General features: G+C 41.1%; 1 protein-coding gene across 2 annotated transcripts; it reads right to left on the reverse strand.

Annotated features, from left to right (window-relative positions):
- Positions 1–1997: 1997 nt before the first annotated feature.
- On the reverse strand, positions 1998–67215 carry UXS1 (UDP-glucuronate decarboxylase 1). 2 transcript variants are annotated; one of them, XM_064143635.1, is made up of 15 exons: positions 66957–67215; positions 54458–54485; positions 51863–51911; positions 50334–50377; positions 45565–45625; positions 42018–42198; positions 29092–29196; positions 27708–27767; positions 25387–25508; positions 14785–14904; positions 11954–11997; positions 10457–10517; positions 8969–9026; positions 4917–5020; positions 1998–2859 (listed from the first exon to the last, which is right to left on the reverse strand). In XM_064143635.1, the coding sequence occupies exons 1-15, from the start codon at positions 67051–67053 to the stop codon at positions 2728–2730; spliced, it is 1266 nt and encodes a 421-aa protein (XP_063999705.1). In that variant the 5' UTR covers positions 67054–67215; the 3' UTR covers positions 1998–2727. The 2 variants fall into 2 exon arrangements, with proteins under 2 accessions (XP_063999705.1, XP_063999706.1); XM_064143636.1 differs by lacking the exon at positions 66957–67215 and adding an exon at positions 66383–66425.
- Between the last annotated feature and the right edge of the window lie 76964 nt (positions 67216–144179).

The following is a 144179-nucleotide window of genomic DNA, read 5'->3' on the forward strand; positions in this document are numbered from 1 at the left end:
CTCCCTTCATCAAGTGGCTCTTTTGGAGAGGCAGCAGCTGTTTCTCACCCGTGGTTCCCTGAAAACTTGATTCTTGAACACTCTGGATTCACACCTTTTGAATCAGGTAGAAGGCCTTCAACACAAAGGGCAACAGCTGTCTCAGCTGCTGTTTCTGGAAGGCACTACTTAGAATATGGGAACTGAACTAGGAACCTCTGAAGCAAAGACCAGAAACAGTACACAGCAAGTAGCCATTCAGTACAGTCTGTCTCTCCAGCCCAGTGTGAAGCATGCTGCATGCTCACAGGTAGGTTGTACTGGCACCAGCCATTTGCCCTCTCTCCAATTTTCTCCTTCTATGAAGAAGGTCAGGCTGTGAAGTAACCTAAAGTGCTTTGTAATTCGTATCTGTAGTATCCAAGCATTCAGACTTCCTTAGGGATGTTTTTTTTTCTTTTGGAAAATGCACATTTTGTGCTAGTCTTCAGAAGCAGGTTTGTTCCAGTACAGTTTACATATTTTGCACTGTAGTCACTGGATTAAATCAAAACCAGCTCTGGAAGTAACAGCTGGCACCCACAGCTCCTATCTATCCTCTAAATGCTGGATGACGGTTGCACCCTTGTGCATTTCTCCACAGATGCTTTGGCTTCCAATGGCACAATCTGTAGGAGGAGTAAAATATAAGGAGAAAGAGCACCTTCCTCTAAATCTAGAGCTTGGTGTTAAAACCACCGTGCTGGGAGATGATTAACAGTTCTCACCACAGAACTACTAAAATAGTGAGCACTACTTTCACACACATCCAGCTGTGGGTTCAAGTACAGAGAGAGTCTGTGCTTTGTGAGTGTTATCAGTAATGACAGGTCACAGGCACATTTAGAGTACTGCACACCATGGTGGCACTTCTTAGGCAATTTAGTATGGAATAAACGCCCTAGGAGTACCTGGCAAAAGGCTTCAAACAAAAAGACCTCAAGCTGCTTTGCTATGAAAGGATGGAGGCAATGTATTATGCCTGAATTCTGCATCTGAGTCCAGACAGAAAAATGTTCTCTGGCTCTCCATTTTACTTGCATGGCAGACTTCTGCTGGAAGAAAACTTGTGTATGTGAGCAGGGAAGAAACAATTTTGTCTTAAAAGGATCACTGAAGACCTGTTCCAGGCAGAGCACACAAATGAACACAGCAGCCCCACCATTGCTGGACTCCTGGGGAACTCTACCAGACTGTAAGAGACTCCCAAGCCTTGAAAGCAACATGAGGTTCTGCCAAATAGCATGCCTGGACAAGGTGGCCTACATACTACGTCTCTCAGAGTCTTCTCCTCATCTGGGTATCAAGTCATTGCTACAGGTAACTCCCACTTCGATCTTCTCTCTGAAGATACTCAAAAGCTAATGAAACACCAAAGTTTAACGAGATAAAGTCAATTTGCATTGCTTGATGAGATTTAAGATTTTCAATTTTGTGCGGCACTAAGGAAAAGTAAGTGTTAAAAACTGTCAATCTCCCTTTCTGGGTGTCTAATCTTAAGTATTAAAAATAAAGGGGAACTACTGAAAATAATAGGAAGTGGATTGTTATGTTCATTTGGAGTAGTTGTTTGTTGGTTTGGTTTTTGCATTTGTTTAGGCTTTTTTTTTTTACATGACAGGCATTGTTATCAAAGCTGAGAGTAGTTACTGGCAATTCAATAACTGCTTGAAACAGAAACATTTCTTCCACTGGGGGGGCTGAAGCCAAGCTCTACAATTTGAGGAGAGTATCTTGTACTCCAGCATCAACTGCATCAACCACCTCAACTGCAATAAATCACGATGGTTTTATCCAGTCTATTTCAACAGACATTCTGCAGCCTGTAATATATCTCTTCAGAGACAAGCAGTTAAAGACCAACATTATTAACTCTGAGCCAATTATTTACAGACTATTACTTTCTAATTAATATACCATAAATGCACAGATGTCTAAAACCAGAGAAATGCCCACAGTAAAACCCTGAAACTAGTAAGTAGAAGTTTCAGTATTTTATTAAAATAGTATATTCAACCACTGTAACCAATAATACATTAACTTTATTCCCAGAGTACGCACAACACAGTAGTGATTCAAAATATCCTCATCCATGGTAATCAATGAAAATATCTCAAATTCAAGTGTACAACTAAAACTAAACCTTTGAAAAAATCTCTCCTTTAAAGAATACATAAAGCTCTCATACAGAATTATTTTAAACTCTATACTTAGATGTCAGTGTCTCCCACCTGACAATACCGCTAGCTTTTTTTCTTATGCATAGTAGAACATACCATATTTTATAGTACCCATTTTATAAATAAATTGGCATTTTCCACCCCATTTGTGTTTATCTTCAGCTTCACAAAGAAACCAGTAAATAAAACTGTCAAGGACAGTCACAACAAAATGATCTCACAGCAAGATATAAAACTTGAAGATACTAAAAGATGCTTCTACACTATTTTACATAAAAAGACAGATTTAAAAAGTGCAAGGCAAGATTTGCAGGGGAAAGGGAATATTTGTTTGTTAATTTTAGGCACATCCACTTCTTTAAAGCAAGCTTCAGAATGAAATTCCAGTTTGTTCTTCATGATACCTGTTTTGAAGTCTCTCCTCCCCTCCCTCAAAAAAAAACAAACAACAAAACATGAAAAAACAAGAAGAAAAAAAATTACATCCGTCAAATGTCAAGCAGGGAATTTCCTGTCCAACTGCTGGTCTTCAGTTATGTCTTGTTCTTCCTTTTTTCATCCTTGCAGGTTTTGGTTTGGGAATATACTGATTGTTTGCCTGATACTCAAGTTCTTTACGGAAGTAATGAATTGCTTTATTCAAACCTTCTTCCAGTGGGACCTGTTCCCAAAAGCAAGGAGAGAATCATATCACTCTAAGTACACAACAGTTATCTTTTTCAATACAGCTATCAAATGACTGTTAGGAAGCTTCACTCTTAGCCAACAGAAGTATTAACAGCACCACGTACTGGATACATCTCTGCACTGCTAGTACATGTTAGCTTTCAAACACAACACACATCTTTTTCTGGTGTAGCCAGTCAAAAACACAACAAATTTAAATCTCATCAGATGGTTATGATCGGTCTGTCCAGTGTCAAAACAGAATTACATAACTCTATTTTTAATTCAAAATACATTGGAAGAGATAAGCACACAGCAACCTAAGCCCCTTCTGTTTTTAATGATTAAAGATCCTCTTTTGCAGAATCTCACAGATTGGTATGTGTCACAGAAAGGTATAAAGATGGTGGAGTTTTCTTTTTAATTTGCTTCTCTAGAGCTCCGCTGATATACAGAAGAAGGGATACGAATTATCATCCAGCATCTTCAGCTGGTATTTTTAAATCCTATACAAATAATTGTTAATTCCTCATATTCTATGCCTGTATTTAAACACTACAATTTGTAGAACAAACAACAGAAATATGACCTGTTCTTCCCAGAAGCTGATACCACTATTGAGACAAGAGGATAAAATAGCAACACAAAACCTACTCACCATGTACCAATACATACTGTGCTGTACTTTGGAGTGAGTTTTGGTACTGACTGTGCTGAACACAGAAGTTTAGAAGTATAAAAGGTAACTGTTTTAAACCTTTTGCGATTTTAACACTTGCCATAGTGCCTGTGCCATCAGGCACAGTCTATTAATATCTGGGGCCTCTGTGAGTCCTCTCAGAAAGATCTGGAGCTTCCTTTTTCTATTAATAGGCTCATATGCTTCCTGGAAAGATATTTGTCTGCACATCTAAAAAGGTCTGCAAACCACTGTGCTAGCTGGAATGCAGAGCTGGCCGAAGTCACACTCTCCTCAGGATTAAGTAGACCTTACCTCCCTGAATCAAGCAGCTCTTACCAGCTATGCCTGGTAAGACTTTCAGTCGACTTCACCAAGAAAGCTGAGAAAGCAGAAAACAGCAAGCATGGGCATTCTGCATTTTCTGTGTGTTGGCTGTGCAGAACAACCACAGTCCTCACATTGCCTCAGACGGCTGATAACTAAGCTTTAGAGGTGGACAGACATTACTCTGGGTTTGTGGGTACCGAGATGTTAGACTAACCCTGAGCACACTTCAAAGCTTATCAACACACTGAACAAGCCCCGGAGCATGCATAGAAAACACCTCTATGCACAATAATCACAGACCATAATAAGGGCTATTCTGGTTTACTTCAGTTTACTGAAGTAAAAAAACAAAACAAAACAATCCCAAAAGCCCAAAAAACAACATTTAAAAAAATCAAAATCTGTCATCTCTCCCTCTGGCTAGCTTCTGCTTCACCTGAGTTTAATGTACTTCCCTTTAAAGAAACTCTAAAACCTGGAGTGTTTTTCTAGTGCTCATATTGCATGCTGTTAATCCAAACAACCTTTTTGGTTACAATGATGTTACAGATCATCATAAAAAATAGACTTACTCCAAATTTTTTCTAAAAATATCTTAATAAAAGCAATTTTTTTTCTTTCGTAACGTCTGTTACCAGAGTAAAGCAGGAAAAAGGACTGCAGCAACACTCATAATCACCCATAACTATGGGCTATGTGTTTTGAAGGATTCATTGGTCTTACAGAAAGTTAAAAAAGATCAGAATATGCACGTGAAAGAAGTTAAAACGTAGTGGGTTTTGTCTGTCTGGTTGTTTTTTTCCTACTTAAAGAGGAATGCTAACATGCTCTTCTGCACTGTACAGGCCACGCAGTCATACCCAGCAGTTCCTGAATCACAAGCTAGCACAACATACAAGAAACAGCCTTTTCAACAGCAGTCCTCAAGATTATATTAAGCAGATATTCTGATAATTGAAAAATATCACTATCATGTGGTCCTCCCTCTCCCCCCTCTGCCTCCCTGGAGTTTTTGCACACAACAGTAATACAGCTGTACGTACCACAGGTTCCCAGCCAAGCATTAACTTGGCTTTTCTGATGTCAGGTTTTCGTTTCTGAGGGTCATCCTGTGCTTCTGAGAGAAACTGGATCTCACTCCCACTCCCTATTAAACAAGAGACCGAGTATTATCATCCACAATTCACAATGACACCAAGCTGGGGGCAGCTGGGGCTGGGTTGGAGGGCAGAAGGGCTCTGCAGCGGGACCTTGACCGCTTGGACAGATGGGCAGAGTCCAATGGGATGGCATTCAATAGCTCCAAGTGCAGGGTGCTGCACTTTGGCCACAACAACCCCATGCAGAGACACAGGCTGGGGTCGGAGTGGCTGGAGAGCAGCCAGACAGAGAGGGATCTGGGGGTGCTGATTGATACTCGCCTGAACATGAGCCAGCAGTGTGCCCAGGTGGCCAAGAGAGCCAGTGGCATCCTGGCCTGCATCAGGAATGGTGTGGCCAGCAGGAGCAGGGAGGTCATTCTGCCCCTGTACTCTGCACTGGTTAGACCACACCTTGAGTACTGTGTTCAGTTCTGGGCCCCCCAGTTTAGGAGGGACATCGAAATGCTTGAGCGTGTCCAGAGAAGGGCGACAAGGCTGGTGAGAGGCCTTGAGCACAGCCCTACGAGGAGAGGCTGAGGGAGCTGGGATTGTTTAGCCTGGAGAAGAGGAGGCTCAGGGGAGACCTTGTTGTCTACAGCTACCTGAGGGGTGGTTGTGGCCAGGAGGAGATTGCTCTCTTCTCTCAGGTGGCCAGCACCAGAAGGAGAGGACACAGCCTCAGGCTGTGCCAGGGGAGATTTAGGCTCGAGGTGAGGAGAAAGTTCTTCACTGAGAGAGTCATTGGACACTGGAATGGGCTGCCTGGGGAGGTGGTGGAGTCGCCGTCCCTGGGGCTGTTCAAGGCAGGACTGGATGTGGCACTTGGTGCCATGGTCTAGCCTTGAGCTCTGTGGTAAAGGGTTGGACTTGATGATCTATGAGGTCTCTTCCAACCTTGATGATACTGTGTGTGTGATAGTGTGTGTGATACTATGCTTTGCATTTACAGCTTCCTGATCTACTGGGCATCAAGGCTTTCTGCTTTGTAATTCTTCCACTGGAATGTTTTCCACAAACATGCAATACCTGGGTGAATTGGCTGTCCCAAAGCAACAGGGACTCTCACAAAGCATTTCACAAAGATTTCAGCACAGATTCACAAGAAAGGAAGCTATATTTGACCAATCTAATAACCTGCTACAATTAAATGACCACTTCAGTAGCCAAAGGCATAGCAGTAGATATCATCTACCTTGTCATCAATGAGGCTTTTGACACTGTCTCCTATCACAACCTTATTGAAGGCTGGATGAGTAGACACTGAGGAGGATTGAAAACTGGCTGCCTGTCTGGGCCCAGAGGGTGGTTGTTAGTGACACAAAATCTATCTGGAGGCTGGTAACTAGTGATGTATCCCAGGTTTCAATACTGAGTTGCTGATAGAACAGAAGGTTGTGCTGCAATCTAGAGGGACCCCAAGAAAGGAGGCAAGAGGCTGATGAGAACCTCATGAAGTTCAGAGTCCTGCACGGCAGGAAGGACAACCTCAAGGCACTGGTATGTGCTGGGAACAACCAGCTAGACAGCAGCTTGGCAGAAAAGGACCTGTGGATCTTGTCAGCAAGATACACATGAGCCACTGAGGGGCCCTTGCCACACAGAAGGCAAAAGGTATCCTGGGCTGCATTAGGAGAAGTGCTGCCAACAGGTCAAGAGAGGTGATCTTTCTACTCTACTCGGCACTGGAGAGCTGGATTCAGTTCTGTGCTCCCTAGTACAAAAGGGGCACAGACAAACTGAAGAGAGTGTACAGTGAAAGGCTGCTAAGACTACTAAAGAGACTGGAGTATCTTTCCTGACGACAGGCTAGGAGAGCTGGGACTGTTCCACCTGGAGAAAGGAAGGCTCAGGGAGATTTTATGTATGTGTATAAATACCTGACAGGGGCTGCTAGGCTCTTTTCAGTGGTGCCCAGTGACAGGACCAGAGGCAGTGGGCCTCTGAAACACAGAAGGTTCACTTTGAACATCAAGAAATGTTGATTTACTGTGAGGGTGACCCACAGTGGCATAGGTTACCTAGTAAGACTGTAGAGTCTCCATCCTTGGAGATAGAAAAAAACAGTCCAGACATGGTCCTGTGCCACTGTCAGCAGTAGAAAGGCTGGACCAAATGAGCTACAGAGGCACCCGTCAACCTCAACCAGCCTGTGATTCTGTTAGTGCTTTGCATTCTAAAAGCCCTTCACTTGCTCTTTGCCCAGACTTTTCAGGCTGATTTAAATAGACAACAAAGTATTTGCCATTCCTCATGACAACACAAAGAAACAGCACAGTTTCTCTACCCAATTCTTGCAATTGATTTACACATCATGTTTCTGTGGGATTTATGTAGGACTAAACTGTCTCTTTGGGAAGACTAAAACAGATCAATTTGTGAACAGGCAATTGGAGGTAACCATTACTATAGCTGCCTGATACGGTTAGTGGTGTGATTTTCACTTTCATTCCCTGATCTGCGGATTCACAGTTTTCCAGAGGGAATAGTCCTCTATCAGTGACATCACATGCAGCAGATTCTGTACTGTAGAGTCTGAACCTGTCTTTTTCAGATTCTTCAGAAGCACTTCTGGAACCTACAGACTGAAATCCCTTGACTAACGGCATCAGTATGTTTCATCTCGTTAGGAAGTCACACTAGAAGACTAAGCACAGACCTTTGCTTCCATCCTTGAGTGCTCTGATTTGCTACAGGTATCAGAGCAAGAATGAAAAGAAAGACACAGTGTTTTCTTCCCAGTAACATACAAGGCAAGTGCTGAAATCCCTTGCAAGAGTCACTGGTAGATCAGTGAAAAGTATAGAAAGACTGCATGTCAGCATGAGGTTTTTAATGGTAGTTGAAGGAGAACAGTCTGTGAAGAACCAACCTGCTGCAGTATCTGTATTTCAGCTAAGATGTTTTCATTCACGTGTTTTACACCCTGGAGACAGAGTGGCTGGAGAGCAGCCACGAAGAAAGGGACCTGGGGGTACTGGTAGATAGTAGGCTGAAGATGAGCCAGCAGTGTTCCCCCCTGGCCAAGAGAGCCAATGGCAGCCTGGCCTGCATAAGGAACAGTGTGGCCAGTAGAATGAGGGAGGTTATTCTTCCCCTGTACTCAGCACTGGTCAGGCCACACCTTGAGTACTGTGTCCAGTTCTGGGCCCCTCAATTCAAGAGACATGTTGAGGCGCTGGAACATGTCCAGAGAAGGGCAACAAAGCTGGTGAGGGGCCTGGAACACAAACCCTATGAGGAGAGGCTGAGGGAGCTGGGGTTGTTTAGCCTGGAGAAAAGGAGGCTCAGGGGGGACCTCATTGCTGTCTACAACTACCTGAAGGGAGGTTGTAGCCAGGTGGGGGTTGGTCTCTTCTGCCAGGCAACCAGCAATAGAACAAGGGGACGCAGTCTCAGGTTGTGCTGGGGGAAGCATAGGCTGGATGTTAGGAGGAAGTTCTTGACAGAGAGAGTGATTTGCCATTGGAATGGGCTGCCCAGGGAGGTGGTGCAGGCACCGTCTCTGGAGGTGCTCAAGAAAATCCTGGATGAGGCACATAGTGCCATGGTCTAGTTGACTGGATAGGGCTGGGGGATAGTTTGGCCTGGCTGATCTTGGAGGTCTCTTCCAACCTGGTTGATTCTATGATTCTGTAATTTCATTTGCATGTGGTCCTTGCACCAAAGCAAATTCTAAAAATGCATAAACACTATGCAAAATAATGGGTATAGATTGCATAGAAAGACAGAAAGACTATATCCATTCCATTGTTCATGCAGTGTTTTACAAATAACTGAGAGGATTTGGATGATCTTATTACTATTTAATGATATGATCAGGATACAATTAAATGTCTTTGATAAAGTTATTAAGAAATCCAAAGACATTTGTAAATCATCCACATATTACAAACACCAATTAAGTAATAACCAGTATTACATCAGCTTTACTATCAATTACTTATCATACTCACCCACAAGTTTTTTAATTAACTGAGCGAATTCTAGGATAGTGTGCTCCTCTGGGTTTCCCTAGAAATAGAAAGGATATTCCTTACAATAGCAATTAAACACCTAATGACATGCCAGCTTTCTGACATGAGATTTTTCTAACAGGGTCATGTTAAACTCTTCCTGAAAAAAACCCACAATAGATCTTATTCCTATTTTAATGAAAAAAAAACCAAAGAAGTGTCTTTGACAAGCTCCATACTCATTAGGAAAGTCATGTTCTACTACATGTGTCTTGGTACTTCGATGTGGACCAAAAAAATCAATCTGTAGAAAATGAGGTAACAAACCTCAACCACAGTAAAGGGACAGGCCACTCAGCAGGCCACACAACCACATCATCAGTTTGAAATCTGGATTCAAGGACTTTGATGAGTTGGCGAGAGGTGATGTAACAAAGTAGTATACAATGTTCTCAGCTCATCCAAATTAGGGAAGAAAACCAATTTTAGTAGCAAATAATTGCTTCTGCATTCATGATAGCTTACATATCAATATGCATAAGGGCTACTCTGTTTCTGATACAATATTCCTTTTACTGAATTCATAACAAATCTGCACGTGAACTCCTGATCAACATTTTGTAATAAAATGCTAAAAGCTTCCTTCTAGCATTAGCTCACCTTCATCAGAATCATCTCCCTCCATTCCTACCTTTTCTTATTGAAAACATTATCTTTATTACATCTGCTTTGTCCTAAAGCTGAACGTTTAGAGACGTGCAGATTTAAATAGATTTCTACAGAAAAAACATGTGCTGATGTTTAAAAATATCAGCACTTGGGTAGAAACATAGAAATTAATTCATAGCCACAGCAAAAAGAAGGAAAATCTAGTGAACAACTGTCCTGGCAGAGTTCAGAATCTGATTTGTCAAAAGCTGGCATACGTGGAAATGACCTGGCACAGGCACTCTTCCTCATCTTATATCAACCAACGGGACAGAACAAAAAAAGTTTTGATTGTAAGTGCCAATTTTTAAGCAGCCTTAATCTATATTAAAAAATTATACCGTCAGTTGTTATCTCATGTTCCTATAGCCAAGGCTAGTATGATCCAATTCCAAATTACTTAGAGCTAAGTGTTCCCTCAGTGTTTTTTTTTTTTTAATGTATAACACTTCAGTCATTTCCTTGGTGCATTCTGTGTGGTCTCACTCACTTGTGTATTTTTTTCATATTATACTTACATAATTATTTTGACTAAAACATATGAAAAACACTAGAAAATTAATTATGGTCTTGGAACAACATAATCTCAACATCCAGGGGTTTAATCTTCTTACATATAAAGAAAATACATGGGAGAATACATTATTCATCATAGAAAAGGGGAGGGGGGGGCTGCTCCATTTCTTTCTTCTACAAATCAGCATCAGTGATGAGAAGGAAATCAGGTGCTGTTGGCCACTGCACACTAAAACCACAGTAGAGTGAAGCTCTGATACTCACCAAGTTGACAGGACTGCTGACATTGCTGTTCATCAACGCCACCAATCCATTCACGAGATCGCTATAAAGAAAAGAAAAGAACAGGCTGAGGCAATTTCCACTTCCCTATAAGTAGTATTTTTGTCTAAAAAGAGAATTGCCTCCTCAGAGCTCTGGTAAAGGACATCAGGTAACTATGAAATTAGATTTACAGACGCAGTCATTATTGTAAGATATGCTGACCTGGAAGTTAGTTTGAAAGAGTGATTGATTATCTTTGGGATACCCTGGCTCATTGATGTGTATCAAAGAATACAAAAAAGGAGTCAAGTTACTTAAAAAATATTTTTTTCTTCCCTCCAGCACCCAAACATATTTAGAGGCCTATTTCTAATATGTTTACAATAATGGAATAAGTTGTAATACGGAAGCACAGGACATCACCATCTGGTTCTGCAGTCTGAATTGCTTTCTCACTTTCAGAAAATCTTGAACCAAGGTTGCTCAAAGCAGCATTTTGGTGTCCTCAGCAAAATAACCCAGCTATCAGCAACAAACTTAGCAGCTTGTTCCTAGACACACAAATCCAAATGCCTTTCATTATGACTTACAGTCACCAGGAAAGAAGTGGCTACTTTGAGCTGATGGGGTTTCCATAATGTTTGTCACCGCTGTTAGTCATAGAATGCTAAGGGTTGGAGGGGATGCCCAAGGATCACCAAGTCAAATCCCTCTGCTCTGCAGATTAGGACCACTTAGGGGAGATCACACAGGAATGTGTCCAGGCAAGTCTTCAAGATCTCCAGAAAAACACCACAACTCTATGGGCAGCCTGCTCCAGTGCTCCAACACCCTCACAGTAAAACAGTGTTTTTTTCATGCTGAGATGGTATTTCCTGTGATTGACTTTATGTCTATTGCCCTTTATTGGTGGCTATCACTGAAAAGAGACCAGTTCCAACCTCCTGACAGCCATCCTTCAGGTATTTGTAGACATTAATAAGGTCCCCTTCTCAGCCTTCTCTTTTCCATACTAAACAGCTCCAGGTCTCTCAGTCTTTGCTCTTAAGCAGAGGCAGAGAACATTTCCAAGGGCAGAATGTTTAAAAAAACCCAGAAGCCTAACATGGAAGTTCAGCTAGTACGACAGAACAAAAGATTAACTACAGCAACACTCCCTTCAAGCAGTTCCTTCCCCTAGACGCATAGATTTACAGCAGATGTGCTGACCACGGTGCGGCTGAAGACACACGGTGGCAGCATTGCATTAAAATGCAAGGAGTGACAAACTGCTCAACATCATAAACTAGCTAGCTGCTGTCCCCTGAAGGGAAGAATACATTAATACTTCAATATTAATTTTTTTTTGTTTGGTACTTTTAAAAGCTTCAGAGTCTCCTTACTGAAAGTAAAGCTGGCCTAAGTATGGACATAATTTCTCTTGCTAAAATGCTAAGTTGGCTAAGCTCAAAGAACTATCAAATGAAGTAAATATCAGAGAGTAAAAATAAGGCTTACCTGACATACTGGAAAGCTCTTGTCTGAGTTCCAGGTCCGTAGACCTAAAACAGAGGAAAATGAGAAAAGGAAAATAGAAGTCCTCTCTAGCCCAATTATCTTTTCCTCACCATTCTAGAAAAACGTCCCAAGGAGAAACACTTGAGACACAAGATCCATGTTACAGGAAAGGAAGTAGTGGTTGCAGAGCCTTTGCCAAAATACAGCTTCTTTAAAGGTGGTCTTACCCTTCCCATGTGTCTCCAGTAAACACAACATCAGGCAAATTGTTAACTACAACTCTGCACGTAGGGAACATTCCCAGGGATGTAGGACAGTGTGGCTTTGTCCTCTCTTGGAACACTGAAAGAGGCTGCAGCATGCACTCAGCCAGCAAAGAATACCAAATACTTAAAGCAAACCTCAGACTACTAAGATGTGGTTATGATGAATAATTTTTATTCATTCATTAACAACAGTCAGCTTCAAAGAGACCACCAAACATTAGTGGTCTCTAAAAAATTGTCAAGAAAAATAGCTCTGTAAGCATTTAAAGCAACCGGGACAAATAAAATAAGTAACATAGAGTAAAATAAAGTAAAAAATACAATAAAATCACCATAAACACTACTATCTGGAGAAATGGGATGTAAGAATAATTTCTAGAGCATATTGACTCCCAAAGTCACCATAAAGACTGGTATCAAAATTAATGAGGAAAAAAAAAATCTCATTTGTTCTCAGGTTATGTGTTGATACTTTGGAGCAAGTAAGCTGCTTAAGCTGAAACAGGCATTAAAATATCCTTGGAGCATATATGATGGAATCAGATAATATTTTTTTGCAGTTTGTGTGTTGTACTAAAGTTCCTAGAAAATTAGTATTTTAATTCTGAAAGCTATGAACAGGTATACAGAAGAGGTGAAAACACTTCAGTTTAGGTGGACTTACCATTGACCTGCTACAATAGAAGTTTTTTTGAAAGGCAGAACAGAAAGCATGTTTGTTTTCCCAGGGGCCAGCAAAGATAATACAATTGGTATACAGGCCATCATCTGTCACTTGGTAAGTCTGCTGCTTTCTGCAATCGATTCAGAACCACATTTCAGTAGGCACTGGTAATAGCAGGGGTCTAAGATTTACCCAGTAATTGATTCTGAGAGAAATGCGCCAGGAGGGCACATGGACAGCTTGATGGACTCTCAGAGCAAATAGGAAGTTGGGTTTATGTATGCATATAAAACTTCCTGCTTGTTTTCTCTTAGTTTATAGGATAAGCTTTACAGAACTATTGATTTGTACATGATTTCTGTGAAGTCACCCATGTGTCTACCATTACTGCATCTCAGACAGTAGCTGAAAAATACAATGCAGTTTCCTCCTACTAGTCTCTCTTAATAAACCCTTGCTTCACAGTAACACAAACCAACAATGGTTATGTTTGCATAGACTGTAATTTCTTCAAATTAAAGAGATTGCTCTCTCAAAGTTTATTTACTTCATTGGAACAATTACTTCGAACAACAAGACTGTCAACACATTTGACTTCTAAAAACCTCAACACTTGATGTTCTGGCCAGCCAAATTGTGTGATGATAAAAGGGTGAAACTTTTTTCATCTCTGCTACTGCTTATTGCTGGCAATTGATTTTATTTGACCCGGTCAGGTAAAATACTCTCCCCTTAGTTCTTTTCTTATATTCAGTAATGTTTACTGTAAGACAGTTAGTCTGTGCAGCACAGTGATGTTGGGCAAAATGTTCTACTTTATTCTCTATTACATTCTTGATAAAATCTAGACAGAACAGAAGATACAAAAAGAATTTTTTTAGAAAAAGCTTTCAGTATTCCCTCACACAAAATAGTACTGACTCCATACATCTCTTATTGATGCTCTGAAATAGTCCATAGATCTTATGTTTAAAATATATCCTCATTATTTTATAACAGTAAACTAAATAGAATCTGGGTGTAGGATAGGCACTGTCTCTATTGCTAAACTACCAGGAACATCTTAGGCAGAGTACTGGCCTGTGGCAGCTCCAGCTCTCCCAGGCAACGTTCTGGCGTTACTTAAGCATTATCAAAAGCCAAGAACCATTCACAGCAAGCAGCTTGGATGTGGCAATTTGTTTCAGCAGGAATATTCAGCTGCATAGGTGCAGGTCCTGGCACACCAGTTTATCAATGGTAACAACCTATCCTGACTGGTTTTAATTCCAAGTATGTGATAAAGTGAGAAAGCCATATGCAATACTAGTATTACATTACAGAAGGAAAAATTAGGCTTACAAGGACGACTGGGGGACTTGGAAGAAACAGTGAGAGAACTGGGTCTGTTTAGTCCTGAGAAAAGAAGGTGAAGAGGAGATCTTATCAATATCTATCTGAGGGGTAGGTGTGAGGATGAAAGTGATGATCTCTTTGAGACGGTGTCCAGTGACAGGACAAAGAACATGGGTATAAACTGGAACACAGGAGGTTCCATCTCAATATGAGGAGACACTTCTTTACAGTGAGGGTGATAGAGCACTGGTACAGGCTGCCCAGAGAGACTGTGGAGTCTCCTTTGGAGACATTCAAAACTTGTCTGGATGTGTTCCTGTACAGCCTGTCCTGGGCGATACTGCTTGGGCAGGGAGAGTAGCCCTATGTGATCTCTGGAGGTTGCTTTCAACCCCTAACATTCTGTGATTCTGTGATCTGAACTTGGTATACTGAAAGACTAGACTTTTAGGACAGAAGGAGAAAACTCAGTGCTTTTAAAAATCCACCCTCTTTCATGGCACATAAGATAAGATGTAAAGAAAATTGTTTCTTCATGTCACAGAGAGGTCATGGTCAGTACTCACCGTTAGTGGTTCTCCCTGGAGAGCTTGTAGAATGAAGTTACTGACAACTCTACCATCATTCATGTGCATTCGAGGACCAAAGGTGTTGAATATTCTGGCAACTCTCACTTCAACTCCTTCCTGTAGGCACCAAAAAAAGAATTATTACTACTTTAGGAAGAGTGTCTTCTTCCTAGGAGTGGAAAATAAATCTCCCCTGTCCAAAAACTTTCTTAAGAATTCCTCTTACAGATCTAAAATCCATTGTTTTCTCAACATTAAGTACCTCTCTCCTCCATGCTACTGGAAACTGCAGTGCACGCAACTGATAATTTCAGCATGTGCATTTTTTCCAAGAACTCTTGATTTTTTTCAGTAGTATCCTTCCAACAATAACTTATTTCATCTGGGACTTATGCACAATTTTTGCATGTAACTGAAGTCTCACAATGACCAGTTATAGCATCAAGGCAGCATTTCCAAAGATTAGACTATAAAATGAGTGGATCTGTAACCAGTTAACAGTGTTTATTAGCTCCCTGCTACTCACTAGACTGTGTGCATTAAAATCCACATCTCTTCAATGGCTTAGGTTTTTCCTAAGGAACATTTCTATTATTCTTACAAGTCCTTTCTGCATGGTATTTTGCAAATTTTCAAAGCAAAATGCAACAAATCTGTAAAGTTGCAAACTGTCTGCACAAAGCACTGCAACACTGAGAGACTGCAGACTGAAGTCTCTAGGTATTTCCTGCCTCTTGACACACGTTTGACATATTTTGCTTATTGACATATTCATTTGGACAAGCAAGAGTTCATGATAAAGCCTACAATAAGGATGTTTGGTCTTTGTGAGCTGAAGCATGCACTTGGCTCCTGATGAGTTCAGAGTAGCACTGTGCACTGTAAACAGAGAGATACTACCATGTGACAGTGATAGCAACAAGTAAGGAAAGAAGGTGCTAGCTTCAGTCCAGTCCTATGCATCCTCCTATCTTCTGGTCTTCACCTCTCCCAGAAAATAAGTCACCCTTGTATCAGCCACAGGAAACACTTCTGATTTAAAGCAAACTTCGTGCTGCTAATTCTATCAAAGTAACTGAAGCCACAAGAACAATGTTCTGAGTTGCAAACATTTAGTTATTCCTTCAGAGAATACACAAAACATGTAGTATTTTCAATGTCTTTTACTAGGCTTAGACCAATGCTGGCCATTTTCTTCTTAGAAGACAAGGACTGTGTATGGAAGAAGCCACATCTGTGGCTGAAGACAGCAGCTCATATACAGTTCACACAGGAGAGACAAGGAAACACATTTTTCTTGGAAATAAATACAGCTTCACATACATGAGAAACTTGCAGGAAAATCTGATCTTCCATGAAACCAAAAGCATTAGCTTTTTGCAGATGTGAATGAGCCAAAAGGCACACTTAACATGTTAACTATTACTTCCTGATGAGAAATGGGAAGCACCACATAGTATAGGTAATAGCCCGTGCTTCCTAGTATGGAGAAAGACAACTAACATTCATCTCTGTTTAACTGCATGATAAGGTTTCACTTGCCATGATCAAACACTGCATCTATTGCAACCAAAATGCAAGCAACCAGTAACCAGGGAGGTAACTGTTGTGCCATAGGAGAAGCAAGTTGTGGGTCCCCAGCACACAACAAGCTCGCATTCACAACAGAGCCAAAAAGGTAACCTCAAAATATCCACTTGGCCCTAGCTGAGAGATGCTAGAAAGAGTCTAAGCCCCATCCCATGCAAAATGCATCAGTCAGGAACACATCATTTCCTGTCATCTAAAAAAGCATACCAGTGCAACATGACAAACATACTTCCAGTAGCACATTACAGAGCCATTCTCAGGTCCTTCACTGTGTCTGGAAACACACTCTGACAGTTGCTTAGTTTTTTGGGTTTGCTCGGCACTTTGTCTTCAAAAGGACACTGACTCCTCTAAGGAGGGATTGTATTTCATGTGGGCTTTCCAGATATTGCCATTAATAACAAGTAGAGAAAATGAGGCACTTGGAAAATACTACTCAAGATAAAAATAACTCATTTAACAACGCTGACCAAAAAGCCTCTCTTGTACTGCATAAGCTACAGAAGCAACCTTGTTTTCCAACCTTGTTGGAATCTAACAAGGATTCTAGGAAAAAAAACCACAAAACAAAAAACAACACATCCTCTATAGGCACTTACTCATCATAGCCACAGTGAATCCAACATTTGTTCTCCCTTCTATTTATTACCCTCCCACCAGTGTAATGTTGTCTTTTAAAATGAGTAACTTTTTATTTATAGTGTCATCCAGCAAAGCTTTCCTGTGCAGCCTACTGCTCTGAAAAAAAAAAAAAAAATCTATTTTCTATGCACCTGAACTTATTTGCGCCTGCAAAATTTGGATCTATCTTTGCAAAAGAAACTCTTCCACAAAAGAGATTCTGGAGCCTGTTTCCATTTGCCATTTCATTACCATGTCCTTTGAAATGATTCTTTCTTGCATGTTGAGTAACTATGCCTTTTTGTACTAACTGCCTAAAAATACTGGCGGTACGCTTTTACTTATGTCCTGTTACTCTAAACATTAACAACATGTTAACTATGACTGACTACTTCCAGCACATTCCATCAGCAATGTAAACCACTTAATCAGACTTGTGGACATAAGTCACATACAATATTCTATTATATCCTAGAGAACAGAGAAAAACTTTTTCAGCTAAAGACAGCTTGAGACTAATCCCTGACATTGAGATCAAAAGTGATCAACTGGGTTCTGTCTTCAGAGTTTAAGACTATGCCTTCCTATAGCATATTAACCAGAGAGACATTTCCTTGAGTAAACCAAAAAAGAGCACAGAAGAAAGCTAACAGAACACAGCACTGTGGGCTATTAAAGCACTTCAGCTCATTCTGTTATCTATCAGCATGGATGTATTCACGAGGACCACACAGATGTAGAAGGAAGACAGAAGAGATGCAGAATAGATTGTTACGGCTTACAGAGATACCTCCTCTGGACACTCAGACTGTTCTATAACTGCCAGTAAGAAAATAGAATGAGTCACCCTATCTCCCCTGCAAAACAAACTTGTACAGTCTTCAGCTCAAGTCTCTGCTACTTAATACTAGAAAGCCATGCTCCAGGATGTATCAAGGATGCTATGATAACATAGAATCATAGAATCAACCACGTTGGAAGAGACCTCCAAGATCATCCAGTCCAACCTAGCACCCAGCCCTATCCAGTCAACTAGACCATGGCACTAAGTGCCTCATCCAGGCTTTTCTTGAACACCTCCAGGGATGGTGACTCCACCACCTCCCTGGGCAGCCCATTCCAATGGCAAATCACTCTCTCTGTCAAGAACTTCCTCCTAACATCCAGCCTATACTTTCCCCGGCACAACTTGAGACTGTGTCCCCTTGTTCTATTGGTGGTTGCCTGGGAGAAGAGGCCACCCCCTACCTGGCTACAGTACTTTAATTTTACAAGTATTTTAAGAAAATATATCTCTTTGCATTAACTGTTTCATAAAATAGATCAATACAGAAAACAATTCAATTGTCAAGAGGTTCTTTTAACTGAAATGTCAGGAGCATAGGTTGTGGCTGTAATTCATAAGGATATCAGGCAAGTTTCTCTTTACTAATTAATAGTGCTTCCTTCTCTGTAAAGTGTGTGGATGTAGCTGAACTGCAGAAAATGAATTACACCTCCCTGCACACAGAATCAGGAAAGGGAAAGCTGCCACTGCATGAATGAAAAGAATCTGCCAGGGAAAGCCCAGATGGTTACATGATTATTGGTCTGACCTGACACAAGCCTTTATTAATGCTTCAGCTAAAATTACTGAGCTTGTTGCCTGCATCCCTTGCTTTAATACTCCATTTCTTACTGATTCATATGCTTTCCCATGTCTTTCAGAGATCATTAACTAACTCAAAATTGTTCCCCAAACCCTGAATTGTAACCACAACAGAATTACTAGTAGAGTGTTTGCCAGGATCCATCTGTGATGCCTTTAGCTACACTACTTTACACTGAGGCTTGGTGGAAAGTATTTTGCATACATGTACTGCCTACTGCATAAACAACATTAGGTTAATTCCTGGTTACTAATGGCTTCTAAAAAATGTTTCACAGAAACTAGTGATGCTGAGATCTGACTTCCACACACAGTGAAGTTTCTATTCAAGCCAGAAAGCACAATCCTAATTATCTGAATCTACTTTTGGCATAATGCAGGTCCCTAAAAACAACTGCGTAACACCTTCAGTACTCTTATCTTACAGTTGAAATATTGCCATGCTTATAGTTCAACACTTACCAGACTACAGACACTACAGCTTCCTTTTGAGGTCTCCTCAAACCATTAGTTACACATCCCTGATAAAAGCATGTCTTATTTCTAGCACTTGCCTCAGCTTGCATACCTCTCGTATGCATTGTATGTGGATAATACAAATAGCCACAGGTCTGTTCCACCAACACTCTGACAGGAGATTATGCCTTTGGGAAGGGATGTGTACCCACTTACATACGCTTGTCTGAACTAGGAAATTATTCCTTTCAGACAGGAGTTTTGGGTTCACATGGCTTTTGAATATGAGGTGACAGATAACAAAACCAGTACAATAATGCTCAGTGAATGAGAGCTGTATCACAGCTTCCAGTAAGGGTCAGGCATACACACAAACAAACAATATATACTCCAAACAATTTCACTGTAGTCATCTTCCTAATGAAGAGTTCTGCAGAGATAAATGAATTAGTGTAACAGTGACAGTATACAAGTGAAAGAAAATGCCTTACTAATGTTTTTAGAGCAATGGTGAACCATGCAGTTCCAATGGTTGAAAGCAGCACTGTTTCCTCTTTCAAAATAGAACCAGTTAATCAAGATAAAAGCAATGAACAATGAAGAGCACTTGGTAATTTCACTGGAACTGCCACACCTACTGAAAATACTAACATCATTGTGAGTGTGGAGCTTAGCACATTTTGCAGAGAAAAAGAGTAGGATTTATTTTCTTTTTTTTCTGAATTCCACTGACTCAGAAGGGACACCAGTGGAGTGCTGACACCTGCACTTCAGGTTTGCCTGCGCCCTTTGAATCAGCAGTGAGAGAACTGTAGCATCTCAGCTGTACCTTACAGGCAGTGCTCCAGGTGGCTGACTTGACTGTATCATCTTACAGACTCTCCTTTAGAAATTTCACCTCACTAATATTCCTCAGTAACCCTCTGCACTGCTTCCAAAAAGCTGAAGTGATCCACGATGGCTCTTAATGCTACACCTGCTTTAGCCTGGTATACATCTAACAGTAGCCACCATCTATACGTCATTGAAGGACTGTTGTCTGGGCTTTTGACTGTTGGCCTGAGGAGACACAATGCTTCCTCTTCTCCCCACTTGCTGTCAGAACCACTAACACTTCAATACCATTATCACAGTATCACAGTATCATCAGGGTTGGAAGAGACCTCACAGATCATCAAGTCCAACCCTTTACCACAGAGCTCAAGGCTAGACCATGGCACCAAGTGCCACGTCCAATCCTGCCTTGAACAGCTCCAGGGACGGCGACTCCACCACCTCCCCGGGCAGCCCATTCCAGTGTCCAATGACTCTCTCAGTGAAGAACTTTCTCCTCACCTCGAGCCTAAATTTCCCCTGGTGCAGCCTGAGGGTGTGTCCACAAACAACACTGATCCTGTGTTTTTCTTAAACAAACTGCCAGTAAGCTTCATGTGCTAACACCAACAATGAATGCTATGTGCTTAAAAATAATCTACACTGAATATCAGTACAATGAGCAGTAAGAGAGAATACAGGATAATCTCCCAAAAGACATTAAAACAAACTGCCTTACATAGCTCTTTGTTTTCTAATTACTCAATAACTACCTCATTATCCGCTACTCAATGCCTTCTCAGTTGCAATTCAATCAAGAGTTTTCATTACCCCTACATTCCACATGAAGACATTTTATGATTACTAAAACCAAATCAATTTGTGAATTAAATCAGAAAAAAATCACCCTCACACTGTAATTGCAATGCATTTCCATATTTAAAAAAAAAAAATCAATGCAAGTTTGCATGCTACTGTCTCACGTTAATATAATACACTTTGCCTCCACCTAAAATGTCTTCCACATTCTGTCTTCCACTTGCAGCCCAGAGGGCCAACCAGATCTTGGGCTGCATCACGAGAAGTGTGGCCAGCAGGTTGAGGGAGGTGATTATCCCCGGCTACTCCACTCTGGGGAGACCCTCACCTGCAGTACTGCATCTAGTTCTGGAGCTCCTATTACAAGAGGGATGTGGACATGCTGGAGTGTGTCCACAGAAGGGCCACGAGGATGCTCAGAGGGCTGGAGCACCTCTCCTATGAGGACAAGCTCTTGGCAAAGCTGGCAGCTCGTGGCTTGGACAGATTCACTATGATATGGGTCAAGAACTGGCTGGAACTCCGGGCCCAGAGTGTGGTGGTGAATGGTGCCACATCCAGTTGGCAGCTGTCACTAGTGGTGTGCCCCAAGGATCAGTGCTGGGTTCAGTCCTGTTCAATAACTTTATTGATGAACTGGATGAGGGGATTGAGTCCAGCGTCAGTACGTTTGCAGATGACACCAAGCTAGGAGCAGGTGTTGATCTGTTGGAAGGTAGGAGAGCCCTGCAGAGGGACCAGAACAGGCTGCATGGGTGGGCAGAGGCCAATGGGATGAGATTTAACAAGGCCAAGTGCAGGGTTCTGCACTTTGGCCACAATAACCCCAAGTAGCACTGCTGGCTGGGGACAGAGTGGCTGGAGAGCAGCCACGAAGAAAGGGACCTGGGGATACTGGTAGACAGTAGGCTGAAGATGAGGCAGCAGTGTGCCCAGGTGGCCAAGAGAGCCAATAGCATCCTGGCCTGCATCAGGAACAGTGTGGCCAGTAGGATGAGGGAGGTTATTCTTCCCCTGTACCCAACACTGGTCAGGCCACACCTTGAGTGCTGTGTCCAGTTCTGGGCCACTCAATTCAGCAGAGATGTTGATGTGCTGGAATGTGTCCAGAGAAGGGCAACAAAGCTGGTGAAAGGCCTGGAACACAAACCCTATGAGGAGAGGCTGAGGGACCTGGGGGTGTTTAGCCTGGAGGAGGCTCAGGGGGACCTCATTGCTGTCTCCAACTAGCTGAAGTGAGGTTGTAGCCAGGTGGGGTCAGTCTCTTCTGCCAGGCAACCACCAACAGAACAAGGGGACACAGTTTCAAGCTGTGCTGGGGGAGGTACAGGCTGGATGTTAGGAGGAAGTTCTTGACAGAGAGAGTGATTTGCCATTGGAATGGGCTGCCCAAGGAGGTGGTGGAGGCACCGTCCCTGGAGGTGTTCAAGAAAATCCTGTCTGAGGCACTTAGTGCCATGGTCTAGTTGATTGGATAGGACTGGGTGCTACTTTAGCCTGGCTGATCTTGGAGGTCTCTTTCCACCTGGCTGATTCTACAATTCTGTGACAGACTGAAAGACTTGGGGATGTTCAGTCTGGAAAAGAGGGCCTCTGGAGAAGAGAAGGTTTAGAGGTGACCTTCTTGTGGCCTTCCAGTATCTGCAGGGGGCCTACAAAACTGCAGGGGAGGGACTTTTTAGGCTCCCAGGGAGTGACAGGACTAAGGGGAATGGAGCAAAGCTGGAGATGGGGAGATTCAGCCTGGACATGAGGAGGAAGTTCCTTCAGCATCAGCGTGCTGAGAGCCTGGAATGGGTTGCCCAGGTTGGTGGTTGAGGCCCCATCTTTGGAGATGTTTAAGGCCAGGCTGGATGAGTTTCTGGCCAGTCTGATCTAGGGTAGAGTGTCCCTGCCCATGGCAGGGGGGCTGGAACTAGATGATCCTTGTGGTCCCTTCCAACCCCAACTGATTCTATGTCAAGTACAACTGAGTGCTGCAACATTCCATGGTGACCTCAGGTGTTTGCTTCGCCTCTGAAAAAATTATTTACAGATCCATGGTATAAGAGGAGAAATTAAATCTGGTTCCCAAAACACCCTTAATATGCACAACATTCACACTGCAGTACTACGTGCTGAAAATCCTCTCCCACCTCTTTATCTTCCCTGCACCTCTGTTTTCTCCACCTATATATGTCTAGGATGACCTTACTTGCATTTGGAAAATCGTAGTATTACTTTATCTAGTAAAGCAGAAGTTCAGCGGAGGAGAAAAATTGCCTGCTGTGCAACTGTATCACATCTATAGCAAATCACACACCTGTATGTGAAGCTTATGCAGAAGAGAACTTGAGAAGGACAGGAAAGGATAAGCACAGTAGTTACAAAGGTAAGTATACAGAATGAAGAAAGCAAATAGATCAACAAGCTGTCACTGTAAGAGAGTTTCAAAACTGCCTTTCATCTTAAGGCAACTGAGCAAACCAAAAAAGGCTTTCTGGGGGGGGGACTGAAAAAATAAAAGGGAATTCTGAAGTCCGAATCAGTGGACACAACCTGATTTCTAGATTAACAACTGAAGTTTCCAATGACTTGAGAAATGTTTAGAAGGAGGTGCTTCCACTCACACTAAGGAGCATGGCTGACCCATCCCTCCATATGGATTTGGGGAAAGAGAGGTGAACCCAGAAGTCTTTAGCAATTATCTCAAATCACACAGTCAGGTGCCTCTCATGGGATGAAGTCTTGTATGTGCTTTGAATTGGTAAGCCCTGCATTCCTTCAGCAAATACTCTGCTCCCTATCTCTCCTTTCAGGCAGACACATCTTACTGAATGTTACTACTGCCCTTGGACTTTTTGATAAGGATAACTGTTTGGCTTGTTGAAAGACATGGGCTATTAAGAGACAAAAATCAAGAAATGTTTAATTCATAGGGTCAGAATAAATGAATGAAACAGCCAAACAGGTATTTAAGGTAGATAACCTTAAATGTGCACAATGATGGAAATATTTGGGAAAAAAAGACAATGGAGAAATAAGTTTCCTTGTTTCTTCTTTTTATTGAAGCTGAGAAGATTCTGGAGATATTTTAGCCTGAAACCCTGTAAATCCAGTTGTTTTGGTTTAAGTCAGTCCTACCTGAAAACCCTATAAAAAGCACAATACTTTTATCATAGAAGTCAGACCTTCCCACTAGTGAAAGATAATGTTTCCTCCACTAGTAAGAGCGTATCATCTAAACTCTAAAAAGAATCCACCTCAGCAACATTGCAGAATATACCTGAATGGAGGACATGTTTGGATAGACTTCACTAACCCATAATAAAGTACAAGAAACACCTCATAGAGCTGCCTCTAGGAAAGAGAACTCATTTACATTATGAGTTTTCATTTAATGCATATGTGAATTGCAGTTCCACCTCAGAAACCTCTACTATCCTTTGCAAATGCTGAATAAAATTGATGGTATAGTATCATAACTCAGGATGTGACTTTAAGATACAGACTATGATTTTCAAAATGACACACACTCCTGCCCTTCTAAGAGAAGTGTCTACCACAAACAAAAGAAGAAATTCAGAAAGAAATGCAAAAAGTATTTCAATACTACACAGCACAAGAACTTCTCATAAAAACTACAATATTTAACTGTGGATGGATTTCCAGACCCACAAGGAATATCTTGCTACAGCAAAGTACAGAAGACATCAGCCTGAACAAAAGAAGTACCATCACATTGGACATTATATAAAAGAGAACAAGAGACACGAATCTCTGCCTTCTCTGTCTAGCAGAAGAGATACAATTACTACAGTCTCTGTACAAAAATACTATTCCATCTCAAACCTTGATATAGTAAGGCTGCAAACACAAAGAAAGTGATTGTATTTCCTTTAGTCTGCCACATTTCTTAATTGAATTGTCTCCCAGAGGCTAGCTGAACAGCAATTAAACAAGATTCATGTGCAGGTAAATAATCGATGCAAGTTTAGCTAATGATAAGTTTCTATTTGTTGATTATGAAACTGAAGGAAGCTGTCATAACTACACAAACATTTTAAATTGCATTTTTGTCCTCATGTTAGTGTATTTGTCTGAAAAAGTGCACTGCATAGCTATGTATCCATATTTTCCCTTAAGGTCTGTATTTATACCTACATAATTTAAAGATATTTCTGAAGAGAATTAAAGTACATTAAGCTCCTATATAGGTACACATTAAAGAACTTTGTCATTTTTACTTTTGTATTCTCATTTCCATTATGCTCATTAAACATTCCACATTTATCAGGAACAGCCCTATTAAACACAGCACTTTTCAGCACAGAACCCACTTTAAGCCAACTCTTATTTAGCTTACAAATTAATAAGGTCACTTCAGTTTAAGCTAAACACTATTTATCATACCCAAAGTCAGATTATGTCTATTAAAAAGACTAAAGCATGATTTCTTGAGAGAATACTATTCATCTCAAATAAATGCAACGGGTGGAAGCAATAAAAATACTGCATTAAAGAAAACTGATTTTGGAGCTACAGTATGAGGGCTGCTACAAACGACATTCTCTTTTGCCCTTCTACCCCCAAATATACATATCCCAGTTTTGCCGTACATTTGACCATCATTAATTACAGAAAATCCATTAAATCTGAGATAACTTCAGTACCTGCTTCATGTATGCATAGCACATGGTCTCTGCAACTCGCTTTCCTTCATCATAGCAGGCTCTTGGACCTATTGGATTCACGTGTCCCCAGTAATCCTCATTTTGAGGGTGAACTTCAGGATCTACAGGGTAGAAAAAAAACACATTAATTGATCTTCTGTTAAAATGGTGACCATATACAATGAATCTTTCATTAGATCATCAGCATTATATGATTCAACATCTTAGGTCTGAACTATGCGTTTTAAAAAGATCTTTTACCATCAAACCTTAGAAACAGATTTACTAAATCCATGAAAATGAGTTACATAAGATATGAGACTAGTAAGGTAACAGTACAAGCAAACAACAGTTAGCACCTGTTTTCCCCTAAACTAGAGTGCAGAGGGTTAAATTCAACTCTTTTCTCCACAGACAGACCAGTCAAAGGTGCAAATGACTCTTATCTAATGTTACTTCACAGGAAATATAAGTTGCATAGGCATCACTTTTTACTGTATTTGGGGAAAAAAAGCACCTTCAAGTTTTATAAAATAAGAAAGAATAAAAGGAAAATGGACAAAGTGGAGAAGCAGTACACTTTTTAATGAAAGAGTAGGGTGAGGTACCACGTTACACTTGCTATTTCTCTTCTCTCATACCCTAAGCATTTTTTCACTAGGCAAAAACAATCAGGTTAGACAATCCTTTGCCTTGATCTAATGTAAAAATTCCTGACTGCAAAAATCTCCTAGGAAACTGTGCACTCTATATGCTTGAAACAAGACAATCACCTTCTTAGGGGCTTGCAGTAACATTTAGAAGTGTTACAGGCTACATTTGGAAACAACTTTGGCAGTCAGTTCTGATTAACCCCTCCAGTTTTTATGCTGCTCACAGTCATAATGATAGATAAATTTTTACCATGCAAGAACCACAGAACAGTGGTAAATGCAGAGAGGTTTTACATGATTAGGAAAGCCTTTAGCAATCTCAAGGGGGTCTCAGAAACTGAAGTGGCCTTACAGATCACAGCAGATTCTGTCTCCTTTCTGGCAGGGGCAGCCCTATGAAGCGCTTCCAAACTCTCTAAACATCACTGCTTTGAGAACTATGGAAACATCTAAGAGATATTTTCTTTTTAACTCTATCATTTATATTTTTTTTTCCTCTTTAGTCAGAGTATAATGTGAGCAGGCTCTTCCAAGTCTGATAACATGTGCTTCAAATTTTCTGTTCCAGATGTCAGACTGCAGCAAAGAAAGAAGGCTCCAAAACTTTCAGTTTTCTTTACCTATTGGTCTCCTGTTCCAGAAGGGAGTTTCCTGAATTACAAGCACATCCTTGGGGTTATCGTTTTTCTGTGGAGCCTGACCAGGCACAAGCAATGCAAGGGAGGCAGTAGGGATGATGCACATGTTCATGTTGCTTCTTTGGCTGGCCAATCATTTTACTCATCTCTTGCTTATATATTTACCTTGAATCTTCTAGATGAAAATTATTTCACCAGAGGTTTATTTCCTGAGGTATGATTTTTGTCCTTCCTTGCTTGTTACACAGATGACTATTTTTTGTTTGGTTGGTTGCTCTTTAAAGCCTAGGCTCTCACAACTGCTACTGTTGAGCAGGTGGCTGGGGTGATGTATCTCCATTAATCTCACAAGACTGGTATTATCAACAAGGCAAGAATGCACAACAGCAGGAAGTTTCTCTAGTAGGCAGTCTGTCACACCCCTCAAGGAAGTACTGAAGATTCTTGCTGCATTCAGCAAGCAGTTCTACCAGTTGTTCTCTCACTACTTTTACTTCTTAGTAACAAAAGAAAGACAGAGAAATCTGGCACTACTCCTGAATCTTACATTTTAAGAGATACCACAAGAGCCTGCAGGCACAATCACTATTTTCTTAGCTCAGAGGTTATGCCCTTGACTCTTGCACTTCAGGGCAATTGTTAAGTTGCAAAACCACAATTTGTAAGTGCCTGGGAAGAGAGATGCAGATTTATTGTTGAAATTATCTCTCTTCCCAGGTTTTTGTTATGGCATCTTGATCTTTAATTAGAGTTCAACATTCCAAATTCCCTCACAGGCCCTTTGGAAAAAATAGACATAAACAAAGACATTGGAAAGTCACAGGCAACAGTTGGAGTCTCCTTCCAACCACTCTGACTAGGTGTTTAAAGCAAGTACTGAAGCTCAGATTTTAAACTGCAAGATGTATCTAATGCAGAAATTAAGCTAAGACAGTGACGAAAATCTATCATTGTATTAGCTGACAAAAAGTTTATAAATATCCTTTTACATAGTCACATCTCAAGAGCTCTAAGCAAATTTCTTTCTTACCTCCGTATACCTCTGACGTAGAGGCCAGCAGCAGCCGTGCTCCAACACGTTTAGCTAACCCTAAATTACAGGCAAGAGAGAAAGATCAATGTAATTACAGCAAGTGCAAGAATCTTTCAATCATGTTAATTGTTTTAGCATGATCCTATTTTACATGTTTTTACAGAGAATTCAAATTCTCTTACTAGATAAATCTAGCTGTAAATCAGATCCATTCACATAGCTGTAAATCCATTCACTCCCAAGATAGAAAACTTGAGAAATATCAGAGAAGCACCTGAATATGTTTGCTTCTGAGACTAAAAGTTACATTCAACCAAGACCCAAAACCTTAATGTGTCCATACCTTAAATAAAGGCCAAGGAAGAATAAATCATTCCAGTTATGAAATCAAGGTCTTCACACAACATGACATATTAAGATTACCAAAACTTAAATGTAAGTTACATAAAGAAAACAATACTGAATAATATGTGACAAGAGAAAATTAATCATTTTCCCTTTATTATGCCCCTTTAAACTGCCTGGACAATCCTACTCATCTCTCAAGATTACACTTCAATGACTTTCTTGGCTTCAGGCTGGCATGGCCAATCAAAAGAAATCTCTGACCTACACTGTACAATTGCCTACTACTTCAGTAACTTCTAAGTAATTTAATTCTCTAAATGGTACTTACTAGAGTATGACTCAAATGAGAAACTCAGCTGAGCTAATGCCCAGGTGTTTTTGCCTTATAGTAGCTCTCAGGATCACTGATACCATGTTCAAACTACAGCACGTAGTAAATGGATCAAAGATAGTAGGGTAAAGCAACGAAGGTATGAGGCCTTCCATAAGGTACCCAAACTAATATACAAAACAGAATATATTGCTTTGTAATTATCTAGCATTAGGTAGACCTTCTTGCTAGGTAAGGCATGTGCAGGAGGGTGCAGTAGTCTTGATATTTGCAGTTTACAGAATCAACACAGATTCACATTTGCTGTCGTAGAAAGAAAGAGTCACTTATGGCAAATACACTGATGTTCCACAGTCATGGAAGTGAGAAGTGCAGTCATGGACACAATGCTGCTGTAAAATTTCAAATCTCTTTATTGTTCCTAAGACTTCTGTAACTACTGCATGCTGCATAGCCAAGTTACAGACGTGAAGTTACTGTGCTCTGACAGCCAAGTTTGCACGTTGTCAGAGTTCTGCAGATGTACTTAAAGGAAAAACATAAAAAAATTCAAAGGAGGAAAAAAAAATCCTTATTTTTCTTAGAGAAACAACTTTTTAAAACGTACAACTCATCTGCTCTGTCATCCCCTCTCCTCAGTAACCCTGCCCACATTATACGATGTATAACTAAGTTAAGTAAGAAACAAACATTTCCACTTACCCAGCATGTTTAATGTTCCAATAGTGTTGGTCTTTAATGTTTTTATAGGATTATACATGTAATTTGGAGGAGAAGCAGGAGATGCCAGATGATATATCTGGTCCACTACAGAAAAACACAGAGGGAAATAGGAGAGAAATCATCATTATTATTTTCCCATGCAACTTATTAAAAGAGAAAGCATTAGAGTCAGGAAACCAGTACTTCTTTTTGCATTTCCTACCACTGAACTCAGCACTTCCTATACTGCTACCTATGGGTTGCATGTATGTAAGTCTGCTGTAAATCAAAGAAAGACTTAATTTTTAATAAAACCAGAACTGAAGCATATATTAACAGAGCTGACATGGATACAGAAGTCTGTGTGGGTGTTGACACTCGTAAAAATGTCAATTATGGTTATTTCAGAGATCTTTAGAAGCTGCAAAAGTATATACAACATTCTATTACCCTTGGGTTTTTAAGTGAGTACCAGCTTCATAGTACTTTTCTCAAATGGAATCTCAAATGGAATCTCAAACAATGATGGCAGAAATATGTTTTAATACCAGGAGGAACCTTTTGGATAAAATAAATACTATATTTTAATTTTCCATTCATTTATCAATGAAATATTAATAGAATTAGTAATATATTTATATTTTAAATACATATGCCAAGATAAAGGCATGCAACTTTTGTCTATCCACTGCCTTTTTTCTCTGACATACTTTGGATAACACAGCATTTTGGCTTTAGAAAAAACAAAAATACCACCAAAAAATGTCAAATACAGAGATTCCAGCCCCCTTCAAATACAATTAAGAAACAAACTAGACAGTACCTTACAACTGATGAAGGTATTATGTTTTAACCTAATTTAAAATAAGGTAGTTTGGGTACTGGCAACAAACTGCCCAGGTAGTACAAGGCTCAGTCTTAACTAGTTACATTTGCTGCAATTCTGTGACTGCAGTATAAAAATAAACCTTAAAGAATAAATTTACACGTAAGAAACACATGCTCAACACAAAATAGAGACTAGTATAATAAAATAAACAATTGCACCACTTTCATCTGCATGGACCAGATCAAATCCATGATTCTTAGTTTAAAAATTAGTCCTAGCACAAGAGTACAGGATGAGAGAGAGAGAGAGAGAGAAAAGAACTAAAGCTGTAACAGATTTTTAGTTTAAATGCCAAACGTACCATTGATCAGGGCCTTTTTTCCCCCTCTACCTTTTTCTCCTTTGGTTTGTTTCTCACTTAAGCTTAAATGAATTGCAGTTTGCTGTCTGTTCACCTAGTAGTCAGGCTTACTTATTTTTGGCTATTTACCCATTTTCATTAAATGGTCTATTTCCAGAATACACATAACAGTCATTTCTATCAAGGTAGCCCAGAAGACATATACAGATAAAAGTGGTATTAGATACAAGGAATAACAGCACACAGGACCTCACTCAACTGATTCTGCAACAGGCAATCAGTAAAGTTTCTGTCTCTATACTTTTGTACTTCAGAGATCAGCTCATCTGAGCAAATTTATAGAACCCAAAAAAAACAGCCTCCATAAGCTGCGCAGTACACCAGAATCAGTCTTAAATGTGAAACCTAAAAGATACCCAAGACAGTAGTTGACTGATGCTGGTAATCACGAAAACCACAGGAAAATCGTAATTGCAGACCAGCGTCAGCACATCAGGATTGCAAAGCTTATTGGAGGAGTTAAGAATGCAAAAGCTGGAGACGCCACAGGGAAATAAAGAAAGATTTTTTGGTGAAATTGTAAGAAAAGAAACCAAGAAAAACTGGATTCATTTTCACAGGCAGCATCGGATATTCAACAAACCTCAATCTGCAAGTCTTTCATAACATAACTTCTGTAAGTATAAAAATGTCTTTGTGTCTTCTATGTAACATGAATCATAGCCAGAACTACTTAAAACCCCCCACACCTACAGATAACAGAATGACAAAAAAAATTAAACATAGATAAAATCATAGTGATGCTTAAGAATGAAAAAGAACAAATCCCCTACATTAAAGTCATAAAAAAAAATAGTAGTTAAAAGGTGATGTAAGACTTAGAATACCAGGATGGGAGAGAGGAGGAGTAATTCCTTCTTTGTCTCAAAAAAAGTAAAGTTAGGAGTTAAGAAACTCAGTATGGAAACCTGAAAGAACCTGGAAAAATCAAGGACAGCTGCTATTCTGCATGGCACAAGGCTGTGTTGCCCTAGAACAGAATGCTGCTGGTCTATTTATACTACTTTCTCAGGTGGTGTTAAGGAGTAGGAAATTACACCAATATGAAATAACGGTGTATTTTGACAATGCATTGATTACTGATAGCCTTTTGTTTAGTTTATTGCAGCTTCTGTGACCTTAGGAATTTATTTTTCTTCCAGTTTTAAATTAACTCTCTTGGAAAAAAACTTCAGATTAAAAAAACAACAAAAAACAACAACAACCCCTCAAGTTGCCAAAATTTCATTACTTAAATATAACTAGACTTGCTTGAACAGTGCAAGCTGAACATCACAGTACCACAGTATCACCAGGGTTGGAAGAGACCTCACAGATCATCAAGTCCAACCCTTTACCACAGAGCTCAAGGCTAGACCATGGCACCAAGTGCCACGTCCAACCTTGCCTTGAACAGCCCCAGGGATGGCGACTCCACCACCTGCCCAGGCAGCCCATTCCAGTGTCCAATGACTCTCTCAGTGAAGAACTTTCTCCTCACCTCGAGCCTAAGTTACAAGTATCAGGAAAAAAAAAAGTATCAAATATGAAGTTATCACTAGCTGAGAACACTGAAATGTTAGAGGAGTACTGTCTCCTCTTGAAGAGTTCCATCTTCCCTAATTTCCAAATTTCATTTGACAAGGCAAGCTCAAAATCCTTCGCTTCCTCAGCTCCAACAAAAAAAAACCAAAACTCAAACCTAAAGTGGTTAGGCTGACAGTGTATATAAGTGGTTTTGATTTATCCAAATGGAATGTGTCTACTACTTGTCAGCAACGAAAAAATTGTAAGTAGTCACATGCCTTCAAAACATAAGCATCTCCTTATATTAAAACACTAAATCCTTTTCAAGTTAAACTTATGTTCTGATAATAAAGCTTTAAAAACACTGGCAAAATTGGCAAGGGAAAAATACTTAACCTACTTTCTCACTGAATTGTTAGTGAAGTGAGTTTAAGTTGTGCCAGGGGAGGTTTAGATTGGATATTAGAAAAAAATTCTTTACTGAAAGAGTGGTGAGGCATTGGAACAAGCTGCGCAGGGAGGTGGTGGAAGTGCCATCCACAGAGGTGTGTTCAAGAAGCATGTAGGTGTGGCACTTCAGGAGAATTTAGTAACTGTGGCAGTTGTGTTATGGCTGGATTTGATGTTAAAGGGCTTTTCCAACCTTAATGATTCTGTGCTTCTATAGCCATATTTTTCTAGATTTACTGTTGCTTTGAGGTCTACTGGGAAAGCGCAGAGCTTCTGTGAGTGTGTAATGGCTCATCTATTGGAGATGTGAAAGTTTAGCCCATGTTTCAGTATTGCTTCAGCATAAGAAATTCCACAAAATAACCTTATTAAATTTTATTCACTGCCTTAGCTAACTATGTCATTAGTGACCATAAGGAGAAATCATTTTATGTCAAACCTCATGCCCCAGAGCAATTAACTATCATGCCCCAGAGCGATTAACTATCAAACACAGAATCAGCTTCTAAGGCAATCTGTATGATGTAAGAGAGTGATTTGCCATTGGAATGGGCTGCCCAGGGAGGTGGTTGAATCACTGTCCCTGGAGGTGTTCAAGAAAAGCCTGGATGAGGCACTTAGTGCCATGGTCTAGATGACTGGATAGGACTGGGTGATCTTGGAGGTCTCTTCCAACCTGGTTGATTCTATGATGACGATGATTCTATGATGATGATTCTATCACCTCAGGTTTTACCCTCTTGGCAGTCAGTGTGCTCAAGAAGATGCCACAAAATATTTCTACTTCTTGTATATTACTATGGCTTTTTTCATTCTACAGCTGTTTATGTCTAGATCAGAGAGGACCAGCTGCTTACAAGGTGCCAAGAGCCTCGAATGCTAAAGAGATACCATTTTGGCAGATGCAAAACACTGATGAAGACTTATTCTTACATTAAAAAAATGCACAGAAATACAATTTTGTGTATCAAATTCTTGGGTATTTATCAAATCAAGGGCAATCTGCATTCCCATTCACCATCAACTCTGGTGCAGTGCCAAAAGATAGCTTTTCACAGAAGGTAATGTATAGTAGCAACACAAACTATATGCAAGGACAGCCTGACACAGTGAGTGCTGGAGGAAGCAGGCTCCTAGCTCAGGCTCAATTCAAAGCCCACATTGCTAATGCAACTGTAGCTGTTAGGAGTCTGTGTCCATTATGAAGACAGTTAACTGCTCTGTGTGATGAAGTGTGATGTGGGGTATTTTCTGTTTACTTGGGTCGCTGCTGACATTGTAAGGTTACCACAAACAAAATTTAGCCATATTATTTTTCAGTATTTCTTGAGTGGGGGCAATAATGCAAAGACATAACATGGGGTGAAGATCAATTGGTCTGAAGTTTGACATGTGTCCTACAGATAAGCTCTGGTTATGAATAAAATATGTTCCTGACTCAAGTTATGTCTTAGAATGTAAGCATCCCATTCCCACAGCATGGTGCTACTATCAAACCAAAGGGACAGACTGAAAGCTGACACAATAAATGTTCAAAGAATCCACTGTGTTCAGCTTGCAGGCAGCAGGTAACCTGGGCACACAGGGCCCCAAAAATGAACAAATAGCTGGTTACCTGCAGCCAATTCAGAGTTGAACTCTGACCTGAGTTTTATGCTTTCCTAGCTCTTCCTTCACAAACCTTTCTAAATCTAGTTTTCAACAAGCTGTGGTGTAATTGTTGCAGTGAAAAATGTCACTTCAAAAGCATTGTGACCCATTGGTAATTTACTGCCCAAACCTGCTCTTGTGAGGCAGAAAAGCAATCACTTCTGCTTTTGACAATCCACTTAATTTTTGTTAGTTTTTAGATACTTGTTGAACTTTTGACATACAGCAGCTCCTATAGGAGTCGATCCTCTAATGGCACACGGCCATTCAGATGAACAGGAGAAAAGAACACCCTTTGTTTCACTGCATCAGGATACAGCTAGGCCTGTCATTGTGCAAGTGCTTGTGTAATTGTCAGCTAGAAACAAATGCAAGTAAAATACAAAACCCCAAAGCTTATCATCTTCGAAATTATTTTTAAACAAGAAGCTAAATGTAATGGAGAGGGACCCTTCAAAAAGAGAAAATATAAAGAAGAGAGAAAGCACATTCCTCCTCCTAGTCTTTCTTCCTTCTTTTGCTTTCCAGTTGGCAATTGCTTTAAATGAAAGAAAGAGGAGGAGATGGAGGGAAAAAGGTTTCTCTTGCTAGCCTTGCCTGAGTCCACTTTGTGTCACATGTACAACGGGAGAGGTGGCTGATACTGCAGAAAGCTGTGATGCCATCCAATGAGAACTGGACAGGCTGTAAACCTGAGTGAAGGGGAACATCATGAAGTTCAGTCATGACGTGTAGATAGAGTCCTGCATCCCAGGAGGAATAACAGTAGGCACCAGTACAAACTAGGGATCATCCTGCTGGAAAGCAGCTCCATAGAGAAACACCTTGGAGTCCTAGTGGACAGTAAATTACCCATAGACAGCAATGTGCCCTTGTGGTCAAGGTCAACAGCATTCCGGCATGCATCAAGAAAAGTGTGTCCAGCAGGTCTAAGAAGGTTCTCCTCCCCTTTGCTCTGTTCTGTCCTGGTCAGACCACACTGCAATACTGTGTCCAGTTTTGGGCTCCTCAATGCAAGAGAGACAGGGATCTGCTTAAGATTAGATGATTTCTGGTCCCTTCCAACTCCTAATATCCCATGACTCTATGATACATTTCCTTGTATGCAAAAAGGCAGAAATAGACCCCCATGACAAAAAGGTTCAACAAGAGCAGAACTAGCAGACCAATGGAAAAGTGGAGCATTTGCCAAGTGTCATATGACCATCTTCTGGGTCAAAGGGATGGGCAGGTAGGCAGTTCCAGGATTTTTCCCCTCTTGCCTAGGAAGAAAACTGGTCTTTCCAGTATTGAGTCTCAGACCAATTAAAACATTTTCCAAAACATTTAGAGAATGTTGGATGTTTCAGCAGTGGAAAGACAAGTTTTTATTCCAGACTGGTCACACTTGAGCCATCAAAGCTGAGGATGCTGAGCCAAGTACAATTATTTCTCCTTCCATTTCCCCTCTATTACTGTCAGGTCTAAAAAGCTCAGACTTTTTTGTCTCAGAATTTCAGCAGGTCAACCAGACATGCCAGACAAAGCCATCTATGTCCGTTGACATGTGCTTTATTGTAAAGCTGGAAGTTATTTAAGACAGCAGACAACTTCCACTCTTGTCAAGGCAGAACTGTGGAAAGCTATCCTATCCACAGCTTTCAGAAGATTAACTATCTGGGTGGCTGGGACAGTATCTATCGAAAGATAGGAACAAAAGCGCCTTGCTTTTGTTGATTTCCATATTGCTGGGATTTTGGGGCTTTTTTATGAGGTGAATAAAAGAAAAGACTAAGAAGCCTTGAGCTAGCTTTGCAATAAAGTCATAGAGCAATTAACTGAAAAATCACTCTGTGAAAGGTTGTGTGAAGTTTGTACGTAGAAAGGCAAGGACCATAAAAGAAGAAAAACTTCTAACAGTAACATTCTGCAAGTTTTGTATGTTAACTTGCACCAATGGCTAGGACTCTGTAAGCCACTGTGAACACAGCAGCAAGAGATGCTTACCAAGCACAGCATAGCAAACTAATGATGAAGAAATATTAAACAAATTTTTCATGTTAACAATTTCACTGGAAAAAACAAACAAACAAAAAAAAAACACCCAAGCTAAAAAACACTTAAGCTATTTCAAACTGACACAAAAGCTAACAAAGCATTCAAGCCATCAGGTACACAGTGACAAGTATAATAACATAGAATTGACAATAACAGCTTCATTAATGTATTGTAAGATCAAGAGCAACTAAAAATTGTCAGTTGCGTCCTTTTCTATATGAAAAGCTAGAAAAACCCCAAACCTCTTTAATTTAGGATACATGGAACCTGGACTATCTAAATTCATACACAAATATGAAGTCTTGTGTTTTCCTTGATACTAAACAATTGTGACAATCAATATAACCACTTCCACAGAATACTGCAATAGAACTACCTTCCTTCATGTCATCTATCTTTATTTTCTATCCATATCACTGCATATGTCCAGCATGCTTCTGAGGTGAATAGTAAGGGTAGAATCTACCACCTTTCCTGTGACAGTAAATTACATTCTTTCCTATGAATGAGCTTCATCTTCAGCTTCTGTCTTCAATGGTCCATGGTACCGGAAAGGGCTAACTGGGTCACTAAGTCTACTAAGCACCTGCCTCTATCACTGTACTTGCTAGTCAGAAGTACTGAGCAGAACTGCTTTGATCAAAAGCATACTAACTAGCTTCTACATCTTAAATATATGGACATCCCCTGTAAAGAACAGCTATTCCAATTCCATTACTGTAGGTCATACTGACAGTCAAGCAAGTAATTTCTACTGCACTAAGCTTAAAAAGACTACAAAAACAAACTCATTTTCTTGATGTTAAAAATCCTGCCTGTAACTTAAGGCAAACTAAAATACTTCTATACAGGTTTACAATATTGCTTGTAATGGAGTAGTTTTGGAGAGCTTCACCAGAGGCCCAGACACCACTCTTACCTGGTTCTGCTCAAACAAAATTAAGCAAAGGCACTGCCATGTAACATTAGCAGCTATACTTGTATTTTCCTTAAACTATCCCTGAAATTACTTGGAGACTGAACAAATCTGGGACCTTGGAGAACAGTGTTTAGTAAAATTTTATCATCCCAACTTCTGGAAATTTGTTACTCTCAAAGCCTGTTCTTTTGGAAAATTTGCTGAGACTGTTACTTTTAGCTTTAACATCAATTCCAAGTCATAAGCCAAAGTAATTTTTAGTTCAAGTAAAGACAATGACCCATTAGAGTTCTGTAAGTATTTTATACATCTGTGTTGATTTATTAACTTTATACCCTCTGAAAACGCTGATAGTCAACTTCCATTTCACTATGTATATGCCATGTGCTTACAGTCAACTTGCAGAGGTGGTTTAATTTTATCATTTTGGAAGCTTTTTGATGAAAATCCCAAACCAGTTTGACATTCACAACAGTCACTGAAGGTGACATTTAAGAAATGTTTTAACAGAAACTGGATTGTTGCCAATAAGAATGCAAAAAACCCACAATAAACCAAGACCAAAACTAAACAGCTTTATTTAACTGATATTCACATCAATTAGTTCAATTAATCTCATGACACAAGTGATACACCATCTATGAACACTATACTCTGTCACAGACTCACAGAATGGCTTCAGTTGGAATGAACCTTAAAGACTATTTAGTTCCAATCCCAGCCACTGGCAGGGACATCTTCCACTACACTAGGTTGCTCAGAGCTGCATCCAGTCTGGTCCTCAACACTTCCAGGGATGAGGCACCCACTTCTCTGAGTAGCCTGTTTCAGCGTCTCAAATGTCTTAACCACTCTCATAGTAAAGTCCTTATTTCTAATGTCTAAATCTAAATCTACTCTGGTCTACTTTAAAAACATTGTCCTACCACCAGATAGCCTTATTAAAAAGTCCCTTTCCATCTGTTCTCTAAGCCCCCTTCAGGTACTGAAGGTCTCCCTGGAGCCTTTTTGTCTCCAGGCTCAACAGACCCAACTCCCTCAGCCTGTTCTCATAGTAGAGGTGCTCCAGCCACTTGACCATCCTTGTGGCCCTCCTCTGGGCCCTTCAACAGATCCATGCTCTTCTCGTACTGGAGGCTCCAGGGCAGGGTGCAATATTCCATGTGGGGTCTCACAATTACCTCCTTTGACCTGCTGGCCCTGCATCTTTTGATGCAACCCAGGATATAGCTGACTGCATTAAAACATTGCTGGCTCATGTCAAGCACCTCATCAATCAGCACCTCCAAGTCCTTCTCTGCAGGCCTGCTCTCAATCCACCTGTCACCCAGTCTGTACTTGTGCTTATGATTGCCCTAAGGTGCAGGACCTTGCTCTCAGCCTCGTTGAACCTCATGAAGTTGGCATTGGCCCACTTCTCCAGCCTGTCAAGGTCCCTCTGGATGACATTCTTTCCCTCCAGCATGTTTACTACACCACAGAGCTCGGTGTTGTCAGCAAAATTCCTGAGGCTGCCCTCAGTCCCACTGCCCATGTCACTGACAAACATGTTAAACAGCACTTCATACTGCAGTAGTTAGGCAGTGCACATGCACCGGTTAAAAACTCTGTGTCAGAATGTAACTACTCTTCACCACTTGGTACAGAAAGGAAGTAACTCGTTTTGCTTTCAGTTGTCACAGACCACAATTTTACAAGTATTGTACTGACAGGACAAGAGAAAATGCCCTCAAATTTCAGCAGGGGAGATTCAGATTGGATATCAGGAAAAGTTTATTTACTGAAAGAGTGGTCTAATATTGGAACAGGCTAGCCAGAAAAGTAGTGGAGCCACCTTCCCTGGAGGCATTAAAAAAAACCTGCAGAAATGGCAATATAGGACATGTTTTAATGGCCATGGTAGTTTTGGGTAGATGACTGTAACTCAAAGCTGTCTTCCAATTCAAACAATTCTGCAGTTTACCAAAGCTCCATTCACACAGAGAAATATTTGAGCCCCACTATGCAACTGTGCTTCTTTGATTCAAAACCAAAGAGGGCAGTGTGATCTAATTAAGTTGGAAAGCAATGGAAAAATCTATAAGTGAAGCCTTATGAGTCAAAGTACAACCCTTGAGGACTAGGACTAGTGAACAACTTTAAGAGAACAAGATCTTTAATGGCCATGGTGGTGTTAGGTCAATGGTTGGATCCAATGACCTTTGAGGTCTTTTCTAACCAAAACAATTCCATGATTTAAAATACACCATTTTTTTTAATATGATGATGGAGTATGCAAATCATATTGTACATTTGTGATTAGGGAAATGGAATCAGTTCAACTAAGTCAATTATTTTCACTGTTGACTAAAATAGGTGGCATTTTCAGGCCTTGTTTATTTTCAGATTTGTGAAAGGAGCAGTGAAAAAAAAACAACATCAAAACCAAACAACAACCCAATCGAAACAAACACAAAAAGCCAACAAACAACCAAAAAGAAACCAAAGATCTAAACATTTCAGATGCAAGAGATGGCTGCAGGTAAAGGGACTGTACATATATCACCTTATAAAAGGCTGTACAACAGGTTCCAAAGGTTGCTGAGGTGGCAGGAGGAAATGCCAGCAGGAGAAGGACAGAGGCTGTGCATCTGTCTGACATTTCCTTTCAGTTTTATTCAACTGCTGGAACTACTGTAGATATGACGACGTGTGTACATAATGGCAGCTGAAAACCAGACCTCCAAATTTATTACTTCATTAAACCTTAATATAAGGGTGAAGTTGAAAGGAAAGCATCTTTAGAAATCCCAAGTACTTTAAAAACACAGAACTCAACTACAACAGGAAAAAAAAAAAAAAAAGGTTAACACAACTACTGTGCAAAATTTTGAAAAAATTCTCTTCAGACTTTTCCTATCTTTCAAAACTCCTAAATCACCTCTTTCCCATTAAAGAATTCAGGACTTTTGCTTTTCTGCTTGAAAAACCTTAAGTGAAAACTATTTTCTTGTGTGTTTTCTGCTGACATCTTCTCTCAGTGCTAAAACGAAGGAAATCCTAGTGGAGGAGAAAGTTGTTCATCATGACAGTTAACTATAGTTAACGCAAGGCTAGGAAATAAAAAGTATTTTTAGGGGATTCATTACTGTTTCTGGCCAATCTAAATCAAGATCCAAGAATGCTGAGTGCCACTTCGTGTCATGGATCAAAGATAATGACTCAGACAAAGCAGATTGTGCGTAGGCATCACTGTGAAGCTAAAAAAAACGCATCAAGAGATTGAGTAAAAGCTAAGCATCTTGAGACTAAACTTATTTTCCATATATAAAGTGCATACACTGTTCTTTCCAGATGAGAAATGAGGTCTCTTTCAGAAATAAAGCACTGATTACTCTCTCGGGAATTTAAGTGTCAAACAACCTTATATGACCTTGTTTAAATAGGGCAGTGAACAAACAGGAGTTCTTTACTTACAAACCTTCTTCTGTCATGACTTCATAGTCATCCCAAGTAAAATGGAGAAACTGGGACTGAGAAGAACTGACCCATGTATCAATTTGTTAATCTGCTACAATAACTACTCTTCTCTTTTTTTGTTTTTATATTTTGGACTATAAACTCTGCTCTGAAATTAAATTTTATCATCTTCCCATGTTACTCTATAAAGGTTAATTTTATTTTAGCATTTAGCCATGCCAGTTTTAATTTACACTGCTGGAGAATGAGAACACATTCAATAAACTACCCACTGAATAACAAGCTATAATTTGTTGTCAGTACAAAATGGGGAATTGGTGCCTTAATTACACAGAAAATAGAAGTAGCTGAATGATCTCAGAGTTAACATTCATTAGTGCCTTAGAACAGGACAACAGTATTAGCAATAATGATATTCCTCTAAGAATGTCTCAAGTGTGATCAATCAGAAAGAAGGTATTAGGAAAGTTGACAAAATGAACTGACTGTGGTATAAGCTACCAGTATCTGGAGCCAGTTAATAAGATCCTAGCTCCATTATCATGTCACTGGAGGCAGAAGGTTGAAGTAAAATAGCAGGCAGTAACTGAAGCAGTGCATTGTCAGAGCAGAGAAGGAGCATGTGTATGCAGGACTGTACTAACTGTAGTCAGGAATTCATCACAAGCAGCAACAAGAGAGAGATTCAATTACTAGAGATTTTCCTACTGGAATTCTGTCCATTAGAATTCAGCAAAAAATAAAAATACCTCAGATTGATTTTTTTTGTTAAAAAAAACCTGCTAAACAACTACGCTGCTATTAAGTTTTAAAGGAATGGAGCCAATTCACCAAAAATTCAGTGTAATTTCAGTAATGTTTTCACTGATTCACTTATATTTCTTATTCACTTCACTGATTTCACACATATACCTGCATTTCTAGATGGTTTTGCGAATACTTCTCAAATATGGATACGGTAAGGCTAGCTGATTCTCATAACAGTTTGAGGTTACTGATAATTCAGATGTTATTTTTAATTCTTCAAAACAGAACTTTTGAGGGCCTTTTTTGTTTGTTTTGAGGTTTTGTTTCATTCTTTTTTCCTTGTTTGTTTAGGGGGTTGTTTCAACAACAGCAAAAAAATCTTGACAATTAGAAAAATTTAGTGCTGCCATTTTCCTATTCTGCAGGCTGTGTAGTGCTTATACCTGTAGTTGAACAATGTTTTCCACAGAAGCCACTTAAGGCTATGAAGGAAAGTGAGTTGACTTGCCCTCTGAAAGATTTACATTTCCTTTCAACTGACCGTATGCAGCTGCAGTATGAATGCCACTAGTGTAACTGCAGCCCCAAATTAAACTCTTTAAACCACATGATGAGTGCAAGCACACAGGGATGCCAGACAATGGATGGGACTGATAAGACTGACCTATTGTCATCTTGCTTTTCCACAAAACCAGTCACATCAGGAAGTTTTTAAAGATTTCCCTCCTCCTACCCACTCAGAAAGGAAGAAATTATTTCAAAGACAAAAGCACTCTGAATGTCTCACTCCACACTGGCCACAGAAAATAGAACAATAATAAACAAAGAACACAGCTATTACATCAACCCAGAAGTCAGAGCACTAAGGGTAAAGTACAAAGCGCCGTACCAAAGTAAAGACTACTCACCTTCAATGTACAGGGGCTCGACGACATCATGATTTATCAGTTCGAAGTTCTCATGACCAATCCAGTGCTCCACATTTCTTTTCCTGCCCGTAAAGAAGTTGTCCACAACTGTAACCTCATGGCCATCCATCATTAGTTTGTCAGTAAGATGAGAACCCACAAACCCTGCTCCTCCAGTTATCTGCGTTAGGACAGTTGGTATAAATTTCTTTTTCTTTTTACAGAAACACCAGACAAAGTCTACAAACATGAAGACAGAAGAACAGTAGCTTTCAGATCTTTGCTTATTCCAGGGGAAACAACTCCATTTCCATGTTTCCCTCCCACCCTAGTATTTATAGCATTTAAAATTTCAAGAGACATGCTTGACATGTTTCATCACTGTCAAGGCTAGAAGCTCAGCTAACCATTCACATCAACACAATCTCTTTTTCAGATTACATTAATTTGCTTTTCTTTCCTTCAAATTGGATTGTGCCTTTTTATGTGACAGCAAAGCCTAAAAACTCCCCAAAAGGTAAGCTGAGTATTCTCTGCAATTCTCATTTTTCTGAAAAATAAGACAAAATCCAAGTTTATTTTTGTGCAAGATTTGCAATGTCAGACATGTAAAATCCAGGTTTTGCCCAGTTTAAATGGGAGACATGATGGATATTCCAAGTGCTAAAAATTCTTCTACCACTCAGAGAAGGGAGAAAGGGTACTTTTAGATGAGAACAAGGCTTTAAATACTTCTCATTTGAAATATTTGCCAAATCCCAAATAATTCCATTTATGTTTTAACGCATCCACAGACAACATCATTCCCACCTGGAATGGTCAGGCAGCTCAACTAGATGATCACTGTAGGTCCCTTCCAACTGAAAAGACTATTCCATTCCTTACCATTAGTCCTAACATTCAGCTTTTGCCTGTCTTGGAACTTCATAACATTTCACTATAACAAAATTTCAAATTGATTCAGCTGCTTATTTCCATTCTTCAGCTGCAGTGACAGCTAAGCAAACAATAAATGGACATGGTGTAAATGTCATGCAGAAATCTAATGAATGGATGGTGTGCTGCAGAGACAAGTGCTTGTGGAGATGGACACAGATGTGTGAAGTTCCTTCACTTTGGGCTAGTCAAAGCATAAATATTTATCCTGTTCAGTCTCCTGCCATCCACTATTGAAAAAGCACCAGATTAGCAGAAGTTCTCTTAAAAAAACCACAAAAACCCCCAACAAATAGGAAAGACAAAGGCTAAGAAATATTGAAAAGGAAAAAAAAACAACAAAAAAGAAAAAGTTAACTACACCTGCTTTCTTCTGTAAGAAACTGAGTATCTACTTGTATTCTGACACTTGTTTTTCATATTAAAAATTCAGGGCAATCAGTGTGTCAAAAACAATTCTAAGTACCAGCTAATAAAAGAATCATTTAGTTGATCCATTGGGTTTGTCAGGGCTTCTTTGTAGCAGATTCAATAAGTAATTCAGTTCCTTGACAAACCTGAAGGAGAAAGGATTTTAAGAGAAGCTCTCTTTGAGAGAAAAAAATAATCTCAAGGCTCCCACTACCCCAAAACAGACATGAGAGAATACATTTCTGGCAAAATGTCATAAACAGGGATAGGAAGAGGAGACTAATTGAGGGAGAACAGTCCTCTGCCAGGTGCCACCACTTACCAAGGCAAAAAAATAATCTGCACAGAAAACCTACTGCCAGAAGCTTATCCTGACTTGGAAGCAAGCTGCAGCTTTGCTTAAAGTTCCAAGAGGGTTTTGTGGTGGTTAGGAAAAAGTTCTCTGTAGATAGCTGAATTTATTCCTTCTACTGAGGCTCAAAGAATCTCTTGCTGCTACTTCTATTTCCAGGACTCCAGAGAAGACAAACTTGATGTCTTTGGTGCAGTAAAAAATCTTCTTCCCCATCTCTCTTTTGAAAAGAAACAGCCACATACCACACCAAACCACGCACCACTTACTACATTCTTCCTTGCTTTACATGAGCTAAACAATAATTAAAAAAAGCACAAACCAATTCTGTCTGGAAAGAAGTTTCAAATTACTTTAAATATGTAAATATTTTTAGGTAAATATACATTGGCCTTATTAGCACATCATTTCCATAAGTATAAGATAAAAACTACTTGGAAAAGGAGCTGAATTTCCCCTGGAAAAGTAAACAACGGTGTAGATTTTTTTAGAAACCTCATTAGTTGAGACTCCATTCAAAAAGCAGAGATATGTCACTGAAGCTCTCTGTATAATCTTCCTCTAATTACTCATAAAAGCAAGGTCAGCATGCTTAATTTCTAAATATGACTTCCAAAATCACAAAGATCTATTAATCCACAAAACTGTATATTGGATGTGAATCATTTCTACATCAGAGCTGACGCACCAGCACCTGCTTCAATAGGCATTCTCTCATAAGACACCCTAAATAAAAACATTTCATTATTTAGTAGTGTCAACATGCTTGGTAACTTCAGCTTCCACTAAAAAGCATAAATATTACTGACGATTTCCTCCACCAAAAGTTTGTGTATTTACTATATAGGTTCATTTTTGCCCTCTGCAGTCAGATTCAAACCATCCAATATCCCATATGGAAATCACTTTTTTTTTTTAATGTTATGCTTTTATCAGCCTACTATATTCAACTAAAAGAACTGAACAACAGAATTCCTTCCCTTACATAGACAAAACCATGGCCTAGTCCCTTCAGCAAATAAATAAATCATATACAACAGGATGACGACTTGTGCTCTTATGAGACTTGTCAATATCCAATCTAGTTAGCACTGAACTAGTCCCTGACTACAACAAACAGATGAACAACTTGCTCATCCTTTTACTCATCTTTCTCTTAATTTAAATTCTACTACTTTCATAACGTGGCTATTTTTTTTTCCTTCCCCAGGACAATTTGAAACAAGGAACAATTCAGGGCACTGTTCACTTCACAACTGTTTGTAGACAAAACAGGAAAGTCGATGTTGCAGCACAACTTGCTGACATTAAGAAGATCTTGGACAACTAATTGTCCTGACTTAATCCGCCCTCTTCTTCCACCCTAAAATACCTGACGCAAACACCAGAAACAACAAAGAATAAGAGAGATGAACAAATTCTCAGTCTAAGTGGTCCTTCTTAACAGGGCTGCAGTGCAGCTGCTCTTCTAGCATTCCAACTAGATTTTGTCCAATAAGGTCACACGAGCTTTCTGTCAAGATGTGCCTAAGAAGTTTCCCAGACTACAATTTTCAGCCATCTAGGGGCAAGCACAAGGACCCTTTAGCAATACACTCCTGAAATGTTACAAGCAGTAGCTTAATTAACACATTAAACCTCCAGAGCCCAAGTGTGGTTTGAATCCATCCACACACTAAGTCTTGAAAACAGAGTAAGTGAAAACTTATGCAGCACATAAGACATTTAAGGCCATTTCTTTATTCGACTCATGTCTTTAATTCTACAGGACTGTTCACATTTCTCAGATTTATTTTTTCTTTATTTTTAACTTCCCAAAAAGCAACCCCTGAGCAAATACCAACTTACCAGGATTCTTTTACGATCTTTTTCTGACAAAAATTTCACCGGTGGGTATTTCTGGGTGAAACTATAGAACATTTCAAAAGAAAGAAGAGAAACCATGTAAGCTTCAGCCTTACTGCTTCTCTCACAGATCTCTGAAATATGAAAAACAATTCTGAAAACTGCTCACTCTTAATGTTCTGATAAGTGTATGTTTAGTACTTTTCTCTAAAGTACTTTGGTCAACATGAGAAGTGCCTATTTTTTGTAAAAGCACTGCAAGAAATATCAAAATTGATCTGCAAGAAGTGTTTTTAAACTTCCTGCTTACTTTCTGCTTAACTGATTTACTGAAATTAATCACTTCTGTCTTTTGAAAGATAGAACATGTGCCAGGCATGACATCAGAAGAGAATAAAAGAGTAAAGCACAAGCACAGCAAGGGGACTTTAGAAAACAAAACACAACAAACTCTTTTTTTTTTTTTCAATAATATACCTTCCTTAAAAGATCTGCAGCAGAAAGCAAGTTGCTGACTTACTGTATTGACTCCAAACACTTCATAAAGTTTAAATGTAAAGTTTGTAATATAAATTTTAATTAGTCTTGAAGTTTCACAGAAATCACTGTGAAGTTTACAATCAGAATGTCTAAAAAATTCTTTTTAGGGTATTTCAACATTTTTTACCAGACACCTTATCCAGTAAGAACGCTAATCCTAACTGTCTTCTCAGGAATTGCTAAACTGCCATTATTTTTTATTACTTTCAAGCTACTTTCTAATATTTTTGCATTTTCTTCTTTACAGGAATTTAATTTCAGTATGTTTTCATTTTGATTAGGTAACATATAGATCTTCGTTACTCTCTCAAGCTCTTGATTCTCAGAACCTTCAGTGATTTTCATGGACCCAGAATTATATCACTTCATTCTGTCCCACCCCACCTCGGCATGCATTCTGCATAGAAAAGAAACTCCTCCAAAAAGAGGTGTGAAAAAAGGTGTGCATTTTATTTCATTGATTCCCGTAATTGGCACAGTAGGTTTGGCAATATTTTTATAGCTCAAGTCTTTCTTAACTAAATGTTAATGTAACACTGGACAGAAATCAAACTATGGTTACTTATCCTTCAGTAAATCCACCTGTTACAGATGTAATTATATGCAAGAGGCATGTATGCTAGGAGTTCATGCTGAGATTACATTTTCATCTACTCACAAATAGTTTCTGACTGAACTGACCCTACACCTCTGAAGTTCTGGGGTCCTCAATTCAAGAGAGATATTGAGGTGCTGGAAAGTGTCCAGAGAAGGGCAACAAGGCTGGTGAAAGGCCTGGAACACAAACCCTATGAGGAGAGGCTGAGGTTGTTTAGCCTGGAGAAGAGGAGGCTCAGGGGTGACCTCACTGCTGTCTACAACTACCTGAAGGGACATTGTAGCCAGGTGGGGGGTGGCCTCTTCTCCCAGGCAACCACCAATAGAACAAGGGGACACAGTCTCAAGCTGTATCAGGGAGAGTATAGGCTGGATGTTAGGAGGAAGTTCTTCCCAGAGAGAGTGATTTGCCATTGGAATGGGCTGCCCAGGGAGGTGGTGGAGGCACCGTCCCTGGAGGTGTTCAAGAAAAGCCTGGATGAGGCACTTAGTGCCATGGTCTAGTTGACTGGATAGGGCTGGGTGCTAGGTTGGACTGGATGATCTTGGAGGTCTCTTCCAACCTGGATGATTCTATGATTCTATGATCTTGAAGCACCTACTCTGTTTCTACCCTGCACTACTACCTCAATAGGAATTTTTCAGAGGTAAAGCAGTAATGTTTCTGTACTTGCATCAACTTTTCAACACAAGAGTGAAAATCGCTTTCAATTTCCTGGACAGGGGAAATACAGCAGCAAAATCTTCCAATGTTATCCATAAAGGTGCACTGAAATCAGAACTTACCTACATTTGCTTTGTATCATCACATGGGTCACTAATGGTAACACTACTTATCTGATTTAAGTTGAAGCAATGGGAAACAACAGTGCCTAAGAGTAACACATACATATAAACACAGGCTGCCTGAAAGCAAAAGGCAAATCATCCAACCAACAAGAGACTTAGAGATTTTACAAGTGAATCAATGCAAGGTGAAAGTTCAAGGTCACATAAATCCAGCACAGAGACATACTGCTGCCAAAGGGCCCTTCCAAACATTTTTGCACCTTCTGTTACACAAGTACACACTTAGACACAGTGGGCAGAAGTCCTGAACTGGTCCAGTTGAATGAGTTCCTGGCAACATCCTCTGGCAAACTTGACTTTTGGCAATAATACTTGGTTTAGCCTGACCTAATGCTTGCTTTGATAACTGCATGGCAATGCTTTTGCTGTGCAAATTATAAATAATAACTTTCCAGTTTTAGCTTCAGTTAACCTCATGTCATGAGAGTAGCGCTAAGGAATTTTTGTCTTTCCTGCTTCCCAAAAGCATGACAATGGCTTGCTTTCAGGTTTTAGTGGCTTATGAGGTAAATGAAACACTGACACTAGGCAGTAAGCTTTGCAAGCAGGATCAGCCTTCCGGCATTTGACAGGGAGTGGTTATTTACTGCTGGGAACTGGCTGAAAAACAGGGGGCACGAGCCCCTAGAAGCTTGTACAATCAAGCCTTGGATGTAAGGTCTGAGTATTGGAACTGCAGTAAGCCACAGCGCTGTGTGTGAAGAAGCTCAAAAGGAATTTGTCCTTGAGCCTTCTGATAAACAGCTTCTGTGGGACTGTGTCCAGATTGGGAGGGATATGGGAGGAACATGCAAATTCCAATGTCTGGGTACGCTTAACGCTATAGCAGTGGCTGCAAGTGGGGAGGATTATGCATATTCCAATATTTAGATGCACCAAATGCTAGTGAACAGTACCATGTTGCATGTGCTCTCTTTTCTCACCCTAACTGAAAAGTTTGTGCTTTGTAACTTGAAGTCTGATGCTCTCAATAAATAACTGGATCGCTTGGAAGATTAACTCAAATCGAGTTGTCTCTGACTTGCCCAAATCCTGCCTGCAATTTACTGTTACTTTATTATTAAAAGCAACAAATCACATGCAGTTGAATCAGAGGTAAAAGGTTATGCTGTTTTAAAAAAATGACAATCAAAGCCCATATTTCCATATGGACCATACAGCCCATGGACCTCCATTTCATCAAAGTATAATTCCCAGATTGGCTCATACAGAGAGTAAAAATTTAATAAGATGTTATCCTCGGTGTCAGACATTTGAAACAAGACTCATCAATATACTGAAAACACCACTCGAAAAAGCCACTGCAATGGCTCCTGGAAGAAGTTTCAGCTTAACTGTTCCACCCAATGAATCATTGTTCATATGGAAAAAATATAACAATTCTTTATAGAAGAGCCAATGAAGATACTTGCCCACAGAAGTCCTCTGTGAATGGCAGAAGGATACATTAATTGCCAACAACTGAAATTGAAGACACACTGGGCCATCAATAAAGATTAAGTCAACTGAACAGAGGCAGAGCATCAGAATTTTCCTCTAAACATGAAATCTTTATAATTTGACCATTATAATTGGTATGGTAATATCACATTTAACTACAACAGGTGATAAAGTCTGCAATTTGTTTCATGTATGAAATATATCACCCTGGTTCAATCCATGAAGTTCATATTTATATTAAGAGCTGAGCAATCAGATCAGTAATCTTACTGAAATAAATCACATGTGGCAGATCAATAAATCTTTCAAATCAATTGCTCCAGAAGAACAGCACACAACCATCAGTATGCCATATGTTAACCACACAGGCTATTGGCACTGCTTGGTTAAGTCCAGACTTGGCCCTCTGTAATGCAGCATTTTCAGCTAGCTCCTTGTTTGAGACACCAACAGTGTCTCTTGTGAAACAGTGTCATTGTTAAAAGCAGCAGTGTTCTTGTCAGAGCTGACAATTCACATGTCTGTTCTAGATCTTATTTTGTGATGAAAAGCATCTGCCCACAGTAACAGTCAGATGAGAGAACTTGTCTGGTCAAAATGTAACCAGGCTGGAAAGTGAGTGATTTACTTGCACAGAGACTGAAATGTTTGTTTTCCCCATTCAGCTTACTATCAGCACTCAGTGGTTCTGCCTGCACAGAAGTGATGAAATGATGCTGCAAGATGGACACAAATACAGGGAGGGAGAAATAGATCAGGCATGGATTTTTTTGATTTAACAAGCATGTCAATTCAAGGTGTTTGTGGACCAGGAGAACTTGTTCGCTTTCCCTCCATCGCATCATCCAGTTTCAATCAAGCTAACACATTCCCTTACAAATCTGGAGGGAAGGGAGTCAGTTGAGCTCATCCAAGCACATGCACAGAAGAAAATTCACAAGTAAATCACACAGTAGCTGGACCGCAGTAACAGACCACAAGTGTCAGAAATTCAAGTAAAATGCTTTCAGTCTCTGAAACAAATATTTTACTGCATATTTGTGCTGGACTTTCTGCACCATAGTAATGCATTCACCAGCTGGACTCAAACCAGCAAATTCGTTCACAGCTTTGAACTTTAGAAAAATCCAGCACTCCCAATTTACTTTAAGGGGATGAATCAATCTGAATACTTTAGGCATTATTAATGTAGTGCAGAATTCAGTACCCCATCCTAACTTCGATCCAATAAAAACCCAAATGTTCAGAGGGTACACACTAGTATCAAGACTATAACTACAAAACTGAGCACTACAGAACAGAAGCTGTTACTTTTTAACTGCTTCCAAATTTAACAAAAGACATACCTTTTTTCTAGATCTTTGATTTTCTCCCTTAGAGGTGCAATAACCTAAAATAAAGGAATAACATTTAATCTTTGAAGAACAGAACAAGAGTCACAGCGCAATGCATGCAAATGAAAAGTTATTTTAGAGCAAAAAAATCACAGCAAACAGCCTCCCATTGAGTTTCACTGAAGACACACCAAGAACTTGCAACTTAAAGCATCCTTTATGTCAAAATACCTTCCAATCTTTCATACTAAGAATCAAATCTGTTACAGTGTGAAAACCCTTAGTTTACCACTGAAAACAAAGTGCATCAAGGCTATGAGTATCATAGCCTTGTTAAGATCATCCTATGTTACAGTTCCTCGTTGGCAAAGTGAAGTCAGAATTGAGTTGGCTGATGTTGTCAAATGCAATCTTCATTAAGCAACAGCACAGTGAGACAGTCAGTAAAACCTCAACTATTTAAATTGACAGCAGATACACATACTTAAGAGTACACCAAAACAGAGGCTGCAATTCCCTCAGAACATATGTGATTTTAAAGAAAGATAATATTTAAAACTCTAAGATATGTTTTATGACATGATTCAAGGCTGTATCTAGGCTTTTGAAAAACTATGACAAGGGCATTAGTTAGAAAATACCATTCACCTATCAAGACTTCTGTCTACATTTTTACTGCTTAGAAATAGAGATTGACTTAAGTTGGCATCAATTTCAGATTCTTTATCACAGGACACAAATTTCTAACATTCTGTCAAATTTCAACCTCATTTTCAAATCTACTAAAGTTCTGTCACAAAATTTACTATCTAGGGCCATATGCAAATTGAAATCTAGCAGAGGGTAATCACTTGAAATAGTACTATGAAGCAACGCTTCAGCAGCCACCATTAATTTATTTTACACACATACTGCTAGTTAAGGATAGGTAATTCAGGAATGTCATGAACTGAAATAAACTGCAGATCCATGTTAAAAGGAAATACAGCACTGTCATTTATATTCACTACATACCTAGCCTTGTGGGGCAGCAAATAATTCTTAAATCAGTTGAAGGTACAAGACACTGTACAAGATGGTACAAGAAACTGTACAACTAAAACTTTAAAAACAAGATCCAGGAATGTTCAGCTTCTCAGACCTTACAAGTCACTCTGATCATCTCATTGAATTTCAAGTATTTGACTATTCTTAAACAAGTTTTTTTCCAGAATGCTCACTGCAAGCTTTATCAGATTTTTTTAAAGGAAGGGAGAAAAAGAAGAAGAAAAACAGAAATGCAGAAGACAAGCTAAGATGACAGTCCTTCCACTGCTTTTAAGTGATTAGAGTGGGCTTCTTGCCATGTCCAAAGGAATCATTCCTACACTGACCTTTTGGAATAGAAGACATTAGGCAGACAAATCCAATGTTCTGAATGGTTTTAGAGAATGGAGAATATTAAGATAGAATTAAATATACTCTTTCAATATAAAATGGGTGAAACAAAGTCTTAAAAAAAACAAACGCCTGAAACAGACTACAGGTGTCAGCAAACTAACCTCCTCTATTTTACTTTCCACCTTCTGATCTCCATTTTCTTGAAGAGACCTGTTGGCAAAAAAAAAGAAAGCACATCATTCATACCTAAGCAACAGTTGCTCCACTACACCTGCATCATGCTTTTCCTCCTAAAATGTTATCTTTAAAGCATCCCAAGTTGGCATTATTTCAAAGACATACAGATCAAATGAAAGCACAATTCAATTCCCATTGAAATCAGCTAGTCTTATTACCACGTTTGGCAGAAGCTGCACCCAGTCCACATGAAATAGTAACAGTAAAGATGACATTTAACTTCACTACAGAAAAGTGTCTAATCACTGCACTAATATACAGTCAGCAGAAATGCTGCTGAGTGTAGCTTTGCTATGCAAATGCTTAAGATGTCTCTTTGAGGGTCTCTGTTTCTGCATGCTACAAGTGTGCTAACAAAACATTTTCCTTTAGTGCCATGACTATAACATCAAGAGAAAAGGACAAATGTCTTTGGCTTTGAGCTTTTCCAAACATAAGGGTAACAATTCTACACTAAAACTTGTCTGATGTGCAACACTGACTTCAAACAAACGCTACTCATTTGAAGTTAATCCAAGGATGAGGCACATCAAGGTAACTTGTGAAAACAGAGTACTGAGAAACTGGTGTTTTGCACAAGTCTGTATAAACTTTATTCAGTTTCTAATTGTGTAAAGTGTTTCAACTCACTGTGTTCATTTTTTGAGTAAACTTCCACAGAGAGAACATGTATTTTTGAATTTCCCCTCTTGCATCTAGTTTTCCTTATGTTTGCATAATTTTATTTTTAATTAATCCTTCCAAAAAGAGTAAGATTTTGCACACCAGAGAATTCATAAGTATCCAATAGAAAACAGAGCCTTATAAATAGAACAGAGATCCTTTTACTTGGAATCTGAAGTCATTACACCTAGAGAAACAGAACGTCCTTTGTTAAGCAAATATACATATGCTATTAGAGCAATGATTCCCTTCATATCCCTCTGTAAAACTCTCTTATGAAAATTTCAGCCTAGAAGTGAGAGAAAAATCATATGAATCAGTTTTGTCCTATCAGTACAAACTGAAGTAAACTCCAAGACTTTTCAAAATTTGTAATTTATTGTAACAGCAGTAGATGAAATGCCTTCAATTAACATAGTATGACTTTACTAAAATGAAGCAGTATTAAGTAATGATTGTCAATTTTTCATTTTTTTTCTCAAATAACAAAAATGTACAAAACATTACATGTACAATCTGTGCAGCATATAGCCTTTCCTCTCTGCTAAATGAGCAATGAATGTCTGGAAAAGAGTATAAAATGTTCCCTCAGAAATGGTTCACATTATTGTTCAGTCATAAATCCTTGAACTTCAGGAGTGGCAGTCTGCAGTTCATTTTTAATAAGGTCTTCCTTCAAATAAAGACAATCTTATTGACTAAGGGCCAACACCAGACCTTCAGAAATCAAGTCTTTCCCCTTGATAGGTCTCTGTAACAGACAACTCAAATTCAGATGCAGCTAACAGCAAAAATAGTAAAGACAATTTATGAGGGAATGAGCATGTTGGATCCCATGCCCACCTGCTCTTAAACTTATCTCAAGTTCTTGTCTTTCCTTTGGAAATACTCAGCTGCTCATGTAACAGCTGTTAAGCTGCAATAGTTTGCTGGTCGCAGTAACACAGTAATCTAAATGATAGGTGCCATCTGTAAGCTGTGGCAGCTCAGCAGCTGTTCACCTCGCAGTTGAACATTTTACAGCAAGGGTGGGAAACCCAAAGAGAAGGGGGCTGCTTGGGACAGCAACAGGGTAAGGTGCCCTGGCATAATCAGAGCCCACAGAAAATTCATTAGTTTCCCTACTTTGCAGCAAATCTGCTTTACTCTGTTCTGCTAAGAATGACAACAGAGCACCAAATCTCTCTACTAGCAAAACAACATGGTGAAATATTTTCTTCTCTATATATAAAGACTTTGTTGTAGTTAACAGACTCTCTGAATATATTCATGCTTTTTCAGTTGTGCCTTCCTGGTGAATTTTGCCAGAAGGGAAATGCTCATAAGCAAGTAGAAATGCTGTGGTAGTCTGTACGACAGCATTAGGATGGTTTTGCTTTGCAGCAGTTTGAACCATCAGATTTATTCCTGATTAATTGCAGACAACTTAAAAACTCTCAAAACAACATTTCAAATTAGGTATAGAAATTTAATTATAGAGAGCAGGAGCTGCAGCTCTTTAATGTTTAAGGCTTTATTGTCATTGAGGTATGGTCAGAACTGCATTGCAGAAAAGCAGAACAGAAGAGTATGTGCTCAGCTATGCCAAGCAATTTGGCTGAAGAATTAAAAATCAGAGGATGAATTTATGTAAAGAAAGCCGATGCTGAAGTGCGAGTAAGATCCTAGGTGAGATTTGCAGCTGACATACAAGCCTTTCTGAGACTGAACACCTTGCACACAAAAAATGGTATCACAGCAGCATAGCAACCATCTAAACAACAGTGTGATCTGTTGCTCTGTTTTGTCAGATGGGAAAGGTAACTTTATTTCAGATAAGGAATATTCAATACAAAAATTGTATATATATGGCTTACCTCATATTGACAAAGTTCCCCCATACAGCTGAAAAATAAGAAAAGAGAGAATGTTACAGTGTCATGTAACAGTACATGGGGCCATTTTCCCTATTATCATGAGAAGGAATTTAAAACAATTGAAAAATGTTAATCAGAAATTACCTACATAAGTTACATATATGATACATATACACACCCCCTGCCAAGTGACTAAAAGGCATTTTAAGAGTACGAGAGGAATTCTGATGAAATCACATAAGACTGTAACAAAAACAAAGAAAATGCAGTAAGTCAGTAAATGGACTAGACTATTTTAATGCACACTTGGAATCATATGACTAGTAAATGAGCAGATACTTATCTGATCATTATCCCCGCACTGTATTACAGAAACAAAATGTAAAAGAGTTCTCTGAACTGTAATTTGGCACTACACACAGACTCAACAAACCATACTTCAGGGTTTATCTGAGTTATTGAAAAAAAAAAATCAAAAAAACCCAAACCCAACAGCAAGAGCAAGAAAAGAATCATTCTCCTGTGGACCTTGTACTACAAAACTGGAAACTGCAGACTGGTTAAGAGTAAAAACACTGACCACTACAGATGATAGCTGAGCTAGTCCAAGAGATGCCACAGGAGTTCTGTGTTAAAAGCAGCAAGTGCTTGTGCACACATGTGCTCCCTCTCTAAATATGTAAATATTGTACCTAAGCAATGTAACCAAATGTCTCAACTAAGCAAACAAAGCTTATTACACTGTTTGTATGGAAAAAAGTTACAAAGATGACAAATTGCAGTATAAAAAAAAGGCACAGCAAACATTTATCAGCTTTTTAATTTGTCTTCACATAAAGATTCATCTGCCCAATTTAGTTTCTGATAGAAAAACAATGAAAGCTACTGAAACTGCTCAGGGTCTGATTACACAGAGACTACCAGAACACTCACTTTCCTTTTAATTTTCAACTAGGACACAGAAAGTAGTTTAAAATTGAAACCAAGCTGCACTAGAGAGCTGACAGCTTCAGACTGTCAAGATAAAAAAGATTAATACAGAACAGTTATGTAAGCAACTCTGCAACAAAAAGCATGGCAGGAAACCTACCCTGAATACTTTCAGAAAAATCAAGTCCCAACTGCTCTTCAAGAGATAAGTGACAGCCTAAGAAACTGAATTTCACTAGGTCTTAAGGAGGAGGAGCAGTTTATATGCAGTATATACATGTGAAAAGCTTCTGAAGTGTCCTCAGTTTTTGCAAGCTGCATTTCAGGTCTCATGTAGCAGCTAATAAAGTATTTTGCCTAGTTTCAGGTTTTGCACATATACTTTTGTGATTAGTACTTACTGATTCTCAAGCAGATAGAAAGACTAAAAATGATGCTACAGTCACAGGCATCTCCTGAGCCAAAGAAGAAATGAAACACCCAGGAAAGGACAGCAGAGAAGACATGAGTGAGGATGCAGCAATGCAATCACCATTCTACTCCTTAAGGGATGGCAAAGTGACTAAAGCATTTGTAACAACTTAGTGCCACTGAGTAATTCAAAGAGTAACACAAATCTGTAACAGACTATCAGACAAACTGCAGAAGGACGCTAGGGTTATCTGTGGTTGTATCATAAAACCTTTGTCATCTTCTGAGGAAAAAGGTAAGAAAGCTTCATATTAGAACAGAGGACTGACAAAATCCAACTGAATTTAAGGAACCCTGCAGATTTCACATTAAAGTGAATTCCCTTCGGGAAGAAGGGATACAGCACTGAACACTAACTTAAATCCTAAATATTTACTCTCTGTCTAGAATTTTAATTATAACATTAATAGGTTTTTTTTTTCTTTTCTTTTCTTTTCACTGAAGACTATCTAGAAACTACAAGTACAGAATTATCATGTCACAGGCTACTCAGTGACACTTTCCATAGTTATTTTTCTGGGCTAAAGAAAATCATACAAATAATGTAACATTGTTTATGCCATGGCAAGGAACATCTGGGCTTAGTTGGTGAAGCACAAATTGATAAAAAAGTAAGTTGCCAGCTGCACCACAAATACCACCCTGTCAGCTATGCTGCAAAGATGATGCAGCTATATTGCATATGAGAAACGGATTTTCTAGAGAAAACATGTAAATTCTGTGTGCTCAGTGTGCGCAGCAGGGAAAGGGAGCTCAAAAAGACATTCCTGTACTTCCAGAAACACTACACTAGGTATCCTAGTCCTGTAGAAGTAAATGATCTCCAAGGATGTCTATTTTTGTACTACTGCATAAAAGAATGAAGCTGCTAAATGAACCACACAGCAAATACCATATGAAAGGATTTGAGGAACCCTGAAATCTTTCACATGCAGAGAGGTGCAGCAGAAGCTCTCTTGAAATACTTCAATCACAAAGCATTATGAATGCATGATTCTAAGAAGGATCTCTTCGGCTACTGCACATCCACAGTTTTTCAAAGTACACCAAATTTTTTTACATAATGGTCTTAAACAGCTGCAGAACCAACAGTATGACTATGGCTTACAGAGTATTTCCTTGACTTGTTGCTTCCTTGCCCTAAAGGTTACACCAAGGCCAGCCTGGCATTCAGGCAGAAATGACGGAAATACCTCAGGCGAGCAGGCCTAAACCCACAAGCTTAATGACACAGAATTACAAGCCTCAATCCAAGGCAAAACCCCTCATACGCATCATAAAAGGCCTTGACAGACCCACCATGTTCGTGCACCAAAAGCTGCAGACATGGATGGTTAAAAAAACTTCCATACCAGCAAGGTCATGAATCAAGTACCATGTATGAATCCAGTTTTCAAAAGCATCAAATTCTTAATGGATCCAATTTGCGCAAACAGTGACATACAGAGCACCTTACTGTAAAAGCCACTCTTTAAAAACAGTACAATGGAAAAAAAAAGCTCTAACTTTAAAACCAAATCTTTTAAGCCAAGAGGTTCTCATCTAGGATAATAGTGCCATGACAATTCTCAAACCTGAGAGATTTAACACCCTCACCCATCAACAGCCACACATAGGAAGTTCTTCATGGAGTGTGTACTATTTACCCAACTAAAGAGCATTCATGAACAGTCTCTATGTCATCTGCTGAAACTCTGTGCAAGAGAAGAAGTCATGATGAATTGCAGTAGACAAGACAGAAGCATGACCTGTAACCAAACAATTAAGGTGCTTTCTTACAAGAGAGAAGAAATAGAGCTTGTTCTTTTTCTCTCAAAGACTATTTGTAAACCTCACCCAATGACAATAAAGTAATAAGAGATCATAGCATTTGGACTGTTCTCAGACCCATGAAGACTTGAGTTAATGATCTGTACAAGAAAAGTCTAGCCTTGTTCTGACAATCTCTTCTAGGATGTTTTTCTCTGATGCATTCAGTGACAGCTTCCAGAGAAGAATGATGTGACTCAGATGAAGCAATAACAAGCTGTACTTTCAGAAAATAGATTTGTTTCTTAAAGCCTTAATCACTGCATTGTTATTAAAGAGGTATTTACATTTTGTCACGTAAACATTAATCATTTATGGTTTTCAGAAAATCCCAATCTTCTTCTTTGTTCGGTTTGTTGTTTGGGTTTTCCCCATCCAGCCTCTGAAAGATAAAGCTGTAGCTATTTAGCAAGCACAGCCTTCTGGGAAAACTGTTGTAGATTTCCAAGACTTCTTGAAACTACCTTAAACAAAAGCCAATCAATCACAGATGAGTAAAGAATAGTTTTCTTTCTACTGAAGGTCTGGCTAGTTTCTCTAGACAAGCCCCTTTCTAAAGTTACGATGGATGCAAAGCAGTAGAATGACTGGGCTGCTTTCAGCAAAGGCATATTCCAAGAGCTGTCTTTTGGATACAGGCCAACCTTTTCTGTATGAAATAAAACAACAACAACAACAACAACAACAAAAAAGAGGAAAAAGCACAACAGAAATCTCAAGCAATTTACTGTTGAGCATCCACAGTCATACTTTGCTCTGATCAGCTGCACTTCTGTATTGCATTTGGCCTGAGCTGGAGTTAAATCTCCTCAGAGCATCCTCCTAATGTTGTGCTTTGCAGTGCTATAGCTGAGCGCTGATAACACACTACTGCCAAGTCCAGCAACCAGACTATGCTTTCCCAACATTTCCCCTCCCCAAGAGTCTGAGGGGACACAGCTGAGCCAGCTGACTCAAGCTGGCCAGAGGGATATTCCATGCCATATGACATCAGCTCAGATACAAAAATGAAGTGAAAGAAGGAAGTTTGGGGAAATTTACCCATGGTGTCTGTCATCCAGGGAAACCATTACAAATGGAGAGCTCTTCTTGGTGAGATTAACCATCATCCTGCTGATGCAAAGGAGAGATTACATCTCTCTTACTTCCCTGCAATCTACTGCTCTCCTTATTATTACTATTACTACTTTGAGAATGGTGTGTGCCTTAACCCAGCCACAAAAGACTGGAGAATTATAAAAATAATACTATCACAATCTGATGGTGTTAAAAAGAGTGTCTCAAAGAAAGCCTGTTCCTTTACCCCAGAATGACTCTTCTTCTTTGGGGCTTATTAACTTGCATTTACATCAAGTCATAAACTATCACAAAGCACTGGCAATAATAAACACTCTTAAGCTGGATTTATCAGTGACAGTATTAGTCTCAGCATCACATTAATTTTAAAAGAGATGTTTTAAAAAGTGAGATTGTGATGCCCATAGAGATTCAACTGTACAAAAAATGGATGTAATCTCTTTTAAAATAATTTTCTTCCCAAATGTTTTTGTTCACATTTTGAAGACACTCTGTTAAAAAACTTCTACACAAACTTTTGTCTAAGCAGATTTAGCTGAATACACAGTAAATTTTTCACCGTATGACTATAGTACTCAGAATAATGAGCATACGATTATGTTTGTTTCAAATGGATCTCTATCATCAGAAACAGCATGTGGGAACAATATGAACTGACAGGCAGTCATAACCTGAATTGCTAGAGCAAAACTGTATGCTCTGAATGTCCAGAATGAATTGCTTCTGCAAAATTTCAGGCGGTTGCAATGTCCTTCAAAAGAGTTTGAGGTTTTTTGATATTTTTTTTGGTGTTTTTTTTTCCCCCCTTAAATGACTCTCCATAGTCATTCAGCAACTCCAGTTTCCTGGTAGAGTAAGTTTTTTTGTTTCCAGAGGAAAATTTGACAAAAAGGAGAAGCAGGCAAAGGGTGCACATCAAATGCTTATTATTATAGCTGCCTCAGAGAATTAATTATCTTTAAGATCTCTATCAGATATATAATAGTGTTAGGAAAACTACTCTTTATTCAAGGAAGCTATCATTTCTCACACAGTATCCTTGTTGCCAAATTGGAGATACATGGGTTTGATGGATAAACTACTCAATGGATAAGGAACTGGCTGGGTGGCTGCAACCAAAGAGTTGTGGTCAACTGCTAAATGTCCAAAGTTAGATTAGTAACAAGAGGTGTCCCTCAGGGATCTGGACTGTAACCAGTACTGTTCAGTACTTTTATTAACAACACAGTAAGATTGAGTGCATTCTTGGTGAATCTGCAGATGATACCAAGCTAAGTAGTGACACTGAAGGAATGGATGCCATTCAGAAGGACTATGACAAGCTGAAAGAGTAGGCAAATATGAACTGTCATGAAGTTCAACACAGTCAAGAGAAAGCTCCCGAACCTCAGTCAAAGCAATTACCAGTTATCAGTACAGACTGGAGGATGAATTCATTGAAAGTAACCATGATGAGAATAACTTGGAGGTACTGGTAGATGAAAAGCTAGACATGAGCCAACAATGTGCACCTGCAGCCCAGAAAGTGAACCATATCCTGGGCTGCATCAAAAAAAGCATGGTGAACAGGCCAAGAGTGGTGATTCTGTTCCTCTACTCTGATAAAACTCAACCTGGAATACTGTGCCCAGCTCCAGCATCCCCAGTAAATGAAAGACATGGACCTGTTCGGAGTGAATTCAGAGGGCGGCCATAAAATTACGACAGAGCTAGAAAATCTCACTTGTGAAGAAAGGCTGAAAGAGTTGAGGTTGCTTAGCTTACAGAACAAAAGGCTCCAGCAAGACTTTATCGCAGCCTTTCAGTACTTAAAGGAAGCCTGTGAGAAATGGGGACAGACTTTTTACATGGGCCTGTAGTAATATGACCAGGAGCGACAGCATGAACCTCAAAGAGAGTATGTTTAAGTTAGATACATGGATGAACTTTTGTGATTAGAGTGGTGAGATGCTGCAATAGGTTGTCAAGGTAAGTTGTGGATGTCCTATCCCTCTAAGTGTTCCAGGTCACATTGGTTTGGGCTTTGAACAAGATGTTCCTGCCTATAGAAGGGAGATCTGAACTAGATGACCTTTCAAGGTCTGTTCCAAAACAAAGCATTCCATGATTTGCCCAAGGCATCATAGTACTTTTTTTGGCTTTAAATCTACCTGTTTGAAGCAACAAAGTGGTTTGCAATTGCATGGACTGCCTGCAAAAGTTTTGAACTTCCAAGGCAGACAGAAGGACTTTGACCTATACTTAAGGGGAGCAGTACATTTTCAATTGGATCAAAATTATTTTGGCAATGTGAAAGCTAAGCAATCTAAAATGCTAACATCCCTGTGTCCCCTCTTCATCTAATAGTAGACAAAATGGAAACTCTAAACGTCTTTCCTTAATAGCAGAAGATAGTTTAAGAAATGCTATGAAATGACATCTACCTCCAGATAGATTTGATCTACACAACTCACATCAATAAAATTTGTTATTAAAAGTATATTCTCCCTTTGTTTTAAAGCAACATGGCAAGCTATAAAAAACAACAGAAGCATTCTAAGCCAACAGACCTGTAAGTGCTCCTGTCAGGGTCACACATTTCCCTACTTAAAGTGGAAGAAAGGGAAACATATCATATTCAGAATATACTGTATGCTACTTCACACAAATCGTGCTTCACCCCATCTAGGTGGTAGCCCTGAATTTTCAAATGGCTTTAAAATATTAATGAAAAAATAAAATTAAAAAAAGAGGGGTACTCTCTTTCATTTAGTCCTCGAACTTTTGTTTTTCAGACATGGCTAGCAGAACTGTGGGACATTTTTAAAAAAAAATCAAAGAGGCAGAGAATATTCCACACTCTCAAGATAACAATGATACATCAGCATGCATGTCAAACCCTAGAAACGGAGCAGTCACCTAAAGTAACATAACCTGAGCTGGGGTTGTTCAGTCTGGAGAAGAGAAGGCTCACACGCAGACCCCATTGCTGACTACAACTACCTGAAAGGAGGTTGTAGCCAGGCGGGGGTTGGACTCTTCTCCCAGGCACCCAGTGACAGAACAAGAGGACACAGCCTCAAAACATCAGGGCAGATTTAGGCTGGACATTAGGAAGCAATTCTTCACGGAAAGAGTGCTTGATCATTGTAATGGGCTGCCTGGAGAGGCGGTGAAGTCGCCATCCCTACAGGTGTTTAGAAGGAGACTAGATGAGGCACTTAGTGCCATGGTTTAGAGTTAGAGGGGTTAGGTGACAGGTTGGACTTGATGATCCTAGAGGTCTTTTCCAATCTGGTTGATTCTGTAACTTAAATTAGGATGGCAATGAAATGAGGGGTCATAATTCAAATAACTTATTTTCAGCATTTTAAGTTTATTGATTGCTAAGATTCTTTTCTGCAGACTAGAATTATGCTCCAGTAGTCAGCACTGTAGGCAAAACAGACTCACTTTTTCCAGTTACTTTCTTACAACCCCTTCCAAGTATCTTGGTGCAGAAACCCCCATTTCTCCCTCTCTAGGGAACAAGGGGAAAAAAAGGTGAAACCTACAAAGGCGTTTGCTCTTGAGTTGAACGATGACAGCACAACCTCCTGTGGCACATGCCACAGAAAAGGCAAACACCTAGTGGAGATAAAATATTAAAAGACAAATACTGAAGACAAATATTAAATGGAGATAAGCTGGGAACCATAAGGATGAATGTCTCCAGAATGTAAAAAAAAAGGCTTAAAATACCATGGCTAACGAAGCAGAGTTCCTGACGAACTCAACTGAAGCAAGAACAAATTTTTATAAACTGTATGACTATAGCTAGTGGAGGCCTGATGAACAAGGAACTGGAAGCTGCTGAAGACAGCAAACTTATTTGCATAAACCCACAGATGAAAGGCAGCTCTGCCAGACATGAAGCCAGGAAGAAAATGGCTTTAGCTTGTGCTTTTTGGTAGATAGTCCATGGCATGTTGACATAAAAACCAAGGGAGCCTGATGACACATCAGACCACTTCTAACTCTTACATGGCCACTTGGTTCTGCTGCCTAGTTGTGTTACAGTTGGGGAAGGAGGATTTCTGGTATTCTGCACAGCAATACTGAATAACTTTCTGCTAGTCTTGAGAAATTAAGACAGGATCAAATTGCAGCTACTTTGCTATTATGAAAAGTGAAAGTAAAAGCTTCTCAGAGCACAACATGCAGTAGCATCTAACCCTCATTTTGAACACATGCAAGAGACTAGTAAAATTCAAATTAAAATCTTACACCTTGATATTCTGATAAGAGCACATTATACATTCTTCCTAGGTCACAGAAATCTGACAAAAACAAATGTCTAACCTTGTAAAACAAAGAATAACAACTATGGAAACTAACAATGCTGAGAGAATTCAAACCACTACACAGCAGGATGTACTTCCCTCACATTATTCTTACAGTTTGTTTTTAAGTTGGTTTAGTAGCTGCTGTACCTTATGAAGGTAACAAAGTCTTAATATTTGATCTCATGACAGAACCCTAACATGCATTCTTTTTTTCCTCCCTTGAAAAATGAACAATGGTGCTGACATACTTCCTGAGAACTATTTAATCTACAAATGAGCAAAAAGAACTTCTTCACCATAAACAGAGCTCTTACTTTATTTTCATTAATAACATGCAACTCCCTTGTTATACCAAGACATCCACATATTATTTCCAGTAGCACCAAGATTAAGGCAAACTATGCAAATTGATGAGCTCTGATCTTTAAATTCTGGCTACAAGGTTTTACAGTATTATTTCCGACAATTTAATTAAGGTCCTGATTCTACAATGGCCTCACTAAAGCATCCCAGTATGCAATGTAAAGCTGAAGAGGTTACTCATTTACTCAAATAATGATGACACTGGATTTTTTTTTTTGTTACATTATCTACTCAGTATGTTACTGTTTTATCATCCATGTACATTTTTCATTATGGACCAAAAAAAAAATCAATTAAATCCACTCATATTTATAATAGCCTCAAATTTTTAAGCTGTGGTTTCACAACAGCTTCAAGATGCTGCAAGTGCAGCTCATGACTAAAAGAATGTTACAGTCCATCTCCATATTCCCCTCTCTCCTATGGTTAGCACTAACACTCCAGTTATCTTGCAAGGAGTTAAAATTGGAGAAAAGCTGTGGCAAAAGACTGTCCCTTTGAAAGGGCAACAAATACTCAACCTTTAGGCAGGGCTTCCCATTATATATATAGCAGAGTATAGCCATGCAATGGTCACAGAAGGAGATGGCACTGCAAATGAGTCAGCCAATCTAATTTTGAAAAATATTCCAAAAATTAAACTAAAACTGAGTAGCATTCCACCATATTACAGAGTGATCCAGACAGCTCACTAGCTGCACTATTGCCAGATTCATCACTTCAGTGATGGGGGAAAAAAATCATCCTATTCACCTTGCAGATAATATAAATGCAATGTTACTCAAACTCTGATCTTCAGTTTTGCCAAGGAGCAGTTGCTTAAGCTGTAATAACTTTTAACTGCATGTTGCAAAGAAATGCCACTTTTGGATTCTACTTTTATATAAGCAAACTATGCATATGATGCTGTTTCAAGTGAACAACGTTAAAAAAAAGTTTACAAAGGTTTACAAAAATGAGACATCAAATATTACCTGAATTCAAGCACAGATGTAAAGTAAGTATCCTCCTTGCTCTAAGTGCCACTAGGGAAATCAGTGAAGTCTGTAAAAAGAGTTCTAGGTACCTTTAACTAAGCCTGACTATGCACTTTATGTTATGGTGATGCTTTAACCCAGGTCAACAAGACTCCTTAAACAAGACACTGATTTTAGACCTGTAAAAAGCACGTGATGGCAATACTGCAAATAGTACTCCCAGCTGCCCATTTCAACCCTGCACCACCTCCTCAGCTGGGCCAAAACAGCTGGCTGGATACTCACACTGTCAAATGGTTGTGTTTTCGTAATCTTAGTCAAGACTGGATACTTAACCAGGTGCACAACAGAAAATTGAAGTCCTTGTACATGATGGATGCTGAGGAAATGGAAGATGTGGAGTAGAGCTACATAAGCCAGACTTGCCATCCAACAACTTGCACTATGAAATCACCAAGAGAGCCATTCTGTGACTCAAGAACAAGAGAGCTTCTCTGAGTGCCATTCTGTGGGTTTGTGTGAAACTATCAAAAAGTCCTACCTCCTAGGTCATAAAAAATAATGTACTTGCCAAGGATTTCATTCCCTATGACATAATATGCTCCAAATCTGATTCTCCATTTACTAACTCTGAATGGAAATTCATGGAAAGGAGGTGCAGAGCCTGAAAACACTCAATCATTTGGAGAGTACTTGAGAAAGATGGCATGTAGGAAGTGCCAACACCTACAGCAGCAGCTCAATTCTCTCAGATTTTGCATTATTTTAGTTTGGTATTATCCGACTGCAACCAGAGCACAGTGATGAATCAGTAATCTTGCAAGGAGTACACTTTTAGGATAGGGGGATGGGATCGTAATCATTTCCATAGAAAACAAAAAAATAATCTCTCTAGAATCAATGAGACCAGTGGCATCTGCTAGCATGCTATATTGAAGACACCAGTGTTCTAACTAATAATTCTACTACTTTTGAGCACTAGTTGGTTGAAAAGTACAGCAACCTGACATGTTAGATTCGCAAAAACCATTTCTGATCAGACAGCAACCTTTTTAAGCTCCCTTAAGGCTAACTTCTACTCACAAATCTAGAAAGTAAACACCGTCTAGAAAATCTAATCAAATAGCCAGGTCCTATATCAATTGCCACTCAATTCCAGCACTTCCACTGTGGCCTGTTAACTTTGTTTGCCAAAGCACGTATCATTTTTGATTCACACTTCAACGACAACAGCAGTATCTAAGCAATGAGATCCTGCAAACACAGTAGCATAAGGTATTGAAGAGAATTGTTATGTTTTGTGTCTGTGGTAGGAAACACCACCTCTTCTGCCAGATTACTTGAGGTGTACCTCTCCAAACCGAAAGGGAGGATCCTAAATCTAATGCACACGCCCATCCTAAAAGCTAATTCACCCGTGTATATTTTGAAGCATAAAAACACTTGTTCCTGGCTATGATGACAAGACTTCAAAGGTCCTTCCTCGTGGTGCTCAGTGTACAGTATACTACTTAAGTCTAAAAGCAAAATAATCTAACATAAAATAAACTGAATAGGAAAAATGAATCAGAAAAAGATCTGGACAAGAACGGGAAGCGAGTTGACAGGACCACATTGTAAATCCCAGACTATCTGACTCATGTCCAATAAACGAAGCCAAAAGCATCACTGTCAGCAGTTACACTAAGAATCTCCCAAATACCTTTATGCCTCTCTTCAGGCTTCGAAGATTCCAGGTACGTGCTAAGCTAACAAACAAACGCTTATGGAAGGATTTTACAAAAAAACAGACACGAGGCTTGCCCTGGAAAACTTCCTAACAGGCTCACCTCACAGAGCTACCAGGTTACGACCAAGGCGGACAAAGAGCGGTCTGAGAAGGGGCTGCGGAAATACTGCAGCCACGTCTCGCTCACATCGCTTCCCCCCCTGCCCAGGCAGCCCACTCCACCCTACCCCACCGCCCAGGCATCTCGGAAGCATGCCCAGCCTACCACACGCCCAGGGCTCGGCTGGAAGGTCGGCTGCTCGCCGCACGTTGCCCGCAAGCCCCTGAGTGCGCCTTCCCGCGGGTCCACCAAAGAGAAGCGCGGTCGACCGCCCCCAAAAGAAAAGTGCCCGCAGCACGACCGCTGACGAGGAGACACAGGGCGGGTACTGCCCGCGCAAGCCGTAGGGGCAGATTAGGGGAAAGATACCTAACGAGCACCCCCGGCACGGCCCGCACGGCGGCGGGCGGCCCTGTGAGCACCCTCCGCCACGGCCTAGCCGGCCACCCGCCGGACTTGGGAAAGTTTCGGCAGCGCGGGGAAGCGGGAAAGCGTGGAAGCCCTCAGTCCCGCTGCCCGAAGGCAGAGGGGCCGCGCAGATACCCATTTCCCCGCTGGGCAAGAACGGCTGTGCTGCGGTGCGTCGTAACAGGGCAGTACAACGGGGCGCGCCAGAAAAAGCCGCCACCTCTACCACTCCCCCCGCGGCCGGAGACAGAGGGCACGGAAAGCTAGGGGCGCCCGGTCAGCGGGCAAATGAATGACTGGGCCAGACCCGCCCCCACCCCCACTCACTCACAGGCGACATAGGCGACGAAGGCGAGCCCCATGAGCAGCTTCATCCTCCTCCGGTTGATGGCGGTCAGCAGGCGCAGCAGCGGCCCCTTGCTCACCATGCCCAGCGGCACGCAGCGCCAGGCGCCTGCACGGCCGGCCACGCCACCGGGCTCGCGCGCGCCGCCGCCCACCGCTCGGCTCGGCTCGGCTCAGCTCAGCTCCCCTGCCCGGGCAGCCCGGGAACCACCCGCGCAGGCGCAACGGGTCCCTTCCCCCCCTTCCCTTCCCCCGCGGTAGATGCGGTCGGCGGCCAACGGCGGCCGGAGCGGTGACGGTGCCGCTGCCGCTGCCGCGCAGCGCATGCGTGAAGCGCCGCCGCCAAGCGGCCCAAGTCTCTGCAGGCGGCGGGGTTGGGTGGTGAGGTGCGATCTTCTGCGCTCTTCTTCTTAAGAATCCATGCGCTCTTGGCTAGCGGTTACCTGCAGGTTACTCGCCTCCCACAGAGCGTGTCTGAGGAAAACGAAGGGTGCCCGCAGCTTCTCTACTTGCTGGCCTGGCCTTTCTGGGTTCCTCACCGTTGACAGTCTTGGTTATCTGTTTCCTTCTGCCGTGGTGGCACTTGAGTGGTGAGCTGCTTGGATGGACGGGCACATATGGGGCATGCAGATAAACGAAATGAGTCCGCTGTCTTCAGCGCCTGGTATTTTGAAGGCACCGTTGGCCTTATCCCAAATGTATTTTCTGTATATGCACACATCTCTTTGCTACTGCGAATGAGAAGTTGTAGGATTTTTCATCCCCGCAAAATTAATAGGCTGTGAATTGGCTCCCATTTAGGATAGTAAGATTGCAGTTATTATTAAAAGGTTTGCATGTCTACTGAAGCTTCCATCCAATGTCCGGGTGGCCTGTTGCAAGCAGTTTTGTATTTGCCTGGAATGATAGGCACCTTCCTCACATGTCAAAACATGTTCTGCCAATAAAATGCATTCACTTAACCTGAAGAGAAATGTATAACTCAGCCTCTCCTTGGGTACTGCCACTGTCACACAGTTTCTAAGGGATGCTCTTTCAGTGTGATTAAGAATATCCTCCTGTGGTCCAGAGAGGCAAAGTGACTTCATTCGGGAAGCCCTGAGAATGGAAATTTCCTAACTCCTAACCCTGTGCTTTGGTTATAAGGCCACTCCTTTCCTCTGGACTTTTGCTTCAGGCAACTTGCCTGTTGATTCCATTGCTTGTAGCCATGTGGGAAAATAGGAATAAAAATATCACAGTTTAAAATGCAATCTAGCAGTAAATGTCTGTGCAATAATCACTCAAATAGTAACAGAGTTTTATACCAGAGTAATTTTGGTCATTAAAAAGCTATAGTTGATCAGCGCTGCATGAAAGCCGGGGAATATTAGAAGAGTATTATTCCCTACATGCACCTTCAACTCCCGTTGTTTGCAGTCAGAATTTTCCATAATCACATCTGCATACACAATTCTGATTCCACAAGCCTCTAGGGGTAGGCAAGACACTTTTAATAGTTGCCCTGCCCTAAGCTGGGGTATGCAATCTATGACTCCATCAAGCTGCCTGCGTAAGACACCTGACTTGGCACCACACTCAGTGTTCAGGCCTATTTTTATGCAGAAACATGTTGAGTCAGGCTGCAATCCATGAAGATGGGAAAAGGAGAGCAAAGGAGTAAGGTGCTTTATGGATCTTCATAGTGGAGGAGGCTCAAACGCCATGAGCAGCAGCCTGACCATGCTTTCTACAGAGCTAGCTGTTTGTCATTCGTGACACCAGGACCATCTGTGTCCATGTCATTCTGCAAGTGAGCCAAGGATACAGCCTAGACCTGCAGAGGGTGAGCATAAGTGCATCATACCCCAACTATAATTATAGATGTGTGCCCTTCAGTACTGTAAAGTTCTCTGGGCACATGATGGGCGACAACAGCAACACTTATTTCAGGATACAGCTGGTCACATTTCCCAACTTTGTGCCAAAGACTAGCACCAATAGCAGAGATTCTGATAGGTAGTGGCTGCTTAATGTGTCCAGAGAAAAAGGGATGTTACAGTTTTTAGTGCTAACTCAGGAATGCACTATAGATACAGGTCGCAGGTATCCATCTACCTTCAGGTCATTATCTTAAGGTGGACAGCATGACTTCAGCTAATGGAAATCCTCTCTGGGCTGGTTTGCAGGCAACACACCCTGTACCCTCTAACCCTCTACTGCAGTTTTCAACTTAAGTTCTCAAAGTGCTTTAAATTTTTTAAAAATTTTTTAATTTGACTAAACCATAGCCTGTAAAATAATGGGGGGGGGGGGGGGGGGGTGGGGGGGGTGGGGTGTTAGATGATGGATTTTTTTGTTTGGTTTGGTTTGGGTTTTTTTTTTATGATTAAAGATGTGTAGGTGTGTCTACCTGAATGACCAATATGAGCTTAGAATCCACAGCACTCCTGCAATGTATTTTTCCTAGATATCAGATCAGAACTGTGCAATTACTCAACTGTTGTTTCAGAATCAAGAGGAGGAAAACAAAACAAAACAATACAAAACAACAAAGAACTGCCACAATTTGCATGATTTCCACACAATGCCGTGGTAGGGAGACTCTTTTGCCATGTGTAAATTCAGGGAAGATCATGTCTTTACGTTCTAGTCATGTTTCGGTGAGAGATGATATTCCACTGTTTGGAAACAGAAGTGAACCCTGAGCAGAGAGAATTCCTGTATGTGAGACAAGGAAAGGAATTGTACATGACTGGGGGAAAAAAGTAAAATAAAAACCAGCCACTACCACCACCTCTCTTATTATCTCTTCTGACTTTGTTCTCAATGTTAGTTAAGGCTAAGGGTAGCCAAGAAAGTAACACAGAGTCGCACAGCTATGCGTGCCCTTCTTCACCATTCAGCTGCATTCTATGCTTAGTGATACTTACCTGCAGGAAATTTTTCTGCTCCTGGTCCTCCTGTAATAAATCTGCAGATTATTCTACAGACTATCAATCTTGTGCAGCATCAGCACAACAAGCCAGTCATACAAAACCCTGGATAACCTTAAAAAACTAATGCCATTCTGTGTGCGCAGATATACATACATAAAAATGTGTGAAAATAGGGTTTGGTTTGTTTTGATATCAGAATGTGAATTTTTTTTTTCTTCTGGTGAACATTATTTTTAATAGCAACTCATAGTGGGAAAGTGAACTGAGACCAAAAAAAAAAAAAAAAATTAAAAAAAATTAAATCCAGCAGCATTTCTTTTCAGAGAAAGTTAGAAGTTTAATGGTTTGTATTTTTTTTCTAAGACTATTGAAAAGAGAACATGCAGTTCTGGGAACAGAGTCAAATATTTTGATGTTAACATCTCAAAAGAAAAAGAAAGCTGCCAAGTGCTTCAGACAGTTATTATTTATTGTTTGAATGGCTACAACAGTAAACAATTTCAAATACAACTGTATCACAGCTGTCCTAAGTGTTACATGAATGCAGAACTGAGACAATCTCAGACCTTGAAAAGACACAAAGAGATCATCCAGTGAATGTAAACAAGCAAACAAGTGTCAAAGAATGATACGAAAATAATCACATAAGTACAGGTTTGCAAAAATTAAGTTACTTATTTAATGGTTTAGACAGCTATTTACACATAATAAATTATGACACAAAATAGTCATATGTGTTAAAAGGAAAGAATTGTTTTCAAACTACAGTGCTGTAGGACAGTCCCTCTATCTTTCTAGCCAATTTGGTTAGGTATCATGTGGAAGCAGTCCAAAGATTTCATTATGTAAAAGTTAAGACACCTTTTTGCATAAAGCACAACACACAACACTACTCAGAAAAGCTGCTTCAGGCTCCAGTTTTGAAATAAATATACTGACTAGATTTAAAAAACAGCAGCAACAACAACAACAAAACAGTAGTCAAGCAGCATTCCTAAATTGACTGGTAGCATTACCAACATAAAGTACTTGTTCTTGGTGATGCATTTTTCTCATGAGGTAACTGAAGACAGTCCTGTACATTTATAATGCTGGAAAAAAAAGCCCACTACTGTGCTGTAACTGTTCTGGAAGTGCAGAAAGCCACATGTAAGATTCTTGGGTGAGAATGCATAGCAGATAGTGACTAAATGACCAAGAAGAAAAACTTGTGGTCAGTTAAAATGACTATGTCTCAAAGTCCTTTCATCTTCCATCAAAGAAGCTTGTTTACTAAGCTAAGTCAGCAAGCAAGTTATTCATTCACTGATCTTTTCTATTTCATGATTTCCTCAAGCCCTTTGGAACGTTTTAGTTGGCACTGTTTACCCTAAAGCACTTGGGGAGCAGTGACTTTGAATAGATCTATTTTGGGTTGCATTCAGTCCAGATCTTGCTGGAATTAGTACTAAAGAAGCCCATGGCTTCTTTGTGTGATGGTACAGAGCAGCCCTAGCTATATGCCTCTGTTTCCCAGTGTATCACTGGCCTAGAAAGTGAACAAGAGTAAACCTGTCTTGGGGTGGGCCAGGGATGTACATGCATGTAATACACATGTGATGTGGTGGCTCTTTGTTAAGAAAACCCACTTGGGGCTTAACTTGGAAGTCTCTGCTGGCCACTGCAGCACTAGGAACAAGGAAGCCATTTTCCTTCTGCTTCTTTACTTGCACTAACACTTCCTGAGTATGATTTCAGGTGTTTTTACAGTATGCTATATAAAAGGTTTGCTTCTCCTTTCTTCATGCAAGCCTCAGGCAGATGGTTTACAAGCCACTTCTGCGACAGTGTTTCTGTGTTACACTGCTGTGAGAGTTATTAGCTTAATTGCAAATAAGGAGGCTGGTGCTGAGTAACTGGAACAGCAAGGTGCTAGAGAGCACATCTGCTCTGCAGTCTGGATGTATCTATTGCTGTTTTGTCCTCTGAGGCAGAGAAGACAGTGCTGTTCAACTACTCTAATGCTATCAATAAAGCAAAAAGTAAACAAGGCCATTAAAAGTGTTAGAGAACACGTACAGCTGAATTTATAGAAAGATACTACCGAGGAGTGTCTGTATCACAGCCTAGTTGAAATGTATTTGGAGTACACAAATTCTTGCTGGTGTTTCATATTATTCCTCTTTCACAAATTTCTCCAGGTGTAGTGTCAGAGGAGTTCAGTGAATTACAGAGAGAGCATGTGCACTCACGCGTTTCTGGAATGCAGTGCAGAAGCATTATTAAGTGTATGTGGTCTTTATCTATAATGGCCCATTTCCTTTTGAAGAGGGATCTAGGTCAGCTGTAAACCGAACAGCCAGGTGTAGCAGAGCAGGCTTATCTGAATGATGGGGCAAAGTGCACCCTCAGCAAGTTCGCAGATGACACCAAATTGGGAGAAATCACTGACCTACCTCAGGGCTGTGCTGCCAGAGGGACCTCAACAGGTTAGAGAAATGGGCTGACAGGAACCTCACAAGTTCAACAAGAGGAGAAAAGCCCTTCACCTGGAGGTGAATAACCCCAGGTACCAGTACATGCTGAGGGTCAACCAGCTGGAAAGGTTCTGGACACCGAGCTGAACAAAAGGCAGCCATATGCTCATCTGGCAAAGAAAACAAATACTATGTTGGACTTCATCAGGAGGAGTGTTGCCAGAAGGTCAAGGGAGGTGATTTCTTCCTCTCTGCTAAACACTGGTGACATGACCACAGGTTAACTGGAGAGACTGTGGAGTCTCTATCCTTGGAGATATTCCACAGTTGTCTGGACACAGTCCTGGGCAGCTGGCTCTTCACAGTCTTCCTTGAGCAAGGAGTCAGGCCAGATGACCTCCAGAGGTGCCTGCCAACTTCAACCATTCTATGATTTGTTGTTAACATAGCAAACAGAAGCACAGAAAGGAATATTTAACTCAGCTGTGGTCTTTTGTTCTTTTCCTAGGTACAGCTGAATAGGTACAAAACCAGGCAAGTGCCTGCCTTTGTATAAATTGCTTTTAGTTATCTCAGTAGAAATATCCATGTGAGCAAAAACATTAATGAACAGCCTTCTGTGTAACCTCACTCTCTTTTGCAATTACAGGCTTTAGAATTATAGCCTATGGTCATGGTAATTTACAGTATCAAATTTCTATTTTGAAGTAAGGATGATTAGGAATTTCCAGATAAGTTTTCTGGTAGCTAATGAGATTTAACCAAATACACTTTCATTGCTGCCTTCTAAAGTTAAATTATGGTCTTACATAAACAGTAAATCCCCCTAGTGAATACCAGTTAAATTAATTTGGAAATTGTTTTGCAGTTCAACAACCAACCAAGCAAAATTAACAAAAGAACCCTTGAGTTTTCTTGTTGTACAGAGTATAAATTTGCTGCTGGTAAAAGCAGTGATTTCTAAATCATGTAGAAGCAATGTGAACTTCTGAGTAGGAAACTTCTTAGTATTAAAAAAAGTGTACATTTTTGCCTTGTGCCTCTCATTGACACTGAAGAGTGTCACAGTGCTTATTAAAAGCAAACAACGAAAGACTTGATTGGACTCGATGATCCTAGAGGTCTTTTCCAACCTGGTTGATTCTGTGATTCTGTGAAGACAGTGGAAGTGCTTGCATTATTGGATCAAACATAGTTATCAGTAATTTATCTTTTCATTTTATGCCAATGCTTCTGTGAGAACGTTTTGTAAATGAGCAAGTTTACATTTATCATGGGCTTCCCACTAAGTAGTAAAGCTGATTAGGTTAGGCCCAAATAATACAATATGACTTTACTGGCTCATGCAGCCCTCTGTTTTTAGCTACAGAAGCAAAACTGTAAGGCAAACAGTGAACTGAAGAGGAAATGTAGTGAAGACAAAGCTGGAACATACACCTGAATTATGCTGAGAAGTATTACGAGACCCTGAAGTTTCAATACATGAACTGCTTTGAAGCACTCTGAAAAAGGTTTGGAAAAGAAGTAGTTCTATAATCAGGAGACTTAATCTGGATTATGGAGGAGGCTGAAGATCAAAAAACTTTGAAAAACATTTCTTCTGTGCACGCATGATAGGCTGACTAGGCAGGAAAAGGATCTCAAACTCCAATACCTGTTAGTACAGAAGAATTTCCCAACTTAGTTGTACTGGATTCACTTCCAGATAAGGCAAATGTGCCCACGTAGATTATATGGGAATAATTAGTCTCTTGCCAGGATAGTTTAAACTAATACCCTGAAAAGAATCAAGCAGTGTCAGTAAGATCAGTTGTTACTTGAAATTGTGCTCTTATGTCTGTGCTGGTGATGGCTGTAATGTTTTCAGCCAATATGCATACCTGTACATCCACACATTCCTGTGTCTCTTTATGTCTCTGTCCTTGCTCTCTTGTCCCTTTGGTCCCTTCACTCCCTCTATAATTTTTTAATCATTTGCTTGTTTCACCTGAAGCAGCATAGATCTCAGAGATGTTAATTTCCTTATACATTTATTGATGTTGAGCAGATGGAAAAATGTAGGTTCTGCTTAAGTCTTACTAAGCAGCAGAATATCCATGCAGGAGAAAGCCATTAAAACACTGTGACTGAGAATTTCAATCAGGTCACATTTTTTTAGATGTGAAACATTCTGATTGCAAAACACAAATTCCTTGGAAATCAGGCTTGATTGGCCATTTTTTTTCCTGGAGTTTCTAATTGTTGTAGCAAAACCTAAGAGTAAAGACCACTGTGCCAGCTGCCTAGGAGAAAGAAATGGGTTCCCAGGAGCAGGGATACTGCAGGAGAAGATAGAAAGTAGTAAGGAAAGGGGAAAGGAGAAGCAAGTCATCTGTTGAAACTAAGAATCTGTGCCAAACTATCTTGAAGTACAAGCACTAAGTATCCATGTGTCTGTCAAGAAGTTTGAGAATGCCAGGTAATAATGCTCTAATGTAGATTTCTGGTCCCTTTTTTCTCCCAACATTTCATGATGTTTACAAAGAGATTGCTTGCATGAGGAGGGAAGAAGGAAGAGCGTCCTCCATGTGAATGGCACTTGAATAGTGTGACTTGGCTCAGCCCGTCCAGTCTCACCCAAAATGAACTTGGCTGCATCTCATGCAGCCTGAATTTGCTGAACCCAGCCAACTGGCGAGCAAATGCAAGCAAAACCAATTTTGTGCTCCATCTGTCAGGGCATCCATTTTTCTTCTGTATGTTTTTGTCACTTGTCAGTGGACGTTTCAAAATAAAATGCCTTTGAAAGATACTGTTCTTCATTTTATTTTTTTAAGGGAAAATGACCATACAGAAAAGACTGCATCAACAGTCTTTGTCCAGAGATCAGTGTGACTTCTACACAAGTTCCGACAAGGTACTCCAGACTATGTTTTATTATTTATTTCAAAGCTTACAGCTATATAATCTTGTGGTTTATGGCACCTAAATTAATCCTGTAAGATTATAAAATCTATAATGGTCTTACATGTGCCACTCCTCATATTTGTCCAGCTTTAGCAAAGGCTACGCTCATATGTTTATAGGCTGAGATACTCTGCATAGTCACTGAATAGAAATATCTATGCCTGAACGAAAACTGTGTAAACCCCTCAGTTATTAAGGACCTCTGATGTCCTTCAGCAAGGGAATAGTTACTATTGTTTTACCAGGGACAAATAAACATATTTTTCAGCAGTAATTGTTGTCTATATTGTACTCTGCAATTAGTTAAGATGCCACGTATAGGACCACTGTCCTTCACTGGGAGCTGAAGGACATCCAAATACCAAATTGCTACTGTTTGGTCTCAGACCACATATGTGGCTCGAGGTGAGGAGAAAGTTCTTCACTGAGAGAGTCATTGGACACTGGAATGGGCTGCCCGGGGAGGTGGTGGAGTCGCCGTCCCTGGAGCTGTTCAAGGCAGGATTGGACGTGGCACTTGGTGCCATGGTCTAGCCTTGAGCTCTGTGAGGTCTCTTCCAACCCTGATGATACTGTGATACAGTAAAATCTTCATTAGGGTGCAACAGATGATAAAGCAGCTTCAGCCTTCATGTGCCACCTAGTGTGTCCCACTATCAGTTTTGATGACTCCTACGGGTTCAGGTGCTGACAGACATGCACTGCAGACATGGCTGCAGTATCTAGTTAGAGGTAGGTCTGGTCAGACTTTCTACATACTCATGTGAAATGCCTTGATTTTGCAGTTTCTTCCTGTCTGTTGTTCTACTTGGCATGGAAATTCAGAAAGCTATCAGTATTCACTAATTGAATAGGAAATGTGCAGCCTGAAATGAGAGTGTGAGGACGTCTTTTGGTCTAACAACTTTTTATACTTTCTAATTTGTATTTTCAGTTATTTTGTCTGCAAAAAACTACTCCCACACTAAGACTGTCTCTGGGTATTGTTTCTTCTTGAGATTTTTTGGTTTTTACTCTTCATCTTTTCAAGAATTAATTTCTCCAGAAACATACAGACACTTCCTTCCTCAGATGTCTTTCCTTTCTAAACCCCAGACTGTGTGGAAAGGTAGAGCTCTGAATATAGTGAAGCAACGAGTACAGAATGTATGCATCCCTGCAGTAAAAGCAGAGCAAGCTCTTATTCAGATCATAGAATCATAGAATCAGCTAGGTTGGAAGAGACCTCCAAGATCATCCAGCCCAACCTATCCCCCAGCCCTATCTAGTCAACTAGACCATGGCACCAAGTGCCTCATCCAGTCTGTTCTTGAAGACCTCCAGGGACAGTGCCTCCACCACCTCCCTGGGCAGCCCATTCCAATGCCAATCACTCTCTCTGGGAAGAACTTCCTCCTAACATCCAGCCTAGACTTTCTCTGACACAACTTGAGACTGTGTCCCCTTGTTCTGTTGCTGGTTGCCTGGGAGAAGAGGCTACCCCCACCTGGCTACAATGTCCCTTCAGGTAGTTGTAGACAGCAATGAGGTTACCCCTGAGCCTCCTCTTCTCCAGGCTAAACAACCCCAGCTCCCTCAGCTTCTCCTCATAGGGTTTGTGTTCCAGGCCTTCGGTTTTCCTGTTGAAATACTTTGCCTTGAACCTGCTTAGCTTTACTGTTTGAAATCAATCCCAAGAAGTGAGGCAGATAGGGAAATTTTTTCATCCTTTTGATGTATATAGTATTTCAATTAGCATCGTGCAAACAATCTTCCCAGTATACAGCTCAAACAATTTAAAGAAAGTAAGTAAAGCCTTTAGAACAATTAATGCAAGTCACTGGAAAAGTTTTCCTGGCTGCATATTTTTTAGACTTCAGTAGTTTGATTGCCTCGAGTCTGATGAGGTGTTGATCTCTGCTAGATTGCAATAGCTGAGCCTCCTCTGGCAGTAACTTAGAAATGGAAATAGAGTAATTATCATCTGGCTATCCAGTTCTCCAAATAAGGCCTGGAGAAATGTTATTTGAAATCTCTCCCATCAGCAGAAGTGATCAAATAATTTATAGAATTCTACTTCATAGAATCATAGAATCAACCAGGTTGGAAGAGACCTCCAAGCATCCAGTCCAACCTAGCACCCAGCCCTAGCCAGTCATCTAGACTATGGCACTAAGTGCCTCATCCAGGCTTTTCTTGAACACCTCTAGGGACGGTGCCTCCACCACCTCCCTGGGCAGCCCATTCCAAAGGCAAATCACTCTCTTTGTGAAAAACTTCCTCCTAACATCCATCCTATACCTTGCCCGGCACAACTTGAGACTGTGTCCCCTTGTTCTATTGGTGGTTGCCTGGGAGAAGAGACCAACCCCCACCTGGCTACAACCTCCCTTCAGGCAGCTGTAGACAGCAATGAGGTCACCCCTATCAAACTGATAAGATAGAATTATCTACTCACTGTTTGATTTGGACATAAGAATCACTCTTTATTTTTGTTAATGCTGTCTCCTGATCCTACAGGATCAGCCTAACCCAAGGGAAGAGAAGACAAGAGCTAAGGGACTGCAACTCAGTCAGACACCACAATACGTAATTTGTTACTCCTATTGCAGAATACACTTTTCACAGTCTTTTTGCTCCCTGTGCAAAACATGTCTTTTATGAGTGTGGGTCACTGCCAAGTTAGTAAAGAGCCTCAGGCAAGAAATTAGGTGAATTCCTTGAAGCACAAGTTAAAAGCAAGGAAAGTAAATTTCAAGAGAGAGAATCACTGAGAGTGGTTTGTTATAAACTCATTGTTAAGCCACATGTTTAATGGCCAAATCATAGAGTCATTCCAGTTGGAATAGACCCATGATCATGTAGTCCAATGACTGACCTAGTAGTCAGTAGACTGACCAAGCTCACTACTAAACTGTATCCTTAAGCACCATATCTATGTGTCTGTTGAACACCTCCAGGGATGTTAGCTCAACTATTTCCCCAGGAGATCTGTTCCAGTGCTTGATAACCCTTGCAGTGAAGAGTTTTTTTTCCTGACACCCAGTCTAAACCTCCTCTGGCACATCTTGAGCCCATTTCCTCTTGTTACTAAGGAGAAGAGATCACCCACCTCACTACAACCTCCTTTCACATAGTTGTAGAGAGTGATAAACCTGAGACACCTTTTCTCCAGCCTAAACAACCCTGTTCCCTCAGCCACTCCTCATAGGATTTGTGCTTATAAACCCTTCATCAGCTTCATTACTCTTTTTTAGTTTTGGTATAGGTCTCAAAATAAACTCTGAGTGATAATGAAGGATTTGTGAATGCTGAAGCGCAGTCTTGTCTAACTGTTCTAAGGGAAACCATATAACTTCTGTGCAGACCTTTCCTGTTGTTTAGAAGAAACATCCAGGTGGTGCATTTAGAGAAGGATAAATTTTGGAAGAGATGAATCCCCTTGTGTTCTGGCTGATTCACAGGGATTAAAGGGGCTAGGGGTGGTTGGATTTGTCTCATAATAGATATGCCAGTTATAGCCCTATAGACCAAATGCCAAATACCCAAACAGCCTGTCTGCTGTAGGTCTGGCTGTATCAGGTAGATATGCAGCCAGACCTAGCAATTGGGTGCATGGATAGTACAGTTTATTCATATGCAATGTGCAGAGATTCTTTAGATTGCCAGTGATAAACACACTGAACTACAGGAGTGCTCTATACCACTAAACTACCACTGCAATCACATACTTTATCTCCTGGGTAAGCACTCAACCTAGCTGAGATGGCACATCTTACTTAAAAAGTGTCCTTTCTGGGTGATGTTGATCTGTCCTGATCATTTGGCATGGGATTCTCAGTCCTCTCATAATGAAATATGAAGCTGGGGTCAGTGTCTTCTACCAGGCAACAAGCAACAGAACAAGGAGACACAGTCTCAAGTTGTGCCAGGGAAGGTATAGGCTGGATGTTAGGAGGAAGTTCTTCCCAGAGAGAGTGATTTCCCATTGGAATGGGCTGCCCAGGGAAGTGGTGGAGTTGCTGTCCCTGGAGGTGTTCAAGAAAAGACTGGATGAGGCACTTGGTGCCATGGTCTAATTGACTGGATAGGGCTGGGTGATGGGTTGGCCTGGATGATCTTGGAGGTCTCTTCCAACCTGGTTAATTCTATGATTCTATGAATATTTATATCTCATTATCTACAATCATACAGAGTGTGGGGGTGGAACTACAGTCATGTTGTCATTCCTGGTGGTCAACCAATTGTTTCTTTATCAGTTGCACAAGATGTTTCATGTTTGTCTGGTGTGACTCCTCTGGTCAGCATCATTGCAGGTGATAAGTGGAAGAATGGAGCAGTGAGCTTTTGCCTTGCCCCTTCCACTCCCCTTAGTGCCATGGCAACACTGACCACCAGATCTCCACCCAGCCAGCCCCTATGCCTACTTTGGTCACCCAGTGTTTACAAACAACTTTGGGCTTGTTATTTTTTTTCTCTATTATTTTATGCTTCCAACACCAGACAGTAATCCCACTACCAAAGATGAATTTCAGAAAGCCCTAGCCTTCTGTGTGTTCCACTGAAAAATACATTTGCAGAATGCTAGGTTGTATCCTGTTTCTTAAAAGCTGTATCTGCAATTTGCATGTAAGCATGTCCTGAAACTGCTATTTCTTTGTGATCCCAACTTTAGCTATAATAGTGTTGCAAGATTGAATGGCATCTAGTAAGCTGGAAAATGTGAGTGGAATCTACATCCACTGTACAGTGTTGGAGCAATACAGCTAGTACGATATAGGGAAACTCCTTGAAGGTCCTGAATTTATTGGGTATGTGACTTACCTAAGTCAGGATCACAGGCAGTACTCATTATTCAGATGGTTTTTTACCCTCAGAATCACAGACTATTAGAGCTTGGAAGGGACCTCCAGAGATCATCAAGTCCAACCTCCCTGCCAAAGCAGGCTGAAGGAGAGGGGACACAAGTCCCTAAAAGCTTGAACAACCAAGCCCTTCACGTGAGGTTGGAGTATTGAAGCGCACTTAAGCCACAGTAGTGTTGTCGTGGAGGGGTTTTCTCTGTTCCTCCTCTGTTAGGGGGAGGTGAGAAATTAATTTGAGGTGGTTTTGATTTTTTTAATAAAATTATTTATTAAAATTAATATTTACAAATTTGTACCACCCCCAACCACTATGAAATCTAGGTTCGTATGCAAAGTTACGAAAATAGCTTGGGATATATTTACAGGGATTGATTATTAACTGGAAATATCAAATTATTAACAATTATAGACAGAGAGAAAGATTTCTTAGGCTTAATGCCTCTTAACAACTCTAGTGTTTGCCCAGCAAGGGCTGAAACCCTGCGTGCTCTTTAGATAGAGATAACTTATATTACAAAGGAATCAAAGCTTGCTTAGGTGTTATGCTCTTGAGTATTAATTATTAATCACCCTCCCGGGAATCTGTCTCAGCGTGTGCCCAGTACTTGGGGTCTTTGCAGCTGGAGTCTGTCCTGCTTGCAGGAAATAAGGGCTTCCCAGTCTCTGGGTTAAATAGAGTTTTCTCTGACCTTCTCTCCTGGTGCCGTCTCTGCCTCGGAGCCGCTGCCTCTTTTTCTGGAAGCTGTGTGTCCAAGGATGGTCAGCTGGCAGGATTCCAGGTGCAGGAGAAGGATTTGTCAGTGTAGCTTCTGACACGGTCTCACAGCTAGCAGGCTGTGTTTGCAGGTTTGCAGACAGTCTGAGGGTCTGCTGGGCTCTGGGTCTTTCCAGACTTCCAGAACAGCTGGCAAGCAGGGTCTATGCCGTGCTGCATGGAGATGAGCTCTGTAGATGAATCAAGATAGCTCTAGGCTTAGGCAGGGGGCTGTCGGCTCCCCATATATGTATGAAGTGCAGGCATGAATGTGCTCTGCTTCTCAAAGGGCTCACAGGTAGCTTGACTGTGCCTTGAGATCAATGCATGAGGTCTGAGTCTCTGTCATGCTTGCAAGTGAGTCAGGCCTGATCCTGTGTCTAGGCCAATGCAAGCAGGTCAGGGCAGCAGGATGCTGCTGTGGGTCAGAGCTGAGTCTGAATGCTCTAAGCTTCTGAATGGTTTGAACCTCTGGACTGTCTGACCACGTGGTGCTGCTGTGCACCCCTATTTATAGGCTCTGGGCTGAGATTCATGGCTCGTTGGACATCTAAAATGACCAATCAAGTTGGCCATAAGCCAAACCTTACCCCAATAGGCAGTAGAGACATGCCTGGACCCTCCCAATAGGAGATTACCTGGGTAGACCCCGGGATACATGGGCTGGGCATGTGTGGGTTACACAATCTGTTTACTGCCTTGTGGGTCCTGGCAGAAGAACATGCCCAGGCATGTAGAGGCATAAAGAAGCCTCAGTTTTGGGGCTGCTGCCCCTCCACCACAAGTGTATGTGAAGAAGCTCAAAGGAATTTGTCCTTGAGCCTTCTGATACACAACTTCTGTGGGACTGTGTCCAGATTAGGAGGCCGTAAGTAGGAGGAACATGCAAATTCCAATCTTTAGATGTACTGCATTGCATGTTGCGTTCACACTAACTGGGCTCACACTAACCTAAAAGTTGATGCTCTGTAACTTGAAGCCTCATGCTCTCAATAAACCTTTGGATTGTCTTGAAGCGAGCTCATATTGAGTCATCTCTTGACTTTCCCAACCCCACACAGGATCACTGAGGGTAGTCCACACATGAATGCATCCAGGTAGGTTCTGACAGTCTCCAGAGAAAGGAGACTCCACAACCTCTCTGGGCATCCTTTTCCAGTGCTCTGTCACCCTCACTGTAAAGAGGTTTCTCCTCATGTTGAAGCAAAATCTTCAATGTTCACGTATGATCAAAGAACTCAAGGCACAGGGATATTGCTTCAACTCTGAGGTCAGTGTTAAAAACTGAACCCCACAGAGTCTAGGTAATGCGGTTCAAATTTTAGGTGACTATGTTCTTAATCATCTCCATCTCAAAATGCCTACCAGTTTCTCACAAGAACTTGTTCTCTTTTGAACATTATTCTTTCTGGATAGCCCTCTCTTGCACTAGTTGTCACCATGGGACTACATCAAAACTATCTCCCCCTTGTTTCATGAAAAATAGGAAAGCATGAGGCATCCTAAAATACCCTGGAGTTACAGGTTGAAGTGGTTACACAATCATCAAAATCATGATTTAAATAGACAAGGTGGTCTTTGTAAGCTTGAAGGAATGGCCACTTTATAGATTCATGGAGATTTTAAATAGATTTTCATAACAAGGCTCCTATCTAAATCTTATGTTTTATTTTGAGAGTTCAGCTCAGAGTTATTCTCTGCCTCTGCAAAGTATATTCAGCTAGCTAACTATATCTGATTGAACATTTTTCATTGACAAGGAGTCTGTTTGATTTCAACACCAAGAGTAAAGGCTTGTCGGCATTTGACTGCGTGAATGGATATTCTTTTTTTCATCTGTCATTGAGAAATGAGATGGATGCCACCTCAACTGCAACAATCTATCCATTTTTAAGCACAACCAGATGGCAGCTCATTTTCCTGTTTTTCTTAGATGTAGTATTCCATGTGGTTTACAAAACTCCTTACACCTTTTTTGGTCATAGAGCAAAGGAAACAAATTCATCATTACCCTTAAGGTATATTTGAACCTCCCTGAAAATATGTAATTCCACAAGTTAGTGCAGATGTGCTCTTGTTTCTCCCAAGAGCTTCTCACCATTTAGAAGGAAAACCCACAGTGAGCACTGATGGTCAAAATCCAGCTCATCTCTCCTGTCCTCCTCAAGTTTGCCTGCCTAGACTTAAATCCAAGAGCTTGTCTGGTTTCATTCAAGAGTAGGTTTTTGCCAAGAGCTCTTGTGAAGAAAGAACTAAAAGATGCCTTGAATAAGGGTCCAGCCTAAGCTGTCTGCTGTTGCCAGATATTCTCTGGCCATCTCACTCAAGTACTATGGGACTACGACCTTGAGGGCACAGCTCCTCTGTCTGTCAGATACTTCATCATACTTGGTTCCCCACTGCCTTTTCTTTATGGCACAGCTGGACCTTGTTGCTCCCTGACAGAGAGATTCATGGAAGCAGGTACGGTTTGTTAGCAGCAGCCTGGATATCATACTGTGCAATGACTGCTTGAAGACAGAAGAGCTGTTTGAGAGGTGAAGAGGGCCCTCTTAGAGGAGAAAGAATAGTAATGATATGACCTCAAGTATGCCTGACAACCTTTACTTTTGTAATTGTTCTATAAATAAAGTTTCTGTTGTCCCTTGTCATCCACCCACTGAGATATACTCACAGTGGTACAGTGATGTTATTATTGGGCTTACAAAAAGCTGAGGGATGCGTTCTGGACTGTATGAAATTCCTGGCTCCTATAACTATCTTGGAAAAAAATTCATACACCCTCTGGCCTCTATATTGTATGTTAGGATCCAATTTGTAATTTTGATGCAGTTTTGCTGGTATTTGAATTACCAAAGCAATGCTACCGTGTGTAGGAATAAGGGAATGGCCTGTTAGCAGGGAACAGCTGCCCAAGACGAAACAAAACACAGTATAGACCTTGGGCATGTAATGTGTGGGTCAGACAGACCTCAGAAGAGTAAGATAAGTAAGATCCTGCGGTCAGGACTGCTCAGATAGTTGCATAGCAACTTATATCAAGGAGCAGAGAAGAAAGTAGAAACAGCGTCTTCGGCCTGAGCAGTGTATCAGCCAATCATATAGTAGTTACTAACTTTTACTGTAATTCTATCCAATCAGTGAGTAACATGCTAGCCCTTCTGATACAATATATACCTGCCTATTTTTCTAATAAAGTGGATTTTTGGCTTGCATCAAGCCGTTGCCCCGTCCCTTCATTGCGGCAACCGTGGTTTATTTTTTCCAGCAAAGCCAAATCCAGGTGTGGAAGTCTGTGCTATATACACTACACAAAGATGTTTGAAGGATACGTGCAGGATTTGTACTTTTTACCTCTCTCTCTTTCTCATCAGTTTTCAGTCATGCTGGTGTTTATACTGCATGCATACAGCTAACATGCAGCTGATACAATCACACTGGAGCCACTGTAACTGGAGGCCAATTGTGGGTTATGCATCTGAAGATAACTAAATACTTGTGGCTTGACTTCAGCCAGCAAGACTCTTTTCTGCCTTTTTGCACAACTTCTGTATGACCTTGACTACCTCTTGTTGGGAGGCTCATTTTTTTCCTTGTAGAGCTTTTATAGGCTTCTCCTGTAGTTTTCCTCCCCTTCAAGTTCTCATTACCACTACATGGCTTTTCCACTTTTTAAAACTTGTTCTCGATAATACCTCATTAAAGCTAAGAAAGACTCTGACATATGCTATGTACTGCTCACTCTTAAAAGCCTAGACTGCAGTTTTCAAAAATTAGAGCTACCTCTAGGTCAGATCTTATCTGGCAAAGACATATTGCTGATCCATCAGCAGTTACACAGAAGATTATTCACAAAAAGAGTTTTACTGGTAGCAGCTTCTCAGCTATATCCAGAACTCACAGAGACCACATTATAACAGTAACAAATTGCAAACAATTCAGCTCCACAGTGAAAATTTCACTGTTGGGCATTCACTCTAAATTATTTTTTATGTGTTCTGCATACAAAGCTGGTATTGACCAGGGGAAAATAAAAGAATCATTATACTTGAGGCAAAAGCAAAAAGATAGGAAACAGCCATCTTGCTTTGGTTTATTTGTTCGAGGAGCAGTGTCATTTTTGCAGGATTCTACAAGACTATGCAGAAAGCTCATTCATGAATTGTCACCCTTCCCCATCTGCCAAGAGGCTCCTACCTCTGGGACCAGATTACACTGAGGCAGTGGCTTACCTTACTTGGTGTGTTTCCATTTGTTTGGAGGGTCTACTGCAACTACTTCAGCTCACTACTCTCATAACTACTGCTAAAAGCCTTTCTTCACTAGAGAGTTAACTCAGCTGCAAACATGGTGAAAGGACAGTTTGAGACTACTCAAAAGAAATGTATGCTACATGTCTTCATCCTTGAGACACTGTACTCTAGACTAATGTGGCTGTGCCCACAGAAATGCTGTCCTAGCCTAAGTGCCCTAAAAATGACTGTTCAATGAAGCAATTCACAAAGTGCTCTCTTCCCTGCCCAGAGGTGCTGTTTATGGCAGTGAGATGAAAATAATGCTTTACATAAGTAGTTTCCAAGCAGTTACTCATTATTAATGCAGACAGTTCTGACAGCAAAAATAAGCAGCAGTTGGCAGCAAGAACTTAGTAAGAATATCATTAAGGAATTCAATCTGCCAAACAGCAAGTGCTTTGTAGTGCAGAGAGACAAATTCTTTGCCTCTTTATTTTCTTTCTTTTTTTTCTTTTATTTTTTTGTGTTTGGGTTTGTGTTTTGTTTTTTAATTTTTTTTAATCAGCTAAAAAAAATGTATTTTCTCTCTTGATATATTTTATTGCTACCACATCACAAGGTACCAGGAGATTGAAGTCAGCTTCTGGCAGTCTGGATTCTCTATCAATGCCACAGAGGTGGAACAGAAATAAACAAGAAATGCAAAACCCAGGAGAAACACAGGGAAGAAGTGCAAGCCCAGTAATATAGAATCACAGAATCATAGAATCAACCAGTTTGTAAGAGACTTCCAAGGTCATCCAGGCCAACCTAGCACCCAGCTCTATCCAGTCAACTTGACCATGGCACCAAGTGCCTCATCCAGTCTTTTCTTGAACGCCTCCAGGGACAGCAACTCCACCACTTCCCTGGGCAGCCCATTCCAAACCATCTAGTGGTTTGAACTGGAGGACTAGCAGTATCAACATTTAGTTTACCTGCATATTCATGTTCCTTAAATGTATTCGCAGATACAGATCATTACTTATGTAGGTGCTTTGCAAGGTATTAACTGGTGGCAAAACACAGCTGATAAGCATGATCCCTGGTGAAAACTCCTGGTATTTCCTTTACTCACACTTATTCAGTGTCAAAGAAATGAAACATGTTTAAGATTAAGGGAACTATGTAATTTTTAGAGCCCCAAAGTCTTATCTTGACCTGGACATAGTGAAATGTGTTTGTCAAATGGTTGGAAGGACTTGATGTATCAATTGCTTTAGAAAGTTTAATCAGCAAAATTGGCATGTAGCACTGAGTCTTGGCATGCCAGATACCATCCCCTGTGTCTGTACAGAAAGAAAATCATGTAGTGCCACAGTCTCTGTCCAGATTCACTGGCTTTGGGTCAGCAAGTGGGCATGTACCTACTGTTTCACTACAGGCAATCTGCAAAGAAAATGTTTGAAAAATGAGCAGCACTCCACAGACTTTTTTTTCCCGCTTCACTTTCTAATACTAGAAATATGAACAGAAATCTTGTCTCTTACACATTTGATGAAAGATATATTCAGAGTTTAGTTAAAAGAGCCAAGTGTTGAGTGATTCACACAGACAATTTTTCTTGCAGATAGTTTAATTAAATGGATGTAAACTAACTCTAATGAAACAAGAAATTGCACAACTGGGGTGTTGTAAACAGTGAATAATGATCTCATTTCCTTTATTTGATCACTCTGAGTTCCTTGGTATATGTCATATTGTAGCTTTGCTGTTTCTTTAGTGCTCTATTGAAACTCTAGGGTAAAACAAGCCCTGAAAGATTCTTTTCTACCTCTGTTTGAAATGTAGAAAGATAATTTGAAAGATCAGAAACTGATAGCTTTTTTTGCAATTAGCCTTTCCGATCAGTACATATGTAATAGTGAACATGGAACAACTAGGGAGTCACTGTGTTCAGAACTTGGATGTCTTTGAGAGTATTCTTGAAAGCTGAATAGGTAATTGCCCCTGTTATATTTCATATTCTCCTGAGACTGAGGTTTTTTTTCATAGTCACAGAAATTGCAGTCAGTAGTGCTTTCACACAGAGAGTTTGGTGTTCGATGGTGATGCATGTGATTCTGCATTTCACTAGCTGGAGAATTCAACTATTTTTGACCATCCTTACGCCACAGGATATATGTTTTGGAATGTGACCTTTCCAGGCTAAAGAGTATTTTTAACCAAGCACAAAATCTGCCTTTATTTTGTATTCCAAGCAATCACTATCTATAAAGATCCCAATCTACATCAAGAATGCACACAAATCAATATTAGTGGGCATATCTTTCAAGTTGGTTGTGGTATAGAAGAGTTCCTTCAAAACCAGCATCCAAATGTCTATTCAGGTTTGTCTATTCATGCTTGCTTTTATCAAGTCATCAGTGTGGTGACACTCATTCAAGCTGCCTCAGATGCTGAATGCCCCATGGACACTGGCAACCTACAGTGACTCCACTGCACTTATTCCAATTTTACAAGAAGGGGATTGAAGCAAAAAGAATAAAGAGAGTCATAGCCTACTTCTCTGCTGGTTACTGAGTGGCCATGGTAGCTAGTTCTGATTACTCACCAGATACTGAGCTCAAGTTGAGGTAGAGCATGGCTTTAAAGAGCCTGCCTCGCTTTGGAGAGCCCCCAGCTGTTTTATGTTTGTTGTATTATCCAAGATGCCATACATGTGCTGTAAGAAGCAATCTTGCCTTCCATGAAGCTGCAGTGAACCAGACTGGGAACTGATCTTGTGAAAGTCCACTTTTATTTATGCATTGTAAAGATAGGCAGATGCTGGGGTCACTATTCTGATTGAGGAGATGCTCTATGCAGGCTTTACCCGTTGAGCTATGTCCTCAGTTTCAGGATACTGTAACATATTCCAGGAATAGCTACAAGCAGATCAATATCAGCTGTGTTGATTCACCTACTTTCTGTTATTATTCTACATAGCATATCATTTTTTAAAAAAAGGTCTCTATTTGTAAAAGTATCTTATTTTAAAACCTATGGCTGCATCAAAATGGTGAACTTCACAGTTTCATGATTTTAGTTCTATATATGTTTCCATTTCTACATTTTGAACAATTAGAATTAATAAATTACCAGTCAACCATGGCAAACATCAGTTTAGATGACCAATGGCCAATTGGCCAAGGGAAGGTAGATGTTTTCTTCTGGTTTACACTGCCTGTGCTGCTGCTTTAGATGTTTGAACTGAACTAACTCATGTATTATGCACTTCTTCCAAGGATTCTTTATGGACAACTGAATTCTAACAATGCCAAATACAATGTTCAGAAGCGACCACTACCAGTATCTTTGACACTTTGCATATAAGTTTTTGTTCTGATGCTGAGAAAGTATATTAAGATTATTAAACACTTTAAGTTTTTGTTTATCTATAGTCCTTCCTTCACTGAATTTGCCATATTTGAACTCAGTGTAGTTTGAAGAGTAGTCATTTAGTAACTAAGTTCAATCTCTCTGAAGGGCAAGAGCGACTCTGTAGGAAAGCAGTGCTATTTGTGCTAATAAGCATTAGTGACATTCAGGAAAAATAGATCTTTTGAGTAGACTCTGCATGTTGCTAGTTCTGCCTGCCATTCGGCACTAATGAAAAAGTCAATGACCTTGCTGCACCTAGCAGCTGCTGCAGGATAGTTTGCAAGGCTGCTAAGTCAGGAACACTAGTGTAGTCCATTAAGACTAACTGAACATGATGATTTGTTTTGTGACTGTGATGTTGCTGGTTTGATAATGACACTTCTGCTGACACTTCGGAAGCATTCCAGAGTTATGGCATAGGAGCAGATTATGATTTTGGAATAGCATCGATCTCTGAAGCAATGTGTGGCCAAGTGGGTTAGAAGGAGCCCTACACACTTCTCCTATCATGTATTCCTTGTAATTATTTGCAGAAGAGTTACTGGGGACTCTGAGCTATTATACAGTCTACTGAAGTGCTGCATAGATTCATTTAGCCAATGGAAGGAGAAAAAAATATCTTCAGTACATGTGGTGCTTCAAAACATTTTTTCTCCTTTTTGATCATATTACATACAAATAACTGTTGTTTCCCTTGAACCATAGAATCAGCCAGGTTGGAAGAGACCTCCAAGATCATCTAGCCCAATCTATCGCCCAGCCCTATCCAGTCAACCAGACCATGGCACTAAGTGCCTCATCCAGGCTTTTTTTGAACACCTCCAGGGACAGTGACTCCACCACCTCCCTGGGCAGCCCATGCCAATGCCAATCACTCTCTCTGGGAAGAATTTCCTCCTAACATCCAGCCTTTACCTTGCCCAGCACAACTTGAGACTGTGTCCGCTTGGTCTATTGCTGGTTGCCTGGGAGAAGAGACCAACCCCCACCTGGCTACAACCTCCCTTCAGGTAGTTGTAGACAACAATGAGGTCACCCCTGAGCATCCTCCAGGCTAAACACCCCCAGCTCCCTCAGCCTCTCCTCATAGGCTTTGTGTTCCAGGCCTTTCACCAGCTTTGTTGCCCTTCTCTGGACACATTCCAGCACCTCAACATGTCTCTTGAATTGAGGGGCCCAGAACTGGACACAGTACTCAAGGTGTGGCCTGACCAGTGTCGAGTTTTAGTTTCAGTGATTGAGATTTAAATCTCTGCTTTATATATATTATGAAACCAAAACAAAATAAACACACATTCAAAATAGAATAAAACAAACAAATGAAAAAAAAAAGAATATTTTTTCTTCTGCAAGAAACATCTATGAGTTATGTGAAAAAGAAATACGTCACTACTCAGTTATTGTAATAACATCTCAAAGATTCAAGGCTCAGCAACTTTTCTACTAAATCTTCCTTGTTAATATTTCTAGTTTGGACTGGGATAGAGTTAATTTTCTTTGCAGTAGCTGGTATGTGGCTGTGTTTAGGATTTGTGCTGAAAACAATGTTGGTAACACAAGGCTGATTCTAGTCATTGTTGAGCAGTTCTTACACAGCATCAAGGTTTTTCCTACCTCTCACACATACCTTCAGCAGATAAGCTGGAGGTGCATGTGAAGTTGAGATAGCTGACCCCAGTGACCAATGAATAATTCCCTGCCATATGACATCACACTCAGTACATAAAGCTGGGGAAAGAAAAAGGAAGGGGCAGTCATTTGGGGTTATGGTTTTTGCCTTCCCAAGTCACATATTGCTTGAAAACCTCCAGGGATGGTGACTCCACCACCTCAATCATAGAGCAACATGATTCTAGGGAAGTGATAGAGTCACCATCCCTGGCGGTTTTCAAGCAATATGTGGCTATGGCACTTTGGGACATTGTTTAATGGCCATGGTGGTGTTAGGTTGAAGGTTGGGCTTGATGATCTTCGAGACCTTTTCCAATCTAAACAACTCTATGACAACACAATGCTGCTTACCTGTGAGCTTCCAGTTCCTCCAAGTACTTCAACTCTTCATGAGCAAGCAGAAAGGAGCACCTAAACAAAGAGAAGCTCGGCCTAAGGATACCCAGCACCTGTGGATGATATGATCATAAGGTACCTACCCTGCCTGCCGGGGGGCCACACCAGGCCCCCCGGCCTTTGAATCCCCTCCACCATTCACCCAGTGAACACCATGGGGACTCACCAGAGATGAAAAGAGGAGGATCCCTCTGCCCAGTTGGGCAAACTTAGGGCTTCTGCTTTCCCTGGAGCGGATTATAAAGGGGAGTTGCAGGGAGGGCAAAGTGGCCACACCTGGGGTGGGAGGAGACTCAACAACACCCAGGTGCTCTGGGTTTGGGGGGGGAAAGAGCAAAACACAGTGGGGGGGGGGGGGGGGGGGAAAGGAGCAGATATGGTGGAAAAGGGCAGCTGGGGACAGAGTGGCTGGAAAGCAGCCAGGAAGACAGGAACCTGGGGGTTCTTGTAGCTAGCAAGCTGAACATGAGCCAGCAGTGTGCCCAGGTAGCCAAGAGAGCCAATGGCATTCTGGCCTGCACCAGGAACAGTGTGGCCAGTAGGATGAGGGAGGTTATTCTTCCTCAGTACTCCAACACTGGTCAGGTCACACCTTGAATACTGTGTCCAGTTCTGGGCTCCTCAATTCAAGAGAGATGTTGAGGTGCTGGAAAGTGTCCAGAGAAGGGCAACAAAGCTGGTGAAAGGGCTGGAACACAAAGCCTATGAGGAGAGGCTGAGGGAGCTGGGAGTGTTTAGCCTGGAGAAGAGGAGGCTCAGGGGAGACCTCATTGCTGTCTACAACTACCTGAAGGGAGGTTGTAGCCAGGTGGGATTCGATATCTTATGCCAGACAACCAGCAATAGAAAATGGGGAGTCTCAAGTTGTGCTGGGGGAAGTATAGTCTGGATGTTAGGAGGAAGTTCTTCCCAGAGAGAGTGATTGGCATTGGAATGGGCTGCCCAGGGAGGTGGTGGAGGCACCGTCCCTGGGGGTGTTCAAGAAAAGACTGGATGAGGCACTTGGTGCCATGGTCTAGTTGGCTGGATAGGGCTGGGTGATGGGTTGGACTGGATGATCTTGGAGGTCTCTTCCAACCAGCTTGATTCTATGATTCTATGAGTACAGGGGAAGAATAACCTCTCTTGTCCTACTGGCTACACTGTTCCTGATGCAGGCCAGGATGCCATTGGCTCTCTTGGCCACCTGGGCACACTGCTGGCTCATCTTCAGCCTACTATCTATCAGCACCTCCAGGTCCCTTTCTTCCTGGCTGCTCTCCAGCCACACTGTCCCAAGCCTGTAGTGCTGCTTGGGGTTGTTGTGGCCAAAGTGCAGAACCCTGCACTTGGCCTTGTTAAATCTCATCCCATTGGCCTCTACCCACCCATCCAGACTGTCCAGGTCCCTCTGCAGGGCTCTCCTACCCTCCAACAGATCAACACCTGCTCCAGATGCTTTCCATCAAAGATTGCTTTTTGGGGTTGAAAGGTTAATTTAGAAGTTTCAGGAATTACAGGGATATCATCCACAAAGAATAAGCAATACTATGACAGTATAGCTGAGCTCACAATGCCTTTCAGTCTTACGCTTTTGGAAAGATGCAGCAAAAAATAACAAACCCTACAAACCTCTGGTGCCAAGAATTTCAGAGAGGAGGAACTGTTCTCTTGCAAATCTGCTGCAGGGAAAGTACTGAAAGCTATTGCTGGGTCCTCTATTTGTTGTCTTTTGAGCAAGTTAAAATAATTACTAAGAAGTGCACAATTGCTGAGGAGTTCAACAATGAGGACACGGAGTTCCACAGGGCCATGTTAGAAATTACTTAGTGCACCATGACTTCTTTCTGCCCTCTGCATCTGAGTCTGGAGCTTAAGAAGCTGGTGCATAAAATTGTATCTTGGGACTGATTTCTTATTTAGTGACTTGGTCTAGGCATTACAGTCTGAAGAAAGCCTTGCAGCTGGGCGGCATTTGAGTAAGCCTTGTCTTTTTAAGAATGAGGTGGCATGTGGCAATTTTTTATCAATTTGATATTTCAGTGTCTCTGCCAGGTCATTGACTTGTTCTTTTCAAAGTCAAAAAAGGTTACTTTTTAACAAATATTTCCAGCACACAGGAGTGTGTGTGTCTATTACACAGGTTGCAGCTCTGTGTTGCACAAAACTCTTCAAACTCTAGAATGAGTGAAGTGGACAAGGTTAGTCAGAAATGATGGGGTGGGGTGGGTTATGATTCGAATATTGAGTAGCCACATCATTTCATGGATTGTCCACCACCTCTTCTGCATCATGAGATACTTCCCATGGCAAATACCTTCTCCTTTTCAGCCCTTACTGACAGGACATGTAGTATACTTGTCAACAAATACAGGGCATTTGGTGCCATGGTCTAGCCTTGAGCTCTGTGGTAAAGGGTTGGACTTGATGATCTGTGAGGTCTCTTCCAACCCTGATGATACTCTGTGTGTGTGTGTGTGTGTGTGTGTCTTGCAGCAGGCTCTGGAATTTACCAGAATCTTACCTTCACACAGCGAGGAAGGGAATATTTGTTAAGGAAATTGGTTTTCATTCTGCAGAATGCCTGCATTGTTTGCTCACTGTATACTGCAGGATTTGTTGTGACTCTTCTAATCTCCATTATGAAACAACACCACTGAAAACTAAAAGACATGGTAGATGAACTTTTCTTGGATTGGTGTTTGTTGACACGATATTGTAAACTGAGTGACTTCTTGAGAACCTTCAACTTTGTCTTCTACTATTTTATGCCAAAGGTTTTTGGGTTTTGGTTGGTTGGTTTGTTTTTGTTTTAACCTATAAAGGAGTTAGATGAACATTAAGAAATAAAAAGAAAAAAAAACCAATCTGAAAATAAAAGATTTAAAGTTACATTAGCCTCACCTCTGTACCTGGGAAGATCTTAGATCCTCCTAGAAGCTAAGCTGGGGCAAATGGAGTATAAGGAGGTGATTCAAGACAGAGAGCATAGTTTTACAAGTTTTACAAGTCTCACCAGCTTAGTGGCTCTCTGGGAGGGAGTGCCCACATCAGTGGACAAGAAAAAGAGTTATGCATGCACTTGGAATTTTATTAAGCCTTTGATACAGTTCCCCAGAACATTATTCTCTCTTTGTTGGAGATATTCTATGGGTGGACTGCTGGGTGGATAAGGAATTGGCTGGATGGTTGCATACAGAGGGTCAACAGCTCAATACCTTGATGCAAATGGGTGACAAGTGGAGTCTCTCAGAGGTCCATACTGCAATCAGTGTTTTATAATATCTTCATCAATGAAATAGTGGGATTGAGTGTATGGCTCTGGAAATATGAATGAAGCTTATATTTACAGCTGGCACAATATACAAGCAGATATTTACAGTATATACAGTTATAGACAGAAATATACAAGGGAAAAGGTAATACAGAAACACAACTCCCCTCCCAGAAACCTGAGTCCCCAGGAGGGGCTCTCAACCACCCCTTCGCCTTCCCCCTGCCCCTCTCAACCTTACCCCAGTCCCAAGGAAGAATGGAGGTTTGGGCAGGGAGTTAGGAAGCAAAGTGGATTAGTCCAAAATGGAGGGTGAGGTTAGAGAGATGCAGCTCAGCCAGCAGGCCAAGTGAGAGTGCTTATCTATGTTTTTATTTCTTATTCCTATACATCTCAGCAAGTAGACAGCACCATTGTTTTCTTTCCACAGCCTGTCATCTAGTTCTTCTCACCAAAACATTCTAGCTAGCTTCAAAATAGCAGATAAGTGATACTGAGCCTTTGTAAAGTCTGTTAGTTAGACTGAAAGGTTATCTTGCATTCATAGATAGCTGGAGAACATGTTGACCAAGAGTAAGCTTGAAAAATTCATAACACCTAATTTGTCACATGGCAACCGATAAGAAGAAATGAATATTGAAGCAATGACTTGCTGCTTTGTCATTATTTTTCACTTTCCACTTTGGCCTTGGTTGATTCGGCATCAATTGCTCAGCACATTTGGCTGAGCTGAATGAGAGACGAAACAGAAAGCAGTGAATTCCATTTGCTATTGCATCCTTCCTAGTCTGTCCAGTCTTCCAGGTAATGTTTCAATCCACTGCTTATAAAGCAAAGTTATTATGTGAGCCTTTGTAAATAGTGATGAGGAAAGTTTAAACAGCTGTTGTAAAGTGCAGTAGTGTGGGACTGATCATTCAGATTGAAGCAGAGAGTAAGAAAGTGGTATATCACAGTATCACAGTATCATCAGGGTTGGAAGAGACCTCACAGATCATCAAGTCCAACCCTTTACCACAGAGCTCAAGGCTAGACCATGGCACCAAGTGCCACGTCCAACCTTGTCTTGAACAGTGTAGTCTGATTAAGACCAAAATGAATGGACTGTTTTTTAATCTAACCTAAGAAAGCCCAGAAGCTATATGTTGAATACTTAGGGCAACGTGACTTAGTCCACAAGACTAATCAGAGAGTCATGCAGTCATTTTGGCTGGAAAAGACCTCTAAGATCATCAAGTCCAGCCGTTGACCTAACATTGCCATGGCCATTAAACCATGTTCCCAAGTGTCATGTCTACACTTTGTTTTTTAACATCTCCAGTAATGATGACTCCACCACTTCCCTGGGCAACCTGTTCCAATGCCTGACCACTTTTTCAGTAAAGAAATTTTTCCTAATATCCAACCTAAGCCTATCCCCTGGTGCAACTTGAGGCAATTTCCTCTTTCTTTCACTTAGTACTAGAGAGAAGAGACTGACCTCCACCTCACTACAACCTCTTTTCAGGTAGTTGCAGAGACCAATAGGGTTTCTCCTCAGTCTGCTCTTCTCCAGATGAAACAATACCAGTTTCCTCAGCTGCTCGTAAAGTTGATCCACCAGGCACTTTACCAGCTTCATTGCTCTTCTCTGGACACACTCCAGCAACTCAATGTCCTTCTTGTAGGGAGTGGCTCAAAACTGAACACTGTGTTTGAGATGCAGCCTCACCAGTGTTGGGTTCAGGGTCACAATCATTTCCCTACTCATCCTGGTCACACTATTCCTGATATAGGATGTTCAGCTTCTTGGACATCTAGTCACACTGCTGACTCAAGTTCAGCTGGCTGTCAGCATCAACCCCAAGTCCTTTTCTGCTGGGCAACTTTGCAGCCACTCTTCCCCAAGCCTGTGGCATGCATGGGGTTGGCATGCCCATTCACTTGGCCTTGTTAAACCTCATACAGCTGATCTTGGTCCATCAATCCAGTCTGTCCAGTTCCCTATGGAGAGCCTTCCTATCTTTGATCAGATCAACACTCCTGCCCAATTTGATGTTGTCTGCAATGAATATTAATCCAGAAGCTGTGTTTTTGTGGTTTGAGTGCATCCCAATCCCTAACACACCCAAGGATCTGAATCAATAATGACCTCTTGGACAATTTCAGTCCACAGCCAGGGGGCTGGATAAAATCTGATGTGAAGTAAAAGCCCTGTACCATCTTGTATAGCTATAGAAGACAAACATTAATTGCTTTCACACTGAGCCACTTCTCTGAAGTCCAAACCCTTGCTTCAGTAGACATTGCCTTTTAATAGCCTTATTTTAATCTGTTACATGCCTCTTTGTTTCTCTTTTATTATTAATACATACCAGCTCTCTGCCATAATAAGACAATTCTGATTTGCTCTTGGAAACAAAGCAATGTCAGAAGGAGTTCTCCCATTTCCACCTTACATATGCTGTCTAAACATAATCTATTGCTATGTACTTTGTCTTTTTATCCTTCCTAGAAATCTTTGCTTATAACTTTTATGTCTTTGAAACGCACGTTTCCCACTGAAGCTGAGTGTCACAAAATGAGGCTGCTGCTTGCTTATAAATTACCTTCTTTCCTTGGCTTACATTTCTAGCACATTTTGCAATAGCAAAATTCTTCAGGAACATTATTACAAGGGATTCTCAACAGATTACTCATGGAGCTTAACACATTACATATTACAGTATGCCAAAAGCATAACAGGCATAATTCAGGAAATGTTAGTAAGTGTTAATATGCTTGAAGTAAAACTGCACCAAGCCTTCCTATCTGTCCTTAGCTGGATTTTGCATATATGTCACTCATATGCAGCTGTAGTTTGTGTAAGATGTTTGTTCTTTGACCTTTTGTACTAGTTTTTCTTCAATCTCCTTCCCGTTCTTTTTAGATGATGAGACAGAGTCACTATGCATAAAAATGTTGCATGGGTTCAGGAGAGATTGCCAGAAGGAAAATGCAAAATATGGGACAGATTGCCAGAAGGAAAATGCAAAATATGGGATGTGAAATGAGAGTTGGAAGAAGTAGTACACCAACTCAGCCTGCTCTTGTCCACTCTCAGGAATCTGCTTCTCATCAGCCAGGACCATGTCAGATGCTTTCTCTATCCTGTGCATCCTCTAGCTGCAGTGATTATCAACTGCAGCTTCAGCCTTCTACACTTGTACTTCCTCACAAGATGAGCCAGTGACTTTTTGACTCCCTTTCCAACTGTAGTAGTTTAAAACTAACACTCTATTCTGGTTCTGAATTATAAACAAGGAATAGGAAAATTCTCAAGACATAGAATAGAAAAGAATAGTAAAACAGTAATCAGTAAGTAGTGAATACTAAGCATTTAGTATTTAGTAAATACTAAAAATAGTAAAAGTGAAAAAAACAGGGCATTGGATGTAAAAGAAAAACAATAGATAAGTCTACATAATTCCATTGGATTGTTTATTAATATAAAGCATGCTGCACAAACTGTTCTTCCTCCCTTTTCTCCTTTTTGCTCTTGTTCTCTGTGATTCTGCTTTTGCATTTCTCCCCTACCTCTTTCCTGACCATCTACTGGCATATTACATCTGTGAGGTACTGAGAAGGGAAGAGGAGGGAAAGGGGATAATGGTAGCTGGTAGCCCCTTTTGGGTTTGTCCAGAGGGGATTTTTGTGTTATTTCTGAATTGTAAATATATGTAAATACATTTTGTACATATGTCTTGTATTTTATGCCTTTAGATTTTAGTTTTATTGTAAATGTAGATTCATTTTGCTTCCAAATCTTCTGAGCTAGTCTGGTGATTTTATTTTGGGGTACTTTTAACCCTACCACACCATCCTTCATAGTATCTAGATGGACATCCTCCTATGCTTTCCCCTACATCTTTAGAAGCAGATAAACAAAATCCTTTTAGGGAGGAGATATTCCTTGAACAAGGGGAGGTGGCCTAGATTTAGCAGTGGATGCCAGATATTTTAGTTATGTGTTGTGTGATTACTTCTTAATTTCCTGGAACCCATTTCATTCAGATGAATGCCCTGGAGATTGTCTGTTTTGCAAATAGGTTTGTATATAGTGGTTATACAGTGCTATCAGTACCAGCTATAGCATATTCAGGTACTGGTACAGCCCAGGGGCAGACAGGTTCCACATATGTACTATGTTTGTGTGGCAAGGTTTTGGTAGCAGGACAGCTACAGGAGTGGCTTCCATGAGAAGCTACTAGAAGCTATGCAGCCATTGCCAACTGGCTCCAAGATGGACCCACTGCTGGCCAAGGCCAGATTCTGGCGCTAGCATCTCTGTGATTACATGTCTAAGAAGGGGGGAAAGTGCTGCACAACAGCAATTTCATCTGGAAAGAGGATTGAGAACACACAAGAGAAACAACTCTGTAGACACCAAGGTCAATGAAGAAAGAAAGGGAGGAAGTGCTACAAGTACTGAACCAGAGATTCCCCTGCAATTGTAATGGAAACCAGGGTAAAGCAGGCTGTTCTACAGCCCATGGAAGCTAATGGTGGAGCAGATTTCCACCTGTAATGCATGGAGTACCAGGTGGATGTCTCAAGGAAGACATGACTTTATGGGAAGCCTGCACTGGAGCAGGCTCCTGGTAGGACCTGTAGCCCCATGAGGAAAGGAGCCTGTGCTGAAGCCAGTTTGCTGACAAGTCTTGTGACCTGGAGGGGACCCTCACTAGACCAGTCTGTTCCTGAAGGACCACATCCCACAGAAGAAATACTTGCTTGAGCAGTTTGTGAAGAGCTATAGCCCGTGGGAAGGACTCATGTTCAAGTAGTCCATGGAGATCTGTCTCCTGTGGGAGGGATCCTATCCTGGAGCAGGAGAAGAGCATGAGGCATCCTCTCCTTGAGGAGGAAGAAGAAGTAGAGACGTGTGATGACCTGACCACAACTCTTGTTCCCTGTTGCCCCTGTGCCTCCGGAGTCAGGAAGGGTAGAGAAATTGGAAGTACAGTTATGCTCAGAAAGAAAGGAGATGTGAGGGGGAAATCTTTTAAGATTTGGGTTTATATCTCATTATCCTACTATGATTTGATTTACAATGAAATAATTTCCCCAGAGTGGATCTGTTAGGTCCGTGATGGTAACAGGGAATGACCTCCCTGTCTTTATCTCAATCCATGAGCCTTTTGTTTTGTTTTCTCTTCCCCGTCCAGCTGAATAAAGGGAATGATTGAATGGCTGGTGGGCACCTGCTGTTCAGCCAGAGGAAAGATGAATCATAGAATTAACCAGGTTAGAAGAGACCTCCAAGATCATCCAGGCCACCCTAGCACCCAGCCTTAGCCAGTCAACTAGACCATGGCACCAAGTGCCTCATCCAGGCTTTTCTTGAACACCTCCAGGGACGGTGACTCCACCACCTCCCTGGGCAGCCCATTCCAATGCCAGTCACCCTCTCTGGCAAGAACTTCCTCCTATCATCCAGCTTAGACCTCCCCCAGCACAACTTGAGACCGTGTCCCCTTGTTCTATTGCTGGTTGCCTGGGAGAAGAGACCAACCTCCACCTGGCTAGGGGTAACTAACCAAAACCTGATAGTGTTAAAGTTGCTTTGAACGTTTTAGATTGCCCTCGTAGCAGTAGCTGGGGTGAGAGGAGTGTGTTTTCAGGCACACTGGGGCCTCTCTGTTATAGGAATTTAGAAATGTGCTGAAGCTGTAAGAAACTCTTCCATGCTGCTGTGTTTGAGTGCATAAAAAATTGAACAAAGAAATAAACCCCCTAAAAACTCTCAAAAGCTCTCTCTATTTTTAGTGCAGGAGCAAGCTAAAAATACAAAGCAATAGATCATTTTTTAAGAGCTTGTGTCCTTTCTGTTGTTTGGTCCTTGGGGCTTTTCTTGTGGGGAAATGAGATCCCACAGTCCTGAGTGTAGATGTTGGAATGGCAGCAGGAGCCAGTCAGTTGCTTTACTAACTACCTGCTGTGTCCTTGGCCACCAGCAAGGACCAATGAGACCTCACAAGAATACTGCCTGCCAGATCACTTACACTGATCTGACAGAAGCTGGCTCATAATGTGAGTTAGAATAATCACATTAGACCCAGTTAGACTCACAAAGCAGTAATCTTCTCAACCAACTTTAGCAATCCATGAGTGAAATGTACAGTCTTTTTTCCAAGTGCCTCTTGCAGGCTAGGGAATAAGCCCATCACCTCTGCTTGCACAAAGGAGGCTTGAAGGACTGTCTTTCACGCTTTAGTGATTCCCAACAATCCCAACAGTGGGAGAAATGCTTACCTTTATAAAGCTGGAAGGGGCAATACTTTAAGTCAACCATATTCTCACAATGTCTAGGACAATTCCTTTTATTACTGAGGTGGCAGCTGTATAACCACAGTCACATCTGCCATTTGGGGTGCCTAGTTTAGATACAGCAGCTACTACGGTGCCATCTGAAGAGCCTGAGATCAGCCTGATCCCTGCTGTCTGAGCTGCTAGGCCCTGCCTCTGTGGGGAGACAATCAGCTGCTAGTGGAAAAAACAATTTCTGTAAGCTCAGTAGCACCAGGCCTACTCCAGGATATCAATGAGCAAACAAGCGAGTTCAGTGATAAAAAATCTACACCCAAATTATTCCCTGTCAAGAGCCTATGAGTGAATTAGGCATCACCACTGTTTTTCTCTTTCACAGCCTGTGATCTAATCCTTCACACCAAAACATTCTAGCTAGGTTCAAACCAGCACAATACCTATACATACATCTTTCCCCTCCACATGTCCATAATCTACATAATGAACAAATGAATGTTTTAATATGTTCAATACAAATTCATGGTAGAGGTAAGATATTCTTTTGAATCTACATTCTTTAGCAAATATTAGCAAATACAACTTTTGAATGTGCATTCATTAGCAAATATCAATGGCATTTTATTTAATGGTGTCAGGATAGCAAGAAACTAATGGAGAAATTCAATTGAATTGCTTCTCCTTCTCATGCTTCAATCTAACCAGAGGGTCAGTAAGCAAGCTGTGTGGTCTTTATAATGTCAAACATATCCCTAGACACATCATTCCCTTCGCTGCCTGCCACCACTGTTCTGGCTAGGAGGGACATGAGAGGGACAGCAATGTCTTGGTTGAACTTACGATGTGAAAGTAGCTTGGTTCGAGTGCCTTTCTCCACCAAAACTAAATGTACCTAAGGAGTAAGGGCAGACAAGTGGGAGAGAAAAAGAGCCCAACTGGTGATGTTTCCTTTCGTTGCAGTGGGCAAGGGACTGAGTCAAAGTTAGTGTTGTTTATCACTTCTTTATAGGTAGTTTACTATTTTTTGCCATTTTGATGCTGTCCTGTTTGCCTTTCTGGGTCTTCTGTACAAATCTGGGACTTGTGGACCATAACTTAATGCTTGGGAATAGATCCCCAGTATGGACTGAGCAATTCCCAAGTTTTTGAGTGGTTTGTCATTGGGGGTTGTGAGAGATACTATGCAACTAGAAGCAGACAAGTGTTCCTGGAATTTGCCATGACATTAATGGGCACTTATCTCAACCCATGGTCCTTTTGGTATATTTTCTCTCCCCTGTCCAATAGAGTGACTTTGGTGGGCACCTGGCATCCAGCCAGAGTCAACCTGCCACAGCCTGATATTGTTGAAGATGCTTTGCAAGTTTTAGATTGCTCTTGCAGCAACAGCTGGAAGGCTGCCCACCTGTGTTTCTAAGTGGACAACAATGATTTTGCTTCATCCTTCATTCTATTTTTCTGGAAGAGCCATATTTCTTTTAGAGCAGAAGAGCAAGAACCACTTTTGAGTCACTATGTTAAGAAATCATCTTCTTCTTTCACTCACAGATGCTACATGTGTAGGTCTCTTGTGGTGTGGAAACGTTCCATTGAAGGCCTCACAGATTTTTCTTCTATCAAGAGATGCTGCTGTGTCTGGTCAGGAGATTAATGGTTCATGCCTGGTGATGTGTGAAGGGACAGATCTCGGCACCCTGTGATCAGCTGTATGTGTCATGCCAGGTGATAGCAGGAGAGTGCAGCATGGCATTGCCTAGCCATAACAGGCCTGTCTCTGCGGGGCAGGGGAGGGAAAAGCCTGTATGAATCCCAATACGCAGGAATCTGGACAGCTGTGTTGTGTCTGGGAGTCCCTCTTCATAGTGTCTGGAGAGCGACATGAAAGACTATCTTAAGTGTCATGAGATGTCCTGCTCAGTGCCCACATTCCAGGAGTTCTCTTTGTAGGAATGAATGTGGTGCAGTCATGCAAGTAGTCAGTGTTTTCAGATGGAGTACCTCTCTGTCTCTGCAGTCACTTACAGGGATGAAAGCAAGAACTACAGCTTCCCTCTCAAATGGCCAGCGCTGTTGCAGCAGTGGGAACTGTCATATAAATCATCAAGAAATAAATCTTGCCACACTGCCTCCCACTGAAATAAGTATTTTCTCCTGGAGTGTGACCTTTCTGACAGTGACTGGCAGCAGCAAAGCTGCTGTGAATAGAGGTCCTTGGCATATCGCGAGTAAGCATTATAGAAACATGTTACTGCTAAAGGACTATGCTAAGTACACTTTTGCTGCACAAGAGGAGATAAGTGCAGGCTGTGAGCACAGTTGTCACAGAGTATTTTCAGGAAATCCTGGAGGGCTTGGGCTGTGACAGAGGATAATAGAGCATTAAAAAGTGTGCCTTTCTTCGGTGAACTCTACTTTGCATAAAATTAGTGTCAAATTCGGTAAATGAGCTCTGTAAAATGGTGAGTACACAAATGAGACATGAAGTTTGAGTAATTCTCTTATGGGAGGCTGAAGCTTTCATAGGACATCAACCATTCCAGGCAGATTTTGGATACATAGCCTGATAGAAAGGTACCATTTGTTCTCCAAACTGTATTTAATTTGTTTCCTTGAGGTGTCAGAAATTGACTTAAAGAGCTAGATAGTCTTTCTTTGAATTGTGCTGTGGTGCCTCTTGCTTCACCTCATCTTGTAAATTCTAGAGAACATAGCAGCCTCAGGATGATTTGGAGGTGCAGAAAGCCTCAGTGAAATAAATCCAGGAACACAGTCGAAAGGCAGCCTTAGTTATTTAGCTCCTTAAGAGGCACAGAAAAATGTATTTTCCACTGATGTAGTTCTAATTAGTTCTTCAAAGGCACAAATCTCATTCAAGATGAACACTGTGTCTAATAAGACCATCTGTCAATGAAAACACGAGAAGAAAATAATTTTGTGCACTACAGAGATGAAGTAGCCCTGTTCCCAGTGTGTGTTTGTCATGGAGGGGGATTCAATACCTACACCTATTTGGTGGAGGAGATAAATGAATTTGAGGTGATATAGATTTTATATTAAAAAAAAATTAAATTTAATATTTTCGAGCTCTCGCCACCCCCAACCACTGTATATTAATATTCAGTTTGGTGCAAGGTTAGGAAAACAATTTAGGACAAAACATGTACATGGAATTTGTTATTTAACTAGCAAACATTCAAACTATAAACAGAGAGAGGAGTTCTCCCTGCGGCTTAATGCTGCTTGGGGTCTTTATGCTATTTGCCCAGCAGGGTGGGCTGAAACTCTTTCTGCTCTATGGCAGAGTGCAACAGATATCACACAGGTATCAAAGCTTCTACTCACAAGTGTTATTAATTATTAATCACCCTCCAGGGCTGTGTCACAGCCTGTGTCTAGTGTCCAGACTTCAGGGGCTCTGCCTGTGGACTCTTTGAGGCTGGAATCTTCCCGGCTTGAGGGGAGATGATAAATCTTCCCAGTCTCTGGGGAAATATTTGTTTCTGACCTTTGTTCTCCTGGCGAGGGATGATCTCTGCCTGTGATGCTGCTGTCTTCTTCTGGATGCTGTGTCCAGGGATATCAGCTTGGCAGGATTTCAGGAGCAGGAGGAGAATATCCTTGCTGTTCCTGGCACTGTTCTTCATGGGTTCAGGCCGTGTCTGCTAGGAGTCTGAGCTCCATAGGTAAATCAATGCAGGATCTGGTCCTGGTAGCATGATAGCTTGCAGATGCGCACAGCTGGCTTAGGAGGCTATAAGCTCCTTATATATATATATATGTGCAGGCTTAAATGAGCTCTGCATCTAAGGTACGCAGGCAGGTAAGCTGCGAATGAAACAAAGCATGAGGCCTGAGCCTCTGAGCATCGGAGCTATGCAGTGGTGTCCAAGCATGTGGGTCTGAGTGACTGAGCGCTGCAGTGTGGGGGTCAGAGAGCTGTGGGTAGGGCCAGAGCATGTGTTTACCTGTGCAGCCCTCTTTATTGACTGTGCGCCGAGATTAATGGCTCCTTTGGCCACTAGAATGACCAATCAGGTAGGCAGTCAGCCAAACCTTACCATAATAGGCAGAAGCTCTTGCCTGGACTCTCCCAAATATGGGGATCACATGGATTTGCCCCAGGGAGACACGAGCTGGGTGTGTGTGAGCTTACACAACTTGTTTACAACAGGGGTCCTAGCAGAAAAACATGTCCAGGCAAGGAAAGGCATAAAGAAGCCTCTTTTCGGGCCTAGAGGCCCTCCACGACAGTGTTTCTCCTCATTCCTTCCCTGTTTCCCCATCCCTACTAGGGAAATTTTTGGCATCCAAAGAAAAGTAAAAACATCTCTTAATGGGAATACCAAACACGTAACATGACTTCACAAGCTTTATTTCCTTGTATGACTACACTAAAAGTAGGCCTTTTTCTGGTTTGAACAGATGGTTAAATGATACTACCAAAAAGAGTGGTGGGAGAAGAAGAAATGCTGCAGAAGTATTAATCATTGTGTATACACAACAGTGGAAGGCTAGCTTTGCTCTTGCATTCAAAGGGGTCTTCAGATGAAAATTTATATACCTAAAGACCTTACAGCTTATCTCATTGTATTTCATTTTGTTTCTGTTCCTTATCTTGCTGAGAGTCAATAATTAGGTACTAAGCCCAGTGCCCAGAAGTCTGCCAACTTGGCCTCGGTTACAGAATTCTACCTCTCTAATGCAATAAGGCATTTAGGAGCTGTGTCACAGAAATCTGTCATGGTCTTATCTATCCTTTCAGTACAAACTTTAAGGTCTTAAAAGATGCAATTGCAGTATTTCTTTTTCCCTGTGAAAAAACTTTGTGTACAGTGAAACCATAAACAGATCTAAACGTGAAGACAAATAGAATTTACATTTCAACATTTCTCATCATCAGTCAGGAAGGAATTGTATTGAACCATCAGTGTGCTGAAAGAATTGAATTTGTTGATTCACTTTATATAGTTTACTAATGTCAAAATTCTTGTGCTGCACTGCACCTGTATTTTAGTGTGACCTTTGTACAATATCTGACATTGTAGGCTTTGCATAATATCTACTGCTAGACACAGGTCCAAAGGGAGAAGGGAAAAGAAGAGATAATTTTCTACAAGACCAGAGACAGAATGTTTGTGGTTATGCTTTATGAGGTTTAGTCTTTTACCTCATTTAACATTCCCAGTGTTAATGCTCTGGGATATTGCTCTACATTGTCGTATTTTGTCACTCTTTACTTCTTGCATATTCACTGCTCATGCTGCTATCCTAACTAGAATTGTTTCCTTCACAAGCATAAATCCAAGAAACCTCTTTTTGGAAAGCCCAGAGATTAGCATGGCACAGCCTGTTTCCTATCCAGTCCCTTCTGCCACCTGGTAGAATGCAAATCAGAGTGACTGCACAGAAAAGAGAAATTTTGTCTTGAGCTTAGACCAGAATTTGTATTATGTGTATAATGGTTGGACTCATGTAAGATATTAATGGTTGGACTTGATGATTTTAAAGGTCTTACCCAAGGAAAAATGATCCTGTGATTCTGTAAAGTGCAGAATAGATGAAAAGTAGCACATAGAATCATAGAACCATAGAATCAACCAGGGTGGAAGAGACCTCCAAGATCATCCAGTCCAATCTAGCACCCAGCCCTAGCCAGTGAACTAGATCATGGCACCAAGTGCCTCATCCAGGCTTTTCTTGAACACCTCCAGGGATGGTGCCTCCACCACCTCCCTGGGCAGCCCATTCCAATGCCAATCACTCTCTCTGGGAAGAACTTCCTCCTAACATCCAGCCTATACTTTCCCTGGCACAACATGTCTGCCTTAAGACAGAAGGTGTCAATGTGGATGGGCTTTGAAAAGCCTGTACCTGCTATTCCCAAGATAATTGCTCAGCCTTCAGCATCAGCCACCAAAATCTTCCTGATACATACAGTAATTCACACTGCACTGAGGTTATTTAAACCAGTGTTATGGAATTTTCTATTGCGTGATAAGTGCCAGAGTGGATTCAGACTAAAGATTTGCTTTTCTCCTAATGATAATTTCTAGTTTATTTACTTTTAAAAATGAATCAATGTAATATTTGCAGAGTGAACCTTAAATATTGCTTATTTATGGTTGATTTGAATGGGTATTATTCTAAGCTATTTGCACATCATCTTGAAAGTTATGAGAAGTACTTTATAACTCAGAAATGTATCATCAAAATCTATTTTTGACTGAGCTCTTGAGTGCATTTTCAAAATCCCTGCCTGATTCAATCAGCTGCAATCATGCAGAGTGCACATGAATGATTGATTTTGACATCTGGAATGATAAGATTATTATAATACGGAGTAAAGCACCTGTGCTATTTCTGCCTTGAATAGCTGTTAGGGTAATAACATCAAGTAATGAACTGTCTACCACAAATGGTTAATGATAATAGTTAAAAATTCACAGTCAAAACAGATTGATTTGTGAGCAGAAAGATTTATAAAGAGCTCTTCTCACAATACATCATCATCCAATATGAAGACCTATGTAATTAAGATGCTCACTTTCAGCTCACAGCACTGTATTTTGCATAATTAAGGTAGCATAGGCTGTTATTTCATGTTGCTCAAGTAGCACATGTACTAGTTACAGAAAGTCTTACTGTAGTAAGAATTCCAATGCTTGATACTTTGGTAAATAACAAAAAGAAAGTGGTCCAAATCTTTGAACATAAATAGTTCTACCAAGTCAGTGGAGCTGTACCCCATGAAAGTGTTATCTCAGTAGACAAGTGTTTGTCAAGACAGGCTTGATTGGAGAGGCTCGCTGACAAAGCTGCCCCTGCCAGCAACTATTGCAGAGCGTAGCCACAAAGCTGCCTCTCCTGTTTCAGTGCATGAGAAACTAAGCGATCTGTCTTAGCTGGACCTAGACAGCGAATCTTACTTAGTCATTACAGTAACTCTTAATTATCTCAAGCTTCAAAAAGTTCCTGTCAACATACAAAGGAACGGTCCCAGTAAATATTATTTTGTTTTCAAGTTTTCTTTTTCCTGAACCATGCAACTCTGCCATGACTGCAAAATACAAAATGATTACACAAGACAGAGTGGACTGATCTCAGGGATGGCTGGACGTAAGTATGGGGAACATTAACAATAGATTAACTGGGGGGGCAGGGGGGGAAGCACAGACATTTTGCTGTTGCTTTTGTAAGCCCTTTCACTGCTTCATGTTTCTGGCATTTTCATTTGAATAGTTTTAATCCAAAATCACTTTTCTTAGTTTCTAGCTTCTCTGGCCAATGTGCTGTGCAATTATTGAAGGGTCACCAGGAGCTGGACAACTTTTTATGGTAGCTATCCATAACCATGCCTCTAGTTCAATTTTCCTCAAAAAACATAGAACTGCTGAAATATGTGGAGGAGATTTTCAAGGAACTTGCATGCTGAATACTCTGAAATACTGAGTCAGGCATCAAGCTTCTGAAATGATTGCAAGCTACTATCCTTATCATGCAGTAGTAAAGAGGAGGTACTGCTGAAGGTGCAGCTGTTTTATTCTCTTTATTAGGTGTCTCACTTTAAAATGTTACCTGCATATAATTATGCATTTATCTTTATTCAGAGGTGTGCAGGAGAGTTATGACCTGCTTCATGATGGAGTACAAAAAAGATATTAAAGAGAATGATATCATCATTCATCTGTAAGGAAATGGAATGTCGTATTTCAATGTAACGCTTTTAAAACAGGATGACTGAATATTTTGTCAGCAACAATGTGATAAAGGGTTGTCAAATTTATGCTGCTGCCACTTCATAAATATTAGTATGTCTACCTTTTTATTTAATGAAAAATCATCTTTTAGGGAAGTGACAGGTATATGTTATTAAACTCACTTTTTACCTTTTTTCTGGACAAAAACATCCTTTAATTGGCAACAACATCCTTCTAGCTGTACGTTGAAGAACTTAGTTGCACTGTTGTACAAAACAGTGTACTGTCATGATTTCTGAGGCCTGTGCATCAGGAATGGTGTGGTCAGCAGGAGCAGGGAGGTCATTCTGCCCCTGTACTCTGCACTGGTTAGACCACACCTTGAGTACTGTGTTCAGTTCTGGGCCCCCCAGTTTAGGAGGGACATTGAGATGCTTGAGCGTGTCCAGAGAAGGGCAACGAGGCTGGTGAGAGACCTTGAGCACAGCCCTACGAGGAGAGGCTGAGGGAGCTGGGATTGGTTAGCCTGGAGAAGAGGAGGCTCAGGGGTGACCTTAGTGCTGTCTACAACTACCTGAGGGGAGGTTGTGGCCAGGAGGAGGTTGCTCTCTTCTCTCAGGTGGCCAGCGCCAGAACGAGAGGACACAGCCTCAGGCTGCACCAGGGGAGATTTAGGCTCGAGGTGAGGAGAAAGTTCTTCACTGAGAGAGTCATTGGACACTGGAATGGGCTGCCTGGGGAGGTGGTGGAGTCGCCGTCCCTGGGGCACTTCAAGGCAAGGTTGGACGTGGCACTTGGTGCCATGGTCTAGCCTTGAGCTCTGTGGTAAAGGGTTGGACTTGATGATCTGTGAGGTCTCTTCCAATCCTGATGATACTGTGATACAGTGATACTGTAAATAGGTTTTCTTTAAAAGAAGACATATCTCAAAAGAGGCACATCTTCAGCCAATTTTTTATAAGAACTTATTTTAGTTCTGACTGGAAACATGGTTTTATTTCTCATGTCAACTGGTTTTATTTTAATTTTCAATCACTTACAAGTTTGTTTGGGTTCTATTTGATATGTTCACATTTTATGTATTCCTGTATATCAGTGTAGAATCATAGAATCATAGAATCAACCAGGGTGGAAGAGACCTCCAAGATCATCCAGTCCAACCTATCACCCTGCCCTATCCAGCCAACTAGACCATGGCACTAACTGCCTCATCCAGGCTTTTCTTGAAGACCCCCAGGGACGGTGCCTCCACCACCTCCCTGGGCAGCTCATTCCAATGGGAAATCACTCCTCTGTGAAGAACTTCTTCCTAACATCCAGCCTATACCTACCCTGGCACAACTTGAGACTGTGTCCCCTTGTTCTATTGCTGGTTGTCTGGGAGAAGAGGCCACCCCCCACCTGGCTACAATGCCCCTTCAGGTAGTTGTAGACAGCAATGAGGTCACCCCTGAGCCTCCTCTTCTCCAGGCTAAACACCCCCAGCTCCCTCACCCTCTCCTCATAGGATTTGTGCTCCAGGCCCCTCACAAGCTTTGTTGCCCTTCTCTGGACATGTTCCAGCACCTCAACATCTCTCTTGAATTGAGGAGCCCAGAACTGGACACAGTACTCAAGGTGTGGCCTGACCAGTGCTGAGTACAGGGGAAGAATAACCTCCCTTGTCCTACTGGCCACACTGTTCCTGATGCAGGCCAGGATGCCATTGGCTCTCTTGGCCACCTGGGCACACTGCTGGCTCATCTTCAGCCTACTCTCTACCAGTACCCCCAGGTCCCTTTCTTCCTGGCTGCTCTCCAGCCACTCAGTCCCCAGCTTATAGCGCTGCTTGGGGTTGTTGTGGCCAAAGTGCAGAACCCTGCACTTGGCCTTGTTAAATGGCCTTGTAGCTTGGGGACTGACCTGCTGGAGAGCAGTGAAGGGAAGAAGGACTTGGGAATCCTGGTGGATGGAAGGATGGACATGAGCCAGCAGTGTGCTCTTGTGGCCAGGAAGATCAATGCCATTCTGGAGTGTATTGGAAAGGCTGTGATTAGCAGGTTGAAGGAGGTTCATCTTCCCCTCTACTCTGCCCTGGTGAAGCTTCATCTGGAGTATTGTGTCCAGTTTTGGGCCTCCCAGGTCAAGAAGAACAGAGAACTGCTTGAAAGAGTCCAGTAGAGAGCTACAAAAATTATTAAAGAAGTTGAACATCTTCCTTATGAGGAGAAGATCTTTAGCTTGGAGAGGAGGAGACTAAGGGGTGACCTCATTCATGTTTATAAATATGTAAGGAGTGCCAGGAGGATGGAGCCAGGCTCTGCTTGATGATGTCCAGTGACAGGACAAGGGGCAATGGATGGAAGCTGAGGCATAGGAGGTTCCATGTGAACCTGAGGAAGATTTTTTTCACTGTGAGGATGACAGAGCACTGGAACAGGCTGCCCAGGGAGATTGTAGAGTCTTCCTCTCTGGAGATATTCAAGAACCATCTGGATGTGTTCCAGTGTGATCTGCTCTAGGTGATCCTGCCCTGGCAGAGGAGCTGGACCAGATGATCTTTCGAGGTCCCTTCCAGCCCCTGGCATTCTATGATTCTATGGTTTATATTTTTCTATTATATTGCTTTATTTTGTTCTACTTTCTGAAAATGCAAAACTTTAGTATGCCCAGAAATGAGATAGCAGCTGAATAAATTCTTGGCCAGTATTGCAGTATTGTCTGTTTTCTTAGGTTAAAAGCAAAATATTTTCTTCATTTATCTATCTCCAGATTCTCTTTGTGCTACTACAATTCTTGTGTTTGTCTGCTATGTAGAACCCTTGCATGTTTTATTCCCTCTCCAAAACTTTTCAGATGGAGTTGTGTTTCCAGAATTTACTTTCCATATTAGTAGGAAATTTTGCAGAGCCTCTTCTTGTTTTCCTGCACTCAGAAGGTTTAACAGAACCACAGACACCAAATGTTTTAGTTTGGAAAGGACCTCTGGAGGTCATCTAGTCCAACCCCTGTCTCAGAGGTCCAGTCAGATGAGATTGATCTGGGATGTGTTCAGCTGAATCTTGAACGTCTCCAAAGATGCCTCTCTGGCACTTGAGGGGACAGAGTACACTGTCAGCAAGTTTGCAGATGACACCAAACTGGGTGGAGTGGCTGGCACACCAGAAGGTTGTGCTGCCATTCAGTGAGACAGACAGGCTGCAGAGCTGAGCAGGGACAAATTGAATGAAGTTCAACAACAGCAAGTGTAGAGTCTTGCATCGGGGAAACAACAACCCCATGGATCACTATAGGTTGGAGGCGGATATGTTGGAGAGAAGCTCTGGAGAAAAGGACCTGGAAGACCTGGCAGAAAACAGGGTGACCATGAGCCATCAATGTGCCCTTGTGGCCAAGAAGGCAAGTGGCATCCTGGGGTGTATTAGAAAGGGTGTAGCTAGTAGGTCAAGAGAGGTTCTCCTCTCCTTCTGCTTATCCTTAGTGCCCTAATGTGGCCACATCTGGAATACTGTGTCCAGATCTGAGTTTCTCAGTTCAAGGACAGGCAACTGCTTGGAAGAGTCCAGCACAGTGCCACAAAGATGATTAAGGGATTGGGACACATCCCTTATGAGGAAAGGCTGATGGAGCTGGCTTTCTAGCTTGGAGAAGAGAAGAATGAGAGGTGACCTCATTAACGTTTATAAGTATGTGAAGGACAAGTGTCAGGAGGTTCCATGTAAACATCAGGAAAAACTTTTTGATTGTGAAGGTGACAAAGCACTGGAACAGGATGCCCAGGGAGGTTGTGGAGTCTCCTTTACTGAAGACATTCAAAACTTTCCTGGTTGCATTTCTAGGTGGTCCTGCTCTGGCAAGGGGGCTGGACTGGATGATCTCTTGACGTCCCTTCCAACCCCTAACATTCTGTTATTCTGTGATTTTGCTTTGAGCTGCTTGCCACAGGTTTTTTCTTACCTGTTTAAATTGTGCTGGAGAAAATGCTGAGAGAACATCTGACATAAGCAATAATGTTAAATGTTGAAAGAAATAACTTGAAGTTGGTTTAGACTTTTGAAGCCCTATTATTTATAAAGCCATATTAGAATAGGGCTTTATGAACCTCTGTCTCAGATTCTGAAAGCAAAATTGGACATCAAACTTTGAGATTTTAAAGTGTTAAGACACTGCTTACTTTCTCACTGCTGCAGATAGACAAAATCAATACCAATCCCTTGGCAGCTAATGGAGATTGTGGGCAAAGTTGCCAGCTTCCTTTGGTATACGGTCTAAACTCCTGATTGCAGCTGTACTCAGGTACCATAACTAAAACCCATATCTGTCTACCTGAAGGATTCCAAAACTGCTACCAGAGACTGCAGTTAAAGTGGGGTAACAACAAAGAACAACTTCTGGCTCATTTCTCCCCAAGCTGAACAAGGTCACTGCGAGAACTCGTCAAAAACAAACGTAAAAGCCCATCTGAGCTTTTCTGCCTGATACTTTGGTACTAGGAAGGTCACGTCAGCTGAGCACTGCAGTAGCACAGGGAACTTAATTAAAATGTAAAATGACAGCAGACTATATTATTGTCACTGGGAAGTTCATCTGTCTAATGCCTGCAAGTCGCTCTGAATCACTTCAGAAGTGGTGACATCAATGTGAATGCTCCCAGCAACAAGAGCCACTGTGGAAAATGTTTGTATCTTTGCTTAATTTTGACAGTTAATGAGACCTACAGGGAATATTCACAGAACAAAATGCTCCTTGCTTTGGCTTGTTTGCTTTCTAATGCAGAATATTTATTGGTCTCCAGCCCCTCCCTGGTGACACTTTCCTCTTTCAATCTTTGGCCTCTGCCATTCAGAAATTAAATAAATAAGAAGAGAGAGACTTTCCAAACTGCTTTTAAAAACCCTGTTTCTTTGCATTTCCCCTCTGGGACATGTTTGATAAGTATTTGGAGCTGTTCACCTTCCTGATCTCTGGCACAGAAAAGCCAGCAGGTTGGGTCCTGAGCCAGCTTCTCCCTGCAGGAAGGGCCCTGTAGCAGTTTAAGAGCTAGCGTTCTATTTTGGTTCTAAATCACAAACAGGAGAGAGGAACTTTCTGGACATTCTTTTGAATATAGAATAAATAAGCCTCAAGATCACCTGCCCTTGTTCTTGTGAGCTACTTTAACCTACCAGACATCTGCTGGGACTTAAATACTGCGGTGAAGAGGCAGTCTAGAAGGTTTCTAGAGTGTGTGAAAGACAACTTCTTATCCCAGCTGTTACATGAGCCTACCAGCGGGGCAGCTCAGCTTAACCTGCTGCTCACAAATAGAGAGGGGCTGGTAGGGGATGTGGTGGTTGGAGGCTGCCTGGGGTCCAGTGACCATGAAATTATAGAGTTTTCAATATATGGAGAAACCAAGAGGGGCATCAACAGAACCTCCACTTTGGACTTCTGAAGGGCAGACTTCAGCCTATTTAAGGAACTAACTCAGAAAGTTCCTTGGGAAAGAGCCCTTAAAAACAAAGGTGTCCAGGAAGGTTGGACCTGCTTCAAGAAAGAACTCCTGAAGGCACAGGAGCAGCTGTGCCATTGAGCTGGAAAATGAGCCGAGGAGGGAGGCAGCCAGACTGGATGGGCAAGGAGCTGCTAAAGGAGTTAAAGATAAAAAGGTTGGACTAGATGATCTTGGAGGTCTCTTCCAACCTGGTTGATTCTATGATTCTGTGAATAATAATGATAAAGTCTGTATCATTCATTGGTTTGCTAAGAGGATAAACCAACAATGTATATACAATTTCTCACTCTTTGTTCACTTTGCCATCTGTCTTCTACCTCCTCCACTGCACCTCTGTGAGTAACTGAATACTTACTAACCTTGGCTGACCAGGCAGGACATGAAATCTTGCTGGTTTTATATCTGGGGGGGGGGTGGGGGGGAGAGAAGAAGGTGGTGTTGGCCCCTCCTGGGCTTTCTTTGTCCAGGGAGGAGGATTGGATTTCTGTATTATTTCTAAATTGTATACAATCCTAAATACATGTAAATATATTTCTGTATATATGCTTGTAAATTTGTCTTTGCTGTTAAATGCAGCTTTATCTTACTTCCAAACCTTTGGAGCTGGTCTGGTAAGTTTTATTTGGGTGGGGTGTGGGGGGGGATTTCCTAACCTACCATGGGCCCTAAATCTGTCACCTCACTTGGGCACCCCAGCATGCACATGGACTGTTGTACCAAGGCCACATTGTGGTGCATAGAGCAGGATGTCAGGTGCATGGAGCAGGTTCTGTCTTGTAAGTTTATTTGAAAGAAAGACTATGTTCAATGAAAGCTGATACTGAGAATCATCCTTGCCAAGCCCCTTGTGCGAAGAGATTAAGGAGGAAGACTTCACTCTGTAAATAAGTTTGCCTTCTTTTCCTTTTGCTATCTTGTGTCAGGCTTCTCAGTCTGCCCTGGCTGTAGCATGTACACATGGAAACAGTGATGTAAACACTGACACACAGCTACTAAATAAACTGGAGGTCTCTCAGGCTCTAAATGCACTCACATGCAAAACTGACAATGGTTCTGAGAAGCTATGCAAGGCTGAATTGCCCCTCACTCAGCAAGCAGTGAATGAAATGAAAGCTGTTTTGCTCAGACATTGCCTGGTTTCCCTTGGTTAGAGGCCTGACAATGACATGCCAGTAAGTAAACGTACTATCTCTTAAGCTGTCTGGCTACAGATAAAGCTGTCAAAAAGGCTAAGTGGTACATATGAAATTCTTTTGTCTGCCTACAGTACTGCAGCTAGTGAGCACTGGCGCTCAGTGTCACTTCCATTACTTCAGACTAAGAGGAGAAGAACCACTCTGTTGTGAGGAAGATCATAAATGCTGATGTAGGTTATTGTCTTGGACAGTGAAAATATATACAAAGGTTGGTGTGGCTTTGCCTGCTCAGTACTAACTTCATTTTCACAGCTTTTTTTGAGGGTATGAATATTCAAAAAGTGAGCAAGCTGTTATAGCACTAATTTGCTTTTGTAGTAAATAGAGTTGAGCTGCTGAAAAATTACTGTGTTGGACACAGTCTTGTTTTCATGAGAAAGCATATGGTTATCTCAATTGCTAAGGATTGTAGAGGAATGATTTGGAAGTGAGACAAATAAGAGATACAAGATCTGGGCTCTTTTCTGTGTGGGGAGAAAGAATGTTAAAAGAAGAATGAAGAGAATGGGTGGAGCTGGAGGTTGCAGTAGAAGGTCAACAAGGAGCCACTGTAATGGAGGAGTAATTAATGTGAGATGATATTTTCCCCAAATTAATATTGTTTATTAACTTTGGTATTGAGAACTCTCACCCCTGACCACTAATTTTAATAATAATTGTCTCCTCGCATGGTCATGGAAAGTTTACACAGAGGAATAACTAGATCTAGAAATAACTAGCAAAATATATAAACATTAATAGAACTCAGTTGAACTGGAAGAGAAGGTTCCTGCAGTCAATATACCACTTGCTGCCAATACATCATTTACCAACTAGATGGACTCAGAAGCTCCTTTCTCCTTACGGCAGGAGGCAATGGTGAATTACAAGAGGCTTTAAGTATTTACTCACAAAATATTATTTCCCAACTCACAGGGCTAGTTACAGCTTCAAACAGGACCCAAACAGTTTCAGGGAATTCTGTTACTGTCTTGTCAGCTGCTGAGGTTTCTGAATCTTCTCAGACTTCACGAGGTGCTGAGGAAAGGAGGCAGACTATCTCTGACCTGGTTCTGGCTCCTCTGGATGACCTGTGTATCTCCAGGACTTCCCATCTTGGTAGGAGATTTTCAGGTGTAGGCAGGATGTCTTGTGATGTGCAGTCTCAGCACAATGTCATGCTGGCTATGCAGGCCAATTGCGTGGAGGCATTTAGAGCCTGCTCCTGGTAAACTCAAGTCAGTGGAGTTTCCAGGTAATTCAGGATGCACTGAGGCAGTAAGCAATGACAGCAGGCAAGCAGCAAGCACAAATACAACAGCAGAGCACACTGTTTTACCTGCTCAACTCTTTTATCAATACAGCCCAATACTAATGGGTCTTTGGACACAGAATAGCCAATCAGAATGGCAGTTTTCCAAGCTTGACCATATTAGGTGAAACCATAGGCTTGCTTTACCCAAATTTGGGAAAAGCACAGGTCTTGCACAAGGCAGGCACAAGCTAAGTATGTGTACCTTGTTTACTACAGGAACAAAACAAATCTGGGCAAGCCATGGTCCTGAGACTCAGTGGCTCCAGGTTCTTTGTCTTCTCCCCAAAATAGGAGGGAGAACAGAAAAAACATGCCTGGGCAAGCCAGGACATGCATAAGCCTATTTTGGCCTGCTTAGGTCTACCACGACAGCCACAGCAAAGGGAGAAAAAAAGTCCTTTAACTTTGTCCATTTGTTTGAATTTTTTGTACTTAACAAAACAAGTTTCATACTTCTTTGAAATTAGTCCTGCCATGTCTAAATTCACTCCTTAAACTGTATTGGTATGATTCACTATTTTGTCTATTTTGCAGATGAGATACTCCAAGATTTTAAAGAAAATAGGATGATGCTGTAGGAATACTGGGTCAGTTGATGGAGTAGCATGAAGTGAACTGGCTAGAAATTCTTGAGTCTTTCTTCTTCCTGATCTAAATGATATAAATTAGAAACCCACTTATTTCCTAAGGGAGAATTTCAGCAGGATGTTATCTTCAAATTCAGTTTGGACAGGTTTAGTTAAAAAGTCGATGAAAACAGTGCTGATATTTTGATTCCAAACCAAAGTCCTGAAGTTTTTATCCCAAGGTTACTCTGTGCTAAGCTCATTTTTCTGATTGTAAAGCTCTGCAAAACACTTGGGAGGAAAGACTGAAGTGAAGTTTTAAGTGAAATGGATGTTGCTTGGCTTTGAATTGCATTGTAAAATCTGTTCTTACCCTGTAACAGCTCCTTCTCCATAGAGAATAGCTTCCTGTTTCTACCAATTATTAAAAGCTTTTCAGCTGTGCTTGCTTCAGAAAATCTTTAGTAGAATGTGAAATTCTGCATTCCATTTATTAAACTATTATCCAAAAAGCCAGCATATTCAAGGAAGTACATGTGTTTTAAGCTAAAGATGCACCTCTCTTTCTGGGGCTATCTTTATTACCTTGGGGGTTCAAGGAAAGAGGAATCTAGTTCTTTGAGGCTGCAGAGTAAATCAGTAGGAATAGGATAAACTTGGTGACACACAGAGGACATTCAAATCTTCTGATAGGATCAGACAATAGCTCTGATACATTTTCCCATTGCCCGTTTTGTCAGTTTACAGAAATAGAGAATCTCCTCTGATGGTCATGCTAGAGCTTATTTTATCAACACTTTTCAGGAAAATAAGAAATTCTTTATGAGATAAAAAATGTCAATTCATTTTCTGAGCATATTTCCACTTTAAAATGAGATTTCTTGCTCCTTTGGGTACAACAGAGTTACAGATTAAATAAGAAATGTGCAACAAAGCCCCCAAAAAAGAACTTCTTTTCAAAGATAGGAATGCATAGACCTTTAGGACTACAAACACTATAGATATTGCAAGAGAAGAAATCTAGTCAACTGAACTATTGAATTATGGAATTATTTGGCTTGCAAAAATGTTTGGTGGATTGTTATTCCAGCCACTTGCCTAAAGCAGAGTCAGTTATCTGTTAAGACCAGGTTTGTTAGGACCTAGCTCTTAGGTCCTGAAAACATCTGAGGGCAGAGATTTTACTGACTTTGCTGCTCTTTAGGATATTTCTCCAATGCAGATTGCTGTTGAAACATCCAAGAAAGCATACAGAAAGTACTGTCAAATATTAAGGGAAGTGAATGTTCCCTTTTGCTTAGTGCATACTGCATCTCCTTTTGGTTCCTTAGTGAAACAAAGATATTCCTGATCATGTCTACAGCTTTATTATTTTATTTAAACAAGTTAAATTTATTTGGCTTATCAAGATCAAACAACTTCAGAAATACACTGGGAACACTGAGTGGAGTTTTATTTCTTGATGACTGACTTTAAATTGTATAATCTTAGGTACTATAAATAGCTTAGAGTATCAGGTTTGGTTTTTATGAGATATTGTTGTCTAAAGATGAGTGAGGCTTGTGTTTTCCCAGTTGCTACAAGAGAAAGGATTTTTGTTACTAAAGAGACTGTTTTTTTCCTTTAGGCTCTACATTCTTGAACAGAGGTCTTTTATTTGGATTTTGTCATGTAACTGCTGTGTATGTAAAAAGTTGGTTTCCTTGCATAAGAAGGCAAATGCATGTGAAAATATCTACTTTTTGAACAGCTTAACAGTGGATGTTAATAATGTAAATAGTAGAAAGATACACAATAGTTCCATCACCCCAGGGTTCACTGGGGAGGGAATTTCTAGCAGATTTGGAGAGATGATTCTTCCCCTTCACTTAACACTGCTGTAACACAATTGGAGGTCTGGGTTCCATTCTGAGCTTCTTCCACTGACAATAAGAGCGAAAGATCAAACCCTTGGTTATCAGATTGCTATTTTTGAGTTTCTGACATTCAGAACGCTTTAGAAAAGCATGACTAACTCTTAAATATTTTCTTTTTTAATTGAGAAGTGGAAAAATTAGTTTCCCCCTCTAGCATAACAGTATCATTTTCTCTGTCGTTTGGCAGCTATAAATGACAGACAGTCACATTTTGTGAAACTTAGTGTGGCCAGTAGGACAAGGGAGGTTATTCTTCCCCTGTACTCAGTACTGGTCAGGCCACACCTTGAGTACTGTGTCCAGTTCTGGGCCCCTCGATTCAAGAGGGATGTTGAGGTGCTGGAACATGTCCAGAGAAGGGCAACGAAGCTGGTGAGGGGCCTGGAACATAAGCCCTATGAGGAGAGGCTGAGGGAGCTGGGGGTGTGCAGCCTGCAGAAGAGGAGGCTCAGGGGTGACCTCACTGTTGTCTACAGCTACCTGAAGGGACATTGTAGCCAGGTAGGGGTTGGCCTCTTCTCCCAGACAACCAGCAATAGAACGAGGGGACACAGTCTCAAGCTGTGCCGGGGGAAGTATAGGCTGGATGTTAGGAAGAAGTTCTTCACAGAGAAAGTTATTTCTCATTGGAATGAGCTGCCCAGGGAGGTGGTGGAGGCACCGTCCCTGGAGGTGTTCAAGAAAAGACTGGATGAGGCACTTGGTGCCATGGTCTGGTTGACTGGATAGGGCTGGGTGCTAAGTTGGCCTGGATGATCTTGGAGGTCTCTTCCAAACCTGGCTGATTCTATGATTCTATTTCACTTCCCTGCTAGCCTGAGTAAAAGTATTTTGAATCATGAGAAGCAGAACTATAAAATAAATCACATACATGTAAGTGAATTTGTTGAAGAGAAAGTTCTTATCTATCTCCTTTTGTGTGATAGAACTTGTACTTTATTTCTTTTGTAGCTGGACCTTCTTAATGCAGGCTACAAAACAAGACAAGTTTGAGTTTTTTTCTTAAATAGTCATAGAAATACAGTCATGGCTAGATTAGTAATCTTGAGAACTATCGTGGCTGCAAAATTACAGATCTCTCGTTGCAACTTTTGTGTGAGTTCTTGATTTTCCTCTGACTGATTGCTTCTTGTTAATAGGTCAGAGTTTCTGTTCAAGTTTAATACAGCAGCTTTTGATATTTCTATGTGGAAGTATAACTGGGAGGTATCAGAAACATTACATAGACAAATCTGAATATGATTGATTTATAACCTTTCACTTTTCAGCAAGGAGTTCTGGGCTGTGGGGAAGCTGAAATATTTCCTGAGGGCTGCTTGCACCAAGACCTGTGAAAGCTCCGTAATGAACACACTGAAATCTCAGTTCCTGCAAATAAAAGCTACCAAATGCTGGGTTTGAAGCTGAACTTCAATCCTGGGTATTTCCCTCAGCTCTGGTCAGAATGGCTAACAACCAGGCATGTAAGGTAGCTTGACAGGTGACATACTGAAGTAGAATACTAGAAGGAAAGTTTCAAGCTGGTCTTCTGGGCACTACCAGTGCAGAACAGGTCCTGGCATTTCCTGAAAGAATGACCAATGCCTGCTTTCAGAGAGTGAGAGTCATAGACCAGGAATCCTGCTTTATGCATGTGCCTGCCTGCAGCTTGGACTCAGGTACATGCAGAAGCATGAAACACCTGGGAGATTTTGGGCAGGGTTTCTAGCTATGGTAGCTCCTGGCTCCATATCCTGTGAATGTGATACCACATGAGACCCAAGACCTGGCTTAGAGCCATCTACAACTGGAGGTGTGCTATTCATCTATTCAGCCAGGCACTAATGATGGCATAAGCAGTCACAAGGCCTACTTGAATATCTTAATTTTTATTCCAGATTTATTTGGAATCCTCCTTTCCTCATAATGAGTGTACCTCTAGTCTTCACTACACCTTGAGACTGAGTGGATGCTGTCAAGCTGCTGAAAGCACCTATATATATATAAATGAATCAGTGTGTCTATAATTTCCTTCAATATTCTAACAAAATTCTGGATACCTAATTATGTGCTACTGATGGACCAGTGGAAATTGTTGATCCCAAAGTTTTCAGAGTTTTATTTTTCTGTTAACAATCTCCTATTCTATAGTCTTATAATATAGTGTATAAATATTACTAGTATATAAATCATGTGTAAACATTACTAGTTTTTTATCTTCTGATTTGTGCAAACATTTAGATACACCCTCAAGTCTGCGACCTTAAATGAGGCATGGAACATTGGCCTTGATGAAAATGCTTCCCTGAGTGTGTACCATGGCAATTCAAATAATCACCACATTTATATTATAAATCCTTCTCTTCTGATCCATTTTTTCATGTTCTATTTAATAGCAAGTGAAAAGAAATTGCTTTTACCTTTCAAGTTCATCATTATCTCAAAGCCTCTATCACCAGAGATAGAAACATCAGTCTATACATTTTAAGGGTAAATCCTCCTCTTTTAGAAAAGGAGGGCCTTGAGTACCTCCATACAGGTTTTGTGAGTTGGAAGCTCTGCTCCTTCAGACTAATTAATGAAATCTGGCCCACATCCTTTAGGCTGGGGCTGAATCCTCCAGTGGACTGAGTGGAGTTTCGTGGGAGATTGGTGTTGAAGACCTGGTATGGAGACAGTATGGACAGGTAAAGTACCCAGACCTAAGACTGACATAAGGATCAAGCCAAACTGATGGTGTATATGCACCCTCTGATGGCTGTTTCAATGCACTTTCTTATTTTCTAGAAGGAGAGAGAGCTATAGTAGTGAGTACTTACTCTCTTTTTACTGTATCTTTGAAATTCGAACAAAAATGTTTTCCAGGCACATGTTTACTTGAAAATTAATCTGAATTAACTTTCTTTCAAGTATAAATTCAGTGGACTGCAGCTATTGCTGACTAGCTGTATGTGGGAACGTGCTATCCCAGAGTTGTATGCCCATTTATGTTTGTTCATTTTGAAAAGACAAGGTGAGAAAAGGAAAGAAACCAGATTAGAAGAGGCGAACTGATCTGGAATGGCAATGTGAAATGTTGTGATAGAAAAGTGCTAAAACCATCAAAAACAGCTAAAAGGGTTGAGGGATTTCTAAAAGCATAATATACAAAGTGTGAAAAGAGACAGAAGAACCCTTGGCTGGCTGTTACCTGTCATGGTGCTTTTGTGGTCATCCCTTGTCTGTTTTGTAGTTCATTCTCGTGTGATAGGGTTTGGTCTTGATGACCTCAGCTATTAGTTTCTGCTTACCAACAAAGCTGTCATTTTTACATGTGTTTTTATTCTTCTGGATTGAGAACAGTATTTTCATTAGTAAAAAGTTGTTAAAATAAGGGAATTAATGTTTCTTTTATAAGCTTGCTCTATAAAATAAATCTACCCTACTACCTGATATGGGTGGCTGAGCTACACCTGACCTGTAAAGTGCTGGCTGAATCCAACTATCCTGTTAGACAAAAAAAACCCCAACAAATCCTACTTGCTTTTTTATTTTTCTATTAAAATATTTAAGAACTTTGATGACAAAAGTTACAGTGAAAATAATCATTAATATATGCAGCCTGCAAGGCCACAAATCTTCAAAATATTTACCTCTCTATTTAAGGCAAAGAAGTATTTACTCTGTGAATAATGTGTCAGAATACCATGCAGTAGCTGGTTAAACTCACAGTCAAATACAAATGCTTCCAAAACTCTCCATAGCTTGCTACTGAAAACCAGTAATTTCCACACATGCATTCACATTCATTATAGAAGTAATTTCCCTCTGCTGTCTTTCTGAAGAGTCCTCTGTTTGCTTATAGACATCATATATTCAGAGCCTACAGCAGAGGTAAAAGCAGTGAAACATGTGAAAAATAAATCCAAATGACCTCTTGTGATGGTTTGAGTGTTCCCCCCCCCCCCCCACTTTAGAAATACCCAGACTAGACTCAGCCAGCTCTGGGAATATAAATGAAGCTATTTATTTACAGCTAGCACAATATACAAGCAGATATTTACAGTATATACAGTTATAGACAGAAATATACAAGGTAAAAGGTAATACAGAAACACAACTCCCCTCCCAGAAACCTGAGTCCCCAGGAGGGGCTCTCAACCACCCCTGCACCTTCCCTCCGCACCTCTCAACCTTACCCCAGTCCCAAGGAGGAATGGAGGTTCAGCCAAGAGGTTAAGAAGCAAAGGTGAGTGGAAGATTTAGAGAGATGCAGCTCAGTCAGCAGCCCAGCCAGAGAGTGAGTGAAAATGGCAAGAGTGTTATCTAATGCTTTTGTTTCTTCTTCAGCAAGACTCTGAGGGGAGCAGACATCACCATTGTTTTCCTTTCACAGCCTGTGATCTAATTCTTCTCACCAAAACATTCTAGCTAGCTTCAAACTAGCACACCTCTCCAGCTCACTGAGTGAAGGGCTAGCTCTGTTTTGATTGCAATTACTGGGGCTCATCCGAGGGGCGATGACATTGATCAGACCCTTCACCAGTCTTACTTGCAACATGTCCTGTCGTGTAGTGCCTTAAGTCAGGGGTTTCTAGAAGACAGCACTTAGCTACTATGTCATATCAGAGTTGTCCTAAACTTAGGAAAGCTAATGCAAAAGTAACATTGCTTGACCCAAATGCTCCTGAGTTCAGCCCTTTGAACAGATTGCCCAGGAAGGTGGTTGAGGCCTCATCCCTGGAGATATTAAAGGTAAGGCTTGACAGCTTCTACTTACTGCAGAGTGGGTTGGACTAGATGGCCTTTGGAAGTCTCTCCCAACCAAGACCATTCTATTATACTGGGTTAAAGAGATTTGCATGTATCCTAACTAGAAGCCAAAGCTCTGATGGGTCTTCTTCACATACAGAAGCTTTTGTCCTCTCCTCTGCAGTCTCACTTGGTAACTCCTACAGAGCTGGTTTCAGCTGCTGGATATGGACATCTTTAAGAAATCAGTTTCATTTGTTCCACATCTCCATAGCAGCTCGGAACATGCACCTGGTGAAGAAGCATTCCTTATGAGTTAGGATTGCAAGATGGTCTGTAAGATGGAAAGTGGATGTAAAATAGTTTTGGAAAGGATAAGTCTGTTCAATGAATCAAGTAGATAACTGGGATTAACTGACTCCCCTGCTCTGCAAATAGGCAAACTCCCACTCTTATGGGAAGGACTTGTGGCTGGCAGACTCTTTATATGCATTTAACCTAGCAAACACACAGTAATTTTATTTAGCTAAAAGAGCAGTACAGGAACTGGAAACATTTTATGTACAGTATGAGCATTCACTTTGAAGGAATTACCCAAATCAGTTTAAAAATGGAAATATGTTAAACTGGTCACAAATTAAGGCCCCTGGTGTTCTTCATAGTGTAGCTGATCACAGAGTTACAGAACAGCCAAGGTTGAAAGGAGCTGACCTGCTGGGGAGCAGTAAAGGGGAAAAGGACCTGGGGGTCCTAGTGGAAGGAAGGTTGACGATGAGCCAGGAATGTACTTCTGTGGCCAAGAAGGCCAGTGCCATTCTGGGGTATATTAGAAGGGCTGTAGTTAGTAGGTTGAGAAAGGTTGTCCTCCTTCTCTGCCCTGGTGAGACCACATCTGGAATATTGTGCCTGGCCCCCTCATTTCAACAAGGACAGGGAGCTGCTCAGTCCAGCACAGAACCACAAAAGTGATTAAGGGAGTGGAACATCTTCCTTATGAAGAGAGACTGAGGGACCTAAGTTTTAGTTTGGAGAAGAGGAGACTGAGGGGTGACCTTATTAATATTTATAAATATGTAAAGAGTGAATGCCATGAGGATGGAGCCAGCCTCTTCTCAGTGATGCCCAGTGACAGAACATGGGACAATGGGTGGAAGTGGAGGTATAGGAAATTCCATGTAAACATCAGGAAAAAAAATTCACTATGAGAGTGACAGAACAGTGGAAGAGGCTGCCCAGGAGGGTTGTGGAGTCTCCCTCTCTGGAGATATTCAAGACTTGCCCAGATGCATTCCTGTGTGATCTGGTATAGGTGATCCTGCTCTGGCAGAAGGGTTAAACTGGATGATCTTTCCAGGTCACTTCCAGCCCTTAAGCTTCTGTGATTCAGTGAACCTCTTGAGGTCCTAGACCAACCTCCACTGCTCCAGCAGTGACTCAGAACGATGTCAACATGTCTTTTGAATATCCCCAGGGATAGAGCTGCCACAACCTCCTCGGGCAACCTGTAACAGTGCTCTGTCAGCTCCGCATGGAAAAGTTGCCACTATTTAATTTACAGACTCAGTGGCAGCACATCATTCCTTGCAAACAGAAAAAGCTCTTTTCCAAACATGTTTTATTACCAATTATTTCCTGCCAGCAGGGGTCAGACGACGACCACAGCTTCCCGTCGCTGCCGCTGCTCCTCTAGTCACTGATGCCTGCAAATCACTCCTGAGTAAGGAGCACTCGGAAATGCCTCTCGGAGTTATAGAAAGGAGAGCGGGGAAAGACCATCTTATTACATAAATATTTTCTAGGAGAGGTCCCATCATATCTGTAGTTTTTAAAAAAAAATATTTAAGTTGGGTGTTTTTTTATGGTCATACAATTAAATATTGTAATGGTTCTGCTAAATAAACCCATGCTGTACTTCACTGTGTTTGCAGGCTGTTATTACTCTCCTAGTGTTATTTAAGTTGGGTGTTTTTTATGGTCATACAATTAAATATTGTAATGGTTCTGCTAAATAAACCCATGCTGTACTTCACTGTGTTTGCAGGCTGTTATTACTCTCCTAGTGTTATATTTGAATCATCAATCTCTGCTACAAATGAGTGTAAAAGTTCCCCTAGGAAAGGAAAAAAATAAGTAGTTGACTGTTGGAACGCCACTAGGAAAAGCAGATCAACAGTCAGGAGCTGAAATGAAAACATTAATATTTTATGCTTTCATATTCAATATGCCTGTTAGAATTGCCTCCTCGGTGGCTTTTGCTTCAAGGAAAAAATGTCAGTAATAAAGAAAGAGCAGGAAAAGAATGAAAGCCTGTTGCAGAATTTGAGAAAAAAAAAATCACTAATGGGATGTAGTGTGAAAATTTGGTCTCACTTGCTCATAATACTGGTATTTCAACTGCAGAAAAGTAAGGATTTTACTGTGGAACTTGGACTCTATTGCACAGAAATACTGGGAGGACAGGTTTGGTTTTTTTCTCAGACAGCCAGAATCTTGGGCAGATGGAAACAGTGGTTTTAAAATACATAAAAAGAACACTCTTTCTCCTCTGACTGTTAGCTATTTAAGAGATTCATAGCTTTCTTACATGTGCATCTGAATAATGGTACCTCTGTGCCAGGGCTAAACTATAGCAGTTGCTTTATCATCCAACGACTCCTCCCTAGGAGAGAGGGGAAACGAGGAAAAGGGGAGGGGACCTGTGGGTTGAAATGAAAATGGATTCAATGAAACAGCCAAACTAATACAAATATAAGTAATACAAAGTTTTACTTAGCCCAACAAATATTCAGCAGTCTTGATAAACAGGAAAGCAGTCCTCAGGAACATAATAGCAAGCAAGCCCCTTCAAGGGTGAAGAGAATCAGAAGGAAAAGTTTCCCTCCTCAGCAAATTTCCCCCTTTATAGCGAGTGTGATGTTTCTGCTCTGGGATACAAATGGAAGTCAACTCAGGTCAGCTGTCCTGGCTGACTCAGAACTGCCTAATGACCTGCAGCCCACGGCTGGCCTGGGATTCTGTTCCAGCAAAACCAGAACACCCTGGACGTTGCCTGCAGATTGTCTAACAATGCATAGGCTCCAGAAGACACAAAATGCATTCCTCACCTCTGTCTACGTGTGATGGTTTGGGTGTTACCTGCCCTCCCCACACTTAAGAAATCTCCCAGAACAGACTCAGCCAGCTGAAAGTTACAGAATGAAGCTATATTTACAGCTTAGTACAATATACAAGCAGATATACACAAATGCATATGAAAGTATTAGAGAAACACAATACCCCTCTGAGAAATCAGAGTCCTCAGGAGGACTCCCGACCTGAACCTCCTTCCCTCTCCCTCTTTCCCTCCCTTCAAAAATAACCAGATCAACTCACATATATCTCACGTGATAAATCTGGAGATCTGAGGCGAGATAGCAAAAAAGGATGATGAGGTTAGAGGGGAAAAAGGTTAGATTGGATTAGAGTTAAGGCAGAGAGAGCCACACAGACCCACCAGAGAGAAGGAACAGCGAAGTGAGAGCTGAGAAGTGTGTGAGAAGTGAGTGCCTTATCTATAATTTGCATTTCTCAGCAGAAGAATGGGTGATATAGATTACTATTGGGTTTTTTTTCTTTCTTCTCATAGCTAAGGATTTAATTTCTCTTAGTAAAATACTACAATTAGCCTCAAACCAGCACCCTATACCATGCATAATAAATTCTATGAGAAAATAGTGTTTGACAACTGCACTGAAATTTGAGTTTAAATTTGCAGGGAGAAATGGCTCAAGATGTGGCAGTAGCAACACTGCAAAAAAGGGCAGAGCTTGCAGTGGGGGACATTATTCTGCTATGCCAGAAGGGATCCATGGTACCATTTTCCAACTTCAGTCAGGGAATCTGGACTTAGAAGCCAAGTTCCAACCCTCAGCTTCATGAGACCTCACTTAAATTTAATTTCAAATAACAGTATGTAAATATCCTACAAAGGAGATGAGAGAGGAGAAAAAAGATTCCAGATTATCGATGAAGATGCTCTAAACTGTAATTTCTACTGCCTGATTTCCCATTAATGGTATTAATCTTATTCTTTTTGTACTAAACTGAAGTGATTAAGATTAAAAAAAGCCAGAGGAAGAAAAATCAGAATTGTTAAAGGGTTAGAATTTTTTAGCCAACTTTGAAAAGAGACAAGAAATGAGAGGATGAATCTGCAGTCTTGAAAAGAAAGAACATAAAAGGGGTTAGTAATACCTTGTAATAGACATAGTCAGTAATTACTATAATGACAGCAGTAAGAAATGCAGCATCCTGTCTGTAACAGTGAGAATGGGCTCACTGAATGAAATTAAGGTTAAACCTGCCTGACTTCAGCTGCACACAGCTCTACTTCTTCAAAAGAATCACAAATGAGTAAATCTTTACCATATTAGACTGAGTGGTAAATCAGAGATTAAAATTCATATTATAGTCACAGTTTCTTAATCTCTGTGATAGTTTTCATAACCTTCAACTATTCCTATCCAAATGGGCCAAAATCTATTAAAACATAGATGCACAGAATCTCTCATTTTAAGACTCTGAAGTTCAATGTATGTCTTTTACAAACACTGAGATGCTGAATTGAGATGAGCTAGAAATTGTTAGATGAGTGTAACTAAAAAGCTGATGCCTAGAGACCTCATTACCTAACTTCCTAGGATCTTATTGATATCATTAATTTCCTTCCCTCAAATAGGCAAAGATAATATGAGACGCTCCATGACTAGGTCATTCCAAGAAGAAATTATTAAACATACCCAGCTGCAAGTGCTTCTTCATTATATGTGTGATGGTTTGGGCTCTTACCCGCCCTCCCACACTTTTGGAATTGCCCCAGCTAACTCAGACGGCCTCTGGGAATATAAATGAAGCTATTTATTTACAAGCAGAAAATATACAAGCAGCTATTCACAATATATACAGTTATAGACAGAAATATACAAAGGATAAACAATACAAAAGCACAACTCCCCTCCCAGAAACCTGAGTCCCCAGGAGGGGCTCTCAAACCACCCCAACACCTCCCCCGGCCCCTCTCAACCTTACCCCAGTTCTCAGGAAGAATAGAGGTGCAGCCAAGAGGTTAGGGAGCAAGGTTAGTGGGAGCAAGGTTAGTGAGATGTGACCAGGTCTGAAGGCAAAAGCAGAAGTGAAAGACAAAATGGAGAATGTTTTACTTCTTCTTCCCAGAATTCTCAGCGTGACTGTGAGAGAAGGAGACACAATTGTTTTCATTTCACTGCCCTTTATCTAGTTCTTTTACCAAAACATTCCAGCTTGCTTCAAACTAGCACAATCCACCCCACATGATGGCCTTTTCCTGGTGCAAAATTCCACTACAAATCGTGAAGTTAATACATGAGATGTGTTCTAGTTCTGTCCTAAGCTGCAGGGTACCCATGGTGGAAAAAAATACCCATTTACTCAGAGGGATTGCACAGTGTATAACCTAAAAAAAAAAAAAAGACAGTAGTCAAAACACCCAAGGGAGATACCATTGTTATGAATCCTTTTCTACCTGTTGAGAAGTCTCAAGCAGGAGGTTTGTCTGTGGGGAAAAGTTCATAAACACCCTAAGTGTAATACCTCAGAAGGCATTAAGAAGAACAGATGCAGGAGATGCACAGAACACTGAGTGGCAAGTCTCAAAAAAATATTTTCTCCCAGTTGTGCCCTTACTCAGATTCAGATGGAGGTAAAACTGCTCCTCTTGCAGGAAGCCTTAATGTAACAACATCTTAAAGATTTTAGGTGAAAAGGAAAGACAAATGATGTCATGTCCCCAACCTTGCTCATGAGGCAGTGTTGGAGAAATTCTTGCTAGCAGAGGACACAAAATGATAAACATGAGCAACCCATGCTGGGAGCATCCTTGAATCCATCTTGGGAGTTAAAATACCAGGTGCTGGGTAGCACCCCCCACATGCAGCTGCAGGGGAGTGCCAGCTGCAGGTGGGCAGAGTTTAGCCAGCCCCAGAGGCTGACCCTCAGATTGTTATGATATTATTACCCTATCCATGCCTTACATGTAACCCTGTACCCTCTATATGTAACCAATCTTGGTGGAGCACGCCTCTTGCAAGAATGCATGTAAGTCTCTGTACAAGGAAATAAAGCGGACTGTGACCATCTAACCACACTGGTGAACAAAGAGTCATTGCACCCAGGTGCTCCACCAGCGTTGTAATAAGGCAGGACCCTTAAATGCATAAAGGCTTCTGCAGGAATTAGAGTAGCTTGGTTCTTTAAGTGGTCTGATAGAAGCTGTGTCACCATATCACAGGATGTTAGGGGTTGAAAGGGGCCTCTGGAGATCTTTGAGCCCAACACCCTGTGCCAGAGCAGGACCCTATAATCTAGACCAGGTTGCACAGGAATGCATCCAGATGAGTTTTGAAAGTCTCCAGAGAAAGACACTCCACAACCCCTCTGGGGAACCTCTTCCAGTGCTCTGGGACCCTTACAGTAAAGAAGTTCATCCTCAAGTTGAGGTGGAATTACCTGTGTTGTAGTTTACATCCATTGCTCCTTGTCCTATCACAGGGCATGAGTGAGAAGAGATTCTCCCTTACTTCTTGACACCCAGCCCTCAGATATTTATAAACATTTATTAGATACCCTCTCAGTCTTCTCCTCACCAGACTAAAAAGCCTCAGGTATCTCAACCTTTCCTCTTATGGCAGTGCTCCAATCCCTTAATCATCCTTGTAGCCCTCCATTGGACTCTCTCAAGTAGATCCCTGCCCTTCTTGAGCTGGGGAGCCCAGAACTGGATGCAATATTCCAGGTTGGACCTCACTAGAGCAGAGTAAAGAGGGAGGAGAACTTCCCTCGATTTGCTGGACACACTCTTCTAAAAATCACTCCATGCCCCATAAGTTTATTTCCTTGCTTTGTAACATTACTTCTGGACATTGAATCTTGGGTACCTCTTAGATGCATTTTAGAGCCTAAGTGGGTGATGGTAACTATCTGCAGAGGTTTTGTATTTAACCACCACTTGAGGGAATGGTTCATGTGTCTATAAACATCAGCCTGTGCAGAAGATGCTGAGAAGACAGTACTTCCAGGCAACTTTTTTGCAAATATGCCTGAGGAACTGTGTTTTGGCACACTGGTGTTAATTCTATTAGGCACAACACTGGCTTTGCTGCTCATGTGCCATTTTGCAAAAGGAGGTCTTCAGTCTGTTTTTCCCCCCTTCCCTATGTTCCTTTTTGAGTTCTGAGAAGGAAAATAACCTCAACCCCTTGAGGTGAAAAAAGCTTCTTAACTGGCATAAATACTGACATAGATTGACAATGCTCATTACAGAGTTCAAATACTGATTGTTTTGTCTTCTGCTGTTGTAAAAGTGGTCATATTTACAACCCACTCTTCTAAACATCTGGCAGACAAATGCTCTGCAAACCTTCCATATTAACATCTTTGGGGAAGATTTATTGGCTGCAAATGGGGAAAAGATTGAGCTTGTGTTGGCTACTGTGTACACAGTGCACCTGCAAGGGTATAGCCTACAGAAGATAGTAGAATTAAATACTGCTGAGCCCTTTGTAATAGAAACCCACAATCAAGCATCATGACTGGTTTACAGTATAAAACAGAGTAGAATTATAATTTCTTTATCATCATGCCAGGAATTCATTGAAACCTAAGGGTTTAGATTTTTTTGTTTGTTTTTTTTGTTTTGTTTTGTTTGTTTATTTTGTTTTGTTTTTGTTTGGGTTTGGGTTTTGTTATTGTTATTGTTCCATATAATATATACAGGTACAAAATTCAGGAAGACAGTGTTGTAAACACAGTACAGAGATATAAAATTTCAGAATACAGTGTAAACCAGTATAAAACTTTCAGTGCTGCTGATTGGACTGCATGTTTTACAAGCCACCAAGAGAAATCAGAACATCACTGTGGGTACACCTTGGCCTTTTGTTCTTGTTTATAGATATATATACAGTGCTGGGCCCAGTCCTGTTCAATATCTTTATTGATGATCTAGACGAGGGGACTGAGTCCAGCATCAGTAAGTTTGCAGATGACACCAAGCTAGGAGCAGGTGTTGATCTGTTGGAAGGTAGGAGAGCCCTGCAGAGGGACCTAGACAGGCTGGATGGGTGGGCAGAGGCCAATGGGATGAGATTTAACAAGGCCAAGTGCAGGGTTCTGCACTTTGGCCACAACAACCCCAAGCAGCACTACAGGCTGGGGACTGAGTGGCTGGAGAGCAGCGAGGAGGAAAGGGACCTGGGGGTACTGGTAGAGAGTAGGCTGAAGATGAGCCAGCAGTGTGCCCAGGTGGCCAAGAGAGCCAATGGCATCCTGGCCTGCATCAGGAACAGTGTGGCCAGTAGGACAAGGGAGCTTATTCTTCCCCTGTACTCAGCACTGGTCAGGCCACACCTTGAGTGCTGTGTCCAGTTCTGGGCCCCTCAATTCAAGAGAGATGTTGAGGTGCTGGAATGTGTCCAGAGAAGGGCAACAAAGCTGGTGAGGGGCCTGGAACACAAATCCTATGAGGAGAGGGTGAGGGAGCTGGGGGTGTTTAGCCTGGAGAAGAGGAGGCTCAGGGGTGACCTCATTGCTGTCTACAACTACCTGAAGGGGCATTGTAGCCAGGTGGGGGGTGGCCTCTTCTCCCAGACAACCAGCAACAGAACAAGAGGACACAGTCTCAAGTTGTGCCGGGGGAAGTCTAGGCTGGATGTTAGGAGGAAGTTCTTTCCAGAGAGAGTGGTTGGCATTGGAATGGGCTGCCCAGGGAGGTGGTGGAGGCACTGTCCCTGGAGGTGTTGAAGCAAAGCCTGGATGAGGCACTTAGTGCCATGGTCTAGCTGACTGGCTAGGGCTGGGTGCTAGGTTGGACTGGATGATCTTGGAGGTCTCTTTCAACCTGGTTGATTCTATGATTCTATGAACAAACCACCAAACAAACATACAACAACAACAACAATAAAAAACCCACTTTAATTCACCCTCCTCCACAGGTTTTAAATATCAGCTTCTACAGATATGCATGTCCCAGCAAAAGGAAAAAAATTAAGTACATCTGGTGAAGAAATAAAACAGTATATGGGAATAAGTTATATGACACTGCAGGTAAATTAGAGGAATAATAGTTCACAGACCAGTAGCACAGCAAATATTGCTAAAACAATGGTTGAAAAACATCCCTGTAAGTATCTCAAATGGCACTGCTTCAAAGTTTTGTCTGCATAAACAAAGTCAACACCCCTGGTTTAGGACAGTGAATTTGTTAATATATACTTAACATACACCTGACATTCCTGACACCTAACCCACTTTATGGATCAAACTATGACAGTTGGCATTTTGCTGTAAAATCTTATATGTTGGAGAAATTCTTGTTAGCAGAGCACACAAGAACTGATAAACATGAGCAACCCATGCTGGGAAAGTCCTTGGATCCATCCTGGGAGCTTAGATAGCAGGCACAGGGTGGTTTCTCCCCACATGCAGCTGCAGGGGGTGGAGTGCAGCTGCAGGTGGGCAGAGTTTAGCCAGCCCCAGAGGCTGACCCTTAGAATGTTATGATACATTAACCTATGCACGCCTTACAAGTAACTCTGGACCCTCTGACTGTAACCAATCTTGGTGGAGCATGCCTCTTGCTAGAATGCATATAAGTCACTATATCAAGGAAATAAAGTGGATTTGCCCATCTAACCATAGTGGTGAACAAAGAGTCATCTTCCCATAGCGCTCCACCGACTTAATTCCCAACACTTATACAAGCAACGTCCAGCCCTGCAGCTTGTAGTGGCATGAAGTCTGTTGTACTGAGAATTAGGAGAGCAGGACACAAATATTAGATTGGGTTAGTCAATTCAATTAATATTTTGCTCTCCCACTGTGAATCCAGTGTTAGGTTTTATCTCATGGTTTATTAAATAACAGGCAGTGAATCTTTAATGAAGACTCAGGCTATGGTTTAATTGTATGGTGGTTTTGGCATGAGTACCACTAAATTGATTCCTTCTCCTTCAGCCCCACCCATGGGCAGCTTTTTCTCTGCACAGAGGCTGATAGGACAGTATTCTTTGGTAGGAATAAACAGCCTCAAAAAACAGAGTGTACTAGTTTGAAGCTAGCTAGAATGTTTTGGTGAGAAGAACTAGATCATAGGCTGTGAAAGGAAAACAATGGTGATGTCTGCTTCCTTCAAGGGCTTGCTGAGATGTATTAGAACAAGAAATGAAACATAGATAAGTACTTCTGCTGCTGGCGAGCTTGAAGCTGCATCTCTCTCCTAACCTCACCCTCCATTTCTTTAATTAATCCACTTTGCTTCCTAAGCCCCTGGCCAAACCTCCATTCTTCCTTGGGACCGGGGTAAGGTTGAGAGGGGTAGGAGGAGGGTGAAGGGGCAGTTGAGAGCCCCTCCTGGGGACTCAGGTTTCTGGGAGGGGAGTTGTGTTTCTGTATTACCTTTTACCTTGTATATTTCTGTCTATAACTGTATATACTGTAAATATCTGCTTGTATATTCTGCTAAGCTGTAAATAATAAGCTTCATTCAATTTCCAGAGCTGGCTGAGTCTAGTCTGGGTGATTTCCTAAGTGTGGGGGTGCAGGGAACACCCAAACCATCACATAAAGATAGTGAGAGTCTGGCAAAGACGAAAGGGAAATCAGATGCGTAACATCGAAACTACATAGAAAGAAGATGACTGCCTGAGATTTCTGGGAGTGCGTGGAAGAATCCAGGTAAAATATATATAGAGAAAGACCTTGTCCCATTTTAAGGGCACAAGCTATCCAGGACTGGAGGACAGAAATTACACTCCTTTTGGAGAGTAAGGATGAAGCTACTGCACACTGATTGGAAGTATTACGAGAGATTCTATTTACTGGTGCGTATATGTGAAAGGCAATCAGGCAGAATGATTACATCCACAAGCTAGGCCAAGTCTATTGGAGTAAAACCATCTAGAATCCTCCACCCATTCCACCCTCAGGGAGGCCAGGACTGCCCTCCTAGCTTAGACCTACAAGGCCTCAGCAGGCTGCGTGATGCAGCTCAAAATTCCCTGCCAGCTAGAAGCCATCTCCCAGACACAAATCATGAAATAAGAAGGAATGCATTCTGTTCTTGGAGAAATGAAGGGAGGAGAGGCAGGGAAGGGAAGTGAAGGGAAGAGAAAGATATCAGCCAGGCACTGGCTTATAAACTGTGATATGTGAAAGCAGAATAGAATATGAGCGTTCCAATATCCTGGGATGACCAGGTCTGTCCCTCTGGGAAGGGACTTCATTTCTTACAGTTTTCTTAAGGGAACCTGGGACTCCTCAAACTGCCACAGACCTCTCTTAAGAAAACAGAGTTATCTGGAAAATATTTGCCCAACTAATGTAAAAAGAGAAAGAATAACCCTGGAAAGCTATGAAAAGGTTATCCCCAGCAGTAGAACTGGTCTGGTAGATTTGTTTTTAGTGACAGGACAAACTATAAATCATAAATCATTCAGGTTAAATCCACCCAGAAAGTGCATGTTCCAGCCTCTGTATGAAGAAGAGATTATTATTTCACTTTAAAAATCAGACAGTTGAGATAAGAGAGCCAGGAGAAGATAGAAATAAAAGGGCAGAAATTGCAGTTTATCATGAGCAGCACTGTTTTACATGAGGATAGACTATAGAGCAAAACATAACTGTGAATGCCTCTTGCTTTTATGCAAATGAGTGAATGACAGTGACTCATGCTTGTGTGACCCCTGGAATATCAGGGTACATAAATGCCTCATGGACTTCAGGCTGCTGACAGTTGGGTAGCAGGAGCAGACTAGCGAGAGTCAAATGCTTTTCTTTTCCCCTACTTAGAATCATAGAATCAGCCAGGGTTGGTGTGCTAGTTTGAAGCAGGCTAGAATGTTTTGGTGAGAAGAACTAGATTACAGGCTGTAAAAGAAAAAACAGTGGTGATGTCTACTTCACTCATAGCCTTGCTGAGATGTATAGGAACAAGAAATAAAAACATTAGATAACACACTCGCCATCACTCTTGCTGGGGCTGCTGGCTGAGCTGCATCCCTCTAACCTCACCCTCCATTTTGGGCTAATCCACTTTGCTTCCTAACCCCCTGGCCAAACCTCCATTCTTCCTTGGGACTGGGCTAAGGTTCAGAGGGGTAGAGGGAAGGTGCAGGGGTGGTTGGGAGCCCCTCCTGGAGACTCAGGTTTCTGGGAGGGGAGTTGTGTTTCTGTATTACCTTTTACCTTGTATATTTCTGTCTATAACTGTATATACTGTAAATATCTGCTTGTATATTCTGCTAAGCTGTAAATAATAAGCTTCATTCAATTTCCAGAGCTGGCTGAGTCTAGTCTGGGTGATTTCCTAAGTGTGGGGGTGCAGGGAACACCCAAACCATCACATAAAGATAGTGAGAGTCTGGCAAAGACGAAAGGGAAATCAGATGCGTAACATCGAAACTACATAGAAAGAAGATGACTGCCTGAGATTTCTGGGAGTGCGTGGAAGAATCCAGGTAAAATATATATAGAGAAAGACCTTGTCCCATTTTAAGGGCACAAGCTATCCAGGACTGGAGGACAGAAATTACACTCCTTTTGGAGAGTAAGGATGAAGCTACTGCACACTGATTGGAAGTATTACGAGAGATTCTATTTACTGGTGCGTATATGTGAAAGGCAATCAGGCAGAATGATTACATCCACAAGCTAGGCCAAGTCTATTGGAGTAAAACCATCTAGAATCCTCCACCCATTCCACCCTCAGGGAGGCCAGGACTGCCCTCCTAGCTTAGACCTACAAGGCCTCAGCAGGCTGCGTGATGCAGCTCAAAATTCCCTGCCAGCTAGAAGCCATCTCCCAGACACAAATCATGAAATAAGAAGGAATGCATTCTGTTCTTGGAGAAATGAAGGGAGGAGAGGCAGGGAAGGGAAGTGAAGGGAAGAGAAAGATATCAGCCAGGCACTGGCTTATAAACTGTGATATGTGAAAGCAGAATAGAATATGAGCGTTCCAATATCCTGGGATGACCAGGTCTGTCCCTCTGGGAAGGGACTTCATTTCTTACAGTTTTCTTAAGGGAACCTGGGACTCCTCAAACTGCCACAGACCTCTCTTAAGAAAACAGAGTTATCTGGAAAATATTTGCCCAACTAATGTAAAAAGAGAAAGAATAACCCTGGAAAGCTATGAAAAGGTTATCCCCAGCAGTAGAACTGGTCTGGTAGATTTGTTTTTAGTGACAGGACAAACTATAAATCATAAATCATTCAGGTTAAATCCACCCAGAAAGTGCATGTTCCAGCCTCTGTATGAAGAAGAGATTATTATTTCACTTTAAAAATCAGACAGTTGAGATAAGAGAGCCAGGAGAAGATAGAAATAAAAGGGCAGAAATTGCAGTTTATCATGAGCAGCACTGTTTTACATGAGGATAGACTATAGAGCAAAACATAACTGTGAATGCCTCTTGCTTTTATGCAAATGAGTGAATGACAGTGACTCATGCTTGTGTGACCCCTGGAATATCAGGGTACATAAATGCCTCATGGACTTCAGGCTGCTGACAGTTGGGTAGCAGGAGCAGACTAGCGAGAGTCAAATGCTTTTCTTTTCCCCTACTTAGAATCATAGAATCAGCCAGGGTTGGTGTGCTAGTTTGAAGCAGGCTAGAATGTTTTGGTGAGAAGAACTAGATTACAGGCTGTAAAAGAAAAAACAGTGGTGATGTCTACTTCACTCATAGCCTTGCTGAGATGTATAGGAACAAGAAATAAAAACATTAGATAACACACTCGCCATCACTCTTGCTGGGGCTGCTGGCTGAGCTGCATCCCTCTAACCTCACCCTCCATTTTGGGCTAATCCACTTTGCTTCCTAACCCCCTGGCCAAACCTCCATTCTTCCTTGGGACTGGGCTAAGGTTCAGAGGGGTAGAGGGAAGGTGCAGGGGTGGTTGGGAGCCCCTCCTGGAGACTCAGGTTTCTGGGAGGGGAGTTGTGTTTCTGTATTACCTTTTACCTTGTCTATTTCTGTCTATAACTGTATATACTGTAAACATCTGCTTGTATATTGTGCTAGCTGTAAATATAAGCTTCATTCATATTTCCAGAGCTGGCTGAGTCTAGTCTGGGTGATTCTAAAGTGTGGGGGGGCAGGTAACACCCAAACCATCACATTTGGAAGGGACCACAAAGATCATCTAGTTCCAACCCCCCTGCCATGGGCAGGAACACCCTACCCTAGATTAGTCCAGCTGTCATCTTGCCTATGGCCAGGAAATGTCCTTTAAGTTCTGCACTGTTATAGATACCTTAAATCTACTCAGAGAATGAGTCTCCTAACGGTCATGAAGATGTCACAGAGCTTAGTTTTCAGTCTTGTCTTTTTATTGACTTCTGTAACTAGCAATCTGAATGCCTTCTTGAGGAACACTGTGCTAGACAAGACAGCTTTCTGAAGGTAAACAAAACTGCAACATCTTTAAAATGTCTAGTTTTAAAAGTTAAATTGAAGTTCACTTTTATGCTTTCCTAGCTTATTAAAACACAATTTCAGCTCCCACTATTGTGGGATAAATTCAGTCTCAGTGTAACTTATTTCTTCCCCAGGAATGCATTTAAAGGCCTTGATGTCTCTACTGTGGCTGGGGTTTTATATCAACACGTTGCACCTATATTAAGAGGAAATCAGTGATTCTCAGAATGAAGCTGTTCAGGAGGAAAAATAGAATTGATGGGAAAAGGAGAAGGGGAAACCTAGAGCAGGTAAGAGGAATAGTGAGATTTGGGAAGGTTGTGGAGAAAGGATTATGGGTCTTTGTACCCTAGAGATTTCCTTGCTGTTAAGGTATTGCATTTCCCTTAAATCAAGTGAGACAGCCTTTGGGATAACCTGCTTTAGAATATGACAGCCTGACTGCAGAGTAAAATGTCTCAGCAGAAGCATGTGAAGCTCACATTTTCTGCCAGAAGGGAGATGAAATCTAGAATATTACCTTTTCAAGTCTGAAGGAAATCTTCAGTGATTTGGATAATGCTCCTGCCATTTTTAAAATCTGCTGCCAGATTAAGCATTCACCTGAAGCACCCAGTCTCAGCCCAAGGGCAGGTGGACATATACACTCAAACAGGGATCTGTAGAACATGCTCTGTATTAAGTTTCAGGATTTTCACCTTGCTTTTCTTGTCCTATGCTAGGTGTTTGAAGAATGAAAGTTTTGTTGCTCAGGAACTTAATTATCATGTCACTTTTTATCGTATGTTCAGCCATAGAATCATAGAATCAAACAGGTTGGAAGAGACCTCCAAGATCATCCAGTCCAACCTAGCACCCAGCCCTAGCCAGTCAACTAGACCATGGCACTAAGTGCCTCATCCAGGCTTTTCTTGAACACCCCCAGGGACGGTGCCTCCACCACCTCCCTGGGCAGCCCATTCCAATGCCAATCACTCTCTCAGGCAAGAACTTCCTCCTAACATCCAGCCTAGACTTCCCCCGGCACAACTTGAGACTGTGTCCCCTTGTTCTGTTGCTGGTTGCCAGGCAGAAGAGGCCACCCTTCACCTGGCTACAACCTCCCTTCAGGTAGTTGTAGACAGCAATGAGGTCCCCCTGAGCCTTCTCTTTTCCAGGCTAAACACTCCCAGCTCCCTCAGCCTCTCCTCAGAGGGTTTGTGCTCCAGGCCCCTCACCAGCTTTGTTGCCCTTCTCTGGACACATTCCAGCACCTCAACATCTCTCTTGAATTGAGGGGCCCAGAACTGGACACAGGACTCAAGGTGTGGCCTGACCAGTGTTGAGTACAGGGGAAGAATAACCTCCCTCATCCTACTGGCCACACTGTTCCTGATACAGGCCAGGATGCCATTGGCTCTCTTGGCCACCTGGGCACACTGCTGGCTCATCTTCAGCTACTATCTACCAGTACCCCCAGGTCCCTTTCCTCCTCGCTGCTCTCCAGCCACTCTGTCCCCAGCCTGTAGTGCTGCTTGGGGTTGTTGTGGCCAAAGTGCAGAACTCTGCACTTGGCCTTCTTCAATCTCATCCCATTGGCCTCTGCCCACCCATCCAGCCTGTCTAGGTCCCTCTGCAGGGCTCTCCTACCTTCCAATAGATCAACACCTGCTCCTAGCTTGGTGTCATCTGCAAACTTACTGATGCTGGACTCAATCTCTTCATCCATATCATCAATAAATATATTTACCTCTATTATGTAGTCATCTGTCAGAAGCCCCCTATCTCTGTGGGTTGTACAAGTTACATATTACTGCATAAAATAGTTTCTTCCTGTTGGCAATTCATACTTCATTTCCTAATCTTTCCTTAAGGTTGCCCTCATTCTTTCCCATTCATGGAGGAATTAGAGATGAGCAGGTGCTGGAGGACTAAGCCACAGTGATAAATCCTGATGAGGGTGATTTTGTGAAGTTCTGAGTTAGAGGAGGTTGAATTTTGTGCTTCCCTCTGTGGATAGATGTTTCTTCCCATATTTCCTTATAATGCCTAGAGTTGCATTCAACTGAATTATAATTGTGTTTGGAAACCTAAAATGGAGGCATTAGAAATGTGTAGCAATTCATAAAATTGGAAAGATTTTCTGCCTTGAGAAAGCTGTAAACTTATCACACAACATCTGGTATTCAGAAGAGAAGGTCTCTCCTCTGGATTTCTACACTGATATTGTATCATGCTCCTTTTCCCTTTCTGTCTCCACTGGTGGAACAGGGAGTATGGTGTGCACAGTGCACCCAGCATCACAATAAATTCTAAGACATGTACAGAGCTACCACTATGAGTGGTCTGAATTTTATCATTGACACAATGAGGGAAGAAAAAAAGAACTTGTAATGGAAAGCAGTTAAATGGATAATGTTAGCAGAAGTGCAATGGTCTAAGGGAAGGAGGGGCAGGATGTAGTGTCTCACTGGGAGCAGAATAGAGGAGAAACCTTGCTAGTTTTAATGAGATCTTTCCTGTTTAGTGAGTGACTCAGCTTGCAAAATCAGGGAGCAAATGAGGTCCTTTTTGGATTGGAGTGAGGAGAGGCTGACCCACCTCCTCAGCTGTAATATTGCAGATAAAGTAAGAGAGTGCAGAGAAAAGCTAGAGGAGGAATCTAGGAGTATTCTCTTTTATTAGGACAGGCATCAAAGTTAAATGTTTTTTTGTAGTTAAGGGGACAGAACAACTTCTATTTTGCTTTTTCATCTTCATAAACCTTTCAGGCTTAAATTCACTATGCTCACATAGCTCTTATGTGAAATGTTTACCACTTTCAAAGCCTAGAAGACAGTTTGCTGAGCCAGTTCTGGGTGTCAAGAATTTTTCTCCCTGCCAACAAGATAAATTTGCAGAACCAAATGTGTTATTGTATTGGTGTGAGCGATGGTCATGGTTGGATCCTTTCCTCTTCCCTCAGTTTTGCTTTCATAAACTAGTCCTTTATGCACTGCTAATCTCTTGGTTACTCTTGAGAGGGGGAAAACAGCTAGCACACATATGTAGTCACTGCACTGAGCATTGTACAGCACTAACAAATTATATGGTCAGTGATTAGACAACTGTGTGGCATATATACAACCTTTCTGATGCTGTTTGTGAGTGGAATTTATAGTTATTATGCTTTTTTTGTCAGGAGAAAACTCCATCTATCTCAAAATCTTTTAGGTTTCAATTGTAAACGTGGATGCAAAATCCATTTAAAATGTATATTGATAAATGAAGTGTTATTTAGGAATTGGTTACCTCCCTGTTTATGTTACTGTGAGTGTGAATTGCAGTACTATAACAAAATCACTGAAAAATATGTAGTTCTAATGATGAATAATATAACAGCATCTGGGAAGCTTGGGTAGATGCCAGCATGAAGGCATCATTTAACTTTAAAAGCTGGAACAATGATTTTCTGAATACAGAACATGTTTCTTCCATATTTCATAGCTCTGGGAGCTAGCTATGCCAAACACATTGAAATCTTAATACTTGAATAAATGTCCATGACATGAATTAGAAGGTAAGATTTTTAAGAACATAGTTAAAAGTTAATTGCTTTAGGTTAGATGTCTTAGGACATGTAGCAGTAAAAGGATAGGGGTATTTTAGTGGTGGAAGGCACACACTCACCAAAGACAGACTGTTGCTAGAATGTTGTATGAGTTACACAAGGCAATTCTAAACAATCAGGTAAATTACTTCGGTCTTTGACAGGCAAAAATGCAAGTTTTGATCATAGCAAACCCAAATAGAGCAATCTAAGTCTATTCTAGTTGCACATAATGCTGCATCTACTCATGAAAGATCTTTGAATGTCTTTTTTTGCAATCTGCTCTGAGAGAAATAATAAATAAAAATTAATTTTCAATGAAGTAAATATAGTTTAATGATGGTTTTGTTGAAATATCATCATACATGGTCCATTTCATAACACTTAGATAGTTTCTGTAGCTGTATGAATTTCCCATTGTAAGCACAGAAATCATAACTTTTTAATACTAATAAGAAATACCCAGACAGAGAGATTAGAAGACCAAGCAATCTCTATGTCTGTGCAGGTTAGAAATAGTAAGAGAAAACAAAACACTATAGAATGTGTAGCTTGGTTACAGATCATAACATGGCATAGTGACAGCCAAGCCAAACTGTTTTCTATGCTACCTTTAAATAGGTGTCAGATCACAGTGTCTGACTGTGCTCATGGGGAAACATTTTCTTCTGGAGTGCAAGGGGAATGTCCCCAGCAGTGACCTTTCCCCATCGCCCCTTGTCCTTTCCATGGGACTCCATTCTGATTGCTTAACACAAAACAGTGCTGTGTTAGTTATGATTATTGCAGAGAAAGTCCCACTTCTTCATGTCATTTCTCAGCCTTCATCTCTGAGATCATAGAATCAACCAGGTTGGAAGGGACCTCCAAGATCATCCAGTCCAACCTAGCACCCAGCCCTATCCAGTCAACCAGACCATGGCACTAAGTGCCTCATCCAGTCTTTTCTTGAGCACCTCCAGGGACAGTGACTCCACCATCTCCCTGGGCAGCCCACTCCGATGGCAAATCACTCTCTCTGGAAAGAACTTCCTCCTAACATCCAGCCAGAACTTCCTCTTAACATCCAGCCAAATCAACTATGTTAAATCTGTCCCAAAAAAGTACTCAAATAACACACATCTGTCTCATTTGACATTTTTTGCAGGGAAGAAAAGGTATTTCCTTTCCCATCAGTGTGTGATGCCAATAGCAGAGGAAGGCTGCACAAAGTGCTGGAGGGCTATGTGCCCACAGGGGCTAGTACCACCTGGAGACAAGTGTGAAGCGGCAGCCCCAGAGGGTTATTTCATGCCTTTCCTTTCAAGATGCAACCTGTGCAGTGAGAACAGAAGATCTGGATGGGTATTATTCTATTTCTCTCTGCCTCAATGGGGCTGCTTATAGTAGGAGGTCTGCTTATAGCAGCAAAACTGGGTAGTATAATGTACCTGTTAATAACAAAAATCATTTTTAAAGATTGCATGAGAAAGGGTAAATAGGAATTCTGAGTACTTAACAAACAAAAGGCAGCATCAGTGATGACATTGTAGTCCTTTTCATACTATCAAGCCAGCACCACTACATAGCCAAAAAAACATATTGGATTATTGAAGTGGTGATTCCTGCAAGAATGCAAAATATCATTTTAATTTAAATAGTTTTAATCCTAACAGAGTATAGGACAAAATTACCACACCTTGACTTTCTGATCCTATGCTGAGTTTGTAGGGTTATTGGTCAAAAAGCACTTTTTTATTTGTAACCTGTGAGAGTTAGAAAGAAATCATTCAGAATATTCAGAAACCAAGAAAAACATTCTGGCTTGCACTTTTCTGGCTAGAATCTTATTTTTATTGAATGATTCTTATTATGATCGATCCTTAAAATTGAGTTAACTCCTCTCTATGTCTTTATATACCTGTTTTGGACCTACCCTGCTTATATTGGCCTTGTTTACCACAATTCATCTTCACACACAAGTTTATAAATCTGAACTATTGGCCAAGATAAAAACAGGAAATAGTGTTAAGGGAGAAAAAAATAACTTGCATATAATTATAATGCTTAATTAAATCAAGTACATGGAGTACTTGAGCACTGACCTTTGGTAGCAGACATCTCAGGCTAAAACACATTCCTGGGAGAATCTCATTCCTGCAACTCAATTGAAGTGTGTCCTGGCCATGTTGTCCCTAAAGAGGAACAACAGGGCTTCTGCTCACAGGAAAGGAGATTTCAGAAACACAGCTAAGATCAAGTAAGATTGTTTGGGTTTGGTTGTGTTGTTTCTTTTTTTAATTAAAATATGTATTGTGGAATGAAAATTTTATTATTTTCTATCTGCTGGAAAATGTACCACAATGAAAGGAGGAAATTTATTTGATTAGGTATAGTATGGATTAAGTATAAAATACAACTAGTCTAACCAATAGGTAATATGTATTTGTGCTAGTTTGAGCTAGCTGGAATGTTTTGGTGAGAGGAACTGGATTACAGGCTGTGAAAGGGAAACAGGGTGAAGTCTACTTCACTCATAGGCTTGCTGAGATGTATAAGAACAAGAATCCAAACATAGATAAGGCACTGCTTCTTGGGGCATTGCCTGTGCTGCACTTCTCTCTAGCCCCTCTGCCGTCTCTCTGATTAACCTACTTTGCTTCCTAACCCCCTGGCCGAACCTCCATTCTTCCTTGGGACTGGGGTAAGGTTGAGAGGGGTGGGAGAAGGTGGAAGGGTGGCTGGGAGCTCCTGAGCTCCCCTCAGGTTTCTGGGAGAGGAGTTGTGTTTCTGTATTACCTTTTACCTTGTCTATTTCTGTCTATAACTGTATATACTGTAAATATCTGCTTGTATATTGTGCTAAGCTGTAAATAATAAGCTTCATTCAATTTCCAGAGCCAGCTGAGTCTAGTCTGGGTGATTTCCAAAGTGTGTGTGGGGTGGGGAACACCCAAACCATCACAGTATTTTTTAATATTAATAAAACTGCTAAATGGAATTTACTCCCTCACTATGTTCTCTTTTCCTACTGTCAGAAAGGCTGGATGCAATATGTGGCTACCATTATACACATCTTATTATAAGGTACAATTATACATGTAGAACTATATATCATACAGAAATCTGAATAAAAGAGAGCATAAAAACTCTCATTG

Source organism: Pogoniulus pusillus, chromosome 5 (assembly GCF_015220805.1).
Source record: "Pogoniulus pusillus isolate bPogPus1 chromosome 5, bPogPus1.pri, whole genome shotgun sequence".
Taxonomy (NCBI): domain Eukaryota; kingdom Metazoa; phylum Chordata; class Aves; order Piciformes; family Lybiidae; genus Pogoniulus; species Pogoniulus pusillus.

What these genes read in the sequence shown, in the direction of transcription:
- UXS1 (XM_064143635.1), bottom strand. Translation starts at nt 67,053, where the DNA reads ATGGTGAGCAAGGGGCCGCTGCTGCGCCTGCTGACCGCCATCAACCGG. An exon ending in ATCAAAGATCTAGAAAAAAG is followed by an intron (nt 45,626 to 50,333) that starts GTATGTCTTTTG and finishes AATGTTCTATAG; the next exon opens with TTTCACCCAGAAATACCCAC. An exon ending in TCCAGGGAGAACCACTAACG is followed by an intron (nt 11,998 to 14,784) that starts GTGAGTACTGAC and finishes CCTCTGTTTTAG; the next exon opens with GTCTACGGACCTGGAACTCA.